Source organism: Urocampus carinirostris, chromosome 3, assembly GCF_059441175.1.
Source record: "Urocampus carinirostris isolate Australia breed hairy pipefish chromosome 3, RoL_Ucar_1.0, whole genome shotgun sequence".
Classification (NCBI taxonomy): domain Eukaryota; kingdom Metazoa; phylum Chordata; class Actinopteri; order Syngnathiformes; family Syngnathidae; genus Urocampus; species Urocampus carinirostris.
Window position 1 is genome coordinate 39,450,210 of NC_142351.1, and position 126,262 is coordinate 39,576,471.

Here is a 126,262-nt window from a genome sequence, read left to right on the forward strand (position 1 = left end):
CACTAGGTATGAATAAGTGTGTTAAAGGTTGTGTGTCCCTCTGTGCCCTGAGATTGGCTGGCAACCAGTCTTTGTTGTCCCCCTGCCCACAGCCCGAAGAACGGGCAGGTTCTCCGCAAGGACAAGTAGCTAGAATGGACACAACACAATGTCAACAGATAATTTGTTCATTCTGGTAGGTAATGCCCAGGCGGCGTGGTTAGGAAAAAAGCTTGGGTGCTGCCAAAAGCTTGGGTGCTGCCAAGCTGACTTGGTGAAAAGGAGCTTATGTCCTAGATTTTTTCACCTTGCGCTACACTCAGTCAAGGATTCAGACTCAAGGTTAAAACAATTTGCTAAAGTAACGAGTAAAATTGTGGGTAAGGGGGAATAATGGGATTGAGCCTTATTTTTCAAATGGGAACAAACATGTGCCTTCTGTTATAAGACGTTATTTTGCTATGTTTAAGGAAGCTTTTGTCCTTTACTCCTTAAAAAACAAAAGAAAGAAAAAGTACACGGAAAAAGAGCAAACTGTTCTAACAATTGGTTAATCATTTCTGCTTTCTGATATTTCTTTGGCTTTGTGTTGAATGAATAGTTTTACTGTTGGAGAAGACTAAATATTTCTGTGAGCCTTTAGTTTAACCTTGTTGAAGTTTTTTTGTTATCTAGAGGGGTTCCTGAAAAAGGCTAGGGAGAAGCTTGAGAGTTCCCAGGCTTACTGAACAGAAGGTGGTGTCTACCATAGGGAACGTGTTTGGCTAGAGCAGGGGTGGCTAACCCGGTCCCGGAGAGCTGCACGTCCTGCATGTTTTGGAGGTTTCTCGGCTCCAAAGCAGGTGACGCCAATTTTCAGCTTGTTAGCAGGCTTTGTGAGATTTTGATAATGATCCAGGTGATTGGAATCACCTGTATTGGAGCAGAGAAACCTCCAAAACATGCAGGACATGCGGCTCTCCAGGACCGTGTTAGCCACCCCTGGGCTAGAGTAAGGAGTAACATTGAGGGGAAGGGGAAGTCAAGGGATTGGGCAATAATCAACACATAGAAAAAAAAATCCTGTGGTTTTTTTCAGTTTTTTTTCTACTGTTGGAGAAAGTTTAGCATCACGGAAGTTTATTACAAAACGGCATTCATTTTTTTGTTATCCATATTGCCTCTTGCTAAATAGGTGTGAGATTGTGTGGTTTTGTGATAAATTGCTGCCCAAAAGAGTGAAAAATCCTCTGAATAAATTCATCAAACTGCTTGTGAATTAGGGATTGGCTGCTCCTCTAAGTAGCAACGTGTGATGCTGCAAAGGCAGATGCTGGAGATTTTCGATCGGGGTGGAGCTGATGCTGATGCTGAAGCTGTACACAGAACAGTTTCGCAGACGCTGTGTAGGAAATGACTGTAGGCAAGAAAGGAATGGCAGCTGTGGAGCACTTAGGCTGATGCCGCCTCCCTTCATCTCCCCCCCGCATGCATAAGGGGAGGTGGGGGGTAATCATGTCCGACTCCAGCGCCACAGGACTGATCTTGAACAAGGTACGTTTCGATGCTCTCCGTCTTTGTTGCAACGGTCTGCAGGCAGACTCTCAGTCATGAATCCCGCTGCCCCCCCTCCTCATCCATTCCTAATTCTATATATAGATCAATTCGCCACAAAGTTGCACGTTCTTCCGGACAGTAAAAGGCAAAGTGCTTTCTGATGACATCACTAGTAAATAAACGTATAAACGTATGTCCTTTGCTGAAGACAGTCCTGTGAAGAAATCGGGCTAAATGGCTTGAATTATATTTACATTGTTCTTTTAAACTTAGTAATTTGAATGATTTGGGGGCTTTGCTTTCTCTAATTTTGAAGAGGTTGCCAGAAAGTTTTTATATTAATATTCTTTCAATTTGTTGATGATTATGTCGGTCAATCTAGGAATATTATTTTTTGCTTCAGTCCCTGTATTTCAAAACTGGTTAATACCATATTTTCCAAACTTTAGGGTGCACTTTAAAACCCCAAATCAACCAAAAGTTTAAAGGTGCACCTTCTAACCAAGTGGGCTTTTACAGCATACCAGAAAATACAGCGGATAAAATTGAAAAAGGCATAGTTACGATTCAATTATACTGCATATGGTAACCGTTCTGCCTCTGAGAAACCTACGGTGTGGTCTTCCAGTGCCCTTCTTTGGTTACCATGTTAATTATTTGTTACGAAAAGGTAGTTAAAGCATCTTCCCCATTATATGACATTAACAACACATGAATTTGTGCACTCCAAAGTTTTGTGGTGTACATTACATGTAGTGTCTCTTAGATGCCTTTCTACTGTTGGTCGATGTCATGTAAGATGCTGGTGTGCTATTGATTTGCGTCACAGCTTCATAAAAAAGCCAAAATGCTTTTGGCTGAAGTACCTAAATCAATACTTTCTCTTAGTTCATTTCAGAATCTCGTGTGTTTTGCAAAGACGTGATATGCTATTGGCCCAATTATCTTCCATAATGCCTCTTTCTTCATTAGGTTCCACTATAGTCATATGCTGCACTTTGTAAGGACTCTGCAAGTCACCGACACGATACCATGTTTTTTGTACTATTTTTTTTCACTATGGGTCCAAAGGTTTGTAGGAATGCTAAGGCGAGAAACCAAAACATAATAACCGTGGAAAAAAAGCCTGCCATTATCAAGTCATCCATAGTTGACGCACACTAAATACTATTTTTCTAATCTAATGTTTTTATCTGAAGTACTGGGGGTTTGGAACGCATTAGCTTTGCATAACCATGGTTGCTATTCCTCGCTGTACAACCATTTCTCTTTGTTTTCCCAACCTCAGAACACATTAAAGTCATATACCCAGGATCTGCTGTACTGTTTAAATATTTAATTTAATTTTACATTTACACTGGTCTGTAAATGGCAAATTATTAGTAAAAATAGCACCTACTTATATGAGATGACAAATAGCCTAATAGGGTTAAAAAATATATATTTTACCAAATTGCAACTAATGAATCGAGATTCCAATTCCAGCTTAATGATTTCTGTCATTTAGACAAGTATTCGATCGTCAAAGAAAATAAAAAACATGTAGCGTAACGTGCTAAAATTCTGTGCAAGTACACCATTTATAATCCCAAATCCATCCAAATAGTGGAGGAATATGTATGAATATATTAATGTACACAATGCGAAGAGATACCATTAGTGCAGAATTTTCTTTCCGCATAGAAGTACGCTCTATGACTGTCAAAATGTCACGCAGCGTTCCGCGTCCTTGCTCTGTGCGTAAGATAAGTGTTGTTGCTCTTGTCAATTTTAGCTGACGTTGTATATGTGCATGTGTACTATATTATTCCTTTAGTTCCAAAATTCAGCTTATTAAGGCCCGGTCACACAGCCTTTCACAGGCGTATCGAGGCTGAATCACGGACAGAAATTTCTGCCCGTGAAGCAGACGCGGTGGAAAATGTGCAAAATTGGCTAAACCCGCTGTTTTCCCGTGGTATGCCCGCGAAACAGACGCCGGCGACTGTTCCGCGTCCTTATTGCGGGTAACCGCGGCTGCATCGCGCTTGACCGTGCTTACACGCGGTACACACGCTAATGCACGTGATAACACCGCGATACAGGCGCAGAACAAACGTGCTATGACCGTGCTCCACCCGCGATTACCCGCTAAAATTCCGCGTCCTACCTGCGTGTAACCACGTCTTGGCCGCGGCCGTAGCACGTCCTAGCACGTTCGTACCGCGTCTTTACCTCGTGTGTACCACGTGTGCCGCCCGCGGTTACCCATGGTCTAAAATTTTGAGCAGCGCAAAACTTTTTCGCGCGGCCAACCGCGTGTGAATTTCTTACCGCGTGTAAAGCACGGCTGTATCTCGTCTGTATGGCGATCTCAAATCGTCCAACAGCGTCTGCTTCTCGGGCAGAAATTTCTGGCCGTGATTCAGCCTCGATACGCCCGTGAAAGGCTGTGTGACCGGGCCTTTAGGGAAGGGCGGATTGATCCAAATATCCATATTAGCAATAGTAAGCGATCATTTGAATCGGATCAATACTATTGACCTGTGATCAATACTTCCTCCACCAATTTTTTTCAAAGCGCCAGTTCTCTGCACAGGTTATATTGTTTACACTTTTTGCACTTATTAATTTTACTTTCAAAGTATTCTGCAATGGAAGTAAGGTATCCTTATTATATTTTAATGTTGATATATTTGTAGTTTTGTTACATTGCCGCGTTTTTGGGTTTGAGTCACCAGACCTTTGTTCTGGATTTTTTTTCACAATGTTAATGATTGCTTTGTAATTATATAATAAAAAAGAAAACGTTTTAGTGTCTAAAATATTTGTGCTGTGTTTATCATAATCATAATAATTAACTCAAGGAGGAGATTGTTTGTCAATGATCACGACATTTTCAAGCAAAAAGTATCATTATTGGATCGATTGATACCTCCTTGTATTTACTTGGATTGGATTGATACTAAATTTCCGAATTTCGCCCGCGCCTAATGAATTTGGTGTCTGTTAGTGTTGCGAGTTGTTGCCTTGTGCACATGTCAAGTTTTGTTACTTTTGTCGATGTTAACTTCTGATGTATGTGTGCACATGTTACGTGTCGGATGTCACGTAATATATGCACACATATGATAAAAGTTAACATCGACACTTGATGTATGCACACCGCAACGGCACGCAACACTATCCGATGCTACATGACCTCAGCAAACTACACATCGGCAGAATTCTGGCATGAATGGAATGTTATTTTACATATTGACAGAATTTTGACAAAGATAGAACCCCATAGAAAAATGTTAGTCACACTTTAGATGCCTGAGCTTTTCTGCTTCATTCATTTTTTTGCCATCTGAGTATTTATTTGGCTCACCAACGCTCTTTCCAACAAGCGCCTTGCTGGGAGTACCATATGTCAAATGTCACTCAGTGGCCATCTCCAAGCAGAATTGTGCTTCTGAAACAGGAACGGATGTGGTCAATTGTGGCCAAGCTGCTGTAGTCTGCAAGCTTCGCGCAATCTTATTTTTTTTCTTTTCTTTTTAAACTGAATCGCTGACTTTAGGCATTAAAAAAGTCAGACGTCAAAAGGAAAGTTGTATCTGTCACATGTCGAAATAAAGCTGTTTGTGGAACAAAATAACTGCATGGCTTGACATTAGTTGAATATTTAGAAGATGAAAAAAAAAAACCTCCAATTAACTAAACATGCCAAAATATCTCCCAAATTAAACCCGAATTGTACTTATTGTGGGGGAAATTATGGTCCAAGTGTGCCTTTTTATACTCTATTTCATATTTCACACACAACACAGTGGAACCTCGGTTCTCGACCATAATCAGTTCCAGAACCCTGTTCGAAAACCGATTTGTTCACTCACCGAAATTATTTTTCCCATTAAAAGTAATGTAAATCGTTTTAATCCGTTCCAACACCCTGAATGTTTACCTTGAATGTTTAATGTAAACATAAAGCTAACCCAGGCTAATTGTACGTCCGTACGAAAGATTACGCTAACATGAACGTGTAAAAATAAAAAAAATCAGGTTGTTTACAAGTCATTTAGCACCCGGGTCTCCACAACAAGTGGTGAGCAGTTCATTGGAAAGGGGGCTCGGTTCCAACACCCTGAAAGTTGGGCTCCATTCCAACACCCTGAATGTTTTCCTTGAATGTTCAACGTAAACATAAACCTAACCCAGGCTAATCGTACGTTCACGTAATCTTAACCTTCCGCACGAAAGATTACGCTAACATGAACGTGTAAGGAAAAAAAAAGATAAAGAAAAGAATTATGAATAGGATTTCTTACCTTTGTGGTGGTCAGCAGAAGGCGCAGGTGGACAGTGGGGTATTCCCTAGCAAGATCAGACACTCGCACACCTCCTTCATATTTTGCTATTATTTCTTTCTTAAATGCAATAGTTGTACACACTACTTTTCTTTTTTCACCTGTAGCAACTTTGCTGCTTGCACTGACTTTCTTTGGAGGCATAATTAGGGGCTAAAACACTTAGTCCTATATTAAAAGCGAAAGCAAAACGAAGCATGTCCGCACGCGATAACAGTTAGTCAAAAAAAGAGCGATCTACATCCGTACGCCGCTCAGCATCGCTCTCTAGCGTACGCACTCACCCATTACCGGCATTCGAACTCCGATTTTTTGACCGAACAGCGAAGCGAGAATTTCTCGAAATTTTTGGTCCGACTCCGATTCAAACTGAGAGGTGTTCAGGAGCAAGCAGATTCAAGGTCAAAACAATTAGTTTCCCAAGCCAAAAGAATTAGTCTCTTTTTAAAAGCTACAATTCAGAAACTCACTGGTAGTCTCCTATCTGTTATCAAACAGGTGCACGGAGCTCATTTTGCTAACCCATCTAAAACTTAAAGGCCACTGGCAATTTTCTCAAGACTCTATTTTCTAACAATGAACTGCTGTAATGTACCACATAAATCATTTAAAGGAATTTGTTAGAAAAAGTCATAGGCGTCCACTGGTGGACAGCTTCCCCACCAGTGGAATAGTGTACTAAATTCTTTCCATGTTTATTGATAGGTTAGAGCAGGGGTCGGGAACCTATGGCTCGCGAGCCATATATGGCTCTTTCTATGAGTATCTGTGGCTCAGAGACCAATTTGATTGCATGCAAAATTTCTCCATCTTGTTCAAAACCGGGATTGTCTATCCTATTCAGGTACACGTAAAGCCAAACCAAAGCCAAATGCGAAGGAAACACTTCGCAGTATATATAGGGCACGTTTTTCACTACAATTTACAGTCAAGGTGTCACACAAAAAAAGGGGAAAAAAAACTCGTTTTGGCTGTACAACGCTAAAGAATCCTTTATTTAAAAGTTCACTATATAATCTGTGTTCAGTGTTCAGATACTTTATAATGAATACACAGAACTGTAAATACGCCAAAACACCGGAAGAGAACTTAGTGGGTGGAGCTATGCAAAAAGTACAAGCATTCCCTCCCATCTCTCGCCAAAGGTAAGCACATAAGGCTCCCTATTCTCAGAATGTTGTGACGTTTTTACAAAATAAATGCTTGCATCTGGTTTTGAAACCAATATGTATGAAAAAAAGGGTCAAAAGGAGTTTAACCGATCTTGAGTCATTGCAAGAAAGAGACAAGTTTAAAGTGGTCTGTTTGTTGAATTTGGGACAGGGGCTCTGGCATTATTCTCTTTTCATAATTTTTATCAAATCATCAAAAATAAATGTGCTGAAGACTAAGCTTTTGTCTGGGGCGCGGGTTTAGCAATTTAGTCAATTTGTCTCATAATATATGGTGTGGCTCTTTCCCAAAATAAAATTAATATTTTTTGCTTTTATGGCTCTTTGAGTCAAAAAGGTTCCCGACCCCTGGGTTAGAGTGTCCTTTAGTGGCCAGCAGTGTGTATCACACCATGTAACAAAATAAATCGTCCAATCAGAATCCTTTAACGTGCACGTGGTTAATTCTATTCTCCAATCAGAATCCAGGAAACTTTATAACATAGGCGCTCACATTTCATACTTTGGAATTCATCACATGTCAATCTAAAGGGGTCTTTGCCTCATCTTTTGTGTTTGCTTCTCTTTAATGAATAAATTTGTTTGTAACTCAACATTTTCTGACATCGTTTTGAACCTGACACTTATCGATGGTGAAACACCCAAATTGAAATGAAATGAAATGAAATTCCCTGCAATATAATCCGCAAAGTGTTTCGTGAACAAGTAGAATTCTATTGTCTCATCTCATCTCATTAGCCGTACCGCTTATCCTCAGTAGGGTCGCGGGGGGCTGGAGCCCATCCCAGCAATCATCGGGCAGTGGGCAGGGGACACCCTGAACTGGTTGCCAGCCAATCGCAGGGCACACAGGGACAGACAACTCATTCGCTCATTCACACCTAGGGACAATTTGGACCGGCCAATTCACCTGAAATGCATGTCTTTGGAATGTGGGAGGAAACCGGAGTTCCCGGAGGAAACCCACGCAAGCACGGGGAGAACATACAAACTCCGCACAGAAAGACACGACAGGTTCCCATGACATGAACGTTGCCGCACAAGCGCTAACCACTGCGCCGCCGTGCTGCCAGAATTCTATTGTTTACAAGTAAATTCAACGCCTCAAGAACAGCAATATCAGCAATAGTAAAAACTCTCCCAAGAAAAATACTTTATAAAGCTCACACAAATAGCTTTTCTTGTAGTTTCATATTTGTATAATATCCAAAATGTTGTTCGAGGTATTATTATACGTAAAAAAAAATAGTTCTTTGCCCCTCATGTAGTCTATGTTTGGTCGTTTTAGTTTTTTAAGAGGGCCAGATCATTCAAGCAGGGGGAAATAAATTTAACTGAGGGAAAACTCTCCCATAAAAAATACAATACGAAGCTCACACAAAGGTCTACTCGTACATCCCTGTTTAGGTGGTACAATAGTTGTATGTATTTGTCGTGTATTGTGATTCATGGCCAAATTTGGTCAGATGCACTATGGGAGGAAATCAGACACGTGTCACAAGCCAGAAACGGAGACAGGACCCAATAGCGTTCGTTTTACTCAGTTTTATTGAGAAAGAAAGCAGTGCTTGCTTCCACGATCCGATGAACGTCGGACACGGGTAGCTGATGGCAGGAACGCGGAAGTGGTACTTCCGTGTCGAGCAAGGATAGTCGTGGACGGCAGGAAAGCTGGTCGATAGCCGGGACAGGGGAGCAAGGGCGGTAATGAGTCCAGAAAAAAGGTCGGCAACAAGTATCAGGCAGGAAACAGGGCAAAACAGGTCGATGGCCGAGACGGAAGAGCAGGGCAGAAACAGGTCGGCAACAGGTATCAGGCAGGAGAAAACAGGGCAGGAGATTGTCGGAGGGTACGGAGCTTGCCTAGCAAAAACGTAGGTCCGCAGGACAGTCTGACAGTTTCCTCTTGGAAGCCGGGGGTTTAAAAAGAGTCAATGAACCAATCAGCAGTCAGGGCTGTTGGCGCCAACGGGGCATTCGCAGGTGCCCCGAATCAGCAAGCATGACAACACGATAGGTGAAAAGGGAAAAAAACTTTGTTGGCTCAGCTCCAGGGGGTTGGAAGAAGATTTAGAAAGTGCTATTGTTTGACTTATTTGAAAGCAGCTGTTCCTTTTTTTCTTTTAAAATCTTTTTATCTTTTTAGGGTTCAGCCGATTCCTACACTAGTCGCCCCTCGGATTCCGACCTGTCCCGGGAGGACGACCAGGAGGCGTCTCGGCGCGACGCCGAGCGCCAGGCTCAGCTGCAGCTGGAAAGAGCCAAGGTGGCATGGAACTGCTTGACCTTAATCGTGTTTGATATTTTCATTTGATTTCTCCTGTTTTTTTTTCTCCTGAAAGTCCAAACCAGTGGCCTTTGCTGTGAAAACCAATGTCAGTTATTGTGGGGCCCTGGATGAAGACTGTCCGGTCCAAGGAGCAGCCATTAATTTTGAAACCAAAGACTTTTTGCACATTAAAGAGGTTACATGTTATCTGGTCATTGTCGCTATCTCTGCCGCTTTTGACATAATTTTTCACGTTTGCAGAAATTCAACAACGACTGGTGGATCGGTCGGCTGGTAAAGGAGGGCGCTGATATCACTTTTATCCCAAGCCCTGTCAAACTAGAGGCCATCAGGATCAAGCAGGAGCAGAAAGCAGCTGCCAGGTAAGAATTCACATCGGCCACTAAGTAGTGGCAAGTTGTCGGGAATGGACTATGCTCTACCTGCCTTGCTAGAAGCATAGACTTTAACTACATACGGCTGGATAAAACTTTGATATCGTCTATGCACTGCATGGTCTACAGCATTTTCGCAGTGTGTGCAGAAAATAACAGACATGTCCTGGAGACATCAACCGATACACGTGAGGCTTTTTTTTAGCAAGTAAGCCTGAGTTCACGTGTATTATTTGTCTATGTACTAGAAGTGCCACAGTGTTTTTCAGCATAGAAATATCCCAAAGAGGGGAAACTGTAGTAACTGGAGTAATGTGCACAAGTAAACAGATTATTTGGTTAAAGTGTTTCTCAACCTTTTTTGAGCCACTATCTGTTGAGATATTTTAAAAATTCAATCCAGGCACCAGGTTCACTTATTTTTTTAGAGATTCAATTATCATAGTGCCTCAAATGAGAGTGTTACGTTTTTCGTACATTTGTGGTCACCGTGACTTTAGCAGTAATACAGGTTATTCATTTTGGTTCCTAATTTTGTTGTAAATCTTACAATCTTTTCAACCAGTTTTTCAAGTTTCATGTGTATTTTATCTTGTTTTCTAGAAAATAACAAAAGTAATACTTAAAATGCGCAAAATTATCTGCCAAGAGAATGGCATTTCTTAATCCATTTTAACTTCCCCCCCATTTTTTTGTAAATCACACGAAAAAAAAGGAAAATTATGCGCACGATTCTTACTTTGATTTTTGTGAGCACAGTCTTAAGTACAATCTTATATTAATAAAAATGACATTTCTATCTCTTCTTCTAGAAAAAAAAATGAAAGTAAACCTAAAAATGAGCAAAAAATATTTGTCAGTGGAGCAACATTTGTTTTTACAATATTCCAAGTTTCTTAAATGTGTAAAATTATAGTTTTTACTTTTTATTGGATTAATTTGATTATTTGTTTGCAAAGCAATTCAAAGTGAACCTCAAACAAAATAAATTATTAAATATATTTCCCTGTACTACTTCATAAGCATTTGATAATTAGTGTATAAAACAGTCATCTAATCACACCTACCTAGCTGACTAACTAGAAGAAAAACACTTCACAATGGCATGTTTCTGGCAGACATAAAGTTGAGCATTTTTTGCAGCGCACAAACAAGGTCTCATAGCACATTTGACCGTGTATAGATTCTGTCAGTTGGCTAACCACGAAAATCAAGGGAATACTGCATTATATACAGTATTATACATATAAAATAATGGTACTAAAACCCACACTGTGAAATTGTTTTGTGTTAGCTAAACCCCAGGGCGTAAGTTTGGTTATGTCATTGGTGGAGACGTTTTTGTGGAGTGATCACATAATAGTGGTGGGTACACAACAGTGATTCCTCGATATTGATGGGCATACGTCCCTCCTATCCATGCCAAAATTACACCCTTGGCTTAACCCAGTGATTCTCAAATAGTTGGGCGCGAGGCCTCGTCAAGGGTGGCATGGGTGCGTTTAACTTCATTCTGGGAAAGTAAAAAATAAAAAAGTTTACTATAGTGAACCTCCACTACACTTGGTCGCAGTAGCGTTTTCAATGGCAGAGTGTTTTGTTTACATTTAGTCTCCACGCAGTTCATATAGCACAGAGTATAAAAAAAATGGGCGTGCAAAGAAAAGCGGGCTGAAGAGCCAAACAAAAGTGTCTTCCCGAAAGCCAAGACAAGTAAGTTTTACGAAGCGTACGTAGCACTTCACTGCGACTATGGAGGGAGACGAGCAAAGACCAGTGTGCTTGCCATGTTCAAAATGTTGGCAGCGGACCGAACAAAGCCCCACAAATTTAAGCTGTCACTTCGTGACATTACAACCCAATCACGCTGCTAAGATGTTAAATGTTTCGGCCAAAAAGCATGGAATTGGCATTGATGGAGGTAACTTGTTACCACCAATATCGAGCAATGGATGATTTGTCCCTACCAATATTATGTGATCACTTAAAAAAATAGGTTAATCTTGGGGGCCGCGAGAGTATTTGTTCTTCCAAGGGGGGGCGCGAATACAAAATATGACTGCATCGTTGTAAAACCTCCGAAAGATGTTGTACGAATAAAAACTGCTCTCACATGCACAAACCTCACTTTATGTATTGTACGTCATCCGCCGGCTGTCATTGCCCCGAAGCCAGATTCCAACGACACCTTTAATGAAGTTTTCCTTGTCGTATTGCTCGGCTCCGCTTCGTGCGTACCTCCAAATTGCCGCCCGAGGGGGATTCGACGATTGTGACGCTTTGCATTTTCTGGCTCTGCAGGAAAGGAGGCAACGCGTCATCCGGTGGCTGGAGATCCACGCCGCCATCTGCAGGTATGCGGGGCTGGATGAGCCCACCTGCCCAATCAATAGCCCCCTGCATGTACATTTTTTGAGTTTTGAGCTCATTTTTGAGCATACAAATGAAACTTTCCAGAAAAACAAATACTTCTAAACTTCTCAAAGCAAAACTATTCCCAAACATAATAGCGAATGTTGTTCCTATATTATGCCACTTTTTGCAAAAATAATTCAATATGATCGTATTCAGTAATGAATACGATCTTAATTTAATACACCATTTCTACTGAGAAGATTTCCCTGGACTCAAACATGCTGTGCATTACCTTAAGAGACAACTTGATATTTGTCTCTTACATTGTTATGACACATTATTTGTACAGCCCTTAATTACAGAGATCCTTTCGGCATGCACCTTGTTTCTCGACACATTCCGTCTTGCGGATGTCGTAAATGTGATTGCCACAGCATGTCTCACTCTCTGCTTTGAATGTCACCACTAGATGTCACAAGGTTCACGTTGCAAACATCGTTTTTATCTATTGTTTTCCATTTTGGAGAGTGCGATATTTTTCAGGTGGATCTACTGGATCAAAATGGGATTTAAAAACTATCTAATTTGTTTTAAATTGCCTCTAATACATGTGGTGTTTGTTTTGTTTGTTTCAATCGTGTTTTTTAGTCAACTTGCTCTTAAATTTTATTTCAAAAGTCATTAAAAAAGTCTTAAAAAGTCTTGAATTAATCTTGGCTTAAGCTGTAGGGACCCTGTGTCACTGTTTTTGTAGTGCAACCGAAACGAGTGCTATAAGGCACAAGGAGATTACAGACTTCGTTGATTCAAAGTGATCAAACTGCACCATTTTTTTTCTGATTTTTTTTTGCCCAACCTTTTACACGTTTTTTGTTTCTTTTGGGTTACCCTAGCAGCAATATGGCAGACAATCATGTCAGCTCTCTGTAGGCGAGCCTCATGTTATGTAAAATAAATACCCACGAGTATTAAAAAAAATGCACGTTTATAGGGTAGTTTATGTGTTTTTTGTTAGTTAATTAAACCAGTCTTTTTTTAATAAATGTTTTTTTTTTACCAGTAGGAGGCGCTAAATAAAACGTCCTTCTAACTTCTTTTTTGTGCGTAATTTACTGAAAGCAAACACATTTTGAGTTTTCCTTGCCTGCATGTTGGTTTAAGGTCAGGCGATTGTGTAATTGTAATCCTGTGCAGGCCTTTGAGACATTTTTGTGATTAAGGGCTATACAAATAAAATTGACTTGACTATTTTTGATCTCATAGTTCTGTGTGAATTATTATCTTAAAAAGGAATTTCTGCCTTTGCTATGTAAGGAAGTGTCACTAGTATGGATATGTATGTATTTAGTGCACCTTTGTAAAAAGGTCCATGCAGATATAGTTTACATTTTTCCCCATACTTCAATAAAATAGGTGACACCTGTAGAAAGGAAGGAACAATACCATAACCTGAGAGAAATATTGTTTTTATACATGGTTGAGAGGCTTTTGAAAATCTTAGTTGTCTGATGAAGGGTTTTCATTACAATTGTTTATACCTGGACATAGGACAGTGGAATTTAACACATTATTATTCAACATGCTATCGTGTCTCTTTTTTCTTTAAAACCCAGGCTGAAATATTTTTTAGATTGTGCTCATAAGCTTCTTTTGTGATGTTTGCTCTTTTTGTTAAAAGCGAAACAGAAGCCGAAACAGGTTTGTTTCCCTTTCTATGTTTCTGTTCATACATCAGTAGAAACAATTGGATATTCAATTCCTATAATTTATACTGGTGGATTTTTTGTGTAGACAGAGCTTGTCCCTCCGTATGATGTTGTTCCCTCCATGCGACCGGTGGTGCTTGTGGGGCCTTCGCTGAAAGGTTATGAGGTGAGACTATTCAAACTGATTTTCCACTTGCAAGACAGCACAATAGCTAAATATATCCCGTGAATAGAGAGCTAGCTTTCTAGGTAGATAGCTGGATAGAAAGTTAGCTAGTCAGTTAGCTTCCTTGCAGGGATAGATGGAACTTAGTTGAAAAGAATCAGAGAAAATTATTCCTGACACATAAGTCAATAAAGGTTGTGTCCATGACTCAAAAATTATTCTTGCTGATGCCATCTTCCGGCTGAAATCATCATTGCAGTCGCTATTAAGTTGCTTGGGTGGCACGTGCAAGTACGTTCTGTTTTTAAATGCTCTCGAATAAACTGTTTTTTTCCATTTCGGGGATTTTGGGGCAGCAATTGGAGATAGGAACATTGAAAGTAAATATCTAAAGGCTTTTTTAACTCAGTAGGGCATTGTTAACACACAATTAACAGAGAAAATATTCAATTTTAAACTTTTTACGGACACGCATCAAGCTATGAATCCCACCTTTAAATTTGTAATTTAATAAAAAGTTGTATCATTATTTGGGAAAAGGAAGGAGATTCTCATTTTGTTTTAACAACCTCACATGGTGATTTTTAGTTGACATGCCCTGCATACGAAATTATCATGGTAATCTCTGGTTTATGGCAGAGGGCTGGTTTAAGTAGCCCCCTGCCCCATATCTACCACACGCTCTGCTGGCCGTCAGGGATAATAGAGTGTAGCCAGGTGGGTGCTGTTCATTTTAGGCAGAAAGAAAAGGAAAAAAAGTGATGCCAATTATGAAACACATTTGCTCTCTTGGGCCTTGCTCTCAGCAATGTTCATCTAGGTATAATGGATTGTAGGCGGGCTACAATGGTATGCTCCATCACTCGGACTGAGGAAAAAAAAATGTGCTCCTTTGACTCCTGGTCTTGGCAATAGTCAACTGTGGATAATGGATCGCAGGCCCAACAGTGGGCTACAACGGCATGCTTCCTGACAAACGTGCCTTCTTGGCGCAATATGGGATAGGTAAAAAAGGATAAGCGCCTCAAGAGTGCAGTTAATTTATGTTCGCCATAACAGTAAAAAAAAGGCCGCCTGGCCTGACCAAAATGCGCTCTGCCTGCCCCTGCTTGTAGCAACATGTGATCAGGGATAATGGATCATGAAATGTTTGTCAACCTGCGATGCAATAAGTATGAAGTATGAAGCCTGAAGTAGCGGTGGATTACAGTACTTTGGTGAAGTTCCCTACTCTAGCTTTGAGTTACTCAGAAGTGTAGGCCTTTATTCTTCAATACATACTTGAGGAATTTTGTGGATGCCTATTTTTTATTATACCTGATTAATAAATAATTTGGGGTCTTTTTTTCTTTTATTCTTGTAGGTGACAGATATGATGCAGAAAGCCTTGTTTGACTTCTTGAAGCACAGGTTCGACGGCAGGTGCGTATAAATGTGCTTTTGCATTTATTCACAATGCTTATGAACACTTAAAACAAGAAAGTAAAATATTCATCTTTCCGAGTCTTTTTTTTAAATTAAACTGGAAAATGTTTTACCAGGCAAAAATATAATTTTTCACATTTTAACATCATTTAACATTAAATACAAAATGTATTTAAAATAAGCAAAAATTATTAGGTATTTTTTAAATGTGCAAAACGTTTTGGCAGTGCAACAAGACCATTTCCCTTAATCACAACTTTAATAGTGGCAGATGGTTTCCCTCATTTTGAGTATTATTTTTGTCATTTTACAAGAAAAAAACTGCTAAGAATATTGTAAAATGATGGTAAAATATATTAAAAAGCTAACTCTTGATACTAAGCTAGCTTGGCTATTTAGAGTAGATAGAAAGCTATCCAGCTATTTAAGCCATTATATAGCTGTTAAATACGTTTTTCTTTTTTTAAAGGAAGCTGTATAGAAATTTAGCCAATCAGTTGGTTATTATGCAGGCTTTTAACTCGCAAGCCAGCACATTAGCTAAATATATACTTTTGATAAAGAGCTAGCCTGCTAGTTAATAGAGAGGTTGTTTGCAAGCGAGGAAGCTGGATTAAAAGTTCTTTAGTAAGATGGCTTGCTATCTACACCTCACAAAATATGGTTGTAATTTTGCTTATATTAAATGAAATTGTTTTCATATTTTAACATAACAATTGCTAACCAGCTAGCTATAAAGACGAGAGCTTGGAGGCTAGCTTGCTAGCTCTCTATATTTCTATTACACATGTTCAAATCCACAAAAATGCTAAAATATAGTAAAATTGGAAAAATAATTCACTTTTTAATGAGTTAGTTTTCTATCAATAGAGCTTACTAACTTTCTTTAAGGAAATTAGCATAATCATTTCGATTTTTTTCTACTGTTGGCCATTTCCGCGTCTTGTAGGATCTCCATTACACGGGTGACTGCTGACCTGTCGCTAGCCAAGCGCTCGGTGCTCAACAAGAAGGCCATCATGGAGCGATCCAACACGCGTTCCAGCCTGGGTGACCGACCTCAACATTATTATCCGTCTCACGATCGGCTGTTGGTGTTTTTGTACAACTATCGTCTCCGTGCTACCCTCAGCCGAAGTCCAGAGTGAGATTGAGAGGATCTTCGAGCTGGCCAAGTCTCTGCAGCTTGTGGTCCTGGATGCCGATACCATCAATCACCCGGCGCAACTTCTCAAAACCTCTCTGGCGCCTATCGTCGTCTACGTCAAAGTGTCCTCGCCCAAAGTAGGGTGCAAGCACGCTTCTTACACGTTCAGTTTTGAAAGTGTTGTGTATGACAAAGTTCACGCTTATCTGACTTTTTTCTTTGGGATTCATATACTTTATTAACAAAAGTTGACCCTCAGAATACAATATTCATTCGCTCTAAGGTAGGGATGGCAAAGTGAAAATATCGGGGGATAGAAACCGTGGTAATGACTAGCTAAAATGTTTCAAACATTATGTCGGTCATTTGGTGCAATCTCTGCTGCGACAACACTGACTGTACCTAAGTGGTACAGTCAGTGTTGCGATTTTCCCTAAGGGGACCAAATAAATTGATTTATTATTATTATTACTATTATTATCATTATTATCTTAAATATGTAACCCTCCTTAGGCATATGTTGTTGATGTCGTATAGAGGGTAAAATGCTGTTAAGGGAGGCCAAAAAGAGCATCTTGTTCCAAACTGTAAAACAGAAAGTACTGAACATCGGGTTGCCTTGTATTGAACCCCACAGAGGCAAGTTATTTTGAGAATGTGCTAATTGGTGTGCGGTTTTCTTACCTTTTAGAGTTACCATTATTTACAACAGATTTACTTTGTCCCACTCAATGGGCTCTCAGGTTCTTCAGAGACTGATCAAATCTCGAGGAAAATCACAGAGCAAACATCTCAACGTCCAGATGATGGCGGGGGACAAACTTGCTCAGTGTCCGCCTGTAAGTCAGTTGCTCTTTCTGCACTTACTTTTGTATTTGTCTTATTTTATTTCAAGTGGATGTTTACATTTATTTTCTCAACATTCACTTTCTTGGTCAGTGGTGTCCATATGTCTCTGTTTGTGAAGGAATGCTAGCATTCTACTATGTTTGTAGTTGACTATCTAGATACACTGGGAACAATATTAGCCCACTGGAATAAGATTTTAAGTATTCTAAGTGGACTTTTTGTTGTTTTAAGAGTTTACTTATACTGACTTTATTTTATCTTTGTAAAATTAGAAAACTCATACTTCAAATAAGCAAAATCATATACTCAGGCACAAAACAGATTACTTCGCTCATTTTTAGGTATATTCTTGGTTATAAAATCTTACTTTAAATGATTAAAATCAAGGGTGTAGTGTAGGCATGAACGAAAGGGGATGAGTCCCCACCAATATTGAGCAATCAATGTTTTGTCCCCACCAATAGTGTGTGATCACTTAAAAAATCGTGCCACGTCCCCACCAATATCGAGCAATCATTGTTTTCGCAGCACCTATTTAATGCGAATCACTTAAAGAAAACGCGCTCACGTCCCCATCAATCCCAAAACCAAAATTACGCCCTTGATTTTTGGGATATTTTTTTACTGACAAGTACAGTAACCACACGTAACTGATAAAGTAAAAATAACTTCAAACAAGAAAATAATATGATAAAAATGAGTTAAACAAGGATGTACGTTTTGCAGTGCAGGACCATACATATAAAACTAGCTAGCAACTGAACAAGATCGGTAAAAAGTTTGCTAACTTTGGATGGATAATTGAATGGATGAATGCACAGAAATAGAATTATGTTCATTCACTAATGCCATCTTTGTCCCGCCACCACCAGGAGATGTTTGATGTTATCCTGGATGAGAACCAGCTGGAGGACGCTTGTGAACACCTGGCCGAGTATTTGGATATTTATTGGCGTGCAACGCACCTTCCTTGCTCTGTACCAGTCAACACCACCCAGGACCAAAGCGTGGTCACCCCTCCTTCTGCTAATTCCAGTCAACAGGTATGACAGCAAACGTCTCAACGTAGGTGCTGTTGTATTTGGTCTTCTGACTTACTAGAACTCATACAGTGGATCCTTGGGATACGACATCAAACCACAAAGTACGGAGGTGGATAGGAACCCCGGTACTCCAAAATAAACCTTAGAATGACAAAATAGTACATAGTACAGTAAATACTACTTATATGTTATATATGTGAGTATGGATGAATATCATTATTAATAATTATACATGTATTACCTTTGGTGTGATGTGACGGGCTGGACTTTTGGAGTAGCAGGTTTGTAAAGGGGAGTTGGGGAGACAGAAAATTAAAATCCAAACTGATTTTAAAACTTTTACACGCGAGGATTGACGTGCCCTGAGAAGATTCCCTTGCTTTAATCACCTCCTTTTAATAATAGTCTCGATCGTTGATTGGTTAGCTAGGGCAGAGATTTGTGTTCTTTCTTTGAATTTCTTGACAATTCCAAGCTCTGTTTTCATGGTTGTCACATTTTGTTTATGCTTCCAGCGTTACTGAAAGCCTTGAGACCCATAGTGAATACAAACAGTCCAAAAAATACAATATTGTATCGCCGAATTGCTAAGTCGCAAAGCAATATTTTAAACTGAATAAAGAGGGCGAGAGGCATTGTGGGAAAGCATTCAGGCAAAGGCAAATCAGTATCTTTATGATGCCGTGACTCAGACCAATAGCAGAGCAGCATCTTATATGTATGGTGTCGGCTAATTGCAGACGGGCATCTTGGAGACGCAACTTTACATATGCACAAACATCGCAAGGTTTGAATGGTATCCATGTTGGGGCACGCAAAATTTTTTGTTGTTGTATGGTGTGGTAAATGCCATAACGAAGGACCAAAAATCATCTCATTCCACACATTGAATATATAGAGACTTACTCTCTTTTAAAAAATTGTGATCAACCTTTTTTAAAAAAAGAAAAAAAAACAGTAATGAAATTACCATTGAGTTATTTATTCCACAGTACTAACTTGAATTATCATTCAGTTTTAAAATACAGGGATTTAAATTGAAACATTCTTCCATGGATTGATGAATATCACGTTCGTGTCAGTCATAGTCAAAATTATGTACAAAAAACAAAAGCCCATCGGGAGAGTATATAGACACGCATAATACTTTTTTGTTGATGTCGCTTAGTAGGGAAATGTCGTAACGAGGGTCCAAAAAAACATCGTAATGTGTTAATATCATAAAGTGGGGCCGTTGGTCTGCTGTACTACTTCTTCTACGGGGACAACTACTTTATGGACCTTGCTTCAAAGAAAATGATGGCTTACATTTTAACACCTTTCATTCACTTTCTAGTTCTCTGAGACTCAAGAGTTAATCGAGTGACCACTTGTGGTGAGTTGTCCTCTCATTTCTGTTGCCACAATGTCAAGCCAAAACGGTTTGATGGTGCAACTTGATCTCCCACTGTAAATGTACAGGATCAACTGAGAGCGCCACCATGGGTCAGCGGCAGAAGAAAAAGAACTCGGCATACAACAAGACCAGGGACCACTTGCAGAGCGATATAAGAGGCGGAAACCTAAAGATCTGCAAGCGCTCACTGCTGCTCCGGACGCCACGTGACAACTCAGGGTCGCTTACGGTGCACCTTCTGATTCCTGCACACATAAAAACACGGGCAGTTGCTTTGTGTTAGCCTGTCCTGCTACGGTGAGAGTTCAACTGCCTGTCTTAATTTTTACCTATCTCTCTGTCAGAATTAAGCCCACTACAGATGTGTAGATTGGAAGGAAGATATCCCACTCCACTGCCCTTTTAGTGCAATGCTATTACTTCCCCTACCCATCCTATAATTTCACGTACTACCAAATACTACTACAACTACTGCAGCTAAAATTCACAATTGTAAATGACCAAGATCTACAATCCTTGTAACCTATGTTCCCTCTAAGCTGCACGCGTGAGCAATCGCGCACTGCCCGCACATTCTCAGCGCACAAGAAAATCTATCCAGCGCAATGTTACCTCTAAGCTGCGTGTGTGCGCTATTACGCACTACCCAGAGCTTTTCTGCGCACAAGAAAATCTAGCCAGCTTACAAATATCAGGGATTGATATTGCTGATTAAGAAGCGAATTAAGTCAAAGTTACAGTGCATGAAGGTAAAAATACAAGGGTTGCCCTGACGTTGTGTTCTAAATGCGGTATTTTGTAGTCAAGGTCGAAGTAGAACGAAGTTGAGTAAAGTCAGTAGTGTTTTCCGAGAACCGGCTCTTTCGGGTCCTAAACGGCTCTTCAGGCTGTTTTTGCTTCTTTCATCCCAATATGACCAAATATTATATAAAATTATGCACAAAATGACCTAAAGGAAGGGGGGATAGAACAACAAAGAAAAAATACCAAAATGAAAAATTTGTGAAAAGCTGAGAAAAAAGGAACAAAAGGAAGAGAAAAAAGAAGTAAAAATTCAGAAAAAAGCAAGAAAAAAAGAAAAGAAAGAAACTTCTGGTGATCCCAAGAGCAAAGAAGTGTTCTGCTGGTTCGAGAGCGTTCTCCATCCGGGCACCGGTGCTGTGGAATGCTCTTACCCCTGAGATCCGATCTGCAACCTCAGTGGAAATGTTTAAATCTAAACTTAAAACTCACTTCTACTCCATAGCATATGAATAACCTACTCTTCTCGTCGGCTGAAAAATAGTCTGTGTAATATAGTGTAATAATCTGTGAAGCCCTTTGAGACTCTTCGTGATTTAGGGCTATACAAATAAAAATGACTTGACTTGACAAAGGAAAAAAGTAAATAGAGAACAAAAAGAAAAAAGTAACAGCTAGGAAAAAATAAACACAACGAGATTTGTTTTAAAGGAATTAGGAAAAATAGAAAAAAAAGGGGAAAAAGAAAAAAAAAGTTTGTGTTGCATTCAAATAATTTCCAATTATACCAAGTCAATCTTGTTGCCAACATTGTACTTCCACTAAAAAATGTGATTAAATACAGTTGTGTATCGTGCAACCGACTAAATAAGCCCCCACAAATGTTAGTATTATGCAACAAAAGATACCAGGAAAAAAAAAGAAACCTTGCGAAAGAATTGTTGTAAAAACAAATGACGTTTGTAGGCCGTACAACCTTTACAATAATACATTAGTCAATTCATTCAAAAGTGAAAAATGTTTTTGCATTGCCGGAAACTCAGCAAAATCTGACGTGATGTCAAGTTTTGGACATGTTTGATAATGACTTAGTTGCCACACTTGGGATTGCTGTTGCTCACTGCTGTTTCAAGCGTTGCTCACCGACTTTGTGTGAACGTAAGACACGTGGAAAATTGGAGGGAACATTGCTTGTAACTATATTCTTTTTAAACTAACACTACGATACTACTACTGTTATTACTACTTACTCCTATTACGGATAAACTGTCATACCGTTTGTTGAATATACTAGTGTATAAGAGAGATGAGGAGACAGAACCAACATAAACTTCACCTTTTTCCCGGCAGCTTTTTTCTTTCTGTTTTCGAACAGAAAGAGATGTTTTTTCACAACATTAACTAATTACCAGTATTGTGGTAACAGTAGTATTGTGTCTCCTGCAATCGTTACATCTATCACCATGACTAGTAATAACTCACAGTAATTCCTAAAAGCCCACCAGGTTGTGATACTAATATAGTACTTGTAGTGTTAGAAGCCTTTACTACTTAGATTAAAATTCCTTCCACTAGTTATTACTACTAACGACAATACTAAACATGTTTCAATGCCTTCTGAACACGTTTGGAGGGCTAATACTACATCAGGATGCTCCTGCTCCTGGTAAGCACGTTATCTGTTTCAATCATAGACTATATGATTTGTGCTTGGTTGCCATTAAGACTATTTCTACATTAACTATAACTACTACTACAGTATTACTCTTTTTTTTGCAGTAATATATACTGCTACAAATACAACTGATATAGTTCAAAGTTAAAGTATAAGTCAGCTTTATTGTCAATTCTGCAGAATTAACAGAGAATTGAAATTCCGTTCCTCTCAGCCCTCAGTGTCTGGAAGAACACTATGCTTTAACACACCACACTAAGACACACATCTAGACAGTGCGGCACATAAATAGACAGTAAATAGTTGTGGTACTACTACTACTACTCCTAATAATACTAATAGGAGGTGCCGGGCTTGGCGTTGGCAGACATTGTACTTGGGTGAGGTTGTTGGGGCTGTGGTTTGTTCAAAAAGTGCCAGGGAGCCATTAGAGGGTGCCAAAAAGCTGCATGGCCGCATGCAGGTCCAGTGCCGCTTGTACACAAAAGCAGATGTTTATCAATTTTGTTACCAATTATTGGGGGTTTCTTGACACAAAACGTAGCTTTAAACCAGAAAAATCCTAAAGTATAGCTGTGTAAACTTTCACAAAGATGGGTTTAGCCTTTTCAGAGCCTATAGGCCATATAGAAACACACACAATATACAACTTCGTAGTGAACTTTGTTTACAACAAGATAAAATGTGGTACTTTGGTAAAACATGCCATAAAGGTTAAAAAAAGAAAAATAATTCTACTACTACTACTACTCCTACTATTACTACTACTCCTACTTTTACTCTTATTAACTCTACTACTACTACTACTACTAGTACTATTACTACTACCACTAGTACAAGTACAACTATTACTACTACTACTCATACTAGTAATATTGCAACTACCACTACCAACCATTAATAATCACTGCTACAAATAGTGCTAAATGTACTATTTTAGTACTTGTCGTAGTATTATACCTACTAGTACTGCAATTTACCATTACAGCTAGCTATAATATTATTCATGTTACAGTGACTAAATACTTTGAGTAGTTGCTACACATGCTCAACTCTGAATATGAGTACTAAATAGTAAAAAGTATTAATTAGTTATGCCTATACTCATTAGAGGTAAGATTTATGGCCCGAGCCCGAACCCGAACCCGAACCCGAGGCAATTTCGGGCCGGGTCGGGCCCTGAAATGTCAGTCATACGGTCGGGTCGGGTCGGGTTCGGTCCTGCTTTTTTTTTTTTTTTTTTTTTTTTTTTTTTTTTTTTTAATTAATTAATAATGTGTTAAATGTTCATTAAAAATATATACTTAAACTATGTATGGATACTAGACCAAGGAATACTTGTTATAAAATAAATAATTTGGATAAAACGGAGAAGGAGCTGTAATCGCTATTTTTCCGACTCCTATGGAAATTCCTCCCCCCCTCCGATTTTAAATGAAAAAAACAACAATTTGTTTACACCGCGGGATCCAATGCAACCAGGGTTTCATTCACAATAAAAAAGACATTACGTACGGATATTATAGTAAATCAAATGAATATTATTTGTGTACAATTAGTTGTGGTTGCGGAAATCATAGCGTACAGTGACGTTGGTGACTTTTCCATCCGCGTTAAAAAAATGCATTTTGTAAAATACGATCGCGCTTTATTGTTTAAATAAACGCGATCTCCCAATGATTATAATTAGCTCGCTTTATTTTGTTTTAAAGCGTATTATATAGAATACGATCGCTTTTGTCGGAAGCGTACATTGACGTTGGTGAGATTTTCATCCGCGTTAAAAAACGCAATCTGTAGAATACGATCGCGCTTTATTGTTTAAATAAACGCGTTATATAGACTAGGATCTCCCAATGATTATAATTAGCTCGCTTTATTGTTTTAATAAGCGTTTTATATAGAATACGATCAGGGGGGGGGGGGGGATTTGCATAGGAGTCGGCACAACACGTCAACATCCCCTCTCAATGAAAGTGCTGCGCTAAAATCTTAAAGGCGTACTACTACTGCTGCTGTGGATTATGGCCCAATGATCAAGTCGTCAAAATGACGGACGCCTTTAAATGTTTTCGCTACCTCAAAAAAAAACCCGTCAATGACAGATTGCAGTGCAGACACAGAAATATAAAAGATGTAAATGTTTATACAGTTTTATTTAACTTAGGCCTAGATGTTGTAACAAAAGGCAGAGTTTAATTTGTTATCATAAATCACCCCTCCTTATAAATAAAATATGTAATTTCGGGCCCCCTCGGGCCGGGCCAGCAAATCCAGTTAATTAGTCGGGCCGGGTCCGGGTCGGGTTTAATACCCCCCGGGCCTGCGTCGGGTTCGGGTGCTTTTTTTGGGCCCGATCTTACCTCTAATACTCATACACCTTTTTAGCAGTAGTTGCAATGGTACTGTTAGTATTGAGCCCTGATGCCCTCTGAACACATTTTGGGGGCTAATACTACATCAGGAAGCTTCTGCTACTGGTAACCATGTAAACCAGTACTATATGCTTCATATAGGGCAGCAAGCTCCAGCCCCCAGAAATGACCTGAAAAGGGATAGGCCCTGCTAGGCTGCACTTGCCCAAGACACACCACAGACACATCTTCGACCCTAGCTGGAAAGGGATATGTGAACGTGAAATACAAGTATTACTCTATGTACTACTATTGGGGTTGACGAAAGTTAGTTTAACCCCGAAACAAAGCTCTATAACGTTTGGGTTGAACCCAGAAGTTAAAACGTACTTGTTTTAACTATGATGCCCTGCAACTAGCTGGCAACCAGTTCAGGATGTCCCCTGCCCACGGCTCAAAACTGGCTCGGATGGGCTCCAGCACCTCCGCGACCTTAGCGAGGATAAGTGGTGCAGAAAATGTATAAATGGATTGCTTTGAAGCAGGAGTCCTCAATGTCATGCTCACATGCGACAGGCAGCCCCCTAAGACCACTTGAGTAGCTGAAAATATATCATGGTCATTGTGGTTTTCTAGGAAATGTGATTTATAACTATTGTGATGTTTAGTGGTTGACTGAGCCTATTTTAACCTCTAATAATGGCATCCTGGTGAGTAATGATATAGTAATAACATGTTATTTTGCAAATGCATATCAAACTGGTAGCCCTTCTCACTTATCGGATTCAAAAAGTAGCACTCTGCTTCAAAATGTTCGAAGACCCCTGCTTTAAAGTATTAAGCAGCTCTTATTAAAGATATTACTTTTACAACGAATGCGCACTGGTATCTGGGTAATACTGTTACAAGCACTTGTAAAAGTATTTTTAGTGCTCAAAGTGTTTTTCGACATGTGTAGTGGGCTTAAGACAACAAAAGCAGGCACACGATAGGTTCCCAGGGTCCTTTACTTTCTCTCAGGCGGCACACTTGAGCCGCCGACATTCCAAATATTTCCGGAAAACGGCACAAATTAATAGATCCGACTGCGCTGTGTTCAGCCAATCAGAACGCAAGGTAGACGACACCCATGCCCCTTTTTGTATCCTACCCAATTCGTGGCATGCTAGCGACTTGAATAGCTCACATGCATTGGATCGATGGAAACCAAAACAAAGTTATTTGTTTTATTTTCTGCTTTACTAAGACTTTCTTAGAGTATATCACTGCACCCTCGTTAGCATATCTCATTAGCATATGACAAAAACAAATACAAGTAAAGGTGGCGTTTTGTCATTGAAGTAAAACTTGAAAATTATGGGATTGATCGGATGTGCAGTTCGTTATCCGGTGTTTGTGAGGCTCGTGATGTAGTTTCCATATGTGGAGATGGCATCACTGGTTTTGTGAATTTAATGTGCTGTGTTATTCATTTGTATTTTCTCTATGTACCATTTTCTCTCACAAATCTTAATTTGTTTCTATATGTAGTTGGTCGGAGCTGACGACTGCTTCATAGATCGCATCCACCGTTAAAAGGTTATTCGCGTCTTTGGACATCTTTATGCCTTGGAAATAGCTCCGTGTATAATTATTGAGACCCTTTTCTAATCCCTTTTTGAGATAAATTTGCATAATAAGTTTGCTATCAGGAATAGCGACTGACGAGCCACTCGCTCTTGTTTCAGCCGCTCCATTTGCTCGGCGTGTGATACTTGGATACCATAACTGTGGTGGGCGTGGCTTAGCGCTCTCTGTCGGATCTATTAATTGTTAAGAGATGTCGACAGGCAAAGTTACACATTTTGAATCTTCCCGTGCCGTTTTGCTCTTCTTGCAATTTGCTGTAGCACTTTTCTTTTTTTATAACCGCTTGTTTACAAGACGAAATATATCTCTCCGCTCACGGCCATGCATGCCAAGCACACACCGGCTGGGGTATCAAAAATCCTTTGCGCCGCTCTAGTCACTTTATATGGCTGCACGACTGCCAAAAAAAACGCCTCACTTAGCTAATGGAATCATTAATGACATTATTCGGACATCCCCAAGGTCAGAGAAGAAAACCCTTAACACGTCAATCTGGGTTTTGGAGACATTTTATTTATGGTACTGTAGCTGAGATCATAAGACAAAATGATGGGAACTCAAGGCCAAAAAAGTAATGGAGTTGTGAAATCCACTTCTGGGAATATATTACAGTAGACCTCCAGGATATGGCGTTCCACTTTACGGTCTGGAAGAAGATGTTCATAGGCCCCTCTTTCCTTGCAATACGACATCAACAACAAATTATTTACATGATCAAAAACCTATAACGTTTGCATCTTGAAGATACAGATATGCTATTGGCTTATCTACCTCCTACAATGATTTTCTTTTTTTTCATTCAGTGCAGAATCTCGTGAGCTTCGTAGAGATTTTGCGAGTCAACGATACAGTGCTTTATCGTCTGTACTGTATTTGCTGTAGTGTTAAAGCGGGACGCAAAAACATGATACAATTGAAAAGAAGCTTGCGATGATCAAAAAAGTGAAAAAGGCAGATAAATGATTACCCTTGGTTAGGTTTATGGCCCTAACCTATCCACTATTGAGACAATTATCTAGAATAAAGAACCAACTAAAGAAGGAAAAACTGCTAAGGGCATGATTATTCTCTTCTTAAAATCTGTTTAATTTTTTTATAAGCAGTTGCCCATCTCTTCCTTTCTTCTGCATCCACCTGCTACTCCATTCAACCAACTCAAATCAGGTGACTAAACATAATAAAAAATATTTTTTCCTTACATGTATTTTTACCTATAATGATACTTAATCCAACACTCATATATTACACTCATATATACTATTTTGTTAGTTTATTGTTTTCATCTGGGTTACCGTGGGTTCATAACGCAATAGCTACGCATTACCCTTTATACAGAAATTTTACTTTGCGTTCCCCACCTTTGAGCAGATTACCATCGTATCCCCTTATCCCAGAGGTCTACTGTACATGACCAGAGTTCCACTCATGCTAAGCTTTAATGATTTGAATGACTTCTCGTATGTACTGTATTTACAGCGTCAACATTGTGATACGTTTTATTTCTTACTTAACCACTAAACATGCATGATTCATCAACCAGATATTATTGTAAATACTGTGCATGATATCAATGTATCAGTTTTATTAGAATGGCTTGGAAGGATGATGTGACCCCAAATGTTGACGTTATCAAGGTTTCATTGTACAAATTCTATCTTTGAGATCTATCTATCTACCTTGGTCATATCCCTCGAGAGGGGTGACCGACAGCAAACACATACACAAAAACAAAGATAAGAAAAAGGAAAAAGTAGCAAAAACACAAAAAATGTGACCATGGCCAACCCAATTGCCCAAACACCCAAACAAGTTAGGCACCTCGGCACCTAAGTTGGTCATGCTTTCGTCCCTCCAGATGAAACGGGACACAAGACAGCCTGTGGTGAGCTGCCCTCTCACTGTGTCGTAAAAGGCAACTTAAGGGGACTTAAGGGAGCGAGGGGACTAGGGATCCTCTCCTCTCTAGCTCAACCCCCTAAGAGACAGCAAGGCATATGAATAAAATGGATAGTTAGGATAATTATAGATCTGCACCTAGCAGTAAGGAAAACCATGAAAACAGACTAAAAAGGGAAACATTGCATGCATTTTTTCTCTTTTTTTTTTAAACTTTACATTTTAAAGGGACAGTGTACATTATTTAGCGCCTTCAAGTTGTAAAGAAAACCCTCAATTTTTTTTTAAGACAGAAAGTATCATATAAACACTGCATGCATTTTTAAAACTGCTTATAGGTTTAAAATGTGCATTTATCGTATTTTTCGCACTATAACGCACAATCACCCAAAAATAGCCTTTTGTGATATATTTTTCAGATATAAGGCATGAAATTAAAACTACAGTAAGATCTAAGGTTGCATAAACCACAATATACATTCAAATTACATTTATTTCATAGAACAGAAGTTAACATGACGGCACCGCGGGTCAGTGCACAACCCTGCGGTTCGAAGTTCCAGGGTTCAATTTCAGCTACCGGACTCCCCTTGCGGAGTTAACATGTTCTTCTTGTGCCTGTGGGGGTTTTCTCAGGGCACTGCAGTTTCCTCCCACATTCCAAAAACATGCATGTCAGGTTAATTGGCCGGTCCAAAATTGTCCCTAGGTGCGAATTAGCGAGTGAGTTAACTGTCTCTGTGTGCCCTGCGACGGGCTGGCAACCAGTTCAGGGTGTCCCCTGCCCACTGCCAGACGATGGTTGAGATGGGCTCTAGCACCCCTGTGACCCGACTGAGGTGAACGGTGCCGATGATGGATGGAAAAATGAACATTGTGACATCTGGTTTTACCACTAACAATAATTTTTTTAGCAACAATTAACATCTTAACGCACGGGTGTCAAACTGGCGGCCCGCGGGGCGGATCTGGCCCGCTAAGGGATTGAATCCGCCACGCGAGACAACACTCAGAGAAGCGCAAAAACCGGCTGCAGGTTGAAATATGTCCACTTGATGTTGCCAAAACCAGATGCTTCTCACAAAGACGCTGTACTTGTATGTCTTTCTCTCTCTCTTTCTCTTTCTTTCTGTCTTTGTCTTTTCCTCCCTTTTTCTCTCACTCGCTGTCTCTCTCTCTTTCTCTTATTTTTGTCTCTTTTTCTTTCTCTCTAATCTACTAGTCTGGCGCCCAAGAGAATGTTGTATCGTGTGGCCCCCGAGTTAAAACAAGTTTGACACCCCTGTCTTAACCACAAAAGGGCACTCAAAGACCACTCTATATGTTTCTCAAAGGCAGAAGAGTTACCAGATGCAGTATTGTTTAATGATACACATGAACAATAATTCAAAAGAGGTTTTAACTGGGTACAAAACATTACCATAAACCAAACCTTGATTTAAGCAATCACAATACATTTCAAACTTATGGATAATTATTGTCTTAAAGAACAACGAAAGATACTTTGCAATGAGCATCCGTAAGTTGGCATATGAGCTGCCGTCAAAGTACTCTTTTTCTCTTTTTATTCCTTTTAGCAACAAGCACTTACCATGTTAACCACAAGAGGACACTTGAAGACCACTTTATATGTTTCTTAAAGGCAGGACAGTTACCACATGCAGTATTATTTATTTGTAACAAAGCATTTCCAATTTGAGCCACCGTATTTTCCAGTATACCAAAGTGCCGTATTATTTGGCGCACTTAGAAAATTCTGGCCATTTTGATATTTTTGAGGTGCAAAAGATAACATTTACTTAGCATGAGCCTTACCTAGAGGGGGCTCAGCCATCTTGCTACCGCGGGTATTCAAAAAAAAGAAAAAACCTTGCACGTGCTAAAAAGAAAAAAATGAAACATGGTGCGGTTTGCTCACTTTGAGTCTCCGTAGTTTGTATTTTTTCTTGAGGTTATTAGCACCCGTTTGGACCACACAATACAGAGACACGTAGTGGGCAAATAATAAACACTGTCCCTATAAACAATTAAGAAACTCCATTTGCTTCTGAAACAAGACATTGAGATGAGCAGTACGATTTGTCATATAGTTTCAAGACAAAAATGATTCTTCTTTCGCTTGCACCCAAAAACTGTTCCAAGTTTGTAAACAAACCCAAAGCACACTTTCCAGATGGCGTTCTGTATGCAATACAAAGAGAAGCATGGCCAGGAAACGAGGCTGAGACTATCAAGATACCTCCTCAGGTATTTCACGGAGTATGTTTGCACTACACTGTTCTTTTATTGTCTGCTTTACGATGCAATAAATGCACTACAAGTTCCAAGTTGGTGTCTCATGTTTGATAAAACCAGTCGGGCAGAGAAATATTCTACTGTGTGTCCGCTAGATGGTAGAATGTGACCTTGAAATATATGGTGGAGAGTGGCTATGATTCAATACGACCACCAGGGGCGTTCTAACTTTTCTGGCTTTTATTCAATTGGTGACTGGAAGCGTTTTACTCAAGTAATTATCACTCACTTATTTAGAAAAACCATCAAGCTTTAGAACTTTTAAATATGAACTTTGTTTCCATGATGATAACATCAAAAAAATCCAAACAAAACATTTGTTGTTTTTAAAGCAGGGTTTTCTTTGTTTGTTTATTTAACTTCACCACAAAGAGAAGAATTGACATATTTTATTTTTTAATACGGGGCAACATTTCAATTTTATCATATTTGTCTGGTGTTCACCAGAAAAAGTCGTGCTTGGAAATTAAGGCCCATTTCCAAATCATGTTTAATTGTAAAAGTTGCATCAAATTGTTTCTTTATTTCCCATATATATTCAATTTAATAGTCTATTTGACAACATTATTTGGTAAAATTATATCAAAAATTAAAAATTGGCAAGAAAAATACCCAATACCTTGAATAGTACCTAAATTTCAGTGAACTCAAAGCTTTAGAAAGTTAACTCACCTTGTAGGAGCAGTTTTATTAGAAATAAATCAACTTAACTCAGAATCTCGAGTTGAAAAAAAATTATGGAATTTATCTTCTGATTGGTGCAAATTTGAATTTTGTCCAATATTTATTCATTATATTATATTATTTTTTTAATCTAGGGTTTATATATATATATATATATATATATATATATATATATATATATATATATATATATATATATATATATATATATATATATATATGATGGAATTACAAAAACCCACTAAAACATAAGATGTATCACTATGTGGAGCTGTAATATGTGTAAAAATATAGAAATCAATTTCCAAAAACTTAACAACAGCCAATGTATGACTGATTAATCGGGTGTACTGTCTTTAATAGTACAATCGGATTCCAGCGTTATGCAGTTTCCTAGTCAATTTAGATCAGATGGTCGATTAATATACTAATATAGAATAATACAATCAGATACCTGTGTCGTGCCCTTTCTCAGCTCAGCATCTTTTTCTCATATTCGATATTTCTAAAGCATTTTTTGGTGTTAATTTTGCTGTGCAGTTTACATGTTACAATGACAATAAATTTGTAACTCACAATCCTTGCAGTGCTTTATGATGCAATATTCTTTTACTGCACTATTATTATAACTTGTAACATTTGAAATGCACAATTGAATAAACATTTGTCTCTGGCACCATGATTTAAAAGTCTGATAATGAGATAAAATTGCCTGCCTTTTCATATGAAACAAAATGTAATTATTTCTAATACAAGATTGGGGATGTGCGATATACATGAGTTTGCTTTATACAAGAATAAATACGGTACTTATGGCTGGCCCTTATCAACAAAGCCAAGCTCGGACCCGTGCCCTGACTCTTGGTCAGCTAGAACCTTCTGCAAGTGGACCTCAGGAACCGAGCTTGTGGAGAAAGACTGAAGCCGATGCCGGGACGATTTGCGGTCCAAACCCAGTTCTCTTATGTCCAGAAGAGGCGTGCAGGAAGGTGAGAGAGATGGAATGGAGGAGGACCAGGATGCTAGCGGCGTTAGCTTTTGCTCTTGTGGAGAACTGTGAAGAGATGATGGAGCAGAACCAGAGGTGGGACCACCGGAACAGAAAAATGGGTCAAACTCTGCAACTGCCGCCGCAGATGACGGTTCAGGTATTGGGTCATGTTGCCGGGTGGAAAGCGGTGGTGCTGGGGAGCAGGTGTGCGAGGAGATGCTGGGAGGTGGAGTTACAGGGTTGGCGATCAGAAAGGTCGGTGGGTTGGGAACAATCGGTTTGAGGAGCCGGGTCATTTCCTGCAGCTCTTTACTTACTGAGGTGACCTGGCGAGAAAGAACCTTCATCTGGTCCAAAGGTGGAGAAATGAGTAGATCAGGGTTGAGATTACACTGTCAAAAAAAATATTGTCCTATTGGTAGAAAATGTAGCCTTTTTTAAGGATACATTTCCCCAGTTTACAGTATACAATAAATTATTTTTTATAGATTAAGAAAGAGCATAATAAAAATAAGATAAGTTGTCTTTTCCAGAATATGGTAGATATTCTTGATCATTTTAAAGTAGTTTTCTCTTAATTGAGCTTAAGTGGTTATGCTTATTTATGGATGTTATTTCTTAATTTAATCAAGAAATAAGATAAAACATCTTTAAACGAGGAAAAAGGTAGCAAACATTTCTTTAAGTTAAAGAGTGTCACTGTCCTCCAGAGGGCGCCAACAGGCAGGCGAACTGGAGAACTGCACACTTGTTCTTCATCACCCGCACCTGACCCTAACTAGGAATCCAGTACCAAAACATAACCCTTTTCTGGCAAGGGGGTAAGAGTTCATTTCATTTGTTCACAACATTTTTCAAAAACTCATCCGTTCATTTTATTTAGCTTATCTAGGTTTGGGTCCCGGGAGCAGCAGCTTTAGCAGGGAGGCCCAGACCTCCCTATCCCCAGCATCTTCATCTGGCTCATCCGCTGGGATCCTGAGGCGTTCCCAGGCCAGCCTAGAGACATAGTCTCTCCAGCTTGTCCTAAGTCGTTTCTGGGGCCTCCTGTCGGTGGGACATGCCCTGAGCACATCCCAAAAGAGGCATCCAGGAGGCATCCTTAACAGATGCCCGGGTCACTCAAATGGCTCTTCTTAATGCGGAGGAGCAGCTGCTCTACATTGAGTCCCTATCAGATAAACAAGCACCGATCTGTTTGTTGATCTCCCGTTGTAACTGACCCTCCCTCATGAACAAAATCCCGAGATGCTTGAACTCCTTCACTTCGGGAAGGATCTTATCCCCAAGCCATAAAGCATGCCACCCTTTTCTGGCTGGTAACCATGGTCTCAAACTTGGAGTTGCTGATTTTCATCCCGGCCGCTTCACCCTCGGCTGTGAATTGCTCCAGTGAAAGTTGAATATCGTGGCTTTAGGAAGCCAACAGCCCCACATCATTGGCAAAAAGCAGAGATGCAAGAGTGAAGCCCCTTCTGTCTTCAAAAGTTAAGAACAGAATTGGTGACAAAGGGCGAAGTCCAACTCCCATTGAAAACAAATCTGAATTATTGTTGTCAAGCGGACCACATCCGGCACCTGACATACAGTGACCGAACAAACTGGACAAAACTGTCTTGTACCCCATACTCCCGAAGCACCCTCCACAGGGATCCTCGAGGAACACGGTCAAATGCTATCTACAAGTCCACAAAAGACAGATGGGCAAACACCCATGCACCCTTGAGCACCCCGCAGAGTGTGTGGAGCTGATCCACTGTTACATGGCCCGGAAAAAAACTACACTGCTCTGACTGATTCCGAGATTCAACTTGCCGATTGACCCTTCACTCCAGTACCCCAGATAAGACTTACTGGAGGGGGGCAGAGAAGTGTGATTCCCCTTTAGTTGGAACACACTCTTCGTCCCCCTTCCTGAAAAGTCCAGATTTACTGTTCCCAATGTCCACGGGATTTTGCAGAGGTATGTCAAGCCTTAATGAAGTCTGTGTGGATCTCATCCACCCCCGGGGGCCTTGCCACCGAGGACCTTTGAAAAAAAATAGATCTCTATGCTACTTGAGACAAGTTTCCATCTTTTAAAAACAAATTTTCTTATTTTACTACGAAAGCTACAAAGATAAAATATCTTAAAATAAAAAAATATGTATATTTAAAATTCTGCTAATGCGGTAAGTATAATTTTTTTGGAATGTAAGACATCAGTGCAACGGTCTCACCTGGTGCTTTAGCTTAGCGATAGCATGCATGGTGTCACCATCGTCGTGTCCCTCAGCTGATGGCAAAAGAAAATGAGCTCAGAAGGTTGCAGAAGTTTTAAAACTGTTGCTTGTTACCTGTACTTGAATTGTGGCCGGATAGAAAACCCTGCGTGGAACAGGCAGTATAATCACACTTTACATCCTGGCCGCTTTGATTTTCTGTTTCAAATCCATCTACAAAGCTGAAAAACGGAAAATGTGGCAAACAAAAATGAAATTTCCTATTAGAGTTGAATGACATCAAGGTATTTAATCAGGTTTCCAGCAAAATTAGAAGTAAAACCCTTTTATTCAATTTTTCTGAACCCATTCTCATTGTTTCTCGAATGTTTTTTTTTAATGAGACATAAAAAAAATTAAAATAAGTTGACAGTAATTTGTTGCAAAAATCAATTGTGAAATGAAAGAAAAATACTTCTAATGATTTCTTTGCAAAATAAGAAAAATAAACATATTTTAAAAAATGTTGTAAAATAAGAAAAATAATTATTAAATAGTGAGCCTTACCCATTAGCTCCCCCCCACCACAAAGGATTTTTAAAATCCACTATAAAGTCCGAAAAATAAAACCATATTTTTAAGGATTTCTCAAATTTCTTTCTCAAATAAGTAAAATAATACATATGAAAAAGTTGGTCTGATATCAGACATATTAGATTTAGAGTTTTCTCATTTTAATGAAAATATTACTGTATTATTTTATGACAACTGATTATTACAAGAACGTTTTATGACCAGCTCAGTAGCCTAGATGGTAAGGCGCCCGCTTTGAGACTGGGAGGTTCGGGTTCGCGCCCCGGCCGAGTCATTCCTAAGACTTAAAAAGTGGTCGGCGGCGCCCTCTCTTGGCTGCGGCTGCATCGGGTCAGGTGCAATCGACATTTCGTTCTGTGTACATTGTTACACAGAATGACAATACAAGGAAATTATTATTATTATATTATTATTATTGCGTTATTATATTTTCATTTAAAAATTTCTTGCTGTTGTGGAATATTTAAAGATACTTTCAATAAAATATACGTTCTGTTTTACTTATTTTATTAGAATTTTTTTATAGTTACATTTTAATCATTGAAATGCGAAGTTTTTTGTTTTGTTTTTTACAAATGACTACTGTACTGTCGAATAATAATATATTATTATTTGTGTGTTGTGTGTATATATATATATATATATATATATATATATATACAATGCATCCGGAAAGTATTCACAGCGCTTCACTTTTTCCACATTTTGTTATGTTACAGCCTCATTCCAAATTGTATTAATTTTATCTCTTATCTCAAAATTCTACACAAAATACTCCATTATGACAATGTGAAAAAGTTATTTTTTAACTTTTTTTGAATTTATTAAAAATAGAAAACTAAGAAATCACAATTACATAAGTATTCACAGCCTTTGCCATGAAGCTCAAAATTGAGCTCAGGTGCATCTTTTTTCTACTGATCATCCTTGAGATCTTTCTACAGCTTAATTGGAGTCCACCTGCAGTAAATTCAGTTGATTGGACATGATTTGGAAAGGCACACACCTGTCTATCTAAGGTCCCACAGTTGAGTGTGCATGTCAGAGCACAAACACCAAGCATGAAGTCAAAAGAACTGTCTGTAGACCTGCGAGACAGGATTGTCTTGAGGCACAAATCTGAGGAAGGATACAGAAAAAATTCTGCTGCTTTGAAGGTCCCAATGAGTACAGTGGCCTCCATTATTCGTAAATGGAAGACATTTGGAACCACCAGGAGTCTTCCTAGAGCTGGCCGACCTTCTAAACTGAGCAATCGGGGAAGAAGGGCCTTAGTCAGGGAGGTGACCAAGAACCGGATGGTCACTCTGTCAGAGCTTCAGCGTTCCTCTGTGGAGAGAGGAGAGCCTTCCAGAAGGACAACCAATTTCGAGATAGGAGATTAAATTAATACAATTTGGAATGAGGCTGTAACATAACAAAATGTGGAAAAAGTGAAGCGCTGTGAATACTTTCCGGATGCACTGTACATATATATATATATATATATATATATATATATATATATATATATATATATACATATAATATAAAATCAACCTTCCTGTGAAAATCGACCTTTCCTGTGATTCTTGCTGCAAGAAACAAAAGTGAGTCTCAATGAGACTGAATGAAGGACGGCATCTCATTGAGAGTTAAAGGATAACCATTGGGCCCCCTGCCTGGGGATAATCGATTCGTTTCATACCGAGGGCTGAGCTCCGGCTGCAAGCAGCTGAAGCTCACAACAGGAATCTGCAGGCTGGCGGGCCGAGTTTGAACAGCGGATGGTCGGGAGGGTCTCGGCGGAAGAAGCGGCGAGCGAAGGGGAGAACGCAATGGCGAGCTCAAGCCTCGGCCCAGTCTGACCAGCGGGGCCATCTTAGGGACAGTTGAGCTGTGTTCTTCGGCGTTCGGGCCCTCTTCGTCCTCCTTGATGGAGGGAAGCTTCTTCACAAGTCCTCCGTTGCTCTCGCAGTTCACCTGTAACCAACATGTTGACTCTGCAAATAAGGTATCTGAGTGATAAGATAAGATGATCATTTTAGATTTAGGTTTAGTTTTTTAGTAGTTAAGCAAACACTAAAAAAGGAGAGAATGCACCAATTATTTTCAGTTTGCAGGGAGAACAAAAGAGCATTAAATTAGATTAAGTAAAACAAAATTAAATTACATACAATTAAGATTGGTATTTATATAATTTTAATGTGGGAATAAATCCACCAAATGTTTGAACCCACAATTCTGGACTGATTCCCAACGATAAAAATATGAAGAGGATTTTGTATATTTATATATATATATATATATATATATATATATATATGTGCATATATATATGCATATAGTCGCAGGGCACACAGAGACAGACAACTCACTCGCTCATTCACATCTAAGGACAATTTCGACCGCCAAATTAACCAAGCATACATGTTTTTGGAATGTGGGAGGATACCGGAGTGCCCGGAGGAAAGCCACGCAAGCACGGGGAGAACATGCAAACTTCACACAGGAAGCTTCGATCTCATGACCTCAGAACTGTGCCGCACATGCGCTAACCACTGCGCTGCAGTGCTGCCCTATGTATATATACATATACATATATGTATATATATATATATATATATATATATATATATATATATATATATATATATACATATATATATATATATATATAAATTACATTAAAAAAATACAATCCAATTGTTAGAAAAACTTTAGAATTTAAAAAGATAGTAGAAAAAAAGAGTCACAATTGTTTGAACCCAGAATTTTAGATAGATTGCCAAACATTTAATTAAATTATGATTATTGAATGCATCAAATTAAAATTAAATTGGATTAAAAAACAAATTAAGTTGTATCTGTATCTATTTAATTTAAATGTAAAAAAAATTACAGTCACAAACATCGTCGAGTCTAGAACTTTGGACATATTGCCTAAAATTAGACATACATCCATCCATTATCTGCACCGCTTCTCCTAGGTAGGGTGTGGGGTGCCTTAAATCAAATGACCATAAGTTAAAAGAACTTTCATAAATTAGATAAAATAAAACAAAATTTTAGTAAAGAATTAAAATCGGTCTCTATATCATTCAAATGCATATAAAAAAGTAACAAAAATATTTGAACGTTGAATTTTTGACAAATCGTCTAAAATAAAATGAAATAAGATTAAATAGAGAGGAAAAAAAGATAAACGATGAAATAAGGAATACATTTTAAAAATAAAATATAAAAATGTAATTAAAAATGAAAATGAAAAATAGAATAAAAATAACATAAAAATGTAAATATAGAAATGTTACAATGAAATAAAATAAATTCAGTAAGTGAATTAGTTTAAACAGATAAAATTGAATTCATTTACCGGTATAGTAAATTCAAACCCTTAAATTTGTCAAATGCCTGTTTCCTTTCCTGCTCATCTGCAAAATCACAGACTTCATCATGCCACACTATGCAACAATTACTCCGGTTACAAAAATGTGACGATTCAAATTATAATTAGTCTTTATTGTCATGAACGACAAGATAGTGAACATTGTTAACAAGATAAGACGTGACATTCCAGGATACATGTAGTTAAATGCTTGAATGAGAAAAATATGACTATTGAGATGAGAAGGGAACATATTCACGAGGTAGTGGATGTCAACCAAGCTGCGATTTTCCATTTAAAGTTCCACCAGACCTGACCTTCATTCACTTTCTCTTTCATTGAGAAGCAAATATCATTCACCATTCCCTTTGCCACTTCCACCAAGGAACGAAGATCTTGCCTCCATCTCCTTTCCTCCCCCCTTGCATTTGTATCCCCTCCATCCAGTCCACGTGCGAGCAAGACTTCTATTTTTAGATCACAAGCATTTAATTTTAGCGGAGGTCTTGCTCTAGGGGAGGGGGGGCTTTTTGGGATTTCATTCTGTCTGTGATGGCTGCACGTGCGGCTGCAACGCGTGTCGGGCAAATGCGAGCCGTGTCGGAATGCCTGCATCACAAAGGGTGTTTAAAATCAGAATGTTTCCTCTTTTGCTGCACCCTTTCATTTCTATGTTACAGCAGCTCAACAGCTTGTCATTGTCGCTGACCCCTTTTCTTCCCTAGGGTCAACCCTCCCCATGTCCTATTCCGGAGCTAAATTTAGCACCATGTAATGTGTGAAAAATCCATGCCTGTTTCTGTGCGTTTATGCGCTCAGTGACTCGAGACAAGAAGCGGTGTTCGGTTAATGCCATTAGCATGGGGAATTTTGCCGTGGACGCCATCGGCTGCAGAAGTCCAACGGCAGTGTCCCCCTCCACACCTGAGGTTCCCAACCACCAACAAGCTGTGGACCGATACCGGCCGCACAGAAAGAAAAATGTGTGGGCCAATATCCGAATCATGTGATGCTAAATATATTTTGTCTATGAATACTCATTTAATAACTTCATTGTCAGACTTCTTTCATTATTTTTCCTCTAGTAGTGCTGCTTCCAGATGTGTGCTTTCATATTTAAGCGTTTTACTCATCACATTTCAGATATCGTTGCCAGGCTCAAACATTTGCCTGGAGGATTCACGATCAGTTGTGCAGGCCCTGAGGGATAACATGTCGATACAGCTATTGTTTTAGCTCCGGGGACGGAAACCTGTGGCTCAGACGCCGCATGCGTCTCTTTGGGGCTGTAGAGTGGCTCCTTGGCACTTTTACAAAAATATTTACAAATTGAAAAATAAATGAAGGAGGCAAATATGTATATTTTTTATTATCGTTTCTCTAGGAGGACAAATATTACAATGCTGTTAAAATGTGTAAAATAAATATTACATTTCAACTCTTGGTGTAACTACGTAAATATGAGACGAGGGGGAAATCAGTTCTTTGTTTTGCTCGCTCCCGTCTTTCCTGTTAGAACCGGGTGTGGTGCAAGCTCCGCCCCTTTTAAAGCGGCAGTGTCACAATTTAAAACTGCATTCATACTTTCAACACAGAAGTCACATTAAACAGGGAAGAGCACAAGGTTTTTATGAATTGATGTTTGATTTTTTTCAGTGTTCATTTTGAATGACACTTGGGCATTTTATCCATTTTGTGTTGTTTAGGCTCAAGAATGGCCACTTTTAGTATCAAAAGAGAGAGAGAGAAGAGGATGCTGCTTCGTTTTACCCATGCACTGACTTGTTTGACATTTGCACAGGAATCCTACTTAAACTACATGAATGTGATTCTATAAACTTTACATTATCAAAAAGCTGCTGTTATATTTTTATAAAAGTAAGATATGTTTTATTACACTATTTTTGTTGTCCAATTAGGGTATGCACATTCAATTTCAAATCCTTAAAATGAAAATGACATCAAAAATAAGATATGATTATTGCGTTTACTTAATTTTATCAAATGAAATGAAACATACTGCAATTCATTGATTTTGTATTGACGTTCAACATAAGGGAGTATCTTACAATATAATATTCACATATCCACAGGATGCACTGCATTAAACATAGTCATTTTGATAGTAGGCTAAAATAGCTAAAGGCCCGGTCACACAGCCTTTCACGGGCGTATCGAGGCTGAATCACGGCCAGAAATTTCTGCCCGTGAAGCAGACGCTGTTGGACGCTTTTGAGATCGCGATACAGACGAGATACAGCCGTGCTTTACACGCGCAAAAAAGTTTTGCGCTGCTCAAAACTTGAGACCACGGGTAACCACGGGCGGCACAGCGATGCAGCCGCGGTTACCAGCGATAAGGACGCGGAACAGTCGCCGGAAGGGCGCGGAACAGTTGCCGGCCAATTTTGCACATTTTCCACCTAAGATTTTAATTTAATTTTGAAGGCAAATTGTCGCAAAGCCAGAGTGACTTAAAAAATAAGCTGGACTTGTCAAGGCATAATTTGATCAATATTGCTGACTGTTTCCACAGCAGAACCATACAATCTGACTTTTATAAGTGGCATTTATCCTATTTGACGATACTTTATCCTATTTTTCCTGTAAAATGACATTTTTACTTAATGCCTGGAAAAAAAAGGTAAAGGGTTCTTGGGTTCTCCAATATTGAATTGATCAAAGTTTACTTATACTGGTATATATATAATTGGGTGGATTTTACATTTTTGTCAGATATTGGTAGACATTTTTTTTAATAAAAAAGAAATACGAAGAATATCCTAGTCTGGCTTTAGAGACAGAACTGGGGTAGTACTGGAACTGAGCAAGCGTGTGGATAAGAGAGTACTCGGTTGGTTCGGACACATGGAGAGGATGGATGAGGAGGAGCGAATGTTTAAGAGGATCTACAGAGCAAAAGTAAATGGAAGGAGACCAAGAGGAACGCCGCAATTGACGTGGATGGATGGTGTTATGAGTGCACTGCAGGAAGGAGGTCTAAATCTAGTGGAAACTAGACCTCTTGTTGGTGATAGAAATGAGTGGAGATATGTTGTTAAAAGGAAAGTGGGATGTATGGACGCGTTCTAAGGGATGGGCAGGGCACCCGTATGATGTGGCAGGGGTAAACCAGTGAAAGCTTTTGGCCCCTTCTGTTGAAAAGAAAAGTGTGTTGTGTCACCTGACCCGAGTGGCATGGCCGCTTTCTTGTGTCCCGTTTCACTTGGAGGGACGAAAGCATGACCAACTTAGGTGTCAAGGTGCCTAACTTGTTTGGGTGTTTGAGCATTTGGGTTGGCCATGGTCTAAAAACTTTTGTGTGTGTTTTTTCCCTTTTTTATTTTCTTTTTATTTTCTTTTTATTTTCTTTTTATTTTCTTATTTTTTCTTTTTATTTTATTTTCTTTGTTATTGTATGTGTTTACCTTGCAGTCGGTCACCCCTCTTGAGGGATATGACCAAGATAGATAGATAGATAGATAGATAGATAGATAGATAGATAGATAGATAGATAGATAGTTGGATAGGTAAAGACTGGCTTTAATTTATTTAGATGTTTTTTTCCAGGAAGTAAATAAACCGATTGATTACGTCTTTAGTGAGGGATTGCCATGTTGAAGAGACAGTGTGTATAATTTGACCACAATATGTCATTGTATTGTGTCCTGCAACAAAGACAAGTGCTAAAAATGTAAAAGAACACAAAAACGGAGACTCAAAGTGACCAAACAGCACCATTTTTCATGTAATTCTGTTACCCAGCCTTTAGCAAAGTTTTTGGTTTTGCATATCCGTATATGCAAGATTGCCGAGATGTCAGCTTCCTCTTGGGGAGGCTCGTTACATGTCAAATGAATGCAAATTTCTAGTCCTATAACTATTTAAAAACTTTTATATGATAGTTCATGTATTTTTGCTCATTAATTTACTCAATATTGTTTTGTCTTAGTGACACGATGGAGGAGTGGTTAGCGCAGTTATGAAGTCATGGGATCAAATCGGGCTGCTAGCCTTCCTGTAAGGAGTTTGCACGTTCTCTTTGTGCTTGCGTGGGTTTCCTCTTGGCACTTCGGTTTCCTCCCACATTCCCAAATCATGCATATCAGGTTATTTTGCCGGTCCAAATTGTCCCTAGGTGTGAATGAGTGTTTGTGTTGTCTGTCTCTGTGTGCTCTGCGACTGGCTGGCAACCATTTCAGGTTGTCTCCTGCCCATTGCCCAAAGGCAGGTGGGATAAGCCCCAGACAACTGTGACCATGATCATATCCCAGCTTTTAATGGACTCCAAATAAATGATTACTTTTCAAAATCTAAAAATAAATAATTAAATGGAAATGAGTGGACAGTCCAAGACTAAATCACCCTGTGCTCTGTTGAACAACCACAAAGTTCGCTACAGAATCTAATCAGGCATAAGATGAAATACTTTGATATCTCAGCCTCAAGGGGACTAAAAACCGTTGGACCAAAACAACCCATTCTTGTCAATGTCAATAATCTGAGAGAAATCAAATGAATTTGAAGCATGGCCGCCGGATTATTACATCCCAGAACAGATGCAGAACACGCTGCAGGCACAGGCCATCTGCTTGGGGAACATCTCGGGAACCCGGGGGGGACCTGGACTGTGTATCTTTCTTATGGCCTCCCTCCAAGAATCTTGATGCCGTAAAATGGTATGCAGTGATACCTCGGTACTCTAACAGATCTGTACTCGACACCAAAATTTGGATCATTTTTGTTGTGTTATTCGAGTGAAAAAATCGGAACCTCTATTGTAGAGATTATCTGTTTAACAGCACAAGTTGAAAATTTAGTGTGATTTTGTGCGTTTTACTGACTTTTCTCCCTGAAAATAATCAGTTCAAAGAAATTTCATATTCAGGGGAAGGAAGAGAGGAGAATGGTGAGAACAAGGATTGACAAGGAAATTATACCCAAATACTGTACGTGAATGGTGACCAAGTGTCTGTTTTCGCCTTCCTGTATCTAACAGTACAGTACAGCAATATTTCTTATGTGGTGGGTGGGTGACTTTATTTCTTAACTACTAGGGTCGTAGGGACAACATTTCCTGTGGTGTGTCTCGGGCAAGTACAGCCTGGTGGCGCCCAACCCTCTCCAGGACAACAAATGTTTCCACCCGGTCTTGAATACTTACACACTTTCTTAATATCTTGGGCTTGTTTAATTGCAAATAAAATGAGTATTTCAGGTATTTATACTTGTTTGAGAAAGTTTTATTAATATTTGGGGTCTTTTAAATTTGTACTCTTGTAATATTGAAATGTGCCCCTGCCTCGGTTTAGCCATGTTTGTATAATTTCTCCATAACTTTCATTTCCAACAAATAATTTATTCAGTCGTAATGACGTCATCATTCATTCACTTATTCAGTGATTATTTTTCTTTTATATTCTAGCCAGAAGTTGCATTGAAAATGCGGGCATCAACATATTGAACCAGTTTGAACAAAGACTCTTGCTCTGTAAATTTCCACTGCAGCTTTTTCTTTAGGTTTCGTTTTGACTTGAGGACTACCCTTCCACTATAACATGGATTGTCTGCCATTTTGAATTGTGAATTCCTTGTTTTGTAGCTCATTAGAGCCCAGAAGATATGTAATGGTTTTTTTTTTGTCAACTGTTTGCAAGCTTTTGAAAACACATCGGATCTTGATGAGACTAGTATGCGCTTCATTTTTTTCATTTTGAGCAATAGTTAAGCAGATTTCATTACTACGTAATATTAGATCCATGCCGTACTGTTCCTTCTGTGAGAGTAATTTTACCTACATGATTATAAGCATGTTACAAGCTAGCACTATGCACAAATCCTTTAATGAGGATTTAAGTTTTAAGTTTGTCAGTTTAAATTTTACTTATGGTCATTATGTTTTTATTTTTTCCTTTGACAGCAGAGAAAATCATTGGGACTTCTCTCCCCTCCATTCAGGACCCCATCATGGATTGTTCACTCTGCTAGCCTCTGGGAAGAGGTGCTGCAATAGTTTTGTCCCCCTGGCCATTAGACTGTTAAATGGTCAATCACACACAAAGTAAGTCTACACTGCTGCCAATCTGTACATCTGTTTGTCTGTTTTGTTTTTTTGCACTAGTTCTTTATACCTAGCCACTCCTTTGCACATATGTTCTCCTCTGCATCGTACTACAGTGTTATTGTTAATGTACAATGACTTGTTTACCTGACTGCCCATTTTGCACATCTGGTTAGCTGCTACTCTTGCACTCTTTGCACTACTGTATAATACTATACATAGCCATAATTATTTAGTATATTATTAGTACTTCAATACTCCAACCCAATACACCATTTTATTTATATCTGTACATTCAAGGAAACTGTGCGGGTCAGATATATTAACATTTCGTTCTGTATACACGTGTACTAGAATGACAATAAAGTATATCTGAATCTGAATCTGATCTGATACTTGTAATATTGGATATGATTACATTACATAAAGTGCATACTGTATATGTATGAAAATGCAAATGCCTTTACCAGACAGGCAAAAGACATAAAGTCATTGCCACAAAGTTGATGTGAATACGAACAAAACTTTCAAACATACAACATTTTGCAAACGAAATCGCCCTTTTGTTCCTTTGTGATTGTTCCAAAGAATAGGTTTGCCTGTGATTTTGGATCTCGTATCAATATCGTCATACCTGTGCCAAAAAAACAGCCTGAAAAGGGGATGGGCGTAGCCAGGCTGTACATGCCCAAGACAAACCACAGGAAATGTTGTCCCTAGTGCCTGAACTGTGATGAAAAAGAAAACCATTACTTCGTACAGTAAAATATACTCCAACAATTCAGTGGTCGAACACTGATCCCAAACGGATTATTTGTATCAAGCTATTGCTGTATTTGTGAGTGTGGTCGTACCTCCGTGCTGTGCCCTTCCCTGAGATTGTATGTTAGGTCATGTTGGATTTCCGTGAGGAACTTCTGAGCGTAGTCGGGGTAGAGGCAGAGAACCTCTCGGAGACCTTTGAGGCTGATATACTGCAAGTCACAGTAAGTCAGAGCCTTGACACAAGCGTTAGTCTTAATCACATCTTCCTGTGTCAGACAGTCTGAGCCAATCAGGTCACCACGTCCTAGAATGGAAAGAAAGAGACTTGGATAAAAATTGTACACCTTGGAATGGAGGAGGTGCAACAATTCTATTCTTTGCTGAGGAATTTGAAAGGATGACATTTTAAAAGGGATACGATGCTCATTGTTGCGCCTATTTTTTTCTCATTTTCCTGAGGTGGGAATTCATTGCTGTGCTGCTAAAGCAATTCATGTGTGTGCAGCTGTGTTTCTGAAAAACAGCAGTGGCATCAGTGTTTGTCATCTCGTAGCCAAAATAGAAATAAAAAAAGTGAACACTTCATTATTTGAACCTGCGAGATTGCTAATGCGAATGGCATTTTTGCCTCATGTTCGCAGTTGAAGTGACATGAAAACCCCGGTTACGATTACGTTCAAGCAATATTGGGATTGGAAATGGACAGTATTCGGATTATGTAAAGACGTACGCCACAAAAATGCGAATAAGGCAATTTATTCCTTTAATTTTCCGATTGCTCATGCAAGTATACTCATTCGAGTATTTGGATCTGCACACGCGCATCCGGGATATATTTTAATATCCGAAAGCACTTTGCAAATTGAAGTACAGAGACAAATGATGCACAAAAATATTAGCTTCCTGGTTGATTTTTCAGGGACATTTCCTTTTTTTATTCATACCATGATAGCAAAAAAGGCCACAAGTGTATCCATAAATGTATAGTGTAAATATATACTTTGGGCTAGTCACATACAAGCACAGCTTGTAAACCAGAACTAGGCACTCGGGTTCTTAAGGGACACATGTCCTGACAGATTTTTGATGTTTCTCTTCTATAATACAGGTAATTGAAGAAGAGAAACTTCTAAAATCATGCAGGATATTCAGCCCCTGAGAACCGAAGTGCCCAGGTCTGTTGTAAATACAAGAATCACACCAGTGTAGCTTTGAGCAAGAGCAAACAAGCATGGTACTTGGTTGAATAAGGTGAGTGACATCAATTAAATCATCCATTAATGTCAAAAGTTATAAGCGTATATTTGCATGATATTTGGATAATGACGTCATTTTAATTTTCGCAACAATGTGCTGGGTTATTGGTTTGTCTTTCGGCATGTAAACTCTCCAGGACTTTTTGAACAATTTTATAGGCTCAAGGTGTTGTTGCTGTCATGCACTTGGTGGAAAAATGTTAACATGTAACCTATGTTTTATGTTAACTATGTTTTGTGTATTTTTTACTCAATAGTAAAACTTTTGCACCCAGGTCATCCTGAAAGGGGGATTACCACTTGTGAGGCCCCTTCTTAAGGTTTCTTATTTTCCTCATGCTAAGGTTTTGAGTTTTTCTTTGCCCGCATCTTGGTTTAAGATCAGGCATAGTGTAATTGTAACCTGTGCAGACCTGTGAGACACTTTGTGATTAAGGGTGTAGGGATTTTTCTAGCTTTAATTTTGAAAAGTTAAAACATTTACTTCTTGGTGTTGCTTGTACTCCACCATAAAAATATTTGTTTCTCGAAAGGATGCTAGAAATTCCTACACTGATAAAAAAATGAATTACGTCATTACATTGAGTTCTTGGAGTTCTTATATGAATTCCATCTTTCCATTACCGCTTATCCTTAGTAGGGTCACAGGGGTGCTGGAGCCAATCCCAGCCATCTTCATGCAGTAAGCAGGGGACACCCTGAATGGTTGCCAGCCAGTCGCAGGGCACATGGAGACAGATAACTCACCCGCTCATTCCCACCTAGGGACAATTTGGACCGGCCAACTAACCTGACAGGCATGTTTTTGTAATGTGGGAGGAAATCGGAGTCCCCGAAGGAAACCCAAGCAAGCAAGCACGGGGAGAACATGCAAACTCCACAGAGGAAGAGTTGATCTCATGACTTCAGAACTGTGCCATTGATGCGCTAACCACTCATCCGCCGTGCTGTCCTATATATATATATATATTGAAATAGAACACAAAATTTATCAACACAGCGAATCAATGGTAGAAAAAAAGGTGTGGGTAAAGTGCTGGATATTATGGCAGTTTTCGGCTGCTAAAGCTCTGGAAGTCACTAACAAAAAAGAAAGTTTCCCACTATAATACTAATCGATTTGGGGAGTTTCCCTTGTACAGTACCAAAAAAAAAACAAAAACGCTCAGTTGCAAGAACCAGCAAACATGGGGTAAAATTTGAGACCGTCACCTGATTTGCCGTCACGGAAAGATTTGGTCTTGTGTTCCAGATGGTTGCAACATATGGCCTACGTGCTGATCTCTAGGCCACAGTGCAGGCCTGCTCAGCCAATTCTTTTTTTTTTTGGACCACTGACACTCGACCAGATCATTTCTCTTTGGGTGTGGTCTCAGATACCTGATCCCACCAGTATCAGATGACGTGTTTGAAATTGCTAAACTTGTTGGGAAGCCAAAGGAGTAAAAAAAGGAATGTGGTAGTCATTATTGTACTGAGCTTATTTGCTCTATGAGGGTTATGCAAAGAAATGTGACTTGACTTGATTTGACATGCATAAGATTCATTCAAAACACTCCAGATATCTAATATTCAATATCCAATCATTTTATTGACTGCCTGTAAACATAGACAGTGTGATTGCAGTGATGCAAAACTTGGCTGCAAAAGAGGCATGTTAATTGGCTAGAATACTGCATTTTTTGAGAAATTAGGCAAAATTAAAAGCCCTTTTTCATGTTTTGTATTCTAACATGACTTCAAAGTAACATTGTCTAAAACATGTACAGTGATACTTCGGTGCTAAAACGACTCTATATTTGTTCGAGTCAGTTTTCAAGTAATTTGCTGCGGTATTCAAACAAAAACCCAGACACAGCTGAATGCATGGCTGAGTTCGTTGCAATCTTGTTTACTCTTGCCTGGTCGGCTTGCATAAATTCGAAAGAGATATTCCGACAATAAACGTTGAAAATGTATTTTTATTTAATGTGTTTTATTGCCCTCATTTGCTAATAATATCGGGTTTCAAAAAGTTAGTAATAAGGGGAAGGAAAACTAAAACAGTGAGAACAACCAGATAAGGTAGGAAATGTTGGGAACGGTATAGAAGTGTCTGACATTGAATACCTGGCCAACAGTACAGGAAATGGTTTTATATTGTTTATATTCATATTTTGGGTATTAATGATTATTTGGGTACAAGATGTATTAAGATTTTGGGTATATGTGGTTTCTTATGTACACGTTTTATTAGTATTTTGGGTATTTGAGAATATGTACGAACATATCAAAATAAATAACGGTTCGGTACTCGAACATTTTGGTGTTTGAACACTAGTACAGTACTGAGGTATGGATGTATTCAGCTAAAAGTGCAGTTCAAGTTTGTTGTTTTTTTCCTATCACTCGCTACCCATGGTGCTGTCCAAGGTTCTGAACATCAAGTGATGATGTGCTGCAAAATATTTCCGTTACCCAAAATGGCGAGGACAGTGTTGTCCTTCAGCACTTCCATTGAGCCAGAACACACAAAGTAGATGGCTTGGAGGGCATCTCCCTGCCGGATAAGGAATTCCCCGGGAGCGCAGAAGGAAGTCTTAATAATGAGTGAGAGCGAGCGCAGGCAACCTCTGCTGGCTGACTCAAAGAGTGGCAGCTGCAGCAACTCCTTGTTCAAGTGCATGGCGATGTCGGCCCTTAGCTCGTCAGGGAAGTCCTTCAGCAGCTGTAGAGAGGGCATGAATAAAATATTATGGATGGGGTAAAATGGAAGCACACTAGAAATACTGTGGTGCATAATAGAATGAGTTGAATATTTTTTGTGAACATAATAAAAACATTAAACGTTTGACAAGATGATAATTTCAAGCTATTTTTCTTCCCAAACCACTGTAGACGTATTGCTATGATCATGGAACGCCTCCTTGAAGAAGTTTTCCCTCCTTTCTAACCTGTGCTCTGGCAGGCCCTGCTCAGAGCAATAGTCGACCAGAGATAATGGAGCACAGCCACAACTGTGCATTTCATTTTATGCGACCTACAAAAACCCGCTGACTGGCTACACCTGAATGCACAGCAAAAAAGAGGCCACTAGATTAGTCAAAAGTGGTTGATAACTTTGTCATTTTGAGCATTATTTTCTGAAAAAAAAAAAAAAACCTACGATGTTGCTTGTTTTCGGCATATTATTTCTTATTTTACTTACTCTTAAAAAAGAGGATAAAAGAAAAAAAAAAGAAAAAAAACAATTATACTTAAAATGAGCAAATTCTTTAGCCAAAAGGTTAAAATATTTTTTTCTGAAATTAGGAAATCTCTCAAGTATTTTTTATCACCAGGGAGAATAATTTCAGAAATAAAACTCTGATTAAGTTGCTCTCCTTTTCAGGATTTTTTTTGTATAATAAACATAAAATGATTATCGTATCAAAATGTTTAATGCAATTGTAGTTTTCCCCAAAATATAATTAAAAATGGAAAGTAGGCAAAAATTTGAGAGGTTTTGTTCCTGATCCTAAACTTAGATTCAACAATCGTACCTCACTGACGTCGATGCCATTGTTGACAGACCAAGTGGTCTGAAAACATTCCATCATGCGCTGCTCAAGGGCTTTGGGGAGCCGGTGCACTCTGATGAAGTCCTTAAGGTCCTTTGTGCGAGTGTGGTAAAGGGAGCGGCGGGAATACATCCTCTGGATGATGGCCGTCACGTTCCCGAACACCACTGCATGCATCAACGCTAAGGGGGAAGAAGAATTGAAATAGTACAATGAAACGGGTCCATGCACTATGAAAATACATTCTTACCCCACTGGCAGAATAAAATATTCTTATTTTCAATCCCATTTTGGAACAGTACACTAAACCATTTAGAATTGTTTTATAGTTTTTATCTCATGTTTGATCTTTATTTACACATTTCAATAATTAATGTTTAATAGGTACAAGTTGTATCAATATTTTGGGTATTTGTGGTTGTTTTGGGTGACGTTTTATTAAACCTTGATGTATTTCAGAATGTGTAGGAAGATTGAAAAACCCCATCACTACTACTCAAACAATTCAATGTCCTAACAACAATCCGGAACGCATCATGATCCATTACAGAAGTATTATTATACAAATCATTTATACTCATTTAATAGTTAAAGAGAGCATTTTTTTCTGCCAATGGTTTACTTCAATCTCTTGCTCCTTTGTGTTTTATACTTCGCTGCCTCAGTGAATTTGGGGTTTAAAATATTCTGCAATCCATTCTGATTGCTTTTGAGTGGGGGCCTGCAGAGTGCTTTTTTTGTAGGGCCTCGTGGCCCAAAAAGCTAACGGCACTCATTAGGTTGGAGTCCATCGTCCCTGATCCATATTGTTGCGTGTTAGGACCGGCAGGATAGATATTTTGTGAGGCCTGGTTACTCTTTTTTTGCCATTCCTGTATTTACGCCAAAAATACCGGCACTAGTTCGCCCATGATCCATTATGCCCAATCTAATATTGCTGTGAGCAAGAACCAATAAGAGGCACTTTTGCAAAGAGGTGCGCTGTTCTGGCCTGCCTGAAACAAAATGGTTTTGGCCGCAAACCATTGTCCCAAGATGACTATTGCTGAGAGCCGGGCAAATTTGTGTAATACATGTTTTTCTTTTTCCATCCATCCATCCATTGTCTTCCGCTTATCCGAGGTCAGGTCGCGGGGGCAGCCGCGTTAAAAGGGAAGCCCAGACGCCCCTATCCCCAGCCACCTCCTCCAGCTCATCCGACGGGACCCCGAGGCATTCCCAAGCCAGCCGAGAGACATAGTCTCTCCAACGTGTCCTGGGTCGCCCCCGGGACCTCCTGCCGGTGGGACATGCCTGGAACACCTCCCGAGGGAGGCGTCCAGGAGGCATCCCTATTAGATGACCGAGCCATCTCAACTGGCTCCTCTCAACGCGGAGAGGCAGTGGCTCTACACCAAGTTCCTCCCGGATAACTGAGCTTCTCACCTTATCTCTAAGGGAGAACCCAGCCACCCTGCGGAGGAAACTCATTTCGGCCACTTGTATCCTGGATCGTGTTCTTTCGGTCATGACCCAAAGTTCATGACCATAGGTGAGGGTAGGAACGCAAATCGACCGGTAGATCGAGAGCTTTGCCTTTCGGCTCAGCTCCCTCTTCACCACGACGTACCGGTACAGGGTTTGAATGACAGCAGATGCTGCACCGACCCGTCTGTCGATCTCCCGTTCCATCCCACCCTCACTCGTGAACAAGACCCCAAGATACTTGAACTCCTCCACTTGGTGCAAGAGGAGGCATACCACCCTTTTCCGACTGAGAACCATGGCCTCGGACTTGGAGGTGCTGATCCTCATCCCAGCCGCTTCACACTCCGCTGCGAATCGCTCCAGCGAGAGCTGAAGATCACGGCCTGAGGAAGCCAACAGCACCACGTCATCTGCAAAAAGCAGTGACGCAATGCTGAGGACCCCAAACCGGAATCCATCCCTGCCAAGGCTGCGCCTAGAAATTCTGTCCATAAAAGTTATGAACAGAATCAGTGACAAAGGGCAGCCCTGGCGGGAATAAATCCGACTTACTGCCGGCAATGCGGACCAGACTCTGGCACCAGGCATACAGGGACCGCACAGCCCGGATATGACTGTGCGGTACCCCATACTCCCAAAGCACCCCCCACAGGGCCTCCCGAGGAACACGGTCGAATGCCTTCTCCAAGTCCACAAAACACATGGACCGGACAGGCAAACTCCCATGCACCCTCAAAGACCCTGCAGAGTGTATAGAGCTGGTCCAGTGTTGCACGGCCAGGACGAAGACCACACTGTTCCTCCTGAATCCGAGATTCGACTTCCTGGCGGACCCTCCTCTCCAGTACCCCTGAATAGACCTTATCAGGGAGGCTGAGAAGTGTGATTCCCCTGTAGTTGGAACACACTCTCCGGTCCCCCTTCTTAAAGGCGGGAACCACCACCACAGTCCTCCAGTCCAGAGGCACTGTCCCCGATGTCCACACGATGTTGCAGAGGCGTGTCAACCATGACACGCCCACAACATCAAGAGCCCTAATGAACTCCGGGCGGATCTCATCGACCCCGGGGGCCCTGCCACCGAGGAGTTTTTTGACCAACTTCAACCCCAGTGATACGAGAGCCCAACCCAGAGTCCTCAGGCTCTGCTTCCCCAGAGGAAGACGTGTCGGTGGGATTGAGGAGGTCTTTGAAGTACTCCGCCCACCGATTCACAACGTCCCGGGTCGAGGTCAGCAGCGCTCCATCGGCACTATACACAGTGTCGATGGCACACCGCTTCCCCCCCTAAGACGCCGGATGGTGGACCAGAATTTCCTCGAAGCCGTTCGGAAGTCGGCTTCCATGGACTCGCCAAACTCCTCCCATGCCCGAGTTTTTGCCTCGGCAACCGCCGAAGCCGCATTCCGCTTGGCCAGCCGATACCTGCCAGCTGCTTCCAGAGTCCCAGAGGCCAGGAAGGCCCGATAAGACTCTATTTGGTGCATAAGCACAAACAACAGCCAGGACCTGTCCCCCCACCCGAAGGCGGACGGAGGCTACCCTCTCGTCTACTGGGGTGAACCCCAACGTACAGGCGCAGAGCCGTGGAGCAACTAATATGCCCACACCGGCTCTGCGCCTCTCACCACGGGCAACTCCAGAGTGGAAGAGAGTCCAACCCCTCTCGAGAGGACTGGTACCAGAGCCCAAGCCGTGCGTGGAGGTGAGTCCGACTATATCTAGTCGGAATTTCTCTACCTCACGCACTAACTCAGGCTCCTTCCCTGCCAGAGAGTTAACGTTTCATGTACCAAAAGCCAATTTCTGTAGCCGGGGATCGTTGCTCCAAGGACCCCTCCCATGGCCACTACCCAGCTCTCTACGCACCCGACCCCTTTGGTGGTGAGCTCATGGGAAGAGGGTCCCACGCCGACCCTTCGGGCTGTGCCCGGCCGGCACCCGTGGGTAAAGGTCCGGCCACCAGGCGTTCGCCAGCGGACCCCACCTCCAGGCCTGGCTCCAGAAGGGTCCGGGCGAGGGAAAATTGAGGACCAACGTTTTGTTTCATCATAAGGTGTTTTATACATATATATTTTTTTTTCTTTTTTCTGTTCTTTATTTCTAAAATGTTTTGCACCAGTGCAGCCACAATACATTATCCCCTATTTCTGCGAGCAGGGTCTGGCAGAGGACAAGTTATGAATGGCGAAAGACTTACATCATATATACATTTGTGTGTACGTTTATTTCAAGGTAGTTAAAGTGACAATTTTAATTTTAAGTGTGCATTAAGCGCTCACTTATCATCAACAATCTGCATGGAAAGTACAATATGTCAACCCATTTTGTAACAATGACAATAAACGTATATTCAATTCTATTCTATTCTATTCTATTCTATTCTATTCTATTCTCATAATAAACTCGCATTTTTTCCGTGGATAGCATATCAATATGTGTTACTTATGTGTTTTTATGTTTAATAACTATTTGAATGGGTTTTTGGGGACCAGGGATATGTGTTTCTTAGCTATTTGGGGTTAACTTGAATCCTTTTGGGAGGTTGTAAACAGACCAGTTAACTTTCAATAATTTGGTATCGGGAAAATTCACTTCCTACACATGCAATAAGAGCTGTGAGCACAATCTTGGAACCAATTAAGCTCGTTTGAATAGGTACACGTTTTACTTTTAAACATTTTGAAGGTGTGTGTACCTCCGATCAGCATGGTGCAGATGGAAAAAATCTTTTCGCAGTCGGTGTTGGCTGATACATTTCCGAAGCCAACACTGGTCAGACTGCTTAAAGCAAAGTAGAGCGATGTCACGTAGGAGCTCCGGACGGACGGACCGCCGGTCAGCGCCGTGCCCAAGGCTCCTGGGGCCTTAACTCGGGACCTGCTGCCATTCCACAGGGCCCCGCCCAACCAAGTCCCGGTCGATGCTTCCAGCCCAGACCTGTTCCAGTGGCTGGAGTTAATCAGTTCTGCTTTCACGCTGGCTGGAGGCGAACCGGGACCCCCAAGTAGGGAGGTCAGCGGAGCCAAGAAGTATGGCGTGCCCAAGCGTTTGGCGAGCTCATGAAGCCAACCTGTTGGGGGCAGAAGGGTAAAAGATCCATTTATTTTCATGCTGAGACGATAGATTCACTGTCGACAGACTGAGTGTGCTCTTTTAATGGCCCCATTGGAGCTTCTAATTTACTGTTTGACTGTGTTAAATTTTTCATATTTTACCCGGGGCTTACGTGCCTGACTCGTTTCTATTGTGTCCGGTGCAGCATGTTTTCTCACAAGGTCATCTTTTGTCATTAGTCATGGTCCCTTTACTTCCCCAGTTATCTCTTGTTGTGTAATTAATCTGGATGGATTTACTCCTTTTTCAACGGCTGTGATGAATTGTTTGTGTTGTGCTGCCTTTTTAAATTAGCTTATGAATGATTAATGAGGTCAACATGGCTTGAACTAATGTTCTGGGTTTAAAGTTTGCAATTGTGTGACTGAGTTAATGTATCCTTGAGCAAGATACAGAACAGTTCCCTTTTCCCTGCCGGATAAGGAATTCCATGTCCAAAGGCTGGCCCAGTGGCCAATCTCAGCCAGTAATGACTTTTCTACTGGACCTCGGCTTCTATCATAAGGTTAATATGTGGCCCACTAGTAATGTTGACCGCAGTGAAAAAATAAATTAGTATAAAAAAAAACCCCACACAATTTCACCAGATGATAGCATTAGCCCTGTGACCACCTTGCTCTTGGCTAACTGTGAGAATTTTAGCTCACTCCATTTCCGACATGGTGACCGTAAATAAAATAAGTTGACAGTAAGGTTCCGCCACTTTCAGGACAAGTGGAAATTGGAGTATTTTTTCATCAAAATCTGAAACAACTGAGTCTGCTTAATTTGTCAAGAGACTGTGGCTGTTTTCAAAGAATATAATATCAATGGGCCCTACCAGATGAAACTTACTGACTACCAAAGGCTAACTAGAAAACAATGCTGTGAAAATGTTAAGCAACTGGAAGCTGTTTTAACGGCACAGCACCCCTTTTGACAATACCCTGCAAGTCAAACAAAAATGCTACACAGGCGAGCTCATTGTTTATTATCTGTTCTGCACGATGTGTGACAAAAACACAATACAGTGTGAGACGGATCACTAAAACCCATTTTCTCACCTAAAAAGGCTCTGTCTTTAACTACATAAAGCTGATATTTAGGATATTTAGAATTGAGATGCTGTAATAAAACTACAAACCACGTCTGGTGATAAACTTTATTTTCTGATATTTCGTTTTTTTTATTGCAGAAGTGGCATTGCACTTGCTTGTATAAAGGCAGCACTAAGAAATTGGGTCCTTACAATACATGGAATTGAATCTTAATAGAAAATTTGGCACACATTACTCCAACACATAACAGTTGTCGGAGATTAAAATCTTGTGCTGAGCAAAAAAGTCACAAACCAATGTCCCAAGAAGCTGGACTGTTGCTTTCAATTTCGCTGCGGCCGATGAAGTACCAAATGCATGCCATCCAGTGACCCAGTAGGGCAAAGGTGGACATGAGCAGGGTGAGGACCACAGCGCTGTACTGGGAGTAACGGTCCAGTTTTTGCAGGAGTCTCAGAAGGCGCAGGAGGCGTACAGTCTTCAATAGGTGCACCCCAAAGTTCTAGTGTATACACAGAAAGTATATGAAAAAAAATCCCCCAACAATGTAATAAAATTTGAATAATTTAAGTGAATATTGTAATCCGTCATTTATCAGGGTTAAAGGGGACACGAATTCCCCACCATATGTGAAAATCTGTGCAGTAGCCCCTCTTCCCCCACTTTAACGCAATCTGTCAGCACCCGCTCACAGCAGTAGTCAAAAGAGTTAAGGGGTAGCTTCCATACGGGTGTGTTTCATATTAGGCTGAAATAATGGTAAAAAGAGCTGCTATGCATTACACAAATTTGATCTTTTTTTCCCAACTCTCAGCAATAGATAACAGTGGATATTGGATCATGGTCAAAACAGTGCAGTTCATTATAGGCAGGCCACAATGGCAAACTTCAGTGGCCTGAATCCCAAAATAATGCGGTTGGCTAGCTCTTGCGTTCAGCAATAGTTGAACGAGGATAGTGGATTGTGGACAAAACAGTGCAGTTCAGAAGGGAACGCCTTCCAACAAAAAGCTTTCAGCCTTTCCCTTTTTGCAGCAATATGAGTTTGGGGATAAGGGATCACACCTGCACAAGGTGAAAATACAGGAATGCCAATAAAGGACCTACCAGGCCCGACAATAGTGCGCTCTGCTGGTAAGGAACATGCACTCTGTGATAATAAATTGGGGCCGCACGAGTGCAGTTCACTTTTTGATGCTCGGCCCACACTCAGAGCAATATCCGATTATGGATAATGGATTTCAGAATATTTTTCAACCTGCGATGCATTAAGGCTGTGAAGTACGAAGCACGAAGTATTGAGGGATTACTATGTTCAATGAAAATTGTTACGAATGATCAAATACTGGTAAATGTTTCTATTGTTTAATATTGTTCTAATCAATCTTTACCAGGCAACACACAAGGAGAACCTATTTCCATTTACACAAAAACATATAACTTTTTGTTTACCAGGGCCATGTTTTAGAACTCATTAGTCAGTATATGAGTAGATTTAGGAAAAGGTATTCTATTTCAGACAAAATAAGAAGGTATAATAGGTAGGTGAGTATATAATAGGTGAGTGCTGATGCCAGGTCTCGTATTAATGCCAATACCGTAACTGATACCAGTTCTAACAGTCCTTGGTGGCTTTTTTTACACATAAGAACGAGAAAAAAATAAAAATAAATTGCTATTAAAATCTGAAAAATTTACCAAATGATCTTTACAATGTTTCTGTTTTTTGAGTGCTTGGACATATTCCAAATAATAGTCTTGAGTTACAAATAATTGAAAGAAAATGTCAGACTCACCACGCTGATATTGAAAGCATAGAGCAAGTCAAAGGGCAAAGCGGCGATCAGATCCACGAAAAGCCAGGATGTCACGTAATGGATGCAAATGGAGCGGGCGTCGTATACTACCTGACCAGAAGTGCTGACATACGTTGTTCGGAAATTTAGGACAATATCTGAAACATACACGAAGCCAACATGCTGATTAAAAAAGTATTCATGAGAAAATAAATAAAATCCTGCCGCAGACATACAGAGTCATCAACACAGCACAGATAATCATCAGCTGGTTTCCGCTTTGTCTGAAAGACATTGCCGATTACATAATTAAGGACTCCCCTCACTCCAGCCACCAACTCTTTGATCTTCTGTCCTCTGCCAGACGTGACAAATATCTTAAAGGGACAGTCTGTATATTTCACCGCTAGACGATGCTTTATGATTTAGTACCACAGAAAATGAGTGCTAAAAAACACAAGAAGGATTAAAAACTACAGTGACTCACCATTTTAGTTCTAATTTTTTGCACAACCTTTTTGATCTTTGTGGGTACCCGTAGCAGCAAGATAGTTGGCATTTATGTCAGCTCACTTAAAGGGATATTGTGAATTATTACGCGCCACCTACCGGTAAATAATTATTTGAATAATAAACAAAAATCATGAACTATAATATGAACATGATTTTTTTTTTCTAAATACTCATAGGTCAAGAAATTTATTTTTATTTGACATAATGTGAGCATTACCCAGGGCAGTGTTTTTCAACCCTTTTTGAACCAAGGTACACTTATTTATAACAAAAGTTCCGAGGCACGCCGTCCGTCGAAAATGTTTGAAAATGAAGTTATGTCAAATTCTTCACTCTACTACTTCATAAGCAGATAATTAGCACACAAAAAGAAGAAAACAATACTTAAAATAAAAAAGAATGATGTTCTTTATTTATGTTTTTATTTTTACAGTGCAATTTTAAACCGCTTTGTTAAACAAATTAAGTTATTTAATATACTGTTCTTCCTCATGAGCAGATAATTAGTATATAAATTATATAGAAATCTACTGCCACCTACTGATATGGATGACTATTACAGTTCCCCGTCTGAAGATAGCAAAAAATCTGAATAATGGCTGGATTTTTTGGGAAAGATAAAATATGGCAAAATCCAGCGGCACACAAGACAAGGTCTCAAGGCACACCAGTGTGCCCCGGCACACAGGTTTAAAAACACTGACCTAGGGAACTGACACACTGTACGTGTCTGCCTTCTTGCTGCTATGGGCCCCCCATAAAACCCTAAACCTTGTGAAAGATTGAGCAAGCGAAAAAGAAAAATGGTGTGTTTTGGTCACTTTGAAACTCATTACTTAGTAATCTTCTTTGTCCTTTTTAGCATCTATTTTCGGTTTGCACGACACAATAGAGCGGTATCTCAACTCATCTCATTTACTACACCGCTTATCCTCAGTAGGGTCGCAGGGGTGCTGGAGCAGCAATCATCGGCAAGTGGCCAGGGGACACCCTGAACTGGTTGCCAGCCAATCGCAGGGCACACAGGGAAAGACAACTCACTCGCTCATTCACACCTAGGGACAATTTGGACCGGACAATTCACCTGAAATGCATATTTTTAGAATGTGGGAGGAAACCCGAGTGCCCGGAGGAAACCCACGCAAGCAAGGGGAGAGCATACAAACTCCGCACAGGAAGTCTGGAGCTGGATTTGAACCCACACAGGAGGTTCCCAAGACATCAACTGTGCCGCACATGCGCTAACCACTGTTCCGCCGTGCTGCCCACAAAGCGGTATTTTGTGGTCAAATAATACACACTGTCGTTTTAAGCAAATGTTTGAGCCCGTAAAATTGTTCTGTGGTTTTGTTTTATCGTTTAATTGTACAATAACTGTAAAAAATATATATAAAAATTAAATAAACTATTTATGTTTGCCCATCACAGGTTCTTTTGGGAACGTAACTTCCGTGATGAACGAGGGATTACTGCACAGCACCCGTGTATGGCTTCCAACCCTCTTCCGACAAAGGAGACACCCCAAAAAGATCAAGGGTCAGTGGTTAGGGCAGGAGTTGGCAATCCAAAATGTTAAAGGAGCTATATTGCCCCTCCCCCCAAAAAACATGTCTGGAGCCGCAAAAAACAAATAGCTTTATCTAAGCTTCATGGAAGGCAAGAAATACTGAATATATCTATAGCCATTGGAAAGCGTTAGGAATGATCGTATATTATTTGTCCTAATACATTATCAGATGTTTCTGGAAAAAGTGCCCAAGAGACACATGTGGCTCCAAGACCACTCAATGCTGACCTCTGGGTTGGTGGTTAAGGTTAGGGTTTTCTCTTCATAGATGCAAGAAGGAAAATTGACCTATTGCATAAATGCTCCGGCAATTTTCCATGTCAACTCCTTTGTTGTAGTAAATATTTGCTTAGTTGTCTTAACTTTCTTTTTCGTCTGATTTTTTTTTTCTTCAGAGGCTTTTAGAACACGTTTATCCTAGAGTGCCACATTTAATCTTCTTGTAAACTATGTCCACTATGTTGTTATCAATGACATTAAAGACAGATCTAACCCTCACCAATCATAAAGAGAATTTCCACCAAGATGTCACTGACGCTAGGTGGGTTGCGCGCCGTTGAAGCGCCATCCTCTCGAATTTCCACCGCCGTGAAGCAAACATTGTAAGGAACCGTGACGGCCACGTAGAAGGTCGCCAGCAATATCAGCCAATCCCAGCCGGCCTTGAACGCACCATAATGGAGAAGGATGAAGCGGGACTTGTGGATGTCTGCCACTTTGTACTCTGGCACCGGGTTAGCGTTGGCTCCCAGAACTCTCTTTTGAGGAAATGGCAAAAAAAGCATGCTGGTTAGTAAAGACAAGATTGACCTTCAAGTTTAAGTAACTTTGGTAAGAAAGTTAGCATTCTTCCCGACTTTAATTCAAATATGTAATACTCACAAAGAACCAAAAATTTTAAAACAATGAATAATTAAAAGAATATTTTATGGGGGAAAAAACCATATGCTGTGATCATCAGAGTAACTGTAATATTTCTCCATATCTGTAGGTGGCAGCAAATCACTGTTTACACATATCTGCTTTGCTTTTAGTTCATGTAAATATACTGTATTTTTTACTAAACTATCCTGGTCTTAAGATGACATTTTAGCTTACACTGCAAATAATGTTTTGCACAACTTGGTCACGATTTTACTCATTTTTCATAACATTTTCAAGAAATTTAAACTATTGTAAGACTAATAAAAAACAAACAACCAGACAATATTACAAAATTACAATCACCCCAAAAATTTTTTTAATCAAAACAATGTTGTCGAGCTTCTGAGATGTTTCACAGTGATCAGCAGAGTAACTGTAATATTCCTCCATATCAGTAGGTGGTGGCAGATCAATGTTTTTATTTTTCCTACTCCTTTATTTCAAGATATATTTTTAGCTGTTACTACAAAATTGTATTTTTTTGAGTAGATAAAAAGATAACTAAACTAGAAAAACACAAAATACCACAAAATGTTTTGAATGAAAATAAGTGTGAATTATCTCCAAAAAGAATTTTGAATAACCAGCTGCTGGCATTTTTCCTTTAGTTAGTTTGAACTAGCTGTCTGGAATTCTTTTTTAATGGTCTTAACTGGGTACACCTATTTATCCATTATCTGCACCGCTTATCCTCTGTAGGGTCGTGGGCGTGCTGGAGCCCATCCTAGGAATCTTCGGGCAGTGGGCAGGGGACAACCTGAACTGGTTGCCAGCAAGTCGCTGGATACATTAATACAAAAAAATGCATTTACCGGCACTTCTAAAAACACAGCACTCAAATAAAATCTCACCACTACCAAGTCTAATCGATGTCTGAAATCCGTAAATAGTCCATTTAAATCTCATGTTCGATGAAGTCTGCAGGATTCCTCACATTATTAATACTGAGCTTGCTCTTGGTCTTGTCATGTTTCTGGAGGTGTCCGGAAAGCTGGTAGAGGACGGCCCGACTCCGGCGGCGCTCAACGCTGAAGCCGGCCGGTCGGCTGATCCTGTGGAGTTCCACGCTTGTTTCCTCATCTGAAAATGTAAAGAACGCCCATGACCAAAAAATGCTGTGCTTAGTCTAGTAGGGACACAGAAAACAATCCGATGTATTGAGCTCACCAGCATCAGACTGTTTGTCACGATCCAGGTCTTTGTTCTCTGTGATGTCCTTTTGCGAGACGAGGAACAAAACCACCTCACTCTTCTCGTTTTTAATGGGCACAATGTCCAGTAGACACCAGAACTTGCAACCTGAACCATGACAAGTTAAAGAAAAGTAGCAGCGTTTGTTACACATAACTCTAATAACTAGACATTGTGAGTGATTACTTGTACTATACCAGGGGTGGCGAACAAGTTTGACACAAAGAGCCAACATTTTTAACTGTTAGAGTCGAAGAGCCACACCACGCACTGACCGGCATTAGACGCAGATGATTGGCAGTCAGTTATGTGTCCGAAGCAGCATAAAAACAACAAATCTGCCAAAGTAATTTCAAAATATTATTTATTTTTTGTTATTAACTCTGATGGATTCAAGTGTGTTTTAAGAGGGGAAAAAAACTAAAGTAAACAAACGAGGCAAAGAGCCACGGTATATAGAAAATATGATGAGGCAAAGAGCCGCATTCTTATTGGCCAAGAGCTGCATGCGGCTCTAGAGCCGCGTGTTCGCCACCCCTGTATCATAGGTTTAAAAGAAAAATGTGTTGAGGAAATTTAAAAATTTCAATGATGTGGTTCTGTCCACACTCGTCTTCTGAAGGTGGCAGTGGTCAGAATTAACTAATAATGTTAATTGATAGTTGAGAACAAACCCGCCTGTATTTACTGTATTTTATGCAATGGATAAGGCCCACGTCTCCTTCAGTTGTTCTAGAAGGCTTTTGGTTCGTAAATAATTCAGAATTTACTTACTATTTATTTTTCTTTGCTATATTTTTGTTTTCACTTTCACATTTTTGAGAATCTTTTTTTTATTTATTTGCGCAAATGAATAATTTTTCAAGTCTTTTGATTCAGATTGTTTTTTTTTATCACGTTTTAACGGTTCTTTTTAGTTGTGCTAATATTTTGAATATTAAAAATTACTTTTTTTCCAGTGTATATTTTCTTTAATGCTGTTTTATTTTGACCTTGTACAAGGCGAGTCCTTTGTCCTTGTCAACTTTTTAAACGCTACATTTTAGCAAGTTGTTTAATTATGGGAATATATTTTTTAGATTAGTTTAAATCAAGATTAGTTTATTCCGCAAGCACCAATCTGAAATAGCTATCTAAATAAATTTAAAATGAGCCCTCATATAAGCTAATGACATTGTTACATATTCATTTTTAAAAAGACAAAAAATAAGAATGGTTTTACTGTAAATCTAGTAAATTTGGGTTATTTTTAAAAATAAGTTTACATCTTATTTAATTAAAACTAAGTTGTTTTTTTTCAGTTATCAGAAACCTCACTTAAATGCCACATTTTAGAAACTGATAGAATACTGGAAACATGAATGTCAATGATAACGGTAGCAGGTGTCGATACTAAATTTTTATAAAATCTTTTGACACTACAAAAACTGACATTTTTCTAAAAGATTATGGCTTTAATTTAACATTTTGATAATATTGAGTCTGATTAATTGTTTATGTGATGTTCTAAATGGATTGCTAAGAATTCAGAATTTCTTGTCATTGGTTCTTCGTGGAATCATCAATTTAAATTATACAAACGGTGCGATAAGTTTACTGTACAGTATTCACTCGCTGTATTGCGGTTTTGCAATTAGCCGGATTTCAATCATGCATTGTGCTCTGCACTCTGATTGGCTAAACAGTCGCCTTGCCTTTCCCCTTTCTGCCTGTGTGTGCTTGTGTAAATAATGTTGCCATCTAGGTTGTACATTCACATAAAACAGCTTGACAAGCCTACATTATGTACCCGCAAATCTTTTCCAGTTCCTTTAAGACCCATCACGGACTGATAAAAGCACCCAAAGCCAGAGGAAATATCATCTGAAGGAAAATTGATTGTGTGCAATGTAGCAGCAAGATTATTTTCAAAATAACAATTTGACAGTAAAAAAAAAATCAGCATCTCTTACAAACAAAACAGTGTTTTTGTTTGTAAAACTTGCTAGAGTCTGTAAATTGTTTTTTTTTTTGGTTTAGATTAGTAATAGAGTATTCAATAAATGAGAATATCAAGGTCTCTACTCGCAGCACGGCGGCGCAGTGGTTAACGCTTGTGCGGCACAGTTCATGTCATGGGAACCTCCTTTGTGGGTTCAAATCCAGCTCCAGACTTCCTGTGCGGAGTTTGTATGTTCTCCCCGTGCTCGCGTGGGTTTCCACCGGGCACTCCGGTTTCCTCCCACATTCCAAAAACATGCATTTCAGGTAAATTGGCCAGTCCAAATTGTCCCTAGGTGTGAATGAGCGAGTGAGTTGTCTGTCCCCGTGTGCCCTGCAATTGGCTGGCAACCAGTTCAGGGTGTCCCCTGCCCACTGCCTGATGATTGCTGGGATGGGCTCCAGCACCCCCGCGACCCTACTGATGATAAGCGGTGTAGCTATTGAGATGAGATGAGATGAGAAGGTTTCTACTCCTAGGTTTCGACTATCGCAGGACCTTTTTGGAATATAACCCTCACAAAAAAGGAGGGATTATTGTATATACCTGATGTCCATCTTTAATCTGTGGATAGAAAAAAATCGAGCTCCCACAGCAATTCTTACCACTCTTCTTGTAGAGGACAATCTCAGTCTTAAACTCTCGCCGCTCATCCAGAGCTCTCTGCATCTGCGAGGTGAGGTGACCGCTGGTCTCGGTGCCGAACAGGAAGTGACACGTGCAGCTCTTCTGCATTAGCTCGCCGCGGGCAAAGCCGGTCAGTTCGCAGAAGCCATCAGAGCAGTAGACGATGGGGTACAGCGTTTGGACTTGGGCATTCCCCAGCACGAAGTTGCTGTCTGGAGACAACGAATTGGAAGCCGTTAGCAAGGCCAGATTTTCCGACGAAATTCTTTCATTGCTTTTGTAAATCACAATCATGGGAGGACCATTATATTCTTATTTTTTTCTCGACAGAATTCGGTCCTGCGGTCGGTTTTGTTTAGTCAGCAGCATACAGTTTGAGACCTCAGAATATAGTGTCCCCACCTTTGGATGGTTTCACTTTGGAGTGTGGATAAGATGTTTTTAAGCCCCTCTTTATGGCATTTTCCCCACTAAACCACATCATCAACAATTTATTCTGCACTCTCAAATACTTAAAATTCATACTTTCCAGTGTTCATCTAGATGACGAGTTACGTCTCCATGATGCCTCTCCACTATTAGTAAATGTCTTTTAAAATGCTGGTCTGCTATTGGTTTTCGTCACAGCATCATAAACACAAGGATATGTCATTGGCACAATGCCTTTCTCCTCATCAGTTCAACATTTCATGCCATTTGTAAAACACAGCAGTAGGACACAGTTAATTAAAGAAAAATGTAATAATAGTTCCTGCATGGTTATCCCCATTTCACTTCAGTTGTAGAGGAGTTAGCCATGATTTGGCTTCCTTTGTTGCTATACCTGGCTATACATTTTCACTTTGAGATCCCCACCTTAGAATGGATTGATGTTGTGTCCTGGGGATCTACTTCATGATGTAAATTTGTAAAAATGTTTCCTATTAGAAGTAGGATACGATAAATTAATGGAAACTTGTCAGAAGGGCCAGAACAGGAAACCCCAGAGTGTTCGTTACAGTTCTTTATTTAGGTAAGCGTACAGGGCTAGCGGGAGACGCGATGGCTGTCGGACGTCAGCAGCGGAGCCGGGAAAGTAGCTTTGGAACACGTAGCCAATCGGAGTGCGGAAGTCTAGCAGGTCATGTTTACCAGGGCTGGAGAGAAGATCGTAGCGTGGGACGGAAGCAGGTCGGATCGGAGGCGGGCAGAATCAGGTGAACAGATCAAGACGGAACAGGTAATCGGGAGAGTCATACAGGGTACAAACCTCAGACGAAGAGGTCTGGGCGTAGCGTGCTTAAGAAGGGAACATAAGCCAATCAGAGGGCGTCCACGTGATTGCTCCAGGTGACTCGAGTTAGCAATCACGACAAAACTATTCATATTCCCTGCAGGGTCCTGCCCATTTTGCTTCAGCACTAGAGGACTTTGCCTTGATTAGGCTTGCTTTGTTCCTATACCCCACTATACGGCAATTTCAATGCGTAATCCCTACCTCAAAACAGATAAATGGCGTATCCAAGGGGGACTAATGTATACTGTAAAATGCAAAAGTGTAGTCTCTGTGCAGTAGGCCACAGTAAACTAAAGAAAATGTATAAATATTTCCTGCATGGTTCTCCTTGTTCGCGTCAGCTCTAGAAGACTTATCCGAAGTTTTGGTTCCTTTGTTCTTTTACTCCGCTGTACGGCAATTTCTCTTTGCGATCCCCGCCTCAAAATGGATAAATGTCATATCCCTGGGTCTACTCTATACTGGAAAAGTGTTTTCCACTGAGCAACAGGACACAGTAAAGAAAAATGTTTTAATATTTCCTGCAGGGTTCTCTCTATTTTGCTTTAGCTCTAGAGCACTAAGCCTTGATTCGGCTTCCTTTGCAAAAGTTCTCCTAGGGAACGATTTAACACGCCTTCTGCTTTTCGATGGACTTTCCTTTTTATCCCGCCATGTCGCCGCTTCTCTATTGTTCTCCCCAAGAAATCTTAGCTCATTCTTTATAACGGAGTCTTTGTCAATTATCCAAACCAGTAATGAGAGGAAAACGTTCACGTGAACGGCAGCACGTTATTGGGATATTTGTGCATAATTCATTTTCAAGCAGAGTGATTGAGTATGCAATATTTTCCAGCGGGTTCATTAGCGTCCATTTACGATCGAATGTGGAGAGAGCTGAGCGACAAATTTGAAAAAGGTGAATTGAGTGACTATATGAAAGGTTAAGGAGGAAAAACTCATTCATGCATGAATGAAGCACAGACAAACCTCTGGGGAACTCTCTGTCCAGACCTTTTTCAAACAAGAGGAACTAAGTCAACCTGGACAAGGCTTTAGATATTATCTCCGATAAAATAAAACAAAATTTGCCTGTTTCTAGGAAGTAGAGGTGAGCGATACTGGGAATTTTGGTAACGATCCGGTAGAAAACAGTACTGTATTATCGATCGTAACGATATGCTACTGATACTTTTACCTTGGAAATGTCATGATCATTAAACATCTGGGCAATGTCCTCCTTGAGTTAGTTTATTATCAGAATAATATACAAGTCAAAGATTTCAGGCGCTAAAAAACTTTTTTTTAAAATAGATAACTACAATGCAAACTTTAACAGTGTAAAATATAAATATGAATATTTCTATCACACCTGTTGCAGAACAAAAGTCAAGAGAGTCAAAACGAAAAACCTAACAATTATGAAAATGTCAACATAACAACTATAATACCTTCCTTAGCACAACATATGGAAAATAAAATCTGAAAGTGCAAATAGTGTAAACACTACAATGTAAAAACCCTTTAACACAATAAAAAATAAAATACTTCTACTAATCAACTGAATCGAACCAAAAAAGGAGCAATGTAACAAAAATACGAAGACTGTATAACAATGTCAACAAGACAACTAAAATACCTTCCGTTGCACAATATTTCTTAGTAAAGTCAGCAATGCAAAAAAAGTATAAAAACAGTTACATTCTATTTGAATGCTGTAAGCTTACAATCCACTAACATCATTTTGATGGTGCTAGTTAAAATGGGAAGATTGGTAATGATCCAGCAGCACGGCGGGGCAGTGGTTAGCGCGTGTGCGCCACAGTTCTGAGGTCATGAGATCGAATTTTCTGTGTGGAGTTTATTTGGGCACAGCACACAGGAAATGCATCAACCACTAATTAATAAAAGACAACCACAAAACATTTGCACAAACAACAGCTGAACAATACAATAACATACATTAACATTATTGCACGATTTGCACATTTTCAAATATATCTACATTTTAAAATCTATTATAGGGAAATAGATGGTTTTCTGTTCATGTTGGAATTTTTGTCGGACTTTTGAAGCATCATTTGCATTTTCTTCAATTAGCTCTAGTTTTGACAGACTATTGTAATGTTGTCACAAATAATGAATTGCTCATTGATTTGTGTGTATTAAGATTTATGCATTTACCAATAAAAATAAAGTAGCTTGTTTTCTGCTAATTCATATATATATAATAATAATAATAATAATAATTTCCTTGTATTGTCATTCTGTGTAACAATGTACACAGAACGAAATGTCGATTGGACCTGACCCGTTGTAGCGAGCCGATGCAGCCGCAGCCAACAGAGGGCGCTGCCGACCACTTTTTAAGTCTTAGGAATGACTCGGCCGGGGCGCGAACCACCGACCTCCCAGTCTCAAAGCGGGCAATATATATATATATATATATATATATATATATATATATATATATATATATATATATATATATATATATATATATATATATACTGTATATATAAAATCAATTTTTGTAGATTTTTTAGTGCATTATTTGCATTTCTTTTATTTGACTCTAGTTTTCAAAAGTGCTATGTTATTTGTAAAAAAATATGTTGATTGGTGAGCAGCACAGCAGCGCAGTGGTTAGAATGTGTTAAAACCTTCCTTTCTGGAGTTTGCATGTTCTCCCCGCGCTTGTGTGGGTTTCCTCCCACATTCCAAAAACATGCAGTCTGGTTAATTGGCCGGTCCAAATTGTCCTTAGGTGTGAATGATTGAACGAATTGTCTGTCTCTGTGTGCCTTGCGACTGGCTGGCAACCAGTTCAGGGTGTCCCCTGCCCACTGCCCGAAGATGGCTGCACCCCCGCGACCCTACTTTGGATAAGTGGTGCGGAAAATGGATGGATGGATGGATGGTATTTATCCCAAGACAATAATATCCGATCCAAGTACTCGTTCAGTATTGATAATATCGATATGTTGATCTATCCGCCTACCCCTACCTCCTATAAAATAGATCAAAGTTTGCCCGTTTGTTTTTGTTTTGTCGTCAGTACAGGAAACTTTCTTTTAGCAATGAGAAAACTTACCTGCCTACTCTTCTCATTTAAATGAGAAACTTTCTTCATTAGATTGCAAAGTGTTCTAATCCCAATAAGAAAACATAGCTAATGAACAACTTTTGTATTTTGTTATGTTGTCCGGACATAAAACTTTCCTATTACAACAACGAAACGTATTTGTCAAAACTTAAAAAATTGAAATGAGAAACTTTCTCATCCCCAACCCCCAAAATGAAAAAAATGACTTACTGTTTTTGTCAGGACAAAGGCTTTCATCCCAACATACGTATTTCTCCCATTAATGAGAAATGTTTCATCGGATTGAGATTTTTTTTTCTTGACCGTGATAAAAAAATAAATAAATAATAACTTACTTAATAAAGTATGTTTCTTTTTTTCCTTATTTTCTTCACCCTATCGTTGTGTATAAATCATATTTACCGTTGGGCATTTTAAATAACGAATTAAATTATTAACACAATGTTAATGTCATCGACAAATATAGGCATACATGTACTGTGTCTTTCATTTATAATGTCCAACCATAAAAGTGCTCCACCTGAATTTGTTTGCCACTAGCCAAGCCACCTTTTTGCACCTGCCTGATATTATTTGAGACTCTACTAAGCACGCGTATTTCAGACGCATTCTTCAAGCACGCATAAACTTTGTTACATTGATTCTAAGCCTGATGTAACCCCACGTAAAGGAAAAAAAAAGAAAAAAAACATACATGGAGTGAGAGAAGGAAGATTTTTCCCGGGGGAGCTTTTCTCAGTTCAGTGGATTGTTCGTCTTGTAGAATTGATCTCACACCACGTGATTTTGCTTTCCATCAAGGAAGCTTGGAAATCCGAGCGTGACGTTTATAGAACCAGTGAGCTTCCTAGTGTCCTAAAATGTTATCACCTGTTGGACAGGTGTACGTTCCCGTGTGTGTCATATTCACTACACTTTATACATAACTACTGTAATCGAAAACTACCGTAACTTTTTGCACTTCATCCCTCGCAGCCTAGGTATATCGCAAGTTGACCATGCGACCATGCTCTGTTATCCTTGATTGCATTTTGCTGCAAGCAGGGACTGACAGAACAAATGTTTGTAAAACAAAACGTTTATAAAATGAACTGCAGTCGTGTGGCTCCGACCCATTAATCTGAATTCCATATTGCTGCAAGCGGGGTCTGGCAGAAGGCACTTTTGTCAGAAGGCGTATCCTTCTGACGCACCTAAAATGAAATGCACGATTGTGGTCACTATTTGCTATCCCCAGTCGCTTATTGCTGAAAGCAGGGGCAGAGAGAGGAAAAATGTGTAACGCGTAGCGGCTCTATTTTTCTGTTCTTTCCACTTAAAATGAATAGCCCCATGTGTAACTTATTTTTTTTCTATATTTTCTACCTCAAATAAACAGCACCGCTGTGGCTGTGATTTATTATCCCTGGAGGACTAATGCTGTGAGCGGGGACATGCAGGATTTTTTGGGGGCCTAGCAGCTCTTTATTGCCATTACAGTATTTCCACCTAAAACTGAACGCATAGTTTTTGTCCCAATCCATTATCCCCAGTTAACTATTAAAGGAGTATGGGTGGAGTGCTTTTTTTTTCACTTTGGCCCGCCGAATTTTGCGCATGCCATACTCCATCCATTATCCGCGGTTGTTTACTGTTAAGAGAGTACGGCCCAGAAAAGTTTCTTTTTTATGTCTGAGCCGCTGAAGTTAGGACGTGTCGTTGTGGCTCGCCTGAAATAAAACGCACTGTTTGCTACAATCAATTACTTTATCCCCAGTCGACGATTGCTGAGAGCTGGGGCAGAGAGAGCAGATTTGTGTCAACTCTTTTTTACGTTCTTTCTGGCTTAATTGAACAGCACCGGTGCTACCGCAATCTATTATCACTGGTCAACTATTGCCGAAAAATGGGGCAGACAGAGCGCAAATATTCAGTCGTGGACATTTGACAAAGTTCTTTTGGTCATTCATTAGAAAACTTAGACGCCTTCTAAGGTTATCATTTTTTGTATATTTAGTAGATAATTTTCAAATTGACATTTCCTTATTTCTTACAGCCGTGTTCTGTTTTGTAATATGTTAAAAAAGAACCAATCATACTAGTAGTAACATCCATTTTCCACAAAATTTTCCTGTGGGTTTGCACCTTCAGATAGGGTTATGTAACAGCGTGAGCAACAGCACAACATGCACAATATGTGTGTTGGTTTTATGGTCAGTGTGCGTTGCATATTTTGCACAGTCCCACCATGCACAAATCCGCACACTTTGCATCAATGAACACATTTTCTTCAATCATATCATTGCAATTTAACTCTGTCATCACGGATTTTCAATTGAGCCATGTAATTGAAGCTTTAAAAACAACTTTTTAAATTTCCGATTAAATCTTGCTTATAAATTCATGAATGCTTGTGAATGGCCTCGACCAGAGATTTGTGTCTGGTGAGGCACAGTCAGATTTACAAATAGATAAACCTGCATCGTATTCATCATTCGATTGGTATTGAAAGAAAGCAAAATTTGAATTGTAGCACAAACGATAAAAGTTTTACTGTCTTACCTTAACTTATAAATGAAGTCTATGGGCTGTTTTTTTAAATAAAGCATCAACACATTAATCAAATATTCCATGCAATAGCAAAAAAATAGATTAGATGGCTTGAGTTGCTCTTTGCTTAGTAATGCTATCACTAATCCTATTGTTTGGGGCTGATGTGTCACTATCGCCTTCTGCTATCAGACAAGACAATTGCTTCCCTTTATCAGCAGAACTTCTGCACAGTTTTAGTTAGATGCTAACTATCAACAAAATTCATGACATGTGATAATTTAGCCGTTTTGAAAAAGAAAATCAAAAAATGTGAAGTTAAATGAGAAAGAATTTTAACACTAACAATAACGATACTTATAATTATTTAATATATTCTCAATTTAATATATCTATGATGGCTGGGGAGGCTCTGCACATTACTGGCTAGCACTCTTTCTGACTAGCTGGCTAGATACAAAGGGGGTAAAAATCTAACTCCAATTGGCAGAGAATTGATTGGTAATTTTAAGGTTAGGTTTTGTGTTGTAAAATATTTTAATTATTTACTTTGCTGAATAAGAAAAAAAACATATTTGAAATAAGAAAAAAGTATCTACTGCGGCATATGAAAGATAATTTTGCTCATATTGTTTATATTTATTTTGTTGGGTAGAAAATCTATTTTTTTTAATGATTGTAACGATGTTAATTATTCTATATCAGATTTGACTGGCCCAGACTCTTGTGAGGATAAGCAGTTGGGAAGTGAATGAATTAATATTTGTGTACGAGTTTCTGTGCGTGCGTGCGTGTGTGGCATAATTCATCACATCAGGCTACAACTACATTAGCAACAGCCAATAATCTTAAAATTAAAGTCATGGCGATAAATGCACGTGAAACACGTGCTGTGCATGCGACTTGAAAATAAAGATTCAAATAAGATTGGGAACTCACGAGTCCCGTCGAAGCGAGTGGCTATGGTATCCAAGAAGGTGTTCTGCGGGGCAATCAGACCCCGCATTACGGGCATGCGATTGCGGGTTGAGCCGCGTCTCTCCCTGCGCTCTGAACCTTGACTTTCACCGGAGGTGCTCACAAAACCTGGGAGAAACCTTGACGTTGCTCCCGCTGTTCCCCCTCCTCCTAAACCTTGAAGGAGGGCGCCGAGTCGCGACTTTTTGGACTCCATTATCCAGTTTGGTCCTGATGCATAAGAGTGCAGACAGGAGCCTGTGTAGAATAGGGAGGTGGGCGAGGATGGAGGGACCAGAGCGAGACTGGTTACATTTACGCACGGGTGTGCTGCAATCCCTCTCTTCCCCCTCCCCTCCCTCTTCCTCATCTCCTTCCCTCCTCACTTCATTGAATCAATGCAGGAATGCGTTCTCATTGAATTGTAGCCTTCCTCATTCATTCACCCTTTGATGCTTAAACTGAAAAGCGCAACATGCCTTTCAATTAACACGTGCGTCTCACTTGTCGGGTCAACTAACATTTGCTTTAGCAATTTAGTTTAACATGGTGGAAAAAAACCATTTGTCAATTTGATCGCATCTTAAACGTTCTTTTGTTCAAATACTGTATTTCTGTACCATCACATTCAAAAACAAATATCAGTTTTATTCACCGCGATTTTTTAAATTAGCTTAAGTCAGAAGTTATTTGATCTTATTTTCTTTAGCCATTGTTTACAAAATCTTAGATTTTGAATGCATGTGCATCGTTATTTTTTAGTGTTTACTGGTGCTAAATTTGAACATTGCGGTTTAGAGAAAAATAGTATTGGGACATCGTATAACATAAACAGCAGCCAAAAAGAGAAAGACAACTAGTAACTCTATAACTTGCAACGCCTTTCTCACGATTACTTCTTTTACGAGTAGAAACACGACATAACATCGGTCATGGGTTCAAATCCAGCTACCAGCCTTCCTGTGGGGAGTTTGCATGTTCTCCCTGTCCTTGTGTGTGTTTCTTCCAGAAACTCCGGTTTCCTCTTAAATTCCCAAAAATACATGCCAGATTAATTGGCCGGTCCAAATTGTCCCTAGCTGTGAAAGAGCAAGTGAGTTGTCGAGTCAAGTCATGGTTATTTGTTTAGCCATTAAACACAAAGAGTCTCAAAGGGCTGCAAAGACCACAGATTGTTGCAAATCACAGACTATCCATTCCCTGATCTAAAACCTACATGATGGCAAGAAAAAATTAAAAAACCTCGACGTGAGGAAAATGAAGAAACCTTGTGAAGGGACCGCACACGAGGTAATCCCCCTTCCAGGATGACCAGGCTGCAACGGATGTTGCAATAACAAATAATAAACAGATATTGTCCATATAAAATATGGGGTTAACCATATGCTACAGAGTAGAAGTGTGTTTTAAGCTTAGATCTAAACATTTCCACTAAGGTTGCAGATCGAATCTAGGGGTAAGAGCATTCCACAGCACTGGGGCCCGAATGGAGAACGCTGTCCCTGTTGTTGTCTGTCCCTGTGTGCCCTGCGACTGGCTGTCAACTGGTTCAGGGTGTCCCCTGCCCACTGCCAGATGATGGATGGAATGGGCTCCAGCGGCCCTGATACCCTACTGGAGATAACGGTGCAGATAATGGATGGATTACTAACTAGCACTTAATTTGGGCATCATGGTAATAAAATGAAAATAATCCTGAGTAGAAACATGGAATGACATAACCAGCAACTGATAAGATAAAAACCACGAGTAAAGCTACGTCTTGAGAAACTTATTAGTTTATTAGTTATTTGTCACGGTCGCCATGGCTACCAGTCTGCCGCGCCCCCGAACTCAGCTGCAGCGGATCAGCTAATTGCTCCGCTGCCTGCCGGTCCGGCTCCGCTGCCTGCCGGTCCGGCTCCGCTGCTCCTGTTTTTGCCGGTTCTGATTTTGACTCTCTCCTGTGTTTGCCGGTTCTGATTTTGACTCTCTCCTGTGTTTGCCGGTTCTGATTTTGACTCTCTCCTGTGTTTGCCGGTTCTGATTCCCTGTCTGTCCTCGTGTTTGCCTGCCGCCCCCCCCCAACCCTGCCGAGCGTCGAACCATTCTGGGGCGTGAGGTAGTATTTTATTTATTTTTTTTCCTTTTTTGGGGACCTCAGGAGCTGTCCCTTAAAGGGGGGGCTCTGTCACGGTCGCCATGGCTACCAGTCTGCCGCGCCCCCGAACTCAGCTGCAGCAGATCAGCTAATTGCTGGTCTGCTATTTAAGGCTGGATTTTGGGTTTGGCGGGCGCTGGCTCATTACACAATCCCAGGTCTGTTATGCCTTGTCCTGTTTTAGGTTTAAACATTTTCCGTTTGTTATGCCTGGTCCTGTTGAGTTCGTGCCGGAGGAACTCTGTATTGTTCTGTTTTGGTCCCGGAGTATTGGGCGACTTTTATTTTGTTAAATAAAACTTTTGGATCGTCACGCTATTGAGTTCTCCCTTCCTGCCTCCTGCTTCCTGTTCTGGTCCGATCACCCCTTCCACGCCACTCCACCACGCCACGTGACAGTTATTAGTTTCCGCGATGACCATCGCTGAATTGGGACATTGATGTAAAAAAAAATATGAGTAGAAAAAGCATAATGAACTAGCAACGAAAAAGAGAATGACACCTCGTAGATCAATAAATGCCTGACCGTATCTGTAATTGCAGTCGCAGAAAGTGGATATTGTGCTATACAAATTATGAGTAGATCTTGGTGTAACTTAACCAGCAGCTAAAAGAAGAACGAAAAGTAATAATTCCACACCTCTTGAAACCGTTTCCATGATTAACAGCATTAGATTTGGACTTTGTGTATAAAAATATTATGAGTAGAAACATGACACAAGATATCAAGCGGATAAAAGGAGGAAAAGTACTAGTAGATCGATACCTTTTAAAACTCTTTCAACGATTACCGTCGCTGAATTCGCTGATCAATGTCTAGTCAAGTCAAATCTTGACTTGGTGATCAACGTGACTAATTACAAGTAGAAACTGTCATGATTACTGATACCTGTGGCTGCCCCGTTGGGGCCAACAGCCACAGACCCTGATTGGCTGTTGCACTTTTTAAACTCTTCGCTTCCTCAAAGAACTCGTCAGATCGTCTGCAAACCTATGCTCCCAGCTAGGCAAGCCTTATGTGACTCTCCGACTCTATCCTGCCCTGTTTCCTGCCTGATACCTGTTGCCGACCTCTTTTCTCGACCCGTTTCTGTTTTTGCTCCTCCGCCCCGGCCATCGACCTGTTTTTCTCACTGTCTACGACTACCCTCGCTCGACACGGAAGTACCACTTCCGCGTTCCTGCTATCTGCTACCCGTGACCGACAATCATCGGATCGTGGATGCAAGTCCTGTTTTCCTTCTTGATAAAAGCTGAGTAAAACGAACGCAATGGGTCCCGTCTCCGTTTCTGGTTTGTGACAGAAACATATATGAACATAATTAGCAGCTAAAAGAGAAAGACAACACGTAGATCTACACTTTGCAAAACTGTTTCCAGGGTTACTGGCATTAAATGTGGACATTGTGGTATTGGAAAAATCATGGGTAGAAACGTGGCATAATATAATCAGCAGCTAAAAAGAGAATGAAAACTAGTAGATCTACATCTTGCAAAATTCCTAACAAATATAGCAATGAGTGAAACACAATCATGGGACAAGTGAAGTAATTTTCAACCTCATCAGTAATGTTGCAAACTAAGCAATTTTGAATTGATTTTGTAAAATGAGGGCAAATACATGTTTTTTTTCCCCTAGCTTCATCTGTACACGTTTTAAGCGTTCAGAGTTGACAGATATACCTTACTGATCTGGATGTTTCACGCTAAGACTTTTTTATCATACAATTCTAAAAATCCCCAAAGTGAAGAACAAAAATCATTCCTTGGGGGGAAAAATGTATTAGCTTGACCTGTACACATTTTAGTCTCTTGGGTCGCCACCTATGTAACAGATGCATCAATAATTATTTGTATGGTGTTTAACTTTATCGTGATTTGCTGTTGAAAAAATATTTTCAATAAAATGCACCTGAGACCAACATGACCCTGTTGTGAGAGATTTAATTATCAATGCCTCTCGTGGCCTGTCCCGTTACGTGTACTGTCTATCTTAGGGAATGTTGTAGGCATGAAACTGTAACAAAGGTGCTTTTTGATTGGTGTTTGAAATTTGGAATGGAAAATCAATATCTGATCTTCTAATGTGCATTTAATTTAAAAAAAAAAACACTTGAAAAATAAAATACGAAAGATCAACGTCCGTGTAATTTTTTCGAGTCTTTCAAAGACCTTCTTGAGTGGCTTCTGTTTTAGAATAGTAGAAGAAGAAAATTGGAGAGGATGGTCTTTTCAGATATGTAAACTGGAGCCATATCCCCCTAGTGGGAGGTGGTTAGAGTCAAGAACAAATTCCTGACTCTGGGAGATTGTTTTAGAATAGTAGAAGGAGAACATTGTAGAGGATGGTCTTTTCAGGTAAGTGAACTTAAATAGAACAAGCAATTTTAATCATTCTACTAATACTTGGTTTTAAGAATTTGATATCTAAGTGAGCAGACATGCGCACTTTATTTGTCGTAAAATATAAACAGTACCGCATTATTCATCGTCAGGGCGAGTAGCCGTACCACATACTACAGTGAATGAGGCCATCTGCTGGTGGAATATTTCTAATAAGAAGATGTTTTTTTTCTCTAGGGTCCAGCAGTCACTTCATACGTGCTGAGTTTTATTTCTCTTGTTATCATTATTAAAAAAAGGGGGAAAAGCAAGAAAAAAGAAGTGGAAAAACTTGTTAAAAAAGGAGAAAAGACAGTAACAAATGAAACTAGAGAACAAAAGACTAAAAAGGCAAGAAAAAAAGAAGTGATGAGAAAAAGCATAGCACAGCCAACCTGTTACGCTAATTCATGGTCGTAAACAATATTTTTTGAAATTCAAATTATATTTAATGTTATATTCAAGGCTTGTTTTCTTATTTAATTGTTGGGTGCTTATCTGTTTATTGTCTTTAATTTCATACACGCCAACCTTTTGACATTAAAATGCGGTAGATTTCAATGCTCATTTTATTTTTACGCACAAAACGCAGTCCCTCTCCAGATTATATATTAAAAAAAGTGTTTGTAACAAAACAGAAGGGCTGCGTGGGTTCAAATCCAGCTCCAGACTTCCTGTGCGGAGTTTGTATGTTCTCCCCGTGCTTGCGTGGGTTTCCGGTTACCTCCCACATTCCAAAAACATGCATTTCAGGTGAATTGGCTGGCCCAAATTGTCCCTAGGTGTGAATGAGCGAGTGATTTGTTTGTCCTCGTGTGCCCTGCGATCGGCTGGCAACCAGTTCAGGGTGTCCCCTGCCCACTGCCCGATGATTGCTGGGATGGGCTCCAGCACCCCCGCGACCCTACTCAGGATAAGTGGTGTAGCTAATGAGATGAGATGAGATAAAATGAATGCAATCGTAGGAGCGATCGATTCACGTAAGAAGCCTTGCCTCAAGATTAAGCAGCTGTAATTTTTAAATACTAGTCTCAAGTCAAGATTTTTTTGTTGTTTCAATTTAAAGGTTGAAACTTAAATAATTTCTCTATCATTTATGTGTAAATAATACCCAACTGAGTTCTAAGAGTCACGTTAATTGACTGATTCAAATTGTCCCTAGGTGCGAATTAGTGAGTGAGTTGTTTGTCCCTGTGTGCCCTGCAACTGGATGGCAACCAATTCAGGGTGTCCCCTGCCCACTGCCCGAAGATGGCTGGAATAGGCTCCAGCACCCCCCTCGAACCTAGTGAGGATAAGCGGTGCAGAACATGGATGGAGTTCAAAGAACCTTTATAATTTTTTTCCACGCGCCCATCTCCTTGTATCTTTTATCGGAGCAGTTTGGGACTTGCAACATATTAGGAAGAAGGGTGGGGGTTTGGGGTCATGGCTGGAGAGAGATTTCATTCTTGTCCTCGCGGGATTCTGTTAGTGTAGCATGAAAATGTCAAAAATAGGAAAAGGACTGTTTCAAATATAGTCCAAAAGCCAACCCAAACAAATAAAAAGAATGAAATAAAGGAGAGTACGCACCTCACAAGAAGCTTGAAAGAGATGATGACTGAAGCCAGCGGGGTAGAGATGTCAAAATCCCAGACAGCAGCTTTAAAAAAACAAAGAAAAAATGTTTGATTTAATTGTGAGGTGAGGGATTTGAAACCTCAAATGGTAAATGGTAAATGGTCCGCTTTTCAAGTTAATGAAGACCTCGCAAAACACTTTACAATGTGCTTCACACTTACCAATTCAAACAGACACTCACACACCAATAGCGCCTACCTGCTTATTGGGGGCATTAGGGATTCAGTGTCTTGCCCAAGGACACTTCGACATACAACACGGAGGAGCCGGGAATCGAACCTGCGATGTCTGCAATAATTAATATAAGCCAGGAGATTGCAGCAGAGAGTAATACATGATTTTTGTGCAAGTACACTCACTTCTTAGCGCTCAAAAAACCCTTTTAACCGCTGTTATACTCTGATGACGAAAACAAACTTAAAAAAAAAACGAGCATATCCCCATTCCTCTAACCTAATGTTCTCCAGCCGGAACTGGTCTAATAAAAGTACGAAGAAAGCAAATATGCAGAATGGAAAAAAAGCATACGGGCTCCGTGAACTTGTTTTCAGGGGAGAGATGTGGTAGTCTAACGCGCAAAATGGTAGTGTTGTTAAGTGTTGCATTTCAGAGTTACATTTTAGGCTATTTTTTGCTATGATCTTATTAGTTTCTTTTCTTTAATTTATTTTTTAGCCAGTGTGTGAGGAAACGGTTGTGGGGCAGATCCCTCGGACTTGCATCAAAAAACATTAATTGTACAATTATTTTTTAACCACAAGATGTCAGTGTTGAACAGTCGTCAACATTGTTGTTTGTATTACATGAGTAAACAAACTGTTTACATGAGAAAGCATTTTTCGACTTATCATTTATTCATTCTCACTCAAGGTTGGCGCAGAGTTATGCATTATTCACGTTCTTCCTGGTCTATTTGCTAAAAGTGTAAGTCGTTTTTCTATTCCTATGTAAACTTTCCGATAGCCATGAAGGCATCACTGGAGAGAGCTTAGTGAGTAGTGATGGCAAATCCGGCTCTTTTTAGAGCACCGTTTTTCTTAGCTTGGCTCATTAAACGAGCCGGCTCTTTTGGCTACCATTTGGCTCTTTCGGGTTTTTTTTTTGCGTTCATCCAAACATTATCAATCATTATGTAACATTATAAACAAAATTGCTTAAGAAATGGCGAAACATTAAATCAAAAAACGGAAAAAAGAAAAAGACAAAACCAAAAAAGAAGCAAAAAAAAACTTAACAAGAGAAAAAGGAAAAGAGCGAAATACAAGAAAAACGTATGAGAGGGAAAACACCGTGAAGAAAATTAACTAAAGTTGAAAAAAAGAATAAAGTATAATGGAAAAAGGTGGAAAAATGAAGAAAAATAAAAAGCTAGAAAAGTGAAGTTAAAAGGTAAGACAAAATAAAAAAGATACAAGCAAAGAAAAAATCATAAAAATTATAAAATAGACGAAGAAAGCAAGAAACACAGCACGGAAAAGTGAAATAAAAGTTATGAAAGAAGGGAATAATTAAAAGAAGAAAATGAGAAAAAGAGAAAAAGTAAAGACAAGAAATAGAATTTAAAAGCTAGAAAAAAAGGAGAAAGGAGAAAAATTAGAAAAAAACAAGATAAAAGAAGAACATAGCTAAGAAATACAAATAAATGAATACATTCTACACTCTACAGTGAATTTTTAACTCATTTATACTTTGAACCTTTCTATACTAAGCAACTTTAAGGTTGAGCAACTCAGAATCTATGAAAAACACAACAAAATGTAAATTAAAAAGATTGTCATTTCAGTGTAACAACTAATAAGCTATGAAATACATTTTAAAAATATATACATTTAAAAAAACACGTTACATTTAAAAAAAGCACATTATCCCTGAAAAACACAGGAGACATAATTAGATAATTTACAGATCCACAAAAAAAGAAAGATAACAATTGTATCTTTTTATCCTCGATACATTTAAAGTCATCAACACCGAAATCATTGAAAACACATGCATTTGACCAATCCCAAGAAGGAAAAAAGCGTCCCTAAGGGAACAGGCTCTTGATTGGTGAAGAGTTGGTTCATAGACTCCTTCCGTTCACGAACGACACATCGTTATTAGTGAGTCTCACTGCAGGATGTATCATGCAGGATGCTGCCGACCAAGCTGTCCTGCGTCAATATGTCGGCCGCCACCTGCATCAAATGAACAGTTTGGAGCTAGACCTGCGTTAAAAAGGGAAAAGAAACAGGGGCGTGCATTGTGCACATGGATGAATAACATCTGTCTCTCGCTGCCTCCAGCAGCTGGTGCGTAATAAGATGGGACGCCCCTCGCTTGGCGTGTTCCTGCTCTCTATGGCAGGATTGTGCGCGTAAATCCCTTTTCCCCATTTCGGATCTAACGTCTTGTGTTTATAAGTGAAAAATGGCGACAGGAGCAAACTGGCAGCCCGTTTACGGAACCTCGACAAGCGGCTCCAGCGGCAGCAACAGCAGCGGCAGCGGTGGAGCAGCCAAATACGTCCCGCCATCCACATCCAACATGTTCTACGATGCAGGTTTAACGATGGAATACACGCAAGATCTTCATTTGAAGATGAGCAAGAAGATTGCGCAGTTGACAAAGGTGAGAGATACACGCTGGGCGCAGGTTTGTTATAGCGTAGTGGAGTGAATGAGAGAAGCTCTCGTAGGTTTGGGACGTTGCTTGTAAACAAGTGAAGGCATTTCATTCAGACTATGTGGTGCATTGTGCCTACTGTCATGCTCTAGTAAAAACAGAAGCAGGTCTTTGAAAATACAACGCCACAGAGGTGTTTTTCCTCATGCTTGTGTGTGCAAACTCAAATCAACTGCCTAACCTGTGCATGTTCTCAAAGCAGCCATTTCCACATGAATTAAAGAGAAGAGAAGGGGTTGGGGGCTTACGTAATGTTGGGGTGCAGGGTTTTGTCCTTGCACCTGAGAGCAGCGCTTGTACTATTTGGTAGTATTTGATTTAAGGTGGCAGCTGAGAGTTGCTTTCGCTCAACTGAAACACAATGTCTGCAAAAGACCAGGAGATGTATTTTCTTTTTATGAAACATAAGCAACAGACAAAAGGTCTACTAAACGTTTTGGGTTTTTGCACAACGTGAAACCGATTCACCTGCTCTGCAGACCAAACGAATTCAAGTTGGGTTTACGGTATTTATATGTGTAAAAAAACATGAATTTTTTAAAATCTAAAGAACTGAAAGTTTTGGTGCACCTTATATAATAAATTTGTCACGTACGATGCATAGAATTATATAGTAGAATAGTAAAAAATATTTTGTTGTCATTGTAACGTGGGAAACGCACAATGGAATTAACATTCGTCTCTGGTATCATGACTATAAATAGTGTGATAATGAGATATAATACTGTTTTTTTCAAATGTAGTCCATACTACTGGTCGGCAACCTTTTCTATACCGTGGAACGGTTTAATATCTGACAATATTATCACAGCCAGACCACCTAATGACAATATTCATAATAAAAATAACATTGATAATAATAATAATAATAATAATGAAGGGCTTAAATCCACTCTATTGTCACCTGTCCACTAAAAATCTGGATGATATCTGAATTGGCATTAGATTTTACCTCATCTTCACTCTATTCTTATTTTCAGTAGTTGTCTTGCTTTTTTCGTCTTGAAGACGCACATAATTGGTCAATCGCTGTACAACGTTGTTTTGGCTGAACTCAATCCCTTAATGCTTCATTACAATTGTAGTAGTGGAAAAATGTAATGGAGTATTATGGGAAAGAGTTATGGTTGTAATGGAGCATTATGGAAAGAAGTTCACCCAAAACAACATTATACAACAATTGACCTACCACGGGCGACTTCAAAATAAAAAAATGTGAAGCAATGTGGTACGTGAGTACAATTAGTGTTATTATGGTATAAAAACCTTAACGCCTTTTCGCTTATCATCAACAGTGTTCGCACTGCTGCAATCTGAATGTAAATCCTGTAGCATCCAATGATGAGCTTATGTGGTTCGCAGTATTGAGCGATTTTTGACGACTGATCAATTATTTCCCAAATGTAATCTAATTCACCATTGTAAAACTTAACAAACTTGGAGGTTTTTTAGTTTTAAAAATGCAAAAAATGTTACAAGCAAGCGGCACGGCGGATGAGTGGTTAGCACGTCCGTGGTACAGTTCTGGGGCCATGGGACCGAATCCTCCTGTGCAGAGTTTGCATGTTCTCCCCGTGCTTGCGTCGGTTTCCTCCGGGCACTCCGGTTTCCTCCCACATTTCAAAAACATGCATGTCAGGTTAATTGGTTGGTCCAAATTGTCCCTAGGTGTGAATGAACGAGTGAATTGTCTGTCTCTGTGTGCCCTGCGACTGGCTGGCAACCAGTTCAGGGTGTCCCCTGCCCACTGCCCGAAGATAGCTGGGATTGGCTCCTGCACCCCCGCGACCCTACTGAGGATAAGCAGATAATGGATAGATGGATGTTATAAGCAAGAAGCAAGGGCAATTTTTTTCTTTCAGGCGGCACGGTACCAAACGACCCAGTCCGCCGCCCGGTGGTAGCTGACCACTGAACCATACTACTGGTGATCCCGGGGTTAGAATTCGGTCCTTTCATTGCCCTGACCTAGGTTTGATTCCCGTTGCCTCCAAGCGCAAGGGCTGCACGTTCATACACGTATAAATGCGGTAGTTGTGAATGTGATCATGTGACAGCATGGCTCGATTCAAACGTGCACAGCTGAGCTAAACTAAATCCATTTTGTCCGAGTTTGCTTTGCAGTAATTCACAACAAAATCCCTGTATGCTTTAATGACAACAAATGAGATGACTTTCTGGCAAGCCACAAAAACATTAATAAGGATTATTAATGTGTGGCGCTACATCCGTTTGTTTTTGCATCCCAAAGGGGAGTTTTTTTCTGCTATGGTGTCATTTAGAGATTAGCTAAGCAGGGATTTTCTTTTTCTTGTTATTTAGTGTCACAAGTAGTTTGGAGACCATTTCTCTTTGCAAAGGGAGTCTTTTTATAATATTATTGCACCAAAATGCATTCAGTGTTTTTGGGGAAAAAAATCTCAAAGCATCCTGCATATCAGTGCATTGAAAGTTACCTTTTACACTGTATATTGGAATTGGTAGCATTGTTTTTCATTTTACTTAAATAACTTTTTTTTCCTCAATAAGAAATGATGGACCTAGTAAGTTGGAGGCAAAACGTGTTTTTTTTTTTTTTGTAAAACAGAACAAATTGAGCTAAATGGAGTGGGAAATATCGGATTAGCGTCAAGATGATTTTGTACAACTAGATGGTATTATTGTTTCATGTTAGCGACAGAAATACTCATCTTGCACATTCAGAGGAATTGGTATTCTGAACACTAAGCAACTTGTGGACTCCCAAACCATCTTGTTAATTGTATATTACAATTGACCACCCCCTTCCCTTGAACATTTATAAATGTACCGTTTGAAATTGTCTAATAATTTCTTTAAACAACTGTAAAATAAAGCACGATCATTGATTTCAACCATTCTTGGACAGCTGTTCAAAATATCTGATACACTGGCCCTCAAGAGTTCTACTGCTGTATTTTAAATATTTTTCCTCCTTCTAAAACTCCAAATTCAAAGGCCTCTTATAAAGCAGGTAATACCAGTGCCGATCATTTGAGTACTAGTGGATGAAAAGAAATGCAGCCCTCGAGGATCACAGCTTGAGTAGTTAATTTTGTTGAGCTGTATCTAGGCTAAGCAAGAAATTCAATTCCATATCTCATCCTATCTTTGTGCACAGAACCTGAGGCAAGGTGAAGAAAGTCTGTTTCAGCTTTGTGTTTTGTGCAAACCTTTGATGGAAGCTGCCTTTAATTATACATAGTTATTGTAATGATGCCAGCTGCTTTCGTCTCTTCTTTTCTTCCCATGTACCTCGTCTTTCAAGTGGACACGTCACGTATTTGTCTGCACACAACGCTGTTGTTGGCCTCTATCAACCTGCTTCTTTTGTTATCGTCACATTATGATCTTACTACTAAGTCAAACGCATTATGTTGAATGAGAGCTCAAAAAAGCATCAACACTTAAACAGGGTTGATTTATTTTATCGAAATCCATAAAATCTCCGATCTCTAAATAAAAAAGCTTTTTGCATCTTTCTTTCAGCAAGAAAATTGCTATTTTATTACTTACAATATACTTTGTTATTGAAGCTTTACAAAGTTTGCATCATTTTTACTTATATCTCATATGCTCGTTCATGATGCGTGCAAGTACGTGCATTTATTGGATGCGCTTAAATAAACTCATTTTTGGGGCATTTGGACTGTCAATAAAAGAGGCATATTTTCACAATTGTCATGCTACACCAGGGGAAACCTATAGCCCATTACATCATGCTTGGAGAAAAAAATGGAACCTCCACAATTAATTGAAATTAATACATGCAAGGCTCGGTCCAGTTATGAAGGGCAAGGTCTTAATCACAATTTGCAGTCAAGGTATCACACCAACATACCCTGTTTTGGTTGTACATTGTTAAAGACTCGTTTATATGGAAGCTCATTAAACAATAAATGTTCACTGTTGAGACACTTCATGACAAAAAACAACATTACAAACTGTAAACACCCAAAAACTAGCAAAGCAGCCAGAGCAATTTGATTGGGTGAACAGTAAGAATAGGAGGGAGCTATACACACAGCACGCGCACGGCTTCTTCCCTTCACCAAGTGTTGTCTGCACCGAAGGTATATTCATTGGTATCCTTGTTTGCAATATTTATTGATATTTTTACAAAAGACCGTTGCTCGGACATTGTTTTGAAGCCATGGTTTAGGACAAAAATGATGGTCAAAATGAGCCTCTACACTTAGGTAACTGCAGGAGGAATACACATTTTAAGTAGTAAATTTGTAGTGAAATGTGACACAAGCTCTGGCATTATTATTATTATGATTTCATAGATTTGATCAAATCAATAAATGACACACAGTGAACTGAAATGTGCTGAAGAATTAGCTTTTGTCTGGAAAGCGGTTTTGATGGTTTTATCTTAACATAAATGGTGTTGCTTTCTGAAAATCAGAAATCAATAATAATTATTTTGTAGTTGTTTTGAGTCAAAAAAGTTCAAGACCCCTGTGCTACACTAACAAATAGAAACATAAAGAAATATGTGGCAACGAGCATTACTTCCCTTGACAGCACTCTCCCCACACCCCATTCTTCCTACCTAATTTGTTCGGCCCCGAACAGCTTTTTTAAAATGTTCAACTTCTAAAGGACACCTAAACAACAACCAAACCTTTAATATATGACGTTTGTTTACAGAAATAATATGAAAACATACGAGTCTACAAAGATATTTACTCCTGGCCATTAATACATTTCACTTTGAGTTTTTATATATATATATATATATATATATATATATATATATATATATATATATATATATATATATATATATATATATATATATATATATATATATATATATATATATATAAATAGAATATCTACGCTGAATATTTCCCCAAATTTTGAAAGAGTAAGACAATATTTTGTTATAACTACCCCATTTGGAGCACTGCTTTATTTTGCTTTAACAAATATTTTCTTTTTATCGAGAATTTGGCAGAAGAATAACCCCCAAAAAGTAATGCATTTTAAGGCAAGACTATTGCAATACAATTAAATACTTCAGCATTATATTGCAATATTAAACAGTTCCCTGGTGATCCCCTTTCAAACTACAAATGTATTCCCCTTGTTAAAATGACTTGATATTGTTTCAATATTAAATTGTATTGTTACAGTTGCTATACTGTGGTTCACTCTTCACGGCCTCGGTACTTCACTGATTTGCATCAGGCATTGTGTTCTGCATTGACTTGTTTAACTGACTTGTTTATACAGTTCTTTTCCTTTTTTGAAAAAATGCTTGAGCCTTTTAAAAAAATGTTTGTTCTTTAGTTTCTCTGTATAATATTATTTCATTATAAAATAATTATAAAAAAGTCAAGATCCCTTCTTCATGGATACCTCTCATCGCGGGTCCTTTTTGGAATTTAACCCCTGCGATAAATGAGGGTTTACTGTAAATTATATACCTAAATTAAGCAATAACGATGAGTATTCACACTCAAACTCCGTAAATTGAATATCCTTAGAAAGTAGGTTTGACGTTAGAGGTGAATGAAGCAGATGCTACTATTTTAAATTTCCTAACTCGCCTTCTCAAAATGCAAATAAGCCAGCTCTGGTAAATTTACTATTCAGCCCACAGTGTTCTATGTTTTGCCTTTGGAGAAATGGTGGCTGTCTCAGTCGGCTGTAGCTCTTTTTTTAATTACATAAACCTTCTCCGTTCACAGGAGCATATCTATCAGCTGCAGCACTGAGGCAGCTTATGCTTGTGGGAGTGAGTGAGCATGAGCAAGAAAGACGTGTTGTTGTACTCGACTCTCGCTCGCTGATTGAAGTCTAACACCCATAAAATGAACACTCAAGTATGCAACTGCTTTGGAAAACACGACCTTGGATATAGTAGATACAACGTGGTTTATCATTGTGCAGCTATCGATCCAAGATCGACAACATGGCAGTCACACAATCCTTAGTCTGTCATCCTGTCGTCTTCCAGGTTATCTATGCGCTCAACACCAAAAATGATGAGCACGAAGAGGAGATTGATTCACTAAGAGAAGCCCATGAGGATGAGGTATTGATTTCTACTCACCATTTAAAAACAATTTTTGTGACAGGCTTCCCTTATGGACTTTGAATACTAGACAAAGGATGTTGTAAATTCTTGTTGTGAAAAAGGTGATTAAGCCAACAAAAGTATATTTGTCTAGAAAATATTGGTTGTGCCTCCTTATACCTTACATTGGGGTGCGCAATATGGTCCAAAATATCAATACATTTTTAAAAACAAAACTCAGATCTCGTCTTTATCACAATCCATAAAGAAAAAAAACAAAAAGGGTGACTCTTTAGCACATTTTTATTTCATTTTTCACCTAAAGAAACAACATTTGCCGTTTTAGGATACCAAATAATTGCTATTTTCCAATGTGACTCGCGGCTGCATTAGCGAAAATACAAGTTTAATCCAGGCCTAAGTGCTTCTGGCCGTGTCCAGAATTATAGCATTAGCATTGGTAGTTAAGGTCCGTGAATTTGGCATTATATACTCTTATTTAGCACTGACTCCTAAAGTGATGGCAGTTGCTAAAGCAAAAATGGCCACGAAATGTATGCTATCACTTCAATCATCAAAAATATGGGTTTAATGCAGGCCTAAATGCTAACAGACGTGTCTACAATTCTAGTAATAACATTGGTAGTTAAAGTCAGTGAACATGACATTGCCTGCAAAATTATTTCGCAATAATCCTTAAATAGATGCTAGTCACTAAAGCAAATCTATCCACCAAATTTATGACATTCGCTTTGTAAAAATATATGAAAGTTTAAAACATAATATCCTAGTGACTGTATCCACAATTCTAGCCTTGGAATTTGTAGTTAAGGTCCTAGAACTTGACATAAAATGCTAGTTATTATTTAGCAATCACCCCTAAAATAATGCTAGCTGCATAAGTCAATCTAGCCACCAAATTGATACATATTTGCTAATGCGACTAGCAGCTGTGTTAGCAAAAATATAGGCTAAACCCAGGCCAAAGAGCGAGCGACAACTTCCATAATCCTAGCATTAGTTGCTGAGGTGTGTGAACCTGGCATTAGCTGCTAAATTATTCAGCTTCAACTCCTCAAGTGATGCTAGTTGCTAATGCGAAAACGTCCACCAAATAATTACTATTCCAATGCGACCAGCAGCTACATTAGGGAAATACAGGATTATTCCAGGCCCAAGTGCTAGCTGCAATGTCCACAATTCTAGCATCAACATTGGTAATTAAGGTCAGTGAACGTTGCATTAGCTGCTTTATTTTTTTGCATTAGGGTTGCGTTAGCGAAAATATGGACTAAATCCAAGCCAGATCTGCCGTAACAAACCAGAGAATGTTTGACGATATTTACATTTTATGAGATCACAATCTCGTCACCCACCCGTTTTTTTCTGATGTCATTTTTCTTGAGATGAATACTTAAACTGTTTTTGTCTGGCTTAGGTGCAGCACATCGTGACAGAAACCCGAGACAAAATCATGCAGTACAAGAGCAAAATGGTGGACGAGGCTGACTTGCGCCGCCGGCTGACTAGTCTGGAGGAATCTGTCGAGCTACACGAACATATGAAAAGACAGGTTACAATTTGAGACCTAATTTATTGGTTTCTGGAATACATTTACAGATGACCCTTGGGATATGACATTAATCCTTTCTGAGATGGGATTCGCAAAGTAAAATTCTTGTTAGATCGGGATTAAAACTGATAGTAATCAGCTTGAGTTTTTCTAACTGCCTTTTCCCCGGTACTACAGATAACCACAATAACATAACAAATTAGTACATAGTAAGTACTACGTATGTGTAATGTATATGGATACGTTCAAATAAATATAAGTGTAAAGGAAAAATGAAATCGTATTCACTTTTAGTTTAATGTGACTTGAGCTACTCGGGTAGAGTAGCAAGTGGATGCAGAAGGGGGGCAGTGGATTAAAAATAAAACTACAAAACTTGCTTTTGTAAACACTGTCAAGCCCTCATAAGATTTCTTGATTTTCCTTATTTTCAATAATAAAATAATCATTGATTGGTTATGGCTACAAGACTTAGCAAGAGAAGCGATTCATATGACTCCTTTCTATTTCTTCATAAACGCATGCTTCTTTCCCATGGTTATTATGTTTTTTCTTTTGTCATTAGCAACACCGCAAGCCATAGCAAATAAATGTACAGTACAAAAATACAGTACTGTATCACTGAATCGCAACGTACACAAGACACTGCACTAAATAGCATTGTGGCATGTAGATCATGCGTAGATCGCATATTTGTACTTTCACATTTTCATGTTGCAAACTAATAGCGGACTAGCATTTTATGTGGCTTTAACCAATAGCAGACAGGCATCTGAGAGGTGGAACTCGTAATATGCACGGACACCGACAGCTTAGTTTAAATTCTATACATCTTGGGGCACGTAAAATATTTGTTATTGTTGATGATGTGTAGTAGGAAAAATGGCATAAGAGGGTTTGAAAAATCATCTTATTCCTCTCCTTAAACTGAACACGTAAAGAGAGAACGATATATCCAGGGGGTCTTCTGTAATTGTGGTTTCAATTTATTTTGGAGCCGAAAACAGTTTCAGAATTGTAAACTATACTATTAGTGTCTCTGACTCACCCTGAATTTGAATATTGGCTCTGTCTTTAGTTTGCATTTTCTTATAGCCCAGTTTACTACTGAAATGGGAAAACAATCTACAAACCAATTTAGTGCTGACAGAAAAAAATAGACTGTCTTTATTTGCTCTGTCACTGACTCAAGTGTGGGAGACAGAATACTGAAACAGGACGTGATGGATGCTTCTTTATTTTGCAGGCTCTTGCTGAGTTTGAGATGTACAGACAAAGAATGGAAGATTCACACCTTTGCACCGAAGCCCAACACACACAACGTGTGGTTTCAATGAGCAGAGAGGTATACATACACACACACACAGAAGCAGGCAAATTTATGTGAATAATATAGCGTTAGATCCTGCCTGACACTCAAAAGGTCCCCGTTTCGAGACCTGGTAGAAACATATGTTGTCCTGGAGAGGGATGGGCGCCACCAGGCTGTACTTTCCCAAGATACACACCAGGAAATGGTGCCCCTACCACCCTGGTGGTTAAGGGATCCAACCAACCAACGATATTCACCTATAAAAAAATTAACTCTAGAAATGTCTTTTTTTTAGTGCCGGTAGTTTCTGAGTAATTCTCTGTTGATTAGTGGAAAATGGTATCTATCTTTTAACTGGCTCTAGTTTTAAAAGTATTGTATTAAACTTTACACAATAGTTGATTGATGATTATTTATTTCCAAATAAAAGTAAAACAAGCTTGTTTTTTTAGTGGTACTAAATATTTAAATTTTTCATTTCATTTTTACTAAACATGAATTGCATTTTTTTAATTGGCTCTAGTTTTAAAAGTACTGTATTAATCTTCTGACAAGTAATTAATGGCTAATGAATTAAATGAATAAAGTTTATTTGGGCACAGCCTAGAGAAAACGCATCTACCACTAATCAAAAAAAGAGAATCACAAAATATTTACACAAACAACAGTTGAACAATACAATAACATACATAAACAGTATTACATGATTTGCACATTTTCAAATATTTCTACGTTTTCAAATCTATTAAAGGGAAATAGACTGTTTTCTGCTTATGTTGGCAACCATTTGGAATTTTTGTCGGACTTTTTCAGCATCAATTGCATTTTCTTCAATTGGCTCTAGTTTTAAACGTACTATTGTAATGTTTTCACAAATAAGATAGATAGATAGACGGACAGACAGACAGACAGACAGACAGACGGACGGACGGACGGACGGACGGACAGATAGATAGATAGATAGATAGATAGATAGATAGATAGATAGATAGATAGATAGATAGATAGATAGATAGATAGATAGATAGATAGATAGATAGATAGATAGATACATACTTTATTCACCCCGTAGGGAAATTCACACTTCCAGCACATCTTTGTGTTGAAAAATAAAATAATAAAATAAAAGATATAGAATACAAAAATACCTACTATAACGTGTTGATATAGAGTATTTAAAGAGTGCTAAGGAAAATACACACTGTAATAAAAATAATAATAATATGCAATAATATCCAAATGTGGGGTGGGGTTTAATGTGGGCTTTTACTCCCCCGGATGGAGTTAAGGAGCCTCATGGCATGAGGAAGAAATTAACTCCTCAGTCTGTCCGTGGAACAAAACTGTGACAGCAGTCTGTCACTGAAGCTGCTCTTCTGTTTGGAGATGATGCTGTGTAGTGGATGTGATGAATTGTCCATGATTGACCCCAGCTCGTTCAGTGCTTAGCCTCTACCTTAGCTCCGGATCTGCAGCCACGATAGGGCCCCCTCACCTCGTAAGGTAAATGGGGAATCACGCCGGCACGAGAATTCTTCAGAGAAAGGAGTTGATTCCTCGAATAAACGCATTTTTGTATGTTAAAATAATGAATAGATAATTGATTTTTGTCTATTAAGATTCATTTATTTCCCAATAAAAATGAAGTAGCTTGTTTTCTGCTCATTCATATATTTAATATATATATATATATATATATATATATATATATATATATATATATATATATATATATATATATATATATATTATCCATTTTTGTAGATTTTTTAGTGCATTATTTGTATTTCTTTTATTTTCCTCTAGTTGCTAGTGCTATGTTATTTTTTACAAAATATGTTGATTAGTTAGCGTGTGTGTTGCACAGTTTTGAGGTCATGAGATCAAACATACCTGTCTGGAGTTTGCATGTTCCCCCCATGCTTGCGTGGATGTCCTCCGGGCACTCCGGTTTCCTCCCACATTCCAAAAACATGCATGCATGTCAGGTTAATTGGCCGATTAAAATTGTCCCTAGGTGTGAATGAGCGAGTGAGTTGCCCTCTGCCCACTGCCCGAAGATAGCTGGGATGGGCTCCAGCACCCCCGCGACCCTCCTGAGGATAAGCGGTGCAGATAATGGATGGATGGATGAATGTTGATTGGTAATTCATTTGCAAGTATTAAAAACAAAATAGTTTATTTCCTAAAAAAAAAAAAGGAATCTTGTTTTTTTGCTAATGTTGCACAATATTTCAAAAATGTTTGATCTTCATGAAACACGAAAGCTGCGTATGTTAATGATCAGATTGAATTTCAACCAGCTGACAATTACATCCAGCCACAACAAACTACAGGAAACTGTTGAAACGTTCTTGGCACTAAAAATGTTTCTTGATCAGTGAGCTGCTTCTTCACGCTGGCAATATGCCAGCCTAGTTTTGAATTAGTTGCTTTTATGCAAAAATAGTTTCCCCTAAACTTATTTTGTGGATTGGCCACTTGCAATACTGAGATTCTGGAACGCAAATATTCATTAGTAATTAAAAACTTAAAGCCAGAATGTGTAATATTTGACTACTAGTTGGCACTGTGTTGTCTGGTATGAGCGAGTGCCAGTGATGCACAGCACAGCATGGCAGCATCCTGCCAGACAATATGGCACCAACTTTAGTGGGGATTCCATTGTTTAAGACCTAGAAAAACTTCTCAAACCATGCTTTTAAAAAATAGAAAGGCCTGTCACAAAAAATAAAAACTATAATTGGTATGATACTAAATGTATTTTTGCCTAGTATTTAAATCAACGTTTTTTTTGTCTTGTTTTTTATTGGATGAATGTTTTTTGTACCACTAGGAGGCACTAAATATTACACACTGTCCCTTTAGCCGCCTTTGTTTGTGTCAGTGATAATCTGGTGTAATTATGATATAATTTGATGTTAAATTTTGTCTTTCTGTACCTTTATAAAGGCGTTATCGATTTACCATTTTCTTGATATGGTCTTTCAATGTTCATAAAATACTTGCAGGATACTGGACATCCTGCTGGTTGCAGCTGTTTGAAAAAAATCATCGCTTGAATCATAGCAACTCAATTGTAAAAACGAATTAAATAATACAATTTTAATCATTGCATTCCACACCGCAAACATTTTTTATTTTTCCCCCAATGTACAGTCCCTCAATATTCTTTTTGGACCTTGGAGTGGACATAAACCACAGCATTTCATATTGCATTTTTTAATATTTATTTTTTTCCACTTCACGCTTGTGTGATTCATTTTAGCTGAATGTTTCTTATGCTAGACAAGCTGCAAGCATTCCGCTCGTGTCAGCTCAGCTCAAGTTGTTACAGTGAATTATATTTTGCAGTTTTGGAGTAAACGACTTTGTGGAAGTCGGGCTCGGCACAAATTGTCCCTTCCGAACGGAATAGAATATTTCCCGTGATCTCACTAGGTGGAGGAGATGCGTCGAGATTTTGAGGAGAAGCTGCGGGCGTTCAGCCAAGCTCAGGCCCAGTTTGAGGCGGAAAAGCGACGAGCACTTGAGGAGCTGAGGTGCAGCCACCGGGATGAGGTGGAGGAACTCCTAAACAGCCAACAGAACCAGAGTGCGACTTCCACTGAAGACCAGGAGAAATTGGCTGAGCTCCATAGACAAGAGGTGGGACAGAAAGGAAGATAGAAGAGGTTGACGTTCACTACCTCTAGTTTATGGAGAGTCAAATCCTTTGTGCAGCAAGTTACTTAAATGGATAATTGCTATTTTTGGTGGCCTTATTTTTTGTTGTGGTTGTTGCATGTCATCCCGCTCTTTTACACACATTTTTCTTTTCCTATCAACTTAATCTAGCAAATCTGAAAAATGACAAAATCTATACAAGTAAAATGTATTAGTATTTGCAAATCACTACAGCCACGTGCAGACCTGGTGCCATCGGTGTGCGTCACTGCTAGCAATAAGCTTTTTGCTTCTGGCGTTTGGTTTGCGGGTGCACTTTTTGAATGAAAATGACATCAAGTATCAAATATGGAAAAGCCACAGGAAAACAGACAGCCGCTCACTCACAACGCGTGTGCTCAAAATACAAAACAACAGAGTAATATCTGGAAACGTTTCAGACACACTTTTCAGATACATTAGTCTCTAGTCGCCAAAATGTCCTCAAAATACAAGGAGAAGCAGAAACTGACAAGGAGAAGTCCATTACTGTGGCAACCATCATGAAAGTGACGGTGTTGCAATTGTGACAGTACTTTCTTTTATCTTTTGCATAGGCATGTTGTGTTCTTTGACTATACATTAGTTCCTAGGTAAATTGGTAGGACGCTTTTATTAACACTGTGAAATTACAAAATTATAACTGATGTCGCCATTTTGAATGGCCAGGTAATGGCAAATGCGTGATCAACACAATTTGAAGCATTAACGGCGTCTTGCTATTGGCGACCTGTCTGCAAATGGCATTAGGCTGTATATATATTTATAAAATGTACAAAAGGACAATAAAATGAGTTCTTAAGAAACACTAAGAAGGATGGTCCGTTCTCACCTTGAGCCAGGGAATTAAAGGTGCTTAAGATAATTTCAGCAGTTATGAACTGCACTTAAGATGTTTAGTTTGCTTTAATTTTTTCATGACACATAAGAGAACAAATGAAAAAGCCACGAATTTTATTGCATTAGTGTCGTAATCTGATTTACAGTTGTTGTTGGTAAAATTTGATGAAACAATTGAAGTGAAAGACTGACATTGAATTTGTACTGGAGGGTAACCTCTAAAGCTGCTTTATTTTAATAATTTATTAAAAATTGTCAAAAAGACAATTGAATTGGATCAAATAAAAAAAATCTATACTGTTTAATAATATCCAAATGTATAATAAAATTGTAAAAAGATGCCTGTAATTCAGTTTATGTTGGATTTAGTGGATTTGAAGGTTTTTTAATCCAAAAGGTATGTAAACAGTTAATCGAAATATAAAAGTAGTTGTCAATTAATGTGATTATTTGATAGATATTGATAGATATTACACTTTTGATACAAATTCTTATATAAATACTGTAATTAATCTGTAATGTATCTTACTTTTAACAAAACGATTGCCTAATGTCGTTTTCATAAGCCTAAGGCAAATTTCTGTGTAATTTTTTTTGCAGTCCTTTTAATAATGTATTTGTTTCTAGGAATGCGAGAGATTTAGGGATAGAAACAAATGCCAAAATCCTTCCTTTTTTAACCAACTTTTAACCACACATTTGAATTGTTAACAGCAGCAACTATCTTTATTTTATTATTGTTATTTTTTTTTTACAAACAGGTAGAGTCTTTGATGGAGCGGGTAGAGGAGCTCACCAAGGATAAGGTCAGGGTAGTGGAGGAATATGAGGCCAAACTGGCCAAAGCTCAGGAGTATTACGAACGTGAGCTGGAGGCCATGACAAGGACACACCAGCTTACCACTGAAAACCTGCTGGCCTGGAAAAGGACTGAGGTGTAATCCCTTTTTAACACATTCAGCCTCTGGTCTCCTAGGTCCCACTTACCCATGCTATTGCCTGCACGTTTTCAGGTAGAGCTTCGGAAAGAGTTCCAGGCACAGGAGACGGCGCTGCAGCGCTCACTTTCAAAACTGAGAAGCGAGCTGCAGAGAGCACAGGAAGAAGCGCGCGAGAACCGCGACAAAACCAACAGACTTCAGACGTCACTGGTTAATGCTGAGGGAACCATCAAAGTAAACAAATTCTGCGATTTGATTAGATCCATGAGAAGTTAGAACATAAAAATACTTGGTTACCATACTTGAGCTTCTTTTCCATCAATATTTCATGAACTGTATGCTGTAGAATCTGCACAAGCAACTAGAGGAAGCCATCCAGGACGGTGAAATCTGGGTGATGCAGCTAAAAGACACAGAGTATGAACTCGAAGGCTGCAGAGAACGAGTACAGCAGCAGGCAACAGAGATTCTCCATAAAGCTAGTGAGCCACCATGTTAAAGCATACACACTCTTTGATTGCACGGTTCCAACACAACATTCACCTGCTTACAATCCACTCTACCGATTGCCATCATACTACATATATGATATATACAATGCCCATCTTATGTCTCCTTAGTCCTGGGGTCGGCTCATTGCAGTATGTGGCTCTTTAACTCTGCCTAGTGGCTTCCTGGAACCTTTCCAAAAATGTTTACAAATAAAAAAAATGACGAGAGAAATATTTTCTTTTGTTTTGATATTGTTTTTGTAGGAGGACAAGTATGGGACCAGTAATTAAGCAAGTATTCTTTACCTCACTGTGGCCATGATGAAAGCGTCTACACTCATTCCTCATCTGCCTGAAATGGTCTCTAAATTGTTCTGATGATTCCTTTGCATGCATAGCACTGCACATCAAGACCATCTTTATCCAATGCATGTTATCTTTTTCATAACACAAACAAGCATTACTTTTTCTAATGCTGTAAAAATGTGTAGATTATTGAAATGAAATGAAATGATCTGCATTTATATAGCGCTTTTCAAGACAATGACTTCCCAAAGCGGTTTACAATGTGCTCCACATTTCCCAATAGCGGCCTCGTATTGCAGACATGTAAGACGCTAACCTGCTTATTGGGGGTATTAGGGGTTCAGTGTCTTACCCAAGGACACTTCGACATGTAACACGGATGAGCCGGGATTCGAACTGGGATCCCTTGATCCCAAGACGAGCGCTCTAACTCCTGAGCTACTGCCGCCCCCAGTATTATGGATGGATGGATGTTGATTGGTAATTCATTTGCCCCCATTATTAAGATACAAGAGGGAATATAGGCTGTTACGAGTTCAAAAGTGAAAAGTGACTGCCACTCTCTCACTGGTTTTGTGTTTCACAAAAATGGGATGCAGTTGGTTCACTTGAACGCGGAAAAGACATATATTGTGACGTAAAGTCGTGGCTCTCGGGTTTGAACTCCTGCCTAGAGAACTTAGCTGCATTGCAAAACTTCTGGGCATCTCTCCGCTTTTTCTCCTCTCTCGCTCCTGTCCCCAGAGAGGAGTTGTGCGCATCCCAGCTCTGCATCAGTCATTTTTATAGTAAGCTAATATAGATACACCATGCATTCCTTTTAAGGCTTATGTAAGGCTTTTAATAATTTTAAGACTCCAGAAAAAAATGTTTTTTTGTTTTTTTTTGGTCCAATATGGCACTTTCAACCTTTTGGTTTGCCGGCCCCTGCCCTAGTCTCTACTTTTTATATTACTAGGAGTCGTGGAACTTATTTTTGAAAGTCTTAAAAGACACTTAAATAAACAGACATGAAAATATAATTATAGAAAGAAAACTTCTTCCTGATTTTCACCACATGTTATTACCTCACACTGTTCATCAATATGGCTTAATGTACATGATAAAAATAATTGTTGTGTCTGTCCAAGCTCAATGATATAATTTTAATTTCCTTTGAAAAAAAAAGGCTGAGCTTTTAATTTTTTATTGTTTAATCACGTCTTATAAGTTTCAAACCCCATTATAGTGCATGGTCAAAAATTAAGCTAAAAATGAATTTTAATCAAATGAAAATATATTTCTTACTGTAAAGATTACCTTTCTAAAAATATATAGGTTTATCCGTTTACAAGCCTTAGCAAAGGGATTACTCCCATTTACACAGCGGTTGTTGTCAATTAGAATATCCTGATGCCTTGACGTCATTGTGCTGCACTGCACAATTTTTGTTTTAAATTCTGCTGTTAGTAAATATTGTCTAAAACCTGGGTAGGACCTCAGTTGCTGTTCTTTTATGTTTTTACATAGCATTACTTTCACTTATTCAATTCTAAAATTTAATATTTAACTGAAAAATGATGAATCATTTTCTTCGCACATACTTTATATGATAGAGTCCATGCATTTTAAGTCGCTTCATTCTCCTCCTATTTTTATTTTATTACATCAGTGTCAAATCTGAAGGAAGAGATAGGGTATCACTTGAGCTCTCGGATCTTATTCCTAAGGATTATTATCTTTCACTATATTACATCATCCTTGAAGATTAGTACGAGTGCCCCCAAAAAAGGTTTCAGACCAAAGCCTTGGCAAGACTTCCCCTGAGTTTCACAGATTAGCATTTCTCTTTGGGATGCTGCGCACGCCGTTTCGCTTGCAAAAGCTTCGCTCCTGAAGCATTATTTTGGTTTTAACATATTAAAGAAAGTGCAATTGTAGACTACCGTTCAAAAGTTCTGGGTCGCTTAGAAATGTCCTTACTATTAAAAGCAAATCTTTATTTATTTATTTATTTATTTATTTTCAAAAAGATGACATAGCACTAATCAAAAACCACACCCCATACATTGTTAACATGGTAAATGACTATTCTAGCAAGTGTCTGCTTTTGAATGCAGTATCTACATAGTTGCCTATTTTGACAAACTGTAACTCCAGTGATTTAAAAATAAATTTTGTTGGCTAATTTCCTTAGAAAGGCTAATCAATTATTTAAAAAAAACCCTCATGCAATGATGTTTGCAGAACGGAAAGCAGTTTAGCTGGTTAGAGAAGCTATAAAACTGACCTTTCTATGAGCAAGTATCTGGAACGTCATATTTGTTGATAAATAGATACCTTACAGGTTCTAACTAGCATCTTGGTTAAATAGTACCCACAAAACAGCAGTGCCAACATCCACAGTGAAGAGCCAACCCCGAGATGCTGGCCTTCAAAGCTAAACAGAAGCCTTAACCGAGACTGGCCAACAAAAGGAATACTTATATGGGCAAAAAACACACACATAAGTGTGACTTTTTTTATGGAAAACACAAATTTGTTTGTATGACCCCAAACTTTTGAACGGTAATGTACATTTTCTTGGGCTGATGATTTTCAGGTCAGATTGGATCCCTACAGGCCACCCAAATGTCCCACGAGGCATCCATCAGGAATCTGGACCAAGAGCAGAGTCGACTGAAGGAGAAGATTGGCAGGCTGGAGCATGAGAGGGAGGCCCTGCTTAACCAGAACCAGGTGGCCGGCGAGCAGCACAAACAGCAAGTTCTAAAATTGGAGCAGGTGCATTTTTAGTTCTACGAAGACAAGATGTAGCATTGGGGGGCAAAAAACTTAGTATACTGCTTCTTTTTATTTCCAGTCTCTGCGTGAGGAGCACCAGGGCTATGAGAAGGAGCTATCCAGATTGAGAGCCCACTACGAGGAGGAGACCCGTCGCTACAAGGAGGCGCAGGTCAGGGCACTAGAAGAGTTGGAAGAGAAACATCGAGCCAGGAGAGAGGAGGCTCAGCAGGAGAAAGAGGAAGAGAAAAAGCTCCTAGTGATGGTGAGTCAGCTGATGCTGAGAAGTTCAATTGATTCCATCGCCGGTTGACGACGATGTGATATGGCAGGTGACAACTTTTATATGCAGTAATTAAGATCGGCATCAGCAGGCTTTTTTTTTATCTCTCACAGCTGTTCAAGAGCATCAGCAATTAATGTTTGCCCTTGAGCAAAAACGTGTTTCAGATAAATGTATGTCTAAGAATGCACATCCCCCTCTTGTGACTGCACAGTTTTTAATTGGGCCAAAACACACTTTCCTTCATTTTCAAAACGCAAATAGAAACGTTGTGTAACATTTGCAGAGTTGCTGCTACGTTTGCAGCTTGCAAGCTGCGCGACACAGCCGCAGAAAATCGACTCACCTTCACAAAACAAAACCATTAACTTCAGTAGGGAATTATCTTTTTATATGGTCTGCCAGCTCTCCTGCTTCAAAGGCTCATCTGAACTGGATGCTGATTGGTGGATTTTCATCGCCACAAAATCCTGCCTCTGAGCATTGTGTAAGCATCAGATGATAAATTTCCTGAAAGAATGGCAGAGAGGAAGAAGATGAATGGATTATATGGATGAGAAAAATAAATCATATAGGCTGTTCTTTGTCATCTTTAGATGGATTTCTGTTTTCATTCCGGGCTCACATTATTAAAGTGGATGTGGAAGGGCAGAGATGAACAAGATGTTGGAGTGGTAATTTTTACAGCATGGATTTACTCTCCCTCAAACTACAAATGCCCGCGAGCAAGATATTAAAAAGTTTCTAAAGCGATCCTACTAATTTTCATGCTCTATTAATTCCAAATCCAGTTCACTGCAGCAAAATTTCTTTAAGCCCCCTGCAGGTGGCAGCTTTATCGTCCATGTCTAATCATTGACACGTTCTCGTGGAGAACTGGTTGCACTGTGTGAATGTTGATGAGCGCTCTCTGTCGGATGAGGATAACACCACCTGTCATGTATATTGTCATAGCTTTCATCCTCAAAAAGAACAAAGGTTATGTGATCAGCATGCTGAAGTTAGGCTATTTTGTGACCAGTTGTAAAACATACTCTTTCATCCAAGGAGTGTTGGACAGCATAAAGGAAACTAGGGGCTAAATTGGTAAAGAAAAAATGGTGACACACTTTGAAAATGGGCTTTAAACATTGTTAGTAATATTTTCAACTTGACAAACATGCAATTATTTTCGATTTATTACTCAGCTGGAAATTATTTTACTCTTCCTAATGACTAAGCAGCTCTCAGAATAAACGATAAAAACAAAAAACTACACTGCAACAACAAATACATCCCTGCACAATTTTAGATGCCTGTTTCAAGTGTAAACACTGAGTCTGTGGCGTCTCTCATAATTTTGACTCCCTTTTAGAAAATGAGTCAGGAGTTCGAGATAAAACGTCTGTCTCTGGAGGAGCAGCGAGACCGAGTGCAGCAGCAGCTGGACAACTTGAAAGAGGAGCTCTCTGCCAAGCTCAACATGGCCAATCAAGAGGTAAGAAAATTGAAACTGCAACACACTTTAAACGCATATGGCCTAAAGGTTGTAATGCTTGATTTCCTGAAGTATTGAGTTAACTATTTTAAATGTAGGTATAAAATAATTTGGTAGTCTGAAGCTGAAGTGTATTTAACACCTGCACGGCCAGCCCAGTGACTGTAAAATGGAACTTATCACTGTCAATCGCATTACATTTGTTCAGTCACCATTTTTTAACCATCTATACGTTGTTAGATGATTCACAGAGACTATGGCTCATTCTGATAACCCGTAGTTTACCCTTTACTCTATCAAAATGTGTTTACAATAAGTGTTAGAAAGTAGGAATCAGTCAAAAAGCTTGGAGTAAAGTGGAAGAGGAAAGGACACAAGCCCATTTTGACCGAGTCACCTCGCTTATCCATATCCATGCCTTCTTAGTATTACTGACAAGCTGGAAGGAATCATTAGAGGTAATATGAACAAGTTATATGTGTTTATGTTATGTTATGGAACATATTTGCTGCAGAGATTGCTGCAGTACACTAAAAACTACAGAGGAAGATTGTTGCTACAAAGATTTGGAAGAATAAATAAGACTGAAGGGCAGTACTCGCCTGGCGGCTTACTTATTTCTTTTGCAAGTTAAACACTACAGTTTATTGTACGCAGTCCATAATTGCATATGATAAGTCACAACAAACACAGTTGGAAGTTATTAAGTGGTAAGAAGGAAGTTCCTCCTAATTCCTAGAGCAATGGTTCCTTTGTCCTCACTAAAGAAGTAGGTTAAGATGAAGTGGGTTAAGTGAAAGAGAAAATAATGAGATTAAGCTTAAAGATGTCCACTTTAACAATCTAATAATAAAAACATATATTTTTTGTTCCAGGGGTTATGGTAAAATAAATAAATAAATATTAAAAATTTGGGTTCCTGGAAAATCTATTTAAATACAGTTACAATTGTATTCATACTTTACTTCCTACCATTGCAGGTGTCCCACCTGCAGGAGTTGGTGAGAGAGCGTGACCAGAATGTGAGCTCAGCACAGAACCAGATCACCTGCTTGAAGGATACGCAGGAGAAGCTCAAAATAGAACTGGACGCCACCAGAGCACGCGTTCGGGAGACCAGTAACCTGCTAACAGACCTGCAGGTGAGTAAAATGAAACGACAAAGGCCTGAATGTAGCAGATAATCAAAAAATAGACGCTGTTAGTCACGATGATGCAGAAAATGTTTAAAAGCAGGAAACTAGAATTTGCATAGTAATACGTTTTGAACTATCTGTAAGGTAATTAGATTTAATTGATTCTATCATGCTCTAACAATGGACCGAGAGCTTTTGTGCATTTTAGAACTGCAGTACAGGAGCATAGGTAAAATGTGAGTTAGAATAAGTGTTTTATTTAGTGGACTTGATAATGACATTGGTTGGTAAATATTTTGAATGTAGTGCTTGTGAACTGTTCTGTCATGACTAAACTTTTATTATATGCATGTAGGAGGAGATTGAGACCCAAAAACAACAGCATGCAGCCCGAGTAATGTCCATCCGAACTGAGGAGAAGCAGAAGATGGATAAGATGGCCGACAACTTGGAGCAAAAATGGAGAGAAGCTCTTCGGTAAAAACAAAACAAACACCTCGATAAGATAAAAATACCTGAGACCAGCAAACTTATAAACATTTTATTTTATGAAGCTTCATGGTGATATCAGCGCTTGTTATAAGGGCTCATAATACCATTCGCCTATTTTGAATGTCTGATGTATTACTCCATATATCTAAAATGATTTTTTTTTACAGTAGAGTCAACCTCAGCTACATTCATAAGAGTGGATATGTTTACATGCAGGCATTAATGTTATTGGAAATGTAATATTTCTAATATTCCAATTATGTAGAGGCATGCATGAATTTGGGTAATCCAATTGCAGTTTCTCTCAGTTGTGTTATTTTTATGCCCCAAAGCAGTGTGAAACTTGTAGTACAGAGACGAATGACATTTGCAAACTCTAGCTCATTTGCTAAAAAAGCCTCATGGGTATTGATGGATTTTACCAGGGTGTTTCTGTTTTATTTTCCTGCCTCAATGGTTAAAAGGCCACGGATGTATCCATCTACATACAGAGGTTGTCACAATCATATCCATCTATATATAGTGTAAGTTTATACTTTTGGCTAGAACATCTTGTAAACACATACCAATGATCTCTTGACGAGTGGTTAAGAATGACTGCATCAGAGAGCATATTGCAGAATCCGGCGGACGTATTTAAAAAAATGATGTGCTTCCCTCTTTAGGGAAGAAGTGCGACTGCTGAGGGAGGAGCTCAGCGAGGAATACGAGGCTGACAAGCAGGCTGCTCTGACTCAGCTTTCACAACAAAAGGAGCTAGAAATGATGGCAGCCAGGGAAGGATGGCAGAGAAAAGTGGAAGACCTGCTCGAACAGGTAAAAACTAAGGCAAAGGCTACATCAAAAGCGGCCTTTTGATGATGATTATTGAGGCCAGTACACACAAAATACGTCTTGTGTACTAGACAAATATAAGCAGAAGTAAATTGTCCTAAAAAAAGAAAGATATAATAAATCAAACATGGGGAAAGCGTGCACTAGTTTGAAATGAACGCTAGTATATATGGTTGAAAAAAAGAGAAACTAAGACAAAGTGTGTCACGAGGCGTGGTGGAGTAGAAGGGGTGACCGGACCAGAACGGAGGCAGGAGGCAGGAAAGGAGAACTCAATTGCATAACGATCCATAAGTTTTATTTAACAAAATAAAAGTCGCCCAATACTCCGGGACAAAACAGAACAATACAGAGTTCCTCCGGCACGAACTCAACAGGACAAGGCATAACAGACGGAAAATGTTTAAAACTAAAACAGGACAAGGCATAACAGACCGGGGATTGTGTAATGAGCCAGCGCCCGCCAAACCCACAATCCAGCCTTAAATAGCAGACCAGCAATCAGCTGATCTGCTGCAGCTGAGTTCGGGGGCGTGGCAGACTCGTAGCCATGGCGACCGTGACAAAGTGATAATTTTGCTTATTTTAAGTATGATTTTTAATTTTACTTTACTTTTTTGTTTTTTTGATTGAAGTACAAATGTATTTCTTAAAATGTGCAAAATTAGCTAAAATGGTAGATTGAAGATCACTGTTCTCATTTTAGATATAATTCTTATTTTACTATATTTTGAACTTCTAGCATCTATCACCTACATATTTCTATCATGTTTTTTTAATTTGTATTAAAGTATATTTATAAACAATACTTAAAATGAGAAAAAATTGGATATAGCAGATAGATCATTTTGATCAGGGCAGCACGGCGGCGCAGTGGTTAGCGCTTGTGCGGCACAGTTCATGTCGTGGGAACCTGTCGTGGGTTCAAATCCAGCTCCAGACTTGCTGTGCGGAGTTTGTATGTTCTCCCCGTGCTTGCGTGGGTTTCCTCCGGGCACTCCGGTTTCCTCCCACGTTCCAAAAACATGCATTTCAGGTGAATTGGCCGGTCCAAAATTGTCCCTAGGTGTGATTGAGCGAATGAGTTGTCTGTCCCTGTGTGCCCTGCGATTGGCTGGCAACCAGTTCAGGGTGTCCCCTGCCCACTGCCCGGAGATGGCTGGGATGGGCTCCAGCCCCCCCGCGACCCTAATGAGGATAAGCGGTACGGCTGATGAGATGAGATGAGATGAGATCATTTTGATCATTTCAAGTTTTATTGTTCTTATTTTACTATATTTTGAACTTGGTTTTATAGTCATGCTCATAGTTTCTACTATACAGTTTTTATAATGTTTTTTATTAAAATATAGAAATTATACTTAAATTGAGAAAAGTATATGCTCATTTTAAGTATTATTTTTAAGAAATATTTTTTGTTCTGAAAAATATCGTGTTCAATAGGAAATTTTTGGGGGGGAGCGTCAGTTTAATCGTGGCCTTAGTGTAAATACTGTATTTCAAACCAATGCTTTTGTCGTTTAATTTTTGCCTGATTTGCGTAATTCCCACATCTATGTGGAACTAAATCCCCTACCACATTTACCTTTTTTAACTGCATTTTAGACAACCACAAATATTCCTCCCCCTCGGCAAAGTTCACATAAATGCCTAATTTAAGTGATGATCGCAAGAAAAAAAGCTTATCTGAGAGGAAGTTGGTAAAGCAGGGTTGCTCGAGCCGTATCTAACATCGACTGTCTCGCCTCTGGCTAAGTCAGAGCTCTGCTGAGGCACAAACGCAAGCGCCAAAAGAGACTTGTCCTAATTTTAGCCAGGATGCCCGTGGACTCGAATGAAAGCACACAAAATTAACACTTGTGACAAAACATTACTTAAACATGTAGTTTTAGACAATAATCTAATACTGCCTCCTGGAACAGAATACGGTACTTCACTTGCTCAACCTTTTCTGTAATTGACTGTGATGTAATTCTTAGGATTAATTTTTTCGTTTTGGGTTGGGAAACGATTGCTTATTTGTTCTCAAAGCCATACCTGTCAACCCCGAGTGACTGAAATGTGCGTAAATCAAATTAAAAAAAAAAACAGACCAATAAAAAAAAAAATTTTCACCACGAAATAAAACTCGTTTACTTTTTTATTTTAGTAAGTGAGAAAATAAAGGCCCAATCTTTAAATCAACTGGGCCAAGGGTCTCAAACTCAAGGTACCTGGAAATAGAGTCCGGGTGAGGCTGGGCCGCATCGATTTTTTCACAAGCAAAGCTCTGATAAAAAGTGTTCCAATACTCTCAAATATGTTGAGAAGCAAAGACATGCCCTGACAATGTCACCAGTCACTCAAACATGCATGCCACATATCATGGGAAAGCTGTAACTCATGGGATTTACAATATGACGACCATTACAAAATGTACTCAGCACAGAAATATCAAGATCAGTCTGAAACACGATACTCGAAAACTCACCGAAAAAGTTTGTGGTACTGTATCCCAATCACGAAACGATTCTCCGCAAAAATGGTCTCGTTACATTCACGACATTCCAGTGAATCCAACAGTGTAAAATATTTACTCCAAAACACACGATAATGCCCACTGATAAAAAAAAATCCTTAAGCCTAAAAGCATTCCTACATCGTTTGACAATCCTTGTTGTATTCAGTGTGTTCTGCCCCACAATTCCTTTTAAAAATAAACAGACTATTCAGATGATTTACAATCTGGCCGTTAGCCTCTGACCCTTTTGATTGACACCACTCTTGACCAAACGCAAGTATATTTTATGGTCATTAACTTATGATAACGTTTAGGAGTCTGCATTGAAAACAAAACGACATGATACACTTTGGCTTCAATATCTTTAGCCGGTAGTACCTGATTCAAATGATGATTTACACATTGGTTACTTGATGAAATTCCCAACATAAATTTACGCAACTTAACGATGCGCCGAAAATAAATGTGCGTAAATGTAACTCTGGATCCATTTTTCCGCGCAATTCTCACGTGCAAGTGTGCACAATCAGTGATTGACTTCTGGAAAGAGAAGTCCAACATTCACAACTCTTTTACAATGTCTAAAAATTGGCCAAAGTAAAATACACTATGCAGAGGTTTTAGAGCTGTAAACTGGTCGCATCCAAATGGCCTCTCTTGGAAACGGTTTGACCTACCTTTAGAAAAAGGTGCAAAAAACAAAGTTTAGTTTTTCAGAATGGGTTTAAATCTTAGATGGGACCAGGTAAGGTTTCGTGCTATTGTCCCAGCTGTTTTTCAGCTAAGATTCCAATGCTAAACTCTTCTGAAAGGAATGTAATTTCGAAAAAAAATTCAGGTGAGAGTAAAAACCTTCTATTTTTGTGTGTCCCAACTTAGAATACCTAATGTTAGTAGCACTTGCAATGATTTTTTTCAGTTTGGTACAGTTTGTTATCTTTCAAAAGAGACCCAAACCATCCATATTTTCCCAGCGCTTTAAGGACAGCCTTGAATTTACTTTGGGTACATCTTGGATTAGGATTTTAGGCGATTTTCACAGGATAGATAAAATAATAAAAATGATGGAGCTGTAAAGGACTGAAGAAACCGCATGTAGTTTCTGACTTTTTATCCACTTCAATTGCTGGTATTAACAGTTCTTTAAAAAAAAGTACGTCAAGACAGTGCACACGTCAAAAAGAACAGCAGTGACCTCATCAAGTTGTCTCTTAAGGGCCAGCATGTTTAAGAGCAAGGACATGTCCACAGTAAGAAAAAAATCTTGTATTAAAATAAAATGGTATTTATTATTGAATAATCGTATTGAAATATTTGAGCAACAACTCATATAAAATATGACAAAATCGTATAAATTGACTGGTATGCCAAAGCAGATAATAGTGTGGCTTTGTGTACTTTACTAGTTCTACCTTGAAGAGCATTTAAATGTCCGGTCTGTCTTTGTATGCTTCGAGGATACGTTTTTGTATGCCTCGAGCGTACGTTCGAGAAATTTAATTACATTTATTTTCCAAACTATAAATTCCAATTTTCATATAGATGGAATGCGAATAAATTTCTGCAATTTCCTTTTTCACAGCAATTGCAGCAACCTCAGCCAAGGCTTTACTCTCAATTTGATCTTGTTGCGGCTCCATATGCAATAGTGCTTGACCTACTTGAACCCCATGTGCTAACAGCAAAAAAAAAAAAAAAAATCTTAATCTCATGTTTATGTGCAATCTTATGTAAGTTTAATTTAACAAAACAACACCTATTGCCCTTTCGTGATTCAATCATTGTAATGAACAGTTGCCCGTCTGTGGTCATCCTCACAGTTTTACTCAGTCCAAGCTATTCCCATTCGATACTCCTCCACCTCATCCTCGGCTTGTTAAAGCCATGTAGCGCTACAGATCCTCGCTTCCATCGTGCTGCAGTAAATCCTGCAGGGGATTTAGCTGCTGGAGGAACGAAGGAGAGTCGTGCCCTTTGCTGCCCCTTAAGCGTTGAGTTGTCAAAGCATCTCCTCGGCACAATACACATCTTTGGCATTCGCGGCGAGCTGTTAATGTCTTCTGACAAGTAGATTCTGTGCAACTGCTAACATCACCACTATGGTACAATTGATCTGGTATTTTGGATATAGAGGTCATTACATTGTCAACATAGCATACCATTTGTTGCCACCACTTTTATAAAGAAGAATCTACACCTGTCAACGTTTTCATCATATTCTATATGTTTTTAAACATTTTAAATTGTGTATGCCGTATAACAATTTTAGTAGGGGGAAGAAAACCTAAGCTAAGCTTCGGTCTTTCATACAAATCACTGGCAGCAGACGACAAGATCATCGAGGATAGGAAGACTTTGGGCTGATACTCTGACATATTTTTTTGCAAATTAAACTCAATTGTGACCATTTTTATTACAGTCAAATCATCTGTAGAATAGATGAGGTCTGTGAAATTGTGCACTGCTGCATATAATGCAAAACACTAAATTTAACCGTGGGAAGAACTAAAAAAGATGCTGAAATGATTTAGTTGTTTATTTGGTAAATAGGGCAGCACGGCGGCGCAGTGGTTAGCGCGTGTGCGACAGGTCATGAGATCAAACCTCCTGTGTGGAGTTTGCATGTTCTCCCCGTGCTTATGTGGGTTTCCTCCGGGCACTCCGGTTTCCTCCCACATTCCAAAAACATACATGTCAAGTTAATTGGCTGGTTCAAATTGTCCCTAGGTGTGAATGAGCTAGTGAGTTGTCTGTCTCGTGTGCCCTGGGACTGGCAACCAGTTCAGGGTGTCCCCTGCCCACTGCCCGAAGACAGCTGAGATGAGCTCCAGCACCCCGCGACCCCTACTGAGGATAAGCGGTGCAGATAATGGATGGATGGATGGATTTGGTAAATAAAATACACATCTTTACACAAATTATCTTGTTTTTTACTGTACATATTCTGTCTTGCTGTGAGTAAAAAGGTGTCGTATTGCGTTTGTAAGATTTATTATAACCTATTAAGGGGAATTGCATTAATAATGAAGACGATAGCAAATTCATGTAGCATTCTGCTGTAGTATTTTTGTAGCATTTCCGCAGTTAAAAACTATGAAAGATGCTGAAAGAATTGTTTGTGTTTACTTGGTGAATAAACTTGTTTACACAAAGGACCTTTTTTATTCTACCTTGTCCGTCAGGCTGTGAATATATTGGTGCCGGGTTGTGTTTCCAAGGTTTATTATCTTTTAAGAAGGGGAGCAGTTGACTGAGGTTGACATGCATGAGCTTCACAAATGGAATCTAAAATGAAGTCCAATATCTGATGGCTTGAAAAGGACTAATTAAAAAAAAATGTTTTGGCTCCCAGCATTGACCAGCAGTCTAATCCTAGTGTGTATTCCTTTCCTACAGATTTCTCTGTTGAAGCAATCTCTGGAGTTACAGCTGTCTCAGTCGCAGGCGGCGCTCCAGCAACTACAATCTCAGTTCAGCCAGGAGAGAGAACTGCTGGGCCAGCAACTCAAAGGTACGCCAGTCTCCAGACATTCACATGATGACCAAGTTAGGGCTTTAGGGACAGTGTGTATTTTTGAGCGCCTCGGAATGATAAAGCAAAACTAAAAAGCAAGGTTGATTTAATAAATGAGAAAAAAATACATGGACTTGTCCATCATTTTGCTGCTACAGGTACCCAAAAACTTAGAATAGTCTGGGCAAAAAAAAGAACTCAAATGGTGCGTTGTGGTCACTTTGAGTCTCCGTAGTTTGAATTCTTCCTTGTGCTTTTTAGCACTCGTTCTGATCTTTCTTGGGGGCCCCAAGAAAGGAGTGCGCAAGGAACAACAGACGATGAAATTCTTGGATGAATGTCATTAAAACAAATTTTACATTTGATTTTTAAAGAACAAAAATTAACTTTTAAAAAATTAATTTTTAATTTCAATCCAACATCACTAAATTCTTTAAGGTCTCTCTGGGACCAAGTTTTCAAAATAATAGTTTCTAATAATCAATGGGACCAAATACTAACAGTGCTCATCTATTTGGGCGAGACACCAACTCCTCCAATGTAAGACCCTGCAGACCTTTCACCTAAGCAAAACTAGAAAAAAAATTCCAGGCCAGACTCTTGCAATATATGTAAACAATCACAAACCGATTACATGCATATGTTTTGGTCTTGTCCCAAACTTAATGACTTTTTGTTTTCAATTTATCATACATAAGTAAGTCTTTGGTTTCCCAATGGGCCCGGACCCAGTAAATTCCCTTTTCGGAATCCCGACACCACCACCCATATCCAAACTGTCACAAACTGTCATTTTCTTTTCCACCCTACTTGCAAGGAGATTTACCCTCCTTAAATGGACGCATATATCCCTTCCAACACACACCAGATGGATTAGGGAAATATTGCAAAATGTGAAGCTTGACAAAATAAGATTCTCTCCTCAAAGTTCCATACAAGCCTTCCACGAGACCTGGCAATCCTTTTTTACCATATACATACTAACATAAATGATGACTAACTGAGCTGCCCCCTACCCCTTGTCTTCCTTTTTTAATTATATGTCTGTATATATATATATATATATATATATATATATATATATATATATATATATATATATATATATATATATATATATATATATATATATATATATATATATATATATATTAACATTATCTGCATAAAGCTATATATGTATGTATATATATATATGTATGTATGTATGTATGTATGTATGTATGTATATATATAATGTATATAATGTATATATATATGTGTGTGCATTTATATATATACATATATATATATATATATATATATATATATATATATATATATATATATATGTTTGTATATATAAGAAGAAGAAATTACACAATACATTACAGTTTTATATCTTGATGTTTGAATCTGAAATGTGGCAAAAGGTCACAAAGTTCAAGGGGGCCAAATAGTTTTGCAAGCCACTGTCTATATCTTTAACACACCCATCACTCTATTATTATTTACAAAATAATCCTCACAGCCTCACCCCCAACAGGCAACAAATGTGGGGTTGGCGGTGTTTTCGAGGGGGAAACCGGAGTGCCCCGAGAAAACTCACTCAGGCATGGGAAGATCATGCAAACTCATGCCAACTTCACACGCTTAGGCTGGTAGCTGTTTTAGAATTCAGGACCTTCTGAACTGTGAGGCATGCGTGCTAACTAGTCAACCACTGTTCCGTGCCTTCCTTCTAGTTAACACAAATTATGTGAAAGTGCATACTCAATATTGTGAATCATGGCTTAGAATAAATCAAGTAGCTGATTTTTGTTGTACAGTCCTAATGTTTATGTAAAAATACACAATTACCATTTTTGCATTTCGACCACATTTCTCAATAATAGTCCCGGTAATTTAAATATGAATTATTAATAATGTTCTCTGGTAGTGATTCTAACCCACTCATATCTCATCTACTTTCAACATGTTTAGTATACGGAAATGTGGTTGTTTACAGCCATATTAATTTTCCTAGAGATGCAAAGAGAACATCAGAGGAGAGAACATCGCCTACAAGAGGCTCACTGCTGCGCACTAAGCACCATGGAGGAGGCTCGGCAACACCAGATCCGGGTATGAGGCGCACACACACACACACAATATACATTTGTGTAAAGGCTGATGAAAAGCAGTTTTTTGTAAGCAGGCAGACTGGAGCACAGAGGTGAAAATGACTCAACTAATTAAAACTGCAATCAGCCATGAATAGGCCCTTTTCATTTGCCCGGATATGCACACAGGCAGAAATTAGAATGTATCAGGACAAATTTAGGCTTATTCATAAGAGTAGCGATTAACATTATCTGCATAAAGCTGACAGGGAAATAATTTGTTTGTGTTGAACAGTAAATTGCATGTACCAAAGCACATTATCTGAATTCATTCATGTCTCCACAGGAAAAATGATAACATTTAAGCAGTTGCTAAAGTTGAGCTAAGTTGTTCAATTTATCCTACAAAAAGCCATTTCTTTGAGAAAACCTAGACAATGAGATGCAAGTCCATGTGGAAATTATCAACGTTGCACAGAATGAATAGACTAACACGTTTTACTTCTTTTAATTTTCCCCATTTATCTACTAAATGGTTCCAAAAATTGGAGGAGCCAAACGGCCCGTGGTTCTGTTTTAGACTAATGACGAGACATTTCTGGCAGAACCCTTTTATTTGCATTTAATTATTAAAGAGATCTTGATTGCAGCAACTAAGATGACAATAAGTTTAACGAGTGAAACTCCACGGTTTTGTTTTCATCTCACTTTGTTTTTGGTGGGCTGATATGAAACAGTCTTTTAAAAAATAGTTATTTTACTTTTGTTTAGTTTATCACCCTTGTGTGCATTATAATTATTCTCTTTCTATAGCTTGTGAAGGACCCATGTTTTATGATGACAATGTCTATGAATTGTTTGTTGATGCCCTTGCGACATGCATTGCAGACTGGTCATTTTGGAAGGGGGGTTACCTCATTCTTCCCTGCTACTGTAAAACAGAATGGTTTGAGACGCCCATAACATAAAGGCTATTATTTTTCTGTATTATATTCATAACTGTAGGCCCTGGAGGAACGTCTGAAACAGGAGCAAAGAGAGGAGGTCCACGCACTGAAAGAGGCCCACAGGAGGACCTTGGACATCCTCAGACAGCAGTCAGACCAGGAGCTGCAGACACTGCGATTTGAGCTGGAAGACGAAGGCAAAGCCAAGCTAGGTAATTGCTGCCACTTGCAAACATGTTTCTTTATTTTTTTGTCCCTTATAGATCACAACAAACTTTTAGGACCGGGATACTGTTACATTTCTTGTGAAATGTACAGGTAACATCTGACTTAAGACCTGCTGGGTTAACGTCCTTCCGGCGTACAACGAAGCTTCTCACTGGAAGCTCATTTTAGTCCAGTGGAAGCTTATTTTTCCCACTGGATTCTGTTTCTAAAAGTTTCTAATTCTTTCGACCAATTATTGTTTTTTTCTCACTTATTCCTCGTTTTCTCCAGCATATGCTCATTTTTGAAAAACAATTATCTATCAGAGCATGTAGCATTCCGTCAATGCGTACGACATATTTGGCAGCGAGCCGGCTCAGCAATCTACCACCACACTCATTATTTCCAACGGATGCTTATTATCAGATCAAATCAAACACGTTTCAGGCAACTGCTACTCAAAGTGTCACGGAACGGAGCAGGAAACAGGAAAAAAGGACCAATTCGCGTAGACGTACTCACAATTTATTGGGGGAAAGATGAGGAGGGTGTGCACACTCGATCCGGGGGTCGATATTCGTAGAGTGGAATAGAAATCCAAGCAAAAAAAAGTTGTCAAAAACAAACTAACTGATCAGACCAAAAACAAAACAGGATCAAATACGGGCAGATTCACAGAACTAGGCATTTAACAGAAGTCTCACAGAAGTCTCACGGAGTTTAACCAGGTTTAACAAACGTTCCAGCAACGCACAGTACAAAGGAGCGAGCTTAAGTACTCCAAAAGCAATCAGTCCAATGTGTCTCAGCCGGTGTCAAGGGGCGGGGCCAGCTGGGCGCCATGACAACCGCGCAGGACATGACACAAAGTTCCGTGTAAAAACATTCAGTGTATAATAAGACAATAAAACCTTCTCCTTTATTCCCACCCAACAACCCAAAACACTCAATACAAAGACACACACAATAGGATCAATACCATAAAAACAAAATAAATAGTTATAGAAGTAAAATATGATTATGGAAAGGCTCAGACTTACTATGTGAGAATAGGGACTTGGGGGTGGCTTATCCACATTGATAGAGTTGGCAGCTGATGGCCTCAGATTTTCAGCCTTTGAACCACACTCTACCAGTGTGCAGAATTGCGTTTCTTTCTTTTGTTGCAGCATCACTTCGTGCTGAGCTTAACCACCTTCATGCCACAGCCATCGAGCATCTAAAGCAGATCCACATGAAAGAAAATTCTTCTGCCAAACGGGAGTTGGAGAAGGCCATGGAGCACAGCCGCCAACAGGTAACTTGCCAACGTTATTTTCAATTTTTGTGAATTTCATTTCCGTCTCTTCTGTCATGTGCTCAGGAGCAAGATCTGCTCGTTCGTATCTCAGACTTACAATCAGAGGTGTGCTCCCGTAACAAGCGCATCACAGATCTGGACCACGAAATCCACTCTTTGAACGAGACCATCGACACTCTTACCCGAGAACTGGAGTTGAAAGGAAAAGAGGTCCTTCGAGTCCGCAGTGAAGCTAATCATCAAATAAGGTATTGCGAGCTGAACCTTCCAAATGTATTTTTTATGTGACCTTACTTAAGGAAATGCTTTGTAGGTCATAACTTTTGTTAAAAAAAAAAAAAATCAAGAAAATAATTTTCAAAGAACTATGAAATTAAGTACTTTTGAAGCTAATTATGCACAACAAATGAGTTCAATTGTAGAGTCTGAGACGTAATGTGCAAATCGTGTCACAACTAATAACGAAAATAGACAAAGCGCATGTCTAATGGACATAAGTTACAATATCAAGTTGTCTCTAAAAGGCACAGCTTTTTTAAGAGCAGGGAAATACACATGATTGGCAAAAAAATTGCATGTGATATATAAATAGGATTGTATTAAAATATTTTAGTAAAACGTCATATACAATAAGAAATAAATCATCTAGATTCATAGGTGGGGAAACTAACTGAAAATATTTTAATGTAATATATTAGCATGCCGCTGGACTATTGATAAACAAATACGTGTCTGTACGATGTCACCAGTCACTGAAATACGTCATGCCAGACATCATTGGAAAGCTTTAACTCTTGAGATTCAAGATATGATGACTATCCCCTGGCATTTATTATATTATTTGAATGTCCTCAAAAATGGCTTAGTTACATGAAGGAGCATCCATAGAATCCAACCCTGTAAAATATTTACTCCAAAACATACGATAATGCCGAAAATCTGCCTAATAGTGTTTCTGCTTTGTTCGAAGTTGCTTCTTGAAATTAGTTTGTTTCGCTTCAAAACTCCCCATTAAAAATCAATAGACTCCTAAAGTTATTCCTAATATGGTTTCCATTGACACTTTTCTCGGTCAATATCAGGCTTTTTTCATGTAAGGGCCTCTTTGATCAAACGGATATCACCTCCAATAGGTCCGAATTTCTTCAGCCATACGAATGACATTGGTTAGTCAATAAAATTTGTATCCATACAGTTTTTCGTGCTGTATTCAAATCAGAGCCAAAGTTAAACATGCAAGAAAACAATTGGTTATTCATTTTTATGCACCATTATTAAGTGCAAGTGTGCATAATCATTATTTGGACTTCTGGAAAGAGAAATCAAACATTTACAACTCTTTCACAATGTCTAAAACATTGGCAAAGCTTTTAGTATAGTAAAGTGTTCATCTCCAAATGGACACTTTTGAAAACACCTAAACCTAACTTTAGAAACATGTGTAAAATACAATGTTTAGTTTTTTTTAAATTGTGATCAGATTTGACAGATTTTGACTAAGATGCCAACACTACACTCATCTGCAGACATTTAATTGTAGAAAAAAAATTCAGGCGAGAATTTAATTTATTTCTGTGTGTTCCAACTCAGATTACTCAAAGTTAGTAGCACTTGCAGGGATTATTTCAGTTTGGGACAAGCTTCACAGTGTTACCTTTCAAAGAGACCAAAACCGCCCACGGAAATGTAAATGTACTTTATGTATACATCCCTTTACAACCATCCTTATGGTGTACCAAATTACTTGATAGTATTATTCTCCTAATGATTCAAGGACATCATAAAATTTGCTTTAGGTACGTCTTGGATTGGGTTTTTAGGCGAACTGTACAGGAACATTGAGGGGTTAATTGCACAGACAATGGGACTAATTGAAGTCTCAAGGCTCCACAGTATTTGTGTAGCTTTATATTAGTATCTTGTGGCTTTTTTAGCTGTATTCTGTGTCGTAACTCTGAGTCAATACCTAATGCTGATAGATTGAGTGAGCATTTTTTAAGCAACATGGAAATCCTGTTTGTTAAATGTTTCACACGTTTGGTGTTTTGCAGGGCTCATGAGCAAGACTTTGCAAAGAGACAGGAGAGAGAACTTGGAGAACTTAGTGTAGTCCATCACAGGGAAACTCACATCATGTTTGCAGACTTCAACAAGGCGCAGGAGGTTCTCAAAGACAAGATTACTGCTCTGCAAATAATGTAAGGACTTAAAAGGTTGTCCCACCTAATCCAGCCACCCTCTTCCACATCACGTTTTCTTATCTAACCAGTCTGGAGGGCACGGAAGAGAAGCTGAGGAACCGAGAGAGCCGACCCGAAGATTTGCATCTTATCGCGGAGCTCCGTGAGATGGTCACGGAGAGAGAGGCTTTGGTTAAAAAGCTGGTGGTGAGTCAACTCAACTTTGGGTTAAAAAAAAACACTTTCTGGGCGCACTGCAGTATATTGTTGTTGAAACAGGACGACAAAAAGTTTTACCAGTTGGAGCTGGTCAACAGAGAGACTGGATTCAGCAAGGTCTTCAACTCCAGTGCCAATGTTGGCGTCATCAACCCTCTAATCAAGGTCAGTGCATGGATGAAACATCATCATTCTTCGTTTGCACTCAAACAGAGTGGCTGACTGCATGTTTGCATGGAATGCTTGTACTACAACACATGCACTTTCAAAAAACCTGGCTCCAAAAAATAACCCTATTTAGTAAATTTTCCCATAACTGTGCCTGTTCATCTAGATCAACCTCCCCAAAGTGAATGAGTTTCTTTTAAATAAGACCACTTAATTGTGTCGTGTTGTTTCAAACCCACTTAGGTTGTTTCGAAACAACAAAATTTGTGTTAATCAAAAAAAAAACATAATATATAATTGAGTGTTTTATACCCCAAATTTGGGAACCTGAAAAATAGGCTAATATGTTTTGAACTTCTTAAAAAAACGGTATATTTGCTGTATAACGTAGAAACTGCGGTTGTACTGAAACCCCCCTCCTCCCCATAAAAATCCTCAAAAACAAATATCCTTTTTGGAACAAATCGAAAAAATGTGATTAAATTGTACAAAACAACTCAAAAAGTTAGATCAAATTGATAGAAGTAGTGTATTTGTACAAAATATCACGCTATGAGGATGTTTGGTTAGGCAAAACAAAACAAAAATATATTTTAAGTTTTCTTTCTGCCTAAGATAATATAGCTGAACTGTATTATTATAACAAAAGCATTTTTGGGTGTAAACAGGCTTCCAGCAAGCCGATACCGAATGCACTTGCACTCACATCATATATTTTTAACAAGAAAAAACATAAGTCTTAATAAAAGGTATGCTTACTCGGTTTATTTCGTTATTTTCAGGTATTGTTGCATTGTTTTGCACATTGCAGTTCTCTAAAATATATTCAATTAAAAAAAAATCATAGAAAATGCTTAGTTACATTGTTTTGACCATCAACCCTGCATGAGGATTTTAAAATAGAAATAGTATAGGTTAGGTTAGGGTAGGGTAGAGTGGGATAGAATAGATTTTAATTTCAAAAAAATTTACAAGGTAGTGCTTGGAGGCTGGCTGAAGTTGCCAGGGTCAGTTCAAGTTAAACAAAACAGGTTTAGACTTTTTAAAGAGATGGCTTGGGCATACCTTTAGGGAGAGCCCCTTTATTATGAGAACTACTATTGTCTTCAAGTGGGATCATGGATAAATAATCCAGTTGCCATTTTTTGCCGTGAAATGCAGCATGCTTTTGCAAAAATTGCAAATTGCTGTCTTGACTCCCATGCATTATCCCTCCCCGAACCCCGACAAGCCTGTTCTATGTTTGTGTGTAGTCCAAAGCGGGCAGCCAATCAGACCAACGCTTGGCCAGCTTTCCTAGCCAATCAGCTCTCCGATTCGTCAGCCCTCCCACTGTGAGTCGTTCGAGCGAGGACGCGGAGGGACGGGAAGTGGAGGAGGTAGGACCAAGTCCCTTTGCGCCTCCCCACTCCCCCCTCCGACGCTCCCTTCCCCGCCATAAGAAAGCTCCGTCCCTCCTCCGCCCTCTTCCTCAACATCCGCCGCCCCTACCTCCTCATCCCCTACCCGGCCACACCTTCGGCCATCCTCCTCAAGAGACGCAGCATCCGTCCAGTTGTAGGAGGTGAGGATTCTTCAATCACCACCTTGGCTTCCCTGAGGTGACGCGGCAGCCGTTCTTCTGCTTCCCCCTCTTTCCTCTCTCGCTCCATACATCTCTTGTTAGAGTTTTCTTAAATACCATCTCAAGACATTTATAGTATCACTGTGTCTTCCCTTTACTGTCAAACCCTTACGGATTTTTATCCGCTCTTTTTATCATCTCGTTCTCTTCATCTGTTGTGCCAAAAATAACACATTAGAGAAGTTAAATTAAAAACATAACCATATTTATATTAAACCTCTTCTCACAAGCCTAAATTGTTCCAAGATTATCGTAGCTAAAATTGCTCGTGGAACAAGCACATATTCCTGATATGAAATAACTAAAAAACAAATTCGTCAAATCCCGTCCTTCCAAAAGCATCCAAGTGAACAGCTGTAAAACACATTTTCCTGATGTCAGGTTCAAAACGATGTTAAATGAAATAAGAGACTTTTGAGTTACAATTAAACTCGTTTATTAAAGAAAAATAAGCACATTGAAACAAGGCAAAATTGCGTTCTTGGATTGCTATGAAATATTCTGACAGACTGAAGCTTGAGCCTCTTTCTTATAACGTTTCAGAGATTTCTGATTTGAGGATAGAATAAAACATGTGCACGTAAGCGCATTCTAATTGTTTTAGACAGGAATCGCATATTTAAATGCAATGCGTAATGTTGGACGCTAGATGGCATACGGGTATAATAAATGATACACCACAGCAGCTCATTGTTTGTAAATAGTTAGGAGTCTTGGGAAACTTACCAGTGGCCTCCAAATTGTAGAGACAAAGTTCCTTTGGCTTGGGAAGCTTATACTCTTGTCTTTGGGTTGTATGGGTTAGCCTAAAGTAGTTCTGTGCACCTGTTTGACAACAGATAGGGAGTCCACCTATGGCCTCCAAATTGTAGAGACAAAGTTCCTTTAACCTGGGAAGCTTAGACACTTAGACCATAAATTCCCTTACACATGATCACTAAAAACACATTAGAATTGTATTTATCTTAATGACAGTTCTAAGATAAATAAGATCATATTACGAAATGAAATGCAAGATGATTATGAGCACCGTAACAAATGTGTGCCCGTACTGCGGAGGAAGAGGGTGGAGGAGTAACAGAGATTGCATACCTATCAATTTATATGTGTTCCTGTATTTCATACTTTTTTATGATCACTTTAAGTTGTGTACACACTATAACAATTACTATGCAGGAAAAACTTTTAAACAAAAGGCCAATCTGTTCTTGCGTATTTTGGCTCTAATCCAGATAATCTATGTCACTAGTAGAAGATATCAATGTCATTTTAGATTGCTATTAAAGTTATGGTATTCTAAATAGTCGGTCATTGATGTGAGAAGGTGCCATGTTGTGTTTTTAAGGTTTATTAGCACCTAATAAGAAGGATTTGCAATCATTAATAAGGGGAGTGATTGGCTAAGGTTGACAGGTATCATATTGAGGGACTGCTGATGGTATGTAAGCACTTACTGTATTCTTAAAATGTGATTTCCTGTACTTTAATTGATAGTACACTCACACTAAAATTTACAGCGCGTATTTTTTTTGCGGTAGTAGTTAGCATGCGCTAACTGGACAAGCTGATGCTGGCGGTAAGCAGTTACGAGCGGTTAGCGGTCTCTAGTGGTAGCCACTGGGATTGCTCGTGAACTGGATTTTTTTTTGTATCGCGAGCAAGGGTTTAGTTAAAAAAAAATGTATGTACAGAAATTTTCGTCTTTAGATCTGCTTGTTTAAAGGGGTACAACTGTCAGGTTAATATTGCACCTTTTGATATGTACAAAAAAATCCCACTCCAATTTTAGCAGTTTAGAAAAGGAAGCCAAATTTACAAATTAGTCCCAACAGGAATTCAAATTCAAAACAACACCTGCAGATATGAGCTTCTAGATGCAGTTCCTTTCTTTTAAAGTGAACTTTATTAGCATCCGTTATGAAAACCGTGAAGGTTTAACACAAAGACTTAATTTTTCAGGATGAAAAAAAACTAAACAGTGAAATTGTATCTGAATTTGTTTAAAAGTCTAAATATTAAAGTACACCTTTTTCTGTACACCTTTTTCTACCAGCTGGTTGTAGAGTCGTGCTAATACATTTACATTCAAGCACACAAGTATCCATGCAAACATACAAACTTAGAAAATTTAGTAAGAGCACAAATGCATGTTTAGTACTGTGATTTGTACATTAAATGTGCTTGCCTTGTTTTTATGGCATGTTTATGTTAGTAATATTCCTGGAATTCCACTTCTCCATGTGTTTATGTTATCGGGAGGTAAATTAGGTGAGAAACTAACCTGTGCCCAGTAATAAAAAACATTTTTGGGGGAAAAAAAAAATTGCAGCAACAAAAAGAATAATGGTAGGCCTATCCATTGGGAAAGTATGAGCACCTGCTAGAAAATATTCTGCTGGCTGTTGTCGTACGTTCGTGTTGACGTAAGTCGAGCAGATCCCAAGTCTGCAGTCAACTAAATTGCCGCCAGGGGTCCTTTGCATTTTCCATTACCTTCCTGACTTTTGCATGATGTCTTGCTCAATTTAGTTGAAACGAACTCTATGTGCTTGTACAGGAGTTGGGTTGGGCTGAAATACACCTCATTGGTTCAACCAAAATCCAAATGTTGTGTATGCACTTTTGGGGCTACAACCTACAAAGTTTTACAATTACACCAAATATACGTCCAATGTTTTTTGAAATGAATGTGGGATACTGTACGCGTGCATGCCTATGTTTGAAATCATTTATCCGAGTGACCCTGTCTCCTGCCCCAAAAATGCCATTTTAACATTTGTTTTTATTTCCTCCCATAGCCTTCATGAGGCAAATGCTGCGGCGTCAGCCCACAAAGCAACGGAGACAGGAAAAACACACTGCAAAAACCAAGAGCTGTATGCTCACCACTTCTTTCCATGACGGGCAAAAAAATTAATGGGGGATGCAATGGTACATCTCTAAACTTGGACAACATTCGGTTGAAGGTTTTGTTAATGTGGAGGATTTGATTCTGTCAATCGATACTGAAATGTTGTCGGGCACGATTTCTCCTCGATGAGGACGTAAAGGAATCCTTTGACCAATTTTAGCCGGCTGTCTCATTGCATCAACTGCACATTTCGTGCGACCTCTGAGCTCACTGTGAGACACCTCAGCAGTCTGGGGAGGGAGAATCATTGCCTTTTTTGTTAGTTTTTTTACATATTCAAATGTTTGTGCTACTGTTTTTCACAGTCTGTTATCAGGTCAGAGACATCTAGCGAAGACATCAGTGCAAAAAACTGTCTGGTATTGACCAGGTTTAACTTTGCATTGAATTGCTGTCTATGTGTCTCTGCACTTCAGATCGTAGAGCATGCGGAAAACAGAACTTTCTTATGATGCCGTTTTTGCGCACTAAAAAATTATTTTGGAGGAAGTTTCACCTAATTTAAAGTTACAGTATGTATTATTTAGCACCTTCTAGTGGTAAAAATAAGACTTAATCTGTTCAAAAGCAATATTGGTTTAAATATGAAGCAGAAATATATGAACTATCATAAAATTGATTTTCTTAAGTACTCAAAGGTTGTAACTGTCCACTATCTTGCGTCAAAATTCGAAAAAAAAAAAAAAAAAAAAAAGGTTGAGCGAAATAATGAGAAGTAAAACGGTGTGTTTTGGTCACTTTGAGTCTCTGTAGTTTGTATTCTTCCTTGTGCTTTGAAGCACTCATTTTCAGTCTCACTACACAACACAATGACATCTAGTGGTCAATATATTACACACTGTACCTTTAAAAAAGAAACATCATTGACTTCCTTGTTTACACTGTTCTTGTGAGTTTTTTTTTCCTAGTGAACATCTATGACAGGGGTGTACAAACGACAACTTGGGGGCCACAAATGGCCTATCAAACTTTTTAATCCGACCCAACAAACAAAAATAGTAAACATAAAAACTTAAAATAAACTTTCTGAGCTAGCACTATTGCATTTGGAGTTTTTCATTGTGTATTATCAAATTTAGTCAATAATTGAAGTGAAGTCACAAATATTTGTATTGCTCTTTTTCACAAAATGTCTCAAAGGGCTGCACAGACCAATATTCCAGAATCTGCTGAACTGAAACCTTCACGATGACAAGGGAAACGTACAAAAAACAGAAAACTGGAAACAGGGACCTAATATGATTTTGTTCGATTAAATCAATCTACTCATAAACATAAAATTGAATATAACATTTGCATGCAGATGTATGCATGTCTATTTTTTTCATAATGCACATGTGAAAAATGGGATGGATCTACATCAGGGCTTTCAAAAGGGAGGCTCCTGGTCTCTGGTAAAATCGACACTCTTCATCCCCGAAATGCGGTCAGGATTTTCTATACGACCTGCCTGAGTAGCCCGTGGAGAGGTTCTCAAAATAGATTACCAGTGATGGGTCATTGTGATTTTCCAGGGAATTAGATTTATGATTTGCATGATGTTTCAGTGTTTGACTGGGCCTATTTTAACTCAATTTACCATAATTACAACCTGCTTATAACTTAGTACCAACACAGTCAACCCTTGATAAATTGTCATTTTAGAAATGCATATCAAACTGCCACTGGTAGCCCAGTAAAAAAAAGGTCTCACTCAGCTTTTGAAAGGTTGGTGACCCCTGGTATAAACCAATCAATTAATCATTTGTTTTCTCTTTCCCAGCCCCTCAAACTTTTTAATCCAATGCAGCCCACAACTCAATAAGTTTGCCCACCTCTGGTATATGATGCCCATACAGCATCCTGCAGTTTCCAATTGCACGATCGTCGTCAGACCATTTTATAGTAATTGCAGCAGGAACAAAGAACAAAAAGAAAAGAAAACCTCCCATGAAGTAACATTTTTCTAAATTGACTTAGTTACTATCACCTTGTACAAAGAAAATATCAAACTTCAGCAATTTGAAGTGGTAAACTTTGAGATCGCAGGATTGCATGATCACCCATCACCGGGCCCCGTTTTTCTTCTCTTTCATTAACACTAATACACTTTTCATGTTGTACTTGTTTTGCCAGCAACAATCATCACATGTTGAATTTTCGTCCAAGGAACATTCATTTTTGATTTAATCTTGACGGACAGAAATGGACCGTAGCCCTATTTCTGATCATCTTGCATCTGGTGCATTTTTGGTGTTATACCCTGAACTGAAAATGTAATAGCACTTGAAAATGTGATTCAATTTGCATTTGATATGAGCAAAAGTTAATTAAATACGCACATCTGCAAATTTGTATAGTTTTATATAATATGTATTTTATTTGAACAAAAAGCCTAAATTTTGTGAGTAAGATCAAATCCAGTCAAACTCTATGATCCAGGAAATTAGAATTGATATCAATCTCCTATACAAAAAATAATCCAGTACGAAAACGAATCGATAAATCAATGTCAAATATTTTTTTCCCCTTTAGAGCATGGGTCAGCAACCTGCGGCTTTAGAGCCACATGTGGCCCTTAAGCTTGGAAATGGAAAAAGAAGGGGGTGGGGGATATCTATTTTTAGACCCGGTAGGGAGACCAAATAACAGAAAAACATTTTTAATGTTTTTCAAGGCAGTAACAGTATTTGGAGCAAATATTATTTGCGAGGGACTTATATATTCATTATTTTATTTTGTTTTCAAAAAGGCTTTTACAAGAGACTCATTTTATTTTTTGGTGGCTCCTGACATTGATTTTTGTTTGTTTTTCAGTTCGTTATGGCTCTTTCAACGTTTTTAATGCTGACCCCTGCTTTAGATTATAGTTTTGCATCAAAAACAAAAATAGAAATCTATTACTGGTAAATTCTTATTTTTTGACCCTATCAAAATGCAAATTGATTTATTTAACGATTCATCCATTTTTGAATGCATTTTTCCAATATCTAATGCAAATAATATAATAATTGATAGTCAATATTGATGAATAAAATACTGAATCTCTTATTGTAATGTATTTTCTCCATTAACCTAGGAGAAAATGTGTGAATGGTTGTCTGTCTCTGTGTGGCCTACGACTGGCTGGCAATCAGGTCAGGCTGTCCCCTGCCCTTTCCTTGAAGAGAACTGGGATGGGCTCCATTACCCCTGCGATCCGAGTGAGGATAAGCTGTGCAGAAAATAAATGAATGTATTCCATATTCATCATGTTTTTCATGTCAGAATAAACATCCTTTATTTATTACGTTTGTTTTCATCCATATTTGAATTAATCAGAGTTTAAAACAACATTAATAACCAATGTGTATGTACATACATACACATATATATATATATATATATATATATATATATATATATATATATATATATACTGGTATATATATACATATATGTATATGTATATACAGTATATAATCTGGAAACATTAGGAATTCTCCAAAATATACTATAATCAATGTTCCCTCTAAACTGCGTGCGGGCGCAATCGCGCACTGCCCGCTCATTCTCAGCGCACAAGAAAATCTAGCCAGCTCACAAAAATCAGGGCTCGAAATTGCTAATTAAGAAGCGAATTAAGTCAAAGTTACAGTGCATGAAGGTAAAAATACAAGGGTTGCCCTGACGTTGTGTTCTAAATGCGGTATTTTGAAGTCAATGTTGAAGTAGAACAAAGTTGGGTAAAGTCAGTAGAGTTTTTTGAGAACCGGCTTCTTCGGCTCGGCTCACTAAAAAGCACCGTCTCTTTCGGGTCCCAAACAGCTTTTCAGGTGGTTTTTGGTTCTTTAATCCCTACACGACCAAATATTATGTAAAGTTGTGCACAAAATGACTTAAAGGAAGGGGGAGAAATAGAACAAAAAAGAAAAAAATACCAAAATGAAAAAGTAGTGAAAAGCTGTGAAAAAAAAGAAACAAAAGTAAGAGAAAAAAGAAGGAAAATTTCAGAAAAAAGGTTAAAATTTCAGAAAAAAAGAAAAGAAAGAAACAAAGGGAAAAAAGTAAATAGAGAACAAAAAGAAAAAAGTAACAGCTAGGAAAAAAAACCCACAATGAATTTTCTTTTAAAGGAATTAAAAAAAGATAGAAAAAAACAGGGAAAAAAAAGTAAAAGTTTGTGTTGCATTCAAATAATTTCCAATTATACCAAGTCAATCTTGTTGCCAACATTGTACTTCCACTAAAAAATGTGATTAAATACAGTTGTGTATGGTGCAACCGACTAAATAAGCCCCCATAAATGTTAGTATTATGCAACAAAAGATACCAGGAAAAAAAAGAAATGGAAATATTGTGAAAGAATTGTTGTAAAAACAAATGACCTTTGTAGGCCGTACAACCTTTGCAATCATACATTAGTCAATCTATTTAAAAGTGAAAAATAATTTTGCATTGCAGGAAACTCAGCAAAATGTAACGTGATGTCAAGTTTTGGACATGTTTGATAATGATTTAGTTGCCACACTTGGGGTTGCTGTTGCTCACTGTTGTTTCAAGTGTTGCTCACCGACTTTGTGTGATCGCTCAGGCCCGTGGAAAATTAAAGGGAACATTGGTGTTGATAAACCTTTGGTGAAAAATCATTGGCATTATTATCACTGAATGACATTTTTGATTGATTCAAGTGCAACTTTGATGACATTTCCAGGCAATAATAACATTTTCAGGAAATTAATTTATTTTCGGGACCCTCTCCTCTCGTCAAGTAGCATCAATACTTGGAGGGATTTGACCAAATATGAGAATGTAGCTTTCCAAATCCCAAATGTTTATCCAGCTGTCATTATCAACACAAATCAAATATCCTGCATAATCTGCTGACGCTCTACGAGCATTACTTAAAGTGCAACCGAGAACAGGGCAATAGATACTCAAGATTGTATTATTTTATATATCCCTTCACTGAACCAGTGGTTTATTCTACTTTAGACACTGTGAAGACAACACGGAGCTGGGATGACGTTTAAAGGGACAGTGTGTGTTATTTAGTGCCTCCTAGTGGTAAAAAAGAATATTGATTTAAAATATAAGCAAAATTACACGAGCGATCATATAAAAAGCATTATTATTTTTTTAAATACTCATAGCTTTTATTTTATTTTTGATATCACTACAAAATGCATCTAGTGGTCAAATAATACACACCGTCCCATTAAGTTATGGATCCTGTGAATTTACCGTTTTGCATCGAATTGCACTTTATTTTTGTTTTACTCTCTTTGGAAAAGTTAAAACGTTTGTCCTTTGTTGATTCTGTTTAGACCGAGAAGCACATCCGAGGTTCTTGTACATATATGTAATCTTTGTTGTGCTTGAATGTTTTTAGATGTTCACAAATGTCACAGAATTAAACTAAAAGGAGTCAAACCGGGAAAAAAAAAATCGCTAACACCTCAGATTTTTTTCTAACTGTTCTACTTGATTTTATTTCCTGACTTCTATTGTCTTCCAGCAGAAGGTTCTACCAAGCTACCAATAATACTTGATGTGAATATTTCTTCAGTTGCCGTTCATATATCCAGAATATTTACCTGTGTAAACATGCGAGGGCAAATCTTCTAAAAATGTAAAGGCTGAGGTGTCACTCACTAGAAGCGGTCCAACACTGCCGCCGGTTGGCTGCCGGTGAACGTATAAACAGTGACTCCTTTGAATGTTTGGAGTCTTTTATTTATGTGGTGTTCTATAAACT

At 38.9% G+C, this 126,262-nt stretch overlaps 3 protein-coding genes across 11 annotated transcripts; 2 read left to right on the forward strand and 1 right to left on the reverse strand.

Annotated features, from left to right (window-relative positions):
• The first annotated feature begins 1,216 nt into the window (after positions 1-1,216).
• On the forward strand, positions 1,217-23,287 carry LOC148369677 (voltage-dependent L-type calcium channel subunit beta-4-like). The gene is made up of 14 exons (XM_088331795.1): positions 1,217-1,512; positions 9,165-9,284; positions 9,361-9,483; positions 9,549-9,670; positions 11,984-12,036; positions 13,716-13,735; positions 13,829-13,909; positions 15,273-15,331; positions 16,284-16,384; positions 16,467-16,618; positions 17,225-17,320; positions 18,203-18,373; positions 19,710-19,748; positions 19,835-23,287. The coding sequence occupies exons 1-13, from the start codon at positions 1,447-1,449 to the stop codon at positions 19,737-19,739; spliced, it is 1,194 nt and encodes a 397-aa protein (XP_088187921.1). The 5' UTR covers positions 1,217-1,446; the 3' UTR covers positions 19,740-19,748; positions 19,835-23,287.
• Positions 23,288-31,217: 7,930 nt separating this feature from the next.
• On the reverse strand, positions 31,218-72,153 carry LOC148369678 (voltage-gated delayed rectifier potassium channel KCNH8-like). Of its 5 annotated transcripts, none has more exons than XM_088331792.1 (16): positions 71,867-72,153; positions 64,016-64,249; positions 61,406-61,537; positions 61,173-61,318; positions 59,814-60,072; positions 57,235-57,392; positions 55,733-55,940; positions 53,983-54,357; positions 49,800-49,999; positions 48,736-48,985; positions 45,112-45,326; positions 36,517-36,791; positions 34,371-34,477; positions 34,254-34,309; positions 32,352-32,381; positions 31,218-32,097 (listed from the first exon to the last, which is right to left on the reverse strand). In XM_088331792.1, exons 1-16 carry the CDS (start codon positions 72,099-72,101, stop codon positions 31,936-31,938), a joined length of 3,042 nt encoding a protein of 1,013 aa, XP_088187918.1. In that variant the 5' UTR covers positions 72,102-72,153; the 3' UTR covers positions 31,218-31,935. The 5 variants fall into 5 exon arrangements, with proteins under 5 accessions (XP_088187918.1, XP_088187917.1, XP_088187916.1 ...); XM_088331794.1 differs by having other exon boundaries at positions 32,070-32,253; XM_088331793.1 differs by having other exon boundaries at positions 32,070-32,253; positions 32,352-32,426.
• A 7,984-nt stretch (positions 72,154-80,137) lies between these two features.
• On the forward strand, positions 80,138-122,458 carry LOC148369679 (protein FAM184A-like). 5 transcript variants are annotated; one of them, XM_088331796.1, is made up of 24 exons: positions 80,138-80,639; positions 86,683-86,760; positions 88,181-88,315; positions 89,562-89,660; positions 93,069-93,275; positions 94,934-95,107; positions 95,186-95,347; positions 95,460-95,595; positions 98,492-98,673; positions 98,753-98,938; positions 100,311-100,433; positions 101,414-101,575; positions 101,925-102,046; positions 102,727-102,877; positions 108,792-108,906; positions 110,915-111,012; positions 111,996-112,149; positions 113,314-113,441; positions 113,508-113,692; positions 115,496-115,642; positions 115,714-115,831; positions 115,904-116,008; positions 117,265-117,575; positions 120,434-122,458. In XM_088331796.1, the coding sequence occupies exons 1-24, from the start codon at positions 80,439-80,441 to the stop codon at positions 120,534-120,536; spliced, it is 3,582 nt and encodes a 1,193-aa protein (XP_088187922.1). In that variant the 5' UTR covers positions 80,138-80,438; the 3' UTR covers positions 120,537-122,458. The 5 variants fall into 5 exon arrangements, with proteins under 5 accessions (XP_088187922.1, XP_088187926.1, XP_088187927.1 ...); XM_088331800.1 differs by having other exon boundaries at positions 117,265-117,390; XM_088331801.1 differs by lacking the exon at positions 117,265-117,575.
• The last annotated feature ends 3,804 nt before the right edge of the window (positions 122,459-126,262 follow it).

What these genes read in the sequence shown, in the direction of transcription:
- LOC148369679 (XM_088331796.1), top strand. Translation starts at nt 80,439, where the DNA reads ATGGCGACAGGAGCAAACTGGCAGCCCGTTTACGGAACCTCGACAAGC. An exon ending in GAGAAGCCCATGAGGATGAG is followed by an intron (nt 86,761 to 88,180) that starts GTATTGATTTCT and finishes TGTCTGGCTTAG; the next exon opens with GTGCAGCACATCGTGACAGA. An exon ending in GCTGGGCCAGCAACTCAAAG is followed by an intron (nt 108,907 to 110,914) that starts GTACGCCAGTCT and finishes TAATTTTCCTAG; the next exon opens with AGATGCAAAGAGAACATCAG.
- LOC148369677 (XM_088331795.1), top strand. Translation starts at nt 1,447, where the DNA reads ATGCATAAGGGGAGGTGGGGGGTAATCATGTCCGACTCCAGCGCCACA. An exon ending in CAACACGCGTTCCAGCCTGG is followed by an intron (nt 16,385 to 16,466) that starts GTGACCGACCTC and finishes TGCTACCCTCAG; the next exon opens with CCGAAGTCCAGAGTGAGATT. An exon ending in TCAAAGTGTCCTCGCCCAAA is followed by an intron (nt 16,619 to 17,224) that starts GTAGGGTGCAAG and finishes ATGGGCTCTCAG; the next exon opens with GTTCTTCAGAGACTGATCAA.
- LOC148369678 (XM_088331790.1), bottom strand. Translation starts at nt 72,101, where the DNA reads ATGGAGTCCAAAAAGTCGCGACTCGGCGCCCTCCTTCAAGGTTTAGGA. An exon ending in CTGCACCATGCTGATCGGAG is followed by an intron (nt 50,000 to 53,982) that starts GTACACACACCT and finishes CTTCCCCCTTAG; the next exon opens with CGTTGATGCATGCAGTGGTG. An exon ending in CAGCCGGAGCTCAGCCCTCG is followed by an intron (nt 34,478 to 36,516) that starts GTATGAAACGAA and finishes TCCGTTTTTCAG; the next exon opens with CTTTGTAGATGGATTTGAAA.